The 144,179-nt window shown below is 40.6% G+C and overlaps 4 protein-coding genes across 4 annotated transcripts; 3 read left to right on the top strand and 1 right to left on the bottom strand.

The window, feature by feature from the left end:
- Positions 1–24,823: 24,823 nt before the first annotated feature.
- On the top strand, positions 24,824–40,200 carry GUCY1A1 (guanylate cyclase 1 soluble subunit alpha 1). Its single transcript, XM_033159772.1, has 8 exons — positions 24,824–25,203; positions 29,155–29,216; positions 30,173–30,231; positions 31,654–32,363; positions 33,220–33,705; positions 34,195–34,338; positions 38,497–38,651; positions 39,580–40,200. Exons 1-8 carry the CDS (start codon positions 24,958–24,960, stop codon positions 39,779–39,781), a joined length of 2,064 nt encoding a protein of 687 aa, XP_033015663.1. The 5' UTR covers positions 24,824–24,957; the 3' UTR covers positions 39,782–40,200.
- A 10,611-nt stretch (positions 40,201–50,811) lies between these two features.
- On the top strand, positions 50,812–100,999 carry GUCY1B1 (guanylate cyclase 1 soluble subunit beta 1). Its single transcript, XM_033159736.1, has 14 exons — positions 50,812–50,968; positions 51,582–51,655; positions 70,791–70,891; positions 71,673–71,791; positions 75,179–75,376; positions 88,764–88,994; positions 89,620–89,736; positions 89,975–90,108; positions 91,989–92,186; positions 94,175–94,412; positions 95,642–95,782; positions 96,814–96,968; positions 97,686–97,812; positions 98,990–100,999. Exons 1-14 carry the CDS (start codon positions 50,966–50,968, stop codon positions 99,011–99,013), a joined length of 1,860 nt encoding a protein of 619 aa, XP_033015627.1. The 5' UTR covers positions 50,812–50,965; the 3' UTR covers positions 99,014–100,999.
- A 10,389-nt stretch (positions 101,000–111,388) lies between these two features.
- On the bottom strand, positions 111,389–122,438 carry ASIC5 (acid sensing ion channel subunit family member 5). The gene is given in 11 exon segments (XM_033161223.1): positions 111,389–111,649; positions 112,591–112,668; positions 112,671–112,681; positions 115,144–115,312; positions 116,001–116,057; positions 117,594–117,741; positions 118,311–118,460; positions 119,252–119,374; positions 120,583–120,814; positions 121,496–121,799; positions 122,354–122,438. Coding segments are annotated over 11 exon segments (1,533 nt in total). The 5' UTR covers positions 122,394–122,438; the 3' UTR covers positions 111,389–111,428.
- A 7,653-nt stretch (positions 122,439–130,091) lies between these two features.
- On the top strand, positions 130,092–143,784 carry TDO2 (tryptophan 2,3-dioxygenase). Its single transcript, XM_033160557.1, has 13 exons — positions 130,092–130,264; positions 130,782–130,887; positions 134,380–134,456; positions 135,098–135,114; positions 135,158–135,228; positions 135,848–135,975; positions 137,392–137,578; positions 138,002–138,109; positions 139,040–139,151; positions 139,264–139,321; positions 140,483–140,562; positions 141,865–141,955; positions 143,165–143,784. Exons 1-13 carry the CDS (start codon positions 130,230–130,232, stop codon positions 143,316–143,318), a joined length of 1,224 nt encoding a protein of 407 aa, XP_033016448.1. The 5' UTR covers positions 130,092–130,229; the 3' UTR covers positions 143,319–143,784.
- The last annotated feature ends 395 nt before the right edge of the window (positions 143,785–144,179 follow it).

Raw genomic sequence — 144,179 nt, 5'->3', positions numbered from 1 at the left:
AGATATTAGCAAAAGCAGTCAAACCCCAATGTCTGCTGAACTTTCTCACTGTTTGCAGAATCTGTATTTTGCTATGATTAATCAGATTTACAAGAATTTAACCTATCCTGGACAGTTCTAGCAGCAATGACGGCTCCTGCAGCACAGCGACAGTGAAGCTGATAGCTTCTTACGCCAGTGTGGAATTGCATCAGATTCTAAGTCACTTCTCTGTCTGCTGCCCACTGCTTAGCATCTGCTGCTTAGGGAAGTAGAACTGGCTCTGAAAATGACTCAGCACCTCAGTCATTGGTTTGGACACATGTTTGTTGCAAACAGGAAATAGGGACATAGCTCAGGGGCAGAGCATCTGCCTTGCATGCCGAAGGTCCCTGTTTCAATATCTTCAAGTTAGGCTGGAAGAAACTCCATCTGAAATCCTGAAGAGCCACTGCCAGTCAGTGTAAACACTATTGAGCTAGATGGACCCAGTGGTCTGACTCAGTATAAGGCAGCTTCCTAAGCTTTTGAAGGCCTATTATATAACCATGAGTGATGAGTACTACCTGTAGGTAGGGTGAGCATTGGAGACCCAGCCAACAAGACATTTGATTGGCATAAGTAAATCTGTAGTGCGAAGACTCTCAATTATCTAGCTTTTAGGGATGTGACACTTTAACCTTTAATTAGGTTTAATCTATTTATTTTGCTTGTACTAAGAAGCCAAAGTGACTTTCAGAATGTCACATTTTTTTACAGATTCATCTATTTTTGTCTCTTTAGGCGAGAAAGGCTGTCATTTTCCTTTTACGGTTATTGCATGTAATTACAAAAGAATTCACTTTAGAAGTGAGCATTGTCCCAGTTTTAACATTCTTTTTGTTCTATTGCCCTTTACATTCTGAGTATGCCTGCAGATATCACCCTTATAAAAATGAGTACTAAGTTCTTCTTATAAGTGTTGTATTCCAAAGATTACATTCTAAACTAGAAGGTGTATCTTTAATGAGCTTTAAGGTGTATCTTTAATGAGCTTTAATATTGGCCATGTCGGCTATGCACAGCCTGCTGACCAGGCCCAACGCAGAGACCCACTGCCCCACCCCAGATTGGGCCCTGAATCAATTTCTGGGTAGGGCTAGTGTTAAAGTAGGGCTTAAACATGCATAACATGCAGCCCAAAATATTTCATGTTTATAAAAATGACCTAGGACATTCAGATCAGGAATATAAATTGAACAGCTTTGCTTGCTAATTCCTTTCTTAGCTAAGTGGCGAAGAAACACGTCCACCTACATAATCTTGCATTTTTTATATTTTCATGCTATTTTTGTCTACTTACTCTCTAGAATAACGCAATTTTATTTAACGAGGACCCTGCATTGCATCCATGATTACGTATGAAAGGACGTCATGCCCAGATTAGCAAATGAAACGCAGAACTTTGGCTGAGTCAAACAAAGTGGTCCAGTCTCAAAGCACTTTCCCCATCAGGCGTTTGTTTTAGGTCGTCCAGATTTGCCCTGGGACTCGTTGGTGGCAGCAGTTAGTTGTTAAGAAACAGTCTTTGCCAACAGTTTACATTGCTAAGTGGGCCTATTAATCAACTACAGCACTGTGGATTTAAAAGCTTTTTAAAAAACAAAAAAACACAACACCCAGAGAAAACAAGGGTAAAAAGAAGCAAATTGCAGGCAGAGACCAGCAACTGAATAATTCCCAAAGGACAGCTCTGGGCTATTGAGAAGTAACAGGTTTCCTCCTAGCCAACTCAGATGCAGGAGTGGTATTAGAAAGGAGGTCATGAAAATGGGGTGTTAGGAAGTAAAGAGGGAAGCCAGCTCACCATTCTCTATTCTTTTCCCTTAAAGGATCTCCTGTTAACACCATCTGCTGATTAAAGATTTACCGTAAAATAAATTGTATAAGGATACAGTATTAAGAAAAAGTTTTCTTAATACAAGAAAGAAATAACAGGAGGAAGGCAGAATAAAAAATGGTTCATTGTTAAGCATCTAGAAAACAAATGGACAACAACACCATGAAATAATTTTAGTATGAGGTGCCCACAAAATCTTCTTTAGATGGGTGGGCACCATTATTATTTTTTTGGTATTTTTTTCCCTCAGCAAAGTTGTGAGTTGTGGCTATTGTCATTATAAAATATCCATCTTTGAATTTTGCATGTTTATTGCAAAAGCTGTGTGTGTGTGTGTGTGTGTGTGTGTGTGTGTGTTTAAAAAAATCCCATTCCAATCAATGTTGGTGTTTAAGAAGAACTGTCAATGGTAGGCTCATTTGTTATGTTGAAATAATGAATAGAGAAAAATCTGCACACTGTCTCAAAACATGAGAACTGCATCAGGGTCATCCAATTAAATTGATAAGGCAGCAGGTTCAGGAAGGCTAAAGGAAGCAGCTCTTTGCAGAAAGTATAATTACCTATGGGATTCATTGGCAGGGATGGTGTGAAGGCTACTGAAATGGGTGGTTTAAATAATAATAAAAATGTTTCAAGTACCTATTAGATCTGATATCCAGCAATGCAAGCTCCTTGTTTGGATGCATATTTATTTATTTATTTATTTATTTAGGCTATCAGGTGTTTGGTAAAAGCAACACAGAATTCATACACTACCTTGCCATTTGCATTTGAGTAAAGGACTCCTGGGCGGTTAAGTCCAGTCATACTTCACTATGGAGTTGTGGCGCTCATCTCGCTTTTCAGGCCAAGGGAGCCGGCGCTTGACCACAGACAGCTTTCTGGGTCATGTGGCCAGCAGGACTAAACCAACTAAACCATGACGGAAACCAGATTGCACAGAAATGCTGTTTACTTTCCCACCACAGCGGTAACTATTTATACTTGCACTGGTGTGCTTTCGAACTGCTAGGTTGGCAGGAGCAGGGACAGGGCAACAGGAGCTCACGCCGTCATGGGGATTCAAACTGCCTACCTTCTGATGGACAAGCCCAAGATGCTCAGTGGTTTAGACCACAGTACCACCCGCATCCCTTGTCTGCTTCTGATTACCAGTTACTGGGAATCACAAGGGGTGAGAGTGCTACGGCACTCAGGTCCTGCTTGCAGTTTCTCCATAGGCATCTGGTTGGCCACTGTGAGACCTGAATGCTGGCCTAGATGGGCCTTGGTCTGGACCACAAACTCCTCCACCCAATAGTAACCCCTTATTATTTGTATTAGGTTTCAATTAAGATTCAGTTGGTTCCCCCCAATTCATTCCTTTGCAACTGCCAGGCAACAAAACTGTTTAGAAGTTTCCTTAGGTTGGTTCATTACTGCTTAGCCATGAAGAAGAGTGGAAGACTGGTGCAAAATAATAATTCCCAGCCTAACCTCCATCACAGATTGTTGTGAAGATAAGAATGATAAACCATTTTATAAACTACAGTGTATAATAACACAGAGTCAGATTGAAATAAATGAGTTCAACTTTGAAAGGGGGGGGGGAATCTAGTCCAAAACAAATCTTTTCTAACAACAACAACAAAACAACAATAATGACATACAATAATTATAATAATGATGTCAAAATGTTTTTGGCATTTATTACCACTTAAGAACATAAGGTTTTTCATCTGTATAAATCAGAGTAATTTCAAAACTGCAACCAGTCAAATGTCAGTCAAATGAATGATTCAGCTTCCTGAATGAGAAGGATTTCATCTGTGTTCAATTTGTGTGCATGTATTTACACTGAATGATTTTTTTAAAATACACACACAGAGGATTTTCCCATAAAGTGAAGAGTGGATCCAGATGTTTTTAAAAGAAAAAGAAAAAAGGAGGCATTTCATGATCAGCTCCTTGAATATTTGCATTTGTTTATTTATTCATATGCAGCTAGGGCCAAGCCACAATACATTATAAAGTTACAAAATACAACATACAAAAGAACATGCTAAAATCCAGAGCAAAATGAGGGCTCAGGGATCAATATAAAAAGGTAGGAACAATTCCCTATTTGTAAAATTCCTAAGCCAAACCATAATGAGGAGTTGTGTGGGTATGCCCAAACTGGGCTGCTTTTCCAAAGAAGAGGAAACTCAAACTTGTTGCATGCATACAACTTCACTGGAATAAAACAGGTACTGGTAAATATGTACAGAATGATTCGTTTCAAGACACTGTCAGCCCTTATGCATTTTTTCATTTTAATGACAGCATTTCCTTTCTTTCCTGTGTTTGCACCTCTAGTTATATGAATAACCAAATATATCAGTATCATAATGCTTGCACTCTGCATTTTTGTATTTTCAAAATTTACGTCTTATCACATTAATGTGTGTACACCCATGTGTATGCATGTGTGCACACCCATTTCCCCACTTAGGATAAGGAATCCTAAACTGTATCCTACACAAATCAGTTTGACATTTTCATGAGCAGCTGCCCTATTCTTTTTTCTTAAAAAGAGGTATTATCTATATAGAAAGAGAGATTTTTTTGGTAACATTCAAAGGCCTTAGTTACGTTTGGTTATCCTTACATGGGGAAAATGTTAGGTGGTAGCCACCTAAAGTTTATACAGCATATAACATTGAAAATCAGAGGTTTCCACATGCACACTGACTTCTCCATCCTCTATCCATCCAAAAGGGATTATCACATTACAGCCAGTCAAAAACAATTGAGGGTGCAGAGCATGAAGTGTGTGCCATGGGGAGAGTCTCGAGGGCCATATAGAGAGGTCTGGAGGGCTGCATTTGGATCTTGGGACTGAGGTTCTCCAATCCTGGTATAACTCCTGATAATGGCAGGGAATTCGTGACAGCTTGCACCTCATCTATAGCACCCAGCAGCTTGTTCATCTGTAGGCCCCCAGAAGCATCTCCACTTCTGCTTCTCCTGAGCATAGTCATTATTGCAGGTGATTGACAGTGCTGTTGCAGGCCACTCCTGGCTCAGAAGCAAGTTTCTGGCATCATGCCAATTTGAAAAGGTCCATATAACTTGAAGAGATGGATTAACGGAGCTTGCCTTCTCATTACATAGGCTAAGGTAGCTGCCTCAGACAGTGGATGCTGGGGGTGGGCTTGGGGGAGGAACTGCAGACTGGAGGAATGGAAGAGTTCCCAGTGGCATCCAGGTACAGTATGTTTATCTGTTTTGGGCAAGCTGCATATGATGCAGTGTGGTGTAGTGCAGTGTTTTTCAACCGCTGTTCCGCGGCACACTAGTGTGCCGCGAGATGTTGCCTGGTGTGCCGTGGGAAAAATTGTGTTTATTTGATTCCTATTCAAGAGAATTACTTTATATATAGTCAATATAGGCACAGAGTTAAATTTTTTAACATTTTCTAATGGTGGTGTGCCTCGTGATTTTTTTCATAAAACAAGTGTGCCCTTGCCCAAAAAAGGTTGAAAAACACTGGTGTAGTGGACCTGGGAGACCAGGGTTCAAATCCTTGCTTAATCATGAAACTCACTGGGTGACCTTGGTTCAGTCACTCATTCACTCTCAGCCAGACCTACACCACAGGGTTGTTCTGAGGATAAAATGAGGAAGACAACGGGTGCCACCTTGAGCTCCTTGGAGGAAACATGGGATAGAAATGCAATAATTGAAGTGAACGCCCAACAATTCTAGAATAAGGCGGAAGGGTTTATGTGGCAGCCAAGAACCTATCCGTGTTTGTATTTAATCGGCAATTGAACACAGTAGAACCCAAGATGGTGGGAAGTCATTAATCTTAAAATGTGCCACCTAATGAGTGCCCCGCTCTTTCTTCTCCCCCCTCCTCCCGCACCATGCTATCTTTCCTCCTTTTGTGTCGCTTCGGCTGCCCCCCCCCCCGCGCGCCCCGCTCCGTTCCTGCCGCGGCGGCTCTTCCGATTGGGCGCCCAAGAAAGCGCCTCCTCGCTTGGAGCGAGCGGCCGGGGAGGGGCCAGAAGAAGCGGCTGAAGCCAGCTGTCCAAACGCACGTTTCCAACATGAGTTCGCCGGGGAGAGGCTGTCGAGCTGGGAAGGCGAGCGGCGCTTTTCCTTCAGGCACCGCCGCCGCCGCCGCCGCCGCCGCCGCAGCAGCAGCAGCAGCAGCAGCAGCAGCAGCAGCCGACTGCCGCGCGAGTGCGGGGCTAAGCGAAAGGGGAGAAGCAGCGCGACGAGGTGAGTGGAGGAGGCAGGCGGCAAGGGGACGAGCGGGCGGCGGTAGGGCTGCTCGCGCGCGCGCGGCCACCTCTTGCCGAGGCTTGGAGGAGAAAAACGTCTCGGGGCAAATGGGGACCCTGGACAGCGCTAGGGCGCGGAGGGGAGGGGCTGGCGCTGCCTGGCGCGCCGGGGTGTGGCCCTCTCCCGCCCTTCTTCGCCTGCTCAAGCGGTGCCTGCGCCGCTCCCTGGGTTTAGCCCAACCTTAACCGGGCGCCACCACTTTCCTTCTTCTTCTGCCCTAAATTGGTTCGCGAATGCCTTTCTCTGGGCATGGTCCACTTAAGGCAGGTGATGGGGGGAGCGAGGGGTATTGTTGCCGTTTCCCTCACCTTCCTATGCGCACCATTCCTTCACTGCCCCCCCCACGCGGTTGGTGGTATGGAAGCTCCGCAAAGTCCTGCCAATAGCAAAGCGGGTTCCTCAGCCAGGACTCCTCTCCGGACCTCCCTACCCGCTCCAGAGAGGAAAGACGGGCCGCGACGGGCCGCTGTCTCCTTTCCCGCCCTGCTGGCTGCGAGGCAGGTTCTGCGGCCGGCCGGCGAGAGGCTCGCTCGGTCTGAAGGGAACCGGAGCCGCCGCGGGAGCCTGCGGGCCCCGCCTCCCCCTTGGCGCGCCCGTCCCGCTCTCGCTCTGCCTGGTTCCCACGCTCTTGCCTCCGGAACGCGGCAGAGGGCGAAGCGTCCCGGGTCAGGGCAGCAGGGTCAGGACGAGCTCGGGGCTTCCAGGCACCGGCAGCGGGGCAGGTTCGTGGGAAAAGGCGGAGCGAGCTGCTTCCACCCTCACCATGTCAGTAGCTCGAGGGAAGGTTGCTGCCGAGGCCGGGCCGGGCCGGCCTTTCCTCGGGCCGGGTCAAGAGTTGTCCTCAGCGGCCACTGTAGCTGCGCCCTTAAAAGCAGCTGGCATGCTGTGTGCAAATACTTGCTCAGGCTGGATGGCTGTTTCTTTAAATGTTATTTGTTCGTTATTGTTTCATAACAAGATTTGCTCGGCGCTTTATAACTGTAACGGTTCTCAAAGCAGTTTGCAAAGATCTGTTGCATTTAAAACAAAAACAAAAACAAACAAATCATAACTCCCCTTTCCTCCAAGGTCAGCATGGCGTCTGAGGTTCTTCTCCCCCTTTTAGCTTCACAGATGTCACTTTGAGATCAAGGCCAAAATCCCCACTCAGCCATGAAGCTCATTGAGTGACCTTGAGCCATCAAGTCTTTCGGCACAGCCTACCTCGCAGGGTTATTGTGAAGATGAGATAGGGAAGGGTAGAACCATATATACAAGTTTTAACACCTTGCAGGCAAGACACACTATTGATAGAATTGTAAATAAAATGTTCTTTTTTTAAAAAAAAAAAAGTGTGGAGGAGAGCAGAATGGATCAATCATTTAATGTGCTTCATGGCTGAATCTGAATGTCCCCAACTTAGCCACTTATGTCATATGCCGTGTTGGTCTGCCATAGTCGAAACAAAATTTAAAAAGTCTGTATGCACACAAAAGCTCATACCAGTAACAAACTTAGTTGGTCTCTAAGGTGCTACTGGAAGGAATTGTTTTTTATTTTGTCTCTATCTTGTTATCAATTAAAATAAGGAAACTAAAACTAGAATCAGTAGTTAACCGAAACAAAGAGGAAAACAGCAGATGAAACCATGGTATAGTGTCAAAATGATAAGGAAAAATTAATCAGAAATGACACAACCCAAAATAAGGCGTTTATTCCCATTAGAGAAGAAAGAAGGAAATGTTCTAGCTCGTTTTCATGGGAGGAGGAGAATGTCACTGCTTTGGCACCAATACTATCTCTGGCCTGTGGGAAACTTCATCTGTAGATTTTTGTGCATCAAGCACAAACCAGGCCCAGGATGTTTTTCCCCCTGGTTATTTGGCCATTGTGTCTGTGTATGCAAAATAAACAAATCAAAACTCCAATACCCAGTTGCTTCACCATTACCATTGGAGATAGCTCTAAATATAGTTGCACAGGGTGCACTTAGAGTACAAGTCAGACTGATTCCAGACATTAAATTATTGATACTTTCTTCATGTTCTATCAAGAAACATCCTCCTCCTCCCCCCCCCATCCCAACTCTTGAAATGTTGAGCATGATGTAGGCTATATGGCAAAAGGCTGCTTGTTTTAACTCTCCTTTCTTGTCCTTATGAATTCTTTGCCTTGGTCTCATCTACATTACTTGCAGCAAGTTTAGAAAATAAGTTCTTATTTTAAAACCAACTTGGACCAATTGGTGTCATGCTATCGTATGCTCTGCCCTTTGGAAATGTCTGTTGAAAGCAGAGTTAAAGTAGAATTAATCTCTACAGGTTAGAAATATATTACGGTACTTTTCTGGTTTATGATTGAGCACTTGGGGACAGTATTTTAATGTTTATCAAAGGCTCCATTGTTGAATCTGCTGTGGTTTCTGCCATTTGAGTTCATGGTTGTGAAGCGAAAGCTAAGAACTGTTTAAAATCTCGAAGGTTTCTTTGTTTCTTAGCCAATTTGCCCCTTTTTCTAATCCAGTATGAAAACATGCAGCTGGCATATGAGTAAAAAAAAATTTTTAGTATGGTTTTTATTAATTATCTAACTGTATTATTGAGTGGTTGGAATTTAGGTGGCACTTTAAAAACTTAACAGCACAGCTCTTTGCATCTCTACACAGAAGTGAGTCCTGCTGAGTTCAATGGGAGTTACTCCCAGATAAATGGGTATAGGACTGCAGCCTAACATATTTACTGTGGCATGAGTTTTAATGTCCCTGTTTTGTCAGGTGCATCTGACAGAAATGGATTCTGGTCCACAAAAGCCTATGCCAGAATGTATTTGATAAATTTTAAGAAACCACCAGAAACCTTGTGACTTTATTATACTTCCTTATGCGTAGTAATTTGCCACCTACTTGTTGTTGGCATCCATCTGTCTCAAGAGGCAATGGGTTCCACCTCCTGGGAGGAAGTCAGACCTTAGTGACAAGCCTGGGCAGTGTGTACGGAGATCCTTCCTGCAACTCCTGCAGCCAAGCTGGTGCCAGATGTATTGCTCTGCTTTCGTTTGACCACATCATTGAGGTCAAGAGTGGGGGTCTTGTTGTCTGGGCCACCTACTGCATGTGTTTTATTCTACTAACTTTAGACAGGCATGGTGAAAGAACGATATTTTTCGAAGTACGTTGTGTAATATAAGAACAATGTACAAAGTGAGGTTAATGAGGATTATTTCATGATACATCTTTATGCAGTCACAAAAGAAGGTTTTAATGTTTAGCTACCTATCTCACTGGTTAAGGGAAAAGGTGTCTACTACAACAATTAACACTGTTGTCAATATTTTTTTTTGGAAGGCAACAGTTTTGTTAATGGACGACTAATCAGTTTCAAGGGTGTGCATGCACACGAAAGCTCATACCAAGAACAAACTCAGTTGGTCTCTAAGGTGCTACTGGAAAGAATTTTCTATTTTGTTTCGACTATGGCAGACCAACACGGCTACCCACCTGTAAAAGGGTATATAATTTATTGATGGATTTGCATGTCAGGTCCAAAATAAAAATGTGGATGTGCAAAGTACAGTTTGTAATGTATTTTGTTTTGTTTTTTAAAATCCAGAGTCGGGATAAAGGGTTTATGGTTATGGTTCTTACTGTTTGAGTTCATAGAATATTGTGAATTCTGCATTTTTCATCTTATGAGATCAACACACTCAAAATGCAGCCTGACCTTTGAGTGAATAACTACCACCACTACACTTTGGGTTGATATTTGATTGGAATAATTAAACAGATCAAACCTGAAACGTTGCAAATTCAAGTATCTGTCTGTGGAATTCAGTGCTGTGGATTCTGATGTGAGTTTTGAATACCTAATGGATCGTTCAGCCGTTGTTGACATAAAATTGTCAGTAGTAATTACAGTTTTGTAATTGGATTGTTTTGTATATTTTTTAAAATAAATTATCTTGGGACACTTTGTTTAAAAGGTAGCATATACATTTCTTTGATAAATGAATGAATAGTAGTTTTGTGGAAAATACAGAGGAGTGGGATGAATAAATTTAAAAAGAACAAACCAGAAGGTGCTGCCTTCATATTGCAGTCCCTAGATTGGTGATGGCAACAATTCTGATAGGGGTGGCAGCTACTGGAAAATGTGGCTTCTTATATAATAGCCTAAAACTAATATTTGTTTGAAATGGTTACATTGGCCAGTATACTTTTGATGCCATTAAGGAGAAGTCATATATTGTTTTCACTGCTATCAAAAAGTAGTGAAACAGTCAATTTGTCTTCACTTTTTAAATCAAAAGGTAGGGAATGAAATCTTGTTCCTATGTGTATCGCTGTGATTCTGGAGCTGAGATTAGGCTTTATTATACTCTGTCAATCATGAGTAGACTAGATAGGCTGCTAGATAAAAGACAGGCAGAGATACCCCAATCAGCTGAACTGATCATTATCTCTAAATGGAAGAGCAGTCAGAAGATTCCTTTCACTCTGCGGTTGGGAAGGAGAAGAAACAAAGTGGAAAAGGTCACTAAATGATAATTATTTTGGTGCTCCCCGGCCCCTGATAACTGAATGTGAAGCTAACATTGCAGTAGACTAGAGTATAATGCAGTTGTTGAGCAGTTATTTGAAATATTTTTATATTGAATAATTATTTTTATTTAACAGTTTATAAGCTATATGAACTCCTTTGAGGTAATCCATGAAGTACACAGTTCTGCTCCTGTGGCACAAACATTTGTTACATTGCTATTTAATAGCAATAGGTACATTTCTTTATTTTCATTTGTCTTGCCTTCTTTTCCCTTGGCTCCATATGATGCAGTCTCCATCATGGAGAAACAAAGTTGGTAACTGGGTTTAATAAACCTTATAATGCTTTGGAGGGCATTGTTTGGAATCTCAAAGCTGCAAAAACCCATGAAGCAAAAAAAACCTGTTTGCTTGGAAGTCATATAGGGCTCAGGGCCAATTCACACCAGTAGGCAGGCTCCACACATACCTAGATTCCACAAATAAAGTAGAACGAGCCTCATTCTTTTGCATGTTCTCTGCAAAATATATATATATACAAGATGCAGAATATATGCCTCATCCACATGCTGCATCTACTCCCTTCTGTTGCATATGTGGACTTTGAACCTTGTATATTTGTGTCATTATGTATGCAGACAGGATGCATTCCGCATATCACATTGTACATACAGGGCAGGGGAGAAGCCATCCTAGCACACGTGGAGCCAAAATGCTGTGGCATATTAGGAATGTGCCTTTCCTTTCAGAGAAGTATGTTTAGGATTGCGTCCCTGAGGGAGCAAGCTAATCATAACCGACTATCGGCTGAACCAATCTTGCAAAATGTTCTGCCAAAAAAAAGAGCAACATATTTCATGGATATAACCTTTCTTGCCTTCTGTGTAGAGAGAGAATAAATCAAAGTGGAGGCCCGTGTACCTTTCTCAGATGTTGTAGAGGTCTCTTTCATTGCTCAGGGTTTGCAGCTGCTAAGTGCTTCTGTTGCAGCAATCACATTTGGCAGCAGCTGAAACCATATTTTTAACCTGAGTCCCCCCCCCTTTCTTTCTTGTGCAACTATGGATTTTCTCACCTCAAATGCATACTTAATGGGCATTGAAATAAATCTGTTGAAGATGTCACAGCTGGACTTTTACAGCTTCCTGCCAGTATGAAGACAGAACATGTAGGGAATTACAGTTGTTAAGCAAAGTATAGTTTTGAATTTTTTGGAACTGTTTTAAAACCAACAAGAGTTCAATATAATTCATCTGAGTTCCCCTTTTTGTTTATTTTAGTAGAGTAGTAGGGGAGTGTGGATAGGCATGGATAAGTATATGAAAGGTTAAGAGAATAATGGCTTTATGTTTCCGTATGTAAAAAGTCAGGGATAATAAACATAAACAGTTTTTGGAAAAGCAGACTTGTCACTTGTATTGTTATATCCCTTGAGCACAGTCCAGCCCATATTGTAATTAGGTCACTTGTAACATGGAGAATCTTGGAGAATAATTTGGGTTTTTTTTATGTGTGGGTGGAATATGAATGGGACTAAGTATCATTTCTTAGGTCCTTCTGTTCAAAGTGCCCAGGGTCCCAGACATGCCCACTCGAAAGTGATTGCTTAAATAACATTAATTATATTATTATGCAAGAAAAATATTGGAATAATGAATTTATTACATTGATAGAAATTAGATGGAAGTTTCCATTTGCCCAGTTTGTTAAAATGCTTTAGACAGCACTCCCTAAATGCTATGAAATACAGTTCACGAAAAAGGTTAGTTGTGTTTGTTTATCTTTATTGCCTTTCCCATGAATTCAAGGAGGTTAATAGCACTGCAATAAATATGCTACCTTTTACAAAGCTTGGACATACTCGGCCACTGCTGATCCTTAGTAAACTAGACTAGGTCTTCCAGATGTTTGGAATGCAAGTTATATCTATACCTCTCAGGGTGGGGTCTGAGATCAGCCCCCCCCCCGCCACTCCCAGCGAATGTATCGCCAAGTAGGGGTGGACAGATCAGTGCACATCTGGTCCATGTCAATTTTGCATTTGTTTATTCATGAGTCTGTTCTGCCCCATTTGTGCATTAATCTGCATTTTTTAAAGTCCATACAAAAATGTACTTATGTATGCACTTAATAATACTTTATAAAATATATATTTAAATGCTTATTCTATTTCAATGCACACATTTCTTGACATATTGTATCACAAAAATGTATACTTTTTGCATTTTGGTGCATTTTTAAAGCTGAGAACTATGTTAGCTATTTCAGAGAAGCGTGAAATCCAATAAATAATTACATTCTGATCTGTGCATTAGTCCAGAAGGTGTAAGCTAGGTCAGTTTGCTCAAAAATGTGACCTGAACAAAATTCTTCTCCATCTGTAGTGCCAAGAGAGGGAAAAGAGAAACTCTTTTGAATTTAGACAAAGGGAGATACAGTTGCTGAGTTTTGGGACTTGACTGGTATAACCCTTAGGGATGTCCTGTTGCTTTTGACAATTGATGCCTGTTTATATACTTGCTTCCCATTCAACACAACTTGTTTGTTTGAAGATAACCAGAGCATACAAAAGCAGTACAAATCTCCAGGACTCTTTCCTCACAAGGACACTGACCCTGTGAAAGGCTATTTATTCCCTGGCATGTTCTATGGCTTGGGAAAGTGGGCAACACAAAACACTTTTGTGTAATGTGAAAACACAAACTTTATCACCCAAAAGCTTCACAGTATCAGTGAATTGTGTCACCATTCTGTGGAAGAGAATTACAATATTTCAAGTAACCAATGGACCAGTGCTACTAAGTTAGTAAATAAATTGGAGAAGTTTGTTCCCATTTATTTATTAGCCTCCCTCCCCCATCCCCACCCCAACAGGGACTAAATTCAGCTTACAGATAAAATAGGAAAAGCTAAAAACATAACTAATGAGAAATATTTAGCATAATTCTAACCACAAATATAATATATGTAGTTCATTTTTTTAAAAAAATACTGTGGCTTATGGAAGGAATGTTTTTTGGTCTCAGTGTCAGAAGAAAAATGGGGAAATCATTGCACACGTTAAGGACTACTTGGGCTAGGAAGTTTCCTAGAGCTTGGTTAGGCAAATTCAGAAATTGGATGGTTTCTTTTCCATAAGTTTTGATCTTCTCCATTGATCCCTTGATATCATCCTTTGAAGCTGTTTGTGTGAGATTGGTGTCAAAAAGGTGAATTAAAGGTCTGTGAAACGTTGACAGAATTTGCCAAGGTGACATTAGGGTCATTTTAGATGACTTAGAAAAAGATGAGTCTGGGGGTTTCCCTCTAGTTTTTAAAGTTTATCTATCCAGTGAGTCTTATAATTGTTGACCTAGTTCCAAATCAAGCCGAAGGGAGTTAGCAGTCTCTACTGACTACAATAATGTTTTGCATGTTTATTCTAGAATGACAAACACAAATATAAAAATTAGAAAAATCACAGGATGGGTGAGATTCTGAAAAACACACCAGAAAATCCAGCAGAAAGGTTACACTGTGTATTTGTGTGTGTTGGCATGGACGGGGGGGGGGGGGTGAGTAGAGGCCAAACAGACTACAATTTGATTAAAATGTCAGTTAGTTAAAAGTGCTATTTATAATCAAAGCAATTTATGCTAGTTGGCATGCTGATGAGTTCCAACAGTTAATATGCTATACTTTCCCTTTTTTTTCTTAGTGTACTGAAACTGCTCAAAATGAATCTGATAGCACAGATACTATGTCAGGATTTCTAAATGGATTTCATCCACCATTTACATAAATATAACATTGAGGAGTACAGTATTCAAATGTGCAATCCCTCCGCATATAGTCTGAAATGGTACAGTTTTCAAGAGTGCTATGTCAAATGATTATTCTGAATTGCACAATATATATGCTTTCAGAGGAGTAAGTCTTTTGCAGTAGAAACAACAGTCTTGTGGTATCTCAAAAACTATCAAATGTATTACATTGCTATGTGCATGTGGAGTGGCTGATTCAATGAGACGTACACACACAAGCTTCTTAAGTGGTATTACAATGTTACAAAATAATAAGATGGGGGGTTTTGTTTGTTTGTTTTTAAATGAAGAAATCTACATGGCAATGTAGAATGCATGGCACCACTAATTCATCACCTCATGTAAAAACCCAAAATGTTAATGATTGCTTATGTGTACCCAGTAAATAGGGGCATTTCGAGCTCAAGGAAGGGTTATAAAAAAGTTAATGCTTGCACTGAGTCAAAAGCACATTGATTGTCTAGAGGCCTAGACAAAGCAAATAGTAATTAAATAATCTCTTTCCAAGCCAAAGGCTTCCAGTGACCTAGAGATGATTAATATAGTTAATATGCCCTTCAGGAGAGAAAGGGGTTGCTAAATATATGTTTCAAACAGACATATTTAGCATCAGTCGGTTCAGTGAAATGTAGTTCAGTCTGTCTGGTGAGATCCTTTCCCCCCCACAAGTCTTGGCTGGGGGTGATGAAGAAAGCACTTTATAATGCAAAAGACATAACAAAGATAGATGAGGGAGTTAGGCAAGAGATTGTGGCTTTATATTTCCATAAGTACTGCTTATAACCTCTAGTATATGAAAACTGTACAGAGGAAAATGGGGGTGTGAAGAAGGATGTTCAGTTTTGTGCATGCATTGTTGCTCGCAGTGAGTGCATAATATGTGTGTGTGTGTGTGTGTGTGTGAAAACTTCAATAAAACATTATGTAGGAAAAAAGACAGCAAAGTTGACTGAATTAAAAATGAAAGGAAGGAGCTACTACAAAGTACAAACTGTATACAATGCATTAATCATATGGAAGGAAATACCTGTTGCCCCCCCCCAAAAAAACCATTGGAACTATATGGGTGTAACAACATGCTTTTGTGTTAGAAAAGTAAGAAAACTGATTGAGTATATATTGGAAAATTGTTCTGCATGGTTATCTTTGTTAAAGGGATGTAACAGTTGTTTAGATGGGAGAGGATTTATTTGATCCTGCAAATCTGCTTTCCTGTTATGGAACAAACACTGACCTTCTCCATAAAAGCTAAAACTGTATTCTGTGTCTGGCACAGCCTGTATGACATCGGCAGCTCTAGTGAGACAAAATGGCTCGTAAAAAGGTGCTTTTTATACCATTGATCCATCTAGCCCATTTTCCTCTCCACTGAAATTAGCAATGGTGCTCCAGGGTGTCAGAGAAAGGTCTTTCTCATCTCTGCTATTCAAGATCCTTTTTAACTGGAGATGCTAGGAACCAAACATGGCTTTTGTGCATGCAAGGCATGTGCTTTACTGAACCACAGCCCAGGACGCATCCAACAAGGTTGTTCTACGTTGGAACGGGAGACTGCGACAATGATGGTGGCTGCTGGCAGCTGTACTGTGCTAAGCTGAAGTTGGTGTTCAATTCCCTTCGAAGTGCAGATTGTGAAATTGCACAAGTTTTAGTATCCCTGTTGTGCTTCATCCTATTAGCTCTAGTGCAGAAGCTTCCAATATTGGATTGTTAGGCTCTGCTTGTAAACAATAATTTGCAAGAAACTTGAGCAGATTCCTTGGGTCTAAGAAAATGTGGGGTTTTTTTTTGTTTTTTTTCTGTTGAAATTAGTAAGAGCAAATAATTGTAAGTCAAAACACTTCACCTTTTACCTACACTGAGATGTGAATTGTGTTCAGTTGTATGTTTAGTGCTTGAAAAGCAATGCAATATAACTATAAGCACACCAATGCAATTAATTTCATTCATTTCTAAAATCTGTATGCTGCCCTTTGATGGTTTATAAAAGGAAAACAGTATCAAGAAGAATCAAAGCCTCATTATAGTTTTACACACTGAACACTGCATTCATGTATATATCTCCTCAGAAGTAAATATTGCTGAATTCTGTGGTCCTTACTCTCAGGAAATTGTGCATAGGAATGCAACAGTGATTGTTTAAAATAGCCAGACAATACAAACAGGTTATTGTCAGCCTTTTAAACTCAACTGGGGGAGGTATTTGGGGTTGCAAAATTGATAGTGACAAGTAGCAAGATCTTTTAAATGGTTTCACATGTGCTGTCGAATTTTGAAATTCCCTTAGAGCCCTGGTTAAGGTGGCAGGTGGGATATAAAAATTTCATAACAAAGTGGGGGGAAACAAGAGAGAAGGGGTGTTTTTCTTGTACCTCTGCCTTAGACCATGTAAGTACAGTCAGCTGGAATGTAGCCCAGAAACTAATTGGCAACCTGCAACAACAGTTTGCTTATTAGGGTGGTCACTAACATCTCTACAAAAGAGGACACTGATTTGTGTAAAATTTGCTTCCACTAATTCGTATGTACAGATACAAATGTAGAATCGATTACTACATTTTAATAGATGTACAATATAGTGAGAAAGACTGGACTGGTGATCTGTGTGTTTGCTCAGTCTGCTGTCCAGGTGCTGCTTTTGATGGGTAACTTCAAGGTCCCTGCTCTCCCTTCTTATGGGTCTTTATCTTTAAAACCAGACAGCTCACCAACTAGAGCATTCCTTCAAACAAATGACTGTCCTCTGTAAAGGAGAGCATATGGACACCCTATTCTTTTTGCCCATTGTGGCTGATACAGGTCAACATCCTAGCTGTTGAACAATGAAGGGGGCTAAAATACATTGTATAACTTGTTATGGATTACAAATGAATATTAATATTAATGTCACAGAGCAAGCATGGCAGTTAATGAATATTAATTCACTTGTTCCCAGGGGCCACTCTAAACTTCAAACTCGGTTATTTTGAGACCAATGCATTCACAAGCATAATCTTAAGGTACTTTATTCCTAATGACACAGAAGCTAAACTACATGGGATGTGGGAGATTTGTGACTGGTTCTCACTTTTAGTTTTTACTAATTAAAAATAGCCATGGGGTGCTTTGAATTGAGTTGGATCAATGGCCCTGTGGGAGGGGCAGTCCAGCAGTTTTGGTGCTGACTCCTTCCTCTGTGTTACAGCTCTGAATTAATTTAGAGCTGTCTGTGGCTGCCTTGAACTGAAAACGAAAATATTGGGAGGTTTAATCAAAGATCTCCTGCAGTCACGTGCCATTTGGACTCAGTTTCTTTCAATAACCTGCACATTCTGCTGTAACCAATAAGCCATACTTTGGATAGTAAATTCAGTCTATGAATAACGTATTTGCTAATAGGCCAGAAGTATTATGTACAATAATGTACTGACTTCATTACATCGCAAGTTTCAGTTGCTAAAATGGGATAAACCTTTAAATGGTGTGTGCAGGTTTCTATTGTAGAATCGTTCTGTTGTTTGCTCCATTCTATGTTCTCTGGCTGACTGTTGTTCACATATTAAAAGAAAAATGTGTGAGCCAAACTTCTTGTGTTTGTGTGTATTTATAATGTATTTCCATAATTTCATTTCAGGAATAACTGGATAGGCGGTGGAAAACATTTGACATTCTAAGTCAAATATTAACAGCTCTCATATCTCAGCTCCAGCTTTGCTACTTTAGTGACAGTGTCTTGTCGCTTTGGAATCTGCTCCTGTTGTCAGCTTGAAGCATTGCTTGCTATGTAGGATTTAATTCTCTGCTGCAAACAAAGTTTAAAGAATTTGTGCCCAGTGTGGGGTGTGGGATGGGTGTGTGAATTATCAAAACATGTTATAGTGATACTGTTTTTCCATAACACATTGACTTCTCCAAAGCTCCTGAACGCTCCTAGAAAATTGGATGCTTTTATTTCAGTAAAAAAAATATCATAGAAAATAAGTTCTTTAAAAAGAATTCATCATGTTTTGGCTCTAGTTGAAAAGAAAACATCAAGGCTTAGACATGTGTGGTTTATCATTCAGCTCCTCTCCCCACCCCACCCCAGTGCATCTCCAATTGTGTTCCTGCCTAGGAAATAATCCAAATCCCCAGATGTAATGCATACCAAAAGCTAGATTTACTAGGCATTTCAAGAATGATAATATGCCACCCCAATCTCTTGAGTGGTGCAAGTTTCCAGGGGGTTCCAGGAGCTTACCCAGGGGTTCAGTTTCCTTGGAATGAGGGAGAGCAGATACACTGTGTTGTCTTTTCAATATATGGTTTATTTCTACATATATACAACCTGAGCCTAAAATGGAGGGGATTACAGCATTAAAACCACCGGAAGGTCTAGCTTCTCCCATAGCCACAGCTTTGGAAGCATGCACAAATCAAGCATTGCCCTCACTCTCTAGCTTCTGCCTGCTTCTAGGCCAGCTTCCTCACACACTACCTATTGTGCTTCTCACTATCAGCCAGGTGAGGGAGGAGGGGGCCCACCCATTTGATGTCTGCCACAAAGCCATTTCCTTTATTATACTAACTACCATGCTTAAAGGGACGCGGGTGGCGCTAGCGACACGGGTGGCGCTGTGGGTTAAACCACAGAGCCTAGGGCTTGCTGATCAGAAGGTCGGCAGTTTGAATCCCCGCGACAGGGTGAGCTCCCGTTGCTCGGTCCAAGCTCCTGCCCACCTAGCAGTTCGAAAGCACGTCAAAGTGCAAGTAGATAAATAGGTACCACTCCGGCGGGAAGGTAAATGGCATTTCCGTGCATTGTTCTGGTTCGCCAGAAGCGGCTTTGCCATGCTGGCCACATGACCCGGAAGCTGTACGCCGGCTCCCTCAGCCAGTAACGCGAGGTGAGCGCTGCAACCCCAGAGTCGGACATGATTGGACCTAACGGTCAGGGGTCCCTTTACCTTTACCATGCTTAAGCCCATTAACGCATCAAGAAGCTGGTCTGGCTACTTCCAACAATTGAATCCTCCATTAGATTTGGCATCGTACAGACTAACCCCCACCTTCCCAAACTCACAACAATAACAATTATCTGGTTTGTTCCACCCAGATTTTGATGCGAAAGACTGAAGTCTGCATAAGCAGGAGGGATGAGCAAAAGCAGGCATCTGATGCAGTTAAATCAGTGGGATGCATCGTACTCCTTTCTCACCATTGGTTGATATATGAAAGCTGTGCCAGCCTGTTAGGAGAAGGGTGGCTGGGTGGGTACTGCCGGGGCAGAGGATCTTTGCTTCAAACAGCCAATGTGACATAGGAAGTGAAAGCAATGGCATTTTACACTTTACACCAGAGATGGGGAGCTCCTGTTGCTCTTGGACTCCAGCTCCCATCAGCCACAGCCAGTAGGGCCAATGGCCAGGGATGATGGGAGTTGTGGTTCAGCAACATGGGGAGCAGGCACAGGTACCTGTATCTCCCATCTCCAACACCCATTTATAAATCCCACCTTCCCTCATTCTTCCTGCCTCACCAGAGGTATTCCTCTTGCTAACAGGTGCATTTGCAGTCTTAAATGAAAAACTAGATATACACAATGTTTATTTTCCTGTCATGATTCCTTAAGACTTGTCTCCACACAGCAGTCTTCAGACATTTATAATCATGTTAGCCCAGACTCCAGATTTCTAGAAATTAACTTTCTGCCTAATACATTAAATAAGTGCCCCCAGAACATGACTAATCTATATTATAAAAATAAGAAGTAAAGTACAGTACAAAAAATCAATAAGGTATGGGAGAGGCTTTGTGTTTGAATTTTAGTATTACAGATTAGTCTTGAATTAGATAAACCTTGAAAAATAGTCTTAAGGTGTTCTTTCATGCAAAAAAATTATTGCATGCATTGTGGTGTCAGAATCAAAATGAATTTTAAAGAGTTTCTAAATTTCATGTTTTACTTGTCATATATGTTCATATTCTGTTCCTGTTTGTTGTTTAGAAAGTTTCCACCACACCATGTGGTAGTAACTTTAGCATGGGAGAAAGGATGGACCTATTGGGCAGTCTCACCATCGCACTGAGCCTTCGATGAGGACATTGTTTCTATATTTAGTTGCTTTATACGGAGTAAACATAATGTTGTGATTTATGAACAGACAGTGATACAAACAGATGTTATGCATGCACAAGAGATAACTACGTATGTAGAGCTTTGATACTCTTTTTGTTTTTATACTTTGTTTCAGTGTAGCTCCCCTGCCCCTGCAGGCTTGCAAAATATTAACTTAGAAGCAGCCCTTAATTGTTTTTTAAGTTATCAACACCATACTTCACTATCCTCCAAATGGTTCAGTAATTTTGCTTCCTTTGTTACACTGTACTATGTTTTGTCTGTGAATACTTTCTTTCTTTGGGTGTTTTCCGATGCAACCTTATAGCATTTTAAGAACTCTACTGCCTTACTAATAAAAGAACAGCTATTTAAACAGCTATTAAGTTAACATTTCTTTGTTTTGTGCCTACTGAGAAGTAAGGAACCCTCCAATATCCCTGGCACTTAAGGTCTGATGCCTTTTTTATGGGTAGTGTTCATCCCTTGAAATCCATTGATTGTTATTTAAGTCAATTCTGAGTATAACTTAGTTGATTGTAATCCTATATGTATGACCACATTTTTGTCTGTGCAGAATACTTGTTTGTGTAGATATTTACATGTAGAAGAATGGCAATTATTTTTTCATACCTTCTGAAATCTCTTGCCATTTCTATATGCTGCCTTTCTTGACTAGGTTTTGCTGAAACTGACAGGAGCTTGATTTTAATAACTTAAATAAAAAGAACACTGCATAGAACATAGCAATAGATGTAAATATTGCAGTTTCCCCCATGAACTACTGTGTTTTACCTTATACTCAGTTTACCTAGTGTGCAATCCATACCCAGCTGAAATCATTTGCCATGGACTGTAATGACTTCAGCCATGGTTTTCAAAGAAAGCCAAAGAAATATTTCTTTTACACATCTTACTAATAAAGCTAATGGCTTCAGAACTATTTTTGTAATACAGTACTTGTTGCCCAGATAGATCAAAATAGTTTGATTCTTCCTCCTTGTTCCAGGAATATTTCCCAGTTACTTGGCAACGAAAAGTAACCCTCTGAGAACTCCTTTGAAATAATAATAACCCCAGTGTACCAACCAACCTCCTTTTGTCAGACAATGAGTAAGTTTGGTTCTGTGATGCATAGACAATGTAAGTTGGGTTTGGTGAGAAGATGCTTGTTTTCTCCAAGCAGCCAAGGTAGCTTGGTACTCAACAGAGATTCAGTTTGATTGAGGTGGAATTAAGGCTAAAGAAAGGAGCTATGTGACAAATATGGCTTCATTTGCCCTTACTTGTTCTTGCTCTTTCCTTGCGTCAGGCTGAAAACTGGATAAGTTGAGTGAATCTTTTCTGGAGTGTTGAGTTCAGAGGATCATCTTGATAGAGGGAATTAGACCAAATTCTACTACATTTCTATGGTTTTATCACTGTCCTGTTTATCTGAGTCCATTATTGTTTATTTCTCTCATAACACTGGGTGTAAAAATGAAGGGGGTGGCGTGGACACCTGTTCAGTAAAGAAAAAATAAATGTGTTTATCTTGGACACACAATGTGCTTCAGTTTGTTGAGTTTTGATCTTTATTTAAATCATGCATAGCCTCTTATTCTCTATCCCACCCTCTCAAATGGATCTTGCACATAATATCAAGTTCTATGGAGTACACACTCCATTATTCTCTTCTGACATGTAAAGTTAAGCCAGCTTGTTTATATAATCTAAGTACTTGTCAGTTTGTGTTTTTTGAGTGTCGTGTGCGATTTTGTTTGCTTATGTATATTCTCAGTATGAGTAGATCTTTCGCCAACCTGGCTGGCTGTACTTTTGCTTTGTTAATACTATAATCAGATTGGTTGGGAGACATAATGATGATATAACCAAACGACTACACTGGCTTCTTTTGCAAAAAAATAAATTATTTGTATATCCAGTGCTGTACTGTGTATATATGCCTCTATGACAAAGCACACTTTAAAGACAACAGAAGAAGACAATCTTCACATATAAATAATAATGTGTATTGCTGTGACTTGCACAAATCAACCTAAAATCTCTTGCATAGGTTGGGAATGAGTAAAATTGAGTGGATCACACTTGCAGTGATGTTGTGACTAATACATAGCAAATTAGTATGGGTCATATCTATCATTCTCCAGCTAGTGCAAGTGTGGCTAGTGCAAGAGTCCTTGTGCTAATGGATGGACAGAGTTGCCCAACAAAATATTCCACCTAGGAAATGCACTAGCAGAAGCTTCTTACTCAACAGCAGATTTTTGTTGAACAATCTTAGGTCATGATTTTAACTTAGTGTTGCACTGGATACTGCCTTATGTATGATGTCCTTTATAATGTTTCAAATATGTTTGTGCATTGCAGGGGATTGGACTAGATAACCCTTGTGCTCCCTTGCAATTCTACAATTATATGATTCTACCACATTAACATTTAGATCATGAGAAATGTTACCATGTTCTGGCCAAACTTTGATGCATCCAGATGATTGCAAAGTGATAGCAATGGAAGAATCCAAGCTCACAGTTGCTGGTACTTAGCATCTGTTTTACACATTATTTTCAGAATATAGCCTACTGCCAAAATATGTGAAAGAAAAGTAGGGAGTTAGGTTTTGTACATTACCTTACAGGGTATTGAAGACTGAACTTTAGTTACATTCACAAATAGAGGAGGTTATTTTTGTTGTTGATCTGGAGACGTTCCAAATTTTCTGTACATAAGGTACATAGGACTAGACAAATATTACTCTTCAGCCTCCAGCAACAAATAAGATACCAACCTCTACTCATATTATCTTATTTTAGTTACAGAGGTGGAATCTACACACATATAAAAAACTCTGTGAAAGTGCTTTTTTAAAAAAAGTTTTGAAAAATACATTGAATTTCCATAGCTCACTGTTGCCATCCAATATGCATTTGTATATTGCACTTCACAACACATTTAAAACATTTTATTTGCAGCTGTATAGCTGAGTCCTTAGTGCCATTACTCCCTGTAATTGCACCATAATGACCTTGCTAGTTGATGCTGCTAGTTAATTCACCCACCAGCAGCAATCATTGCAGAGGTTGGTACTGTCCCCATTGGACATGCTACACACACTGTCATTCACTCACAAAAGAACACAAAGTCTGGAAGTGTCTTTATGGTCAGTGAAAGTCTGCTAGGATGGTGTCAATTAATTTGGAGAAGCTATAATTTATCCAGCTGATCCCCAGGTGAATTTCTTTTGAAATAATATGCATCCACCAGAGGAGAATAAGAGGACCTAATTCTCAGTGGTGTACTGGAAGGCCATATTTCTTATATCTAACCTTCCCCTCTTTTTTGTACTGAAAAGACAAGTGATACTGGACTGAATCCTGGAAAGATACATGAGTGAATGTAGTTTTCCTTTGGGGCTTATCCACACTTGCCTTTCCTCTGCTCTTTCCAGGCGTGGTCTGCACTTTAAAGCTCCATGTCCAAGTGTCCCTCCTTTTTTCTCTCTCCAGAGTTTTCCCCATGAAAACCCATTCTTAAAAATTAGAATCATAGAATCATAGAGTTCGAAGAGACCACAAGGGCCATCTAGTCCAACCCCCTGCCAAACAGGAAACACCATCAAAGCATTCCTGACAGATGGCTGTCAAGCCTCTGCTTAAAGACCTCCAAAGAAGGAGACTCCACCACACTCCTTGGTAGCAAATTCCACTGTCTGGATTGAATCAGAGTAAATGGCAATCCCTCTACCTTTTCAAAACAAAATAGAAAATTCTTTCCAGTAGCACCTTAGAGACCAACTGAGTTTGTTCTTGGTATGAGCTTCCGTGTGCATGTATCTGAAGAAGTGTGCATGCACACGAAAGCTCATACCAAGAACAAACTCAGTTGGTCTCTAAGGTGCTACTGGAAAGAATTTTCTATTTTGTTTCGACTATGGCAGACCAACACCCACCTGTAACCCTCTACCTTTTGACATAAATGCCATTTTGAAGTATATGGTGTTGAAGGTGGGTTAGTGGATTTTTAATTCTTTGTGTAATTGTCCTAACCTTTCAAAGTACTGGGCTGGCTGTATTCTTGCGGCTAGTTCACACATTACACCTACCATTTGGCTCTGTGTTGTATGAAGTAATTGAACATTAGGTCAACTGTGAAGTCATGCTTGTGTGTTGCAAAGCCAGAGCCTGCTGAATTAAGGGAGCTTATGTTTCTGAAGTTGAACCAAGTTAAACAAATGTACAACTGCAGTGCTTCTCTTTTCTGTTTCATCTTCTGTTGCAGGGATATAAAGCTACAGTTGTTCCTGCCATCTTCTGCTTTCGGTTAATAGAACAGACATGTTCAGTCCAAACTAGAGAAATTCACAACTTTGGTGAACAGAGACTTGTGCAGTATGTTCTGTACCAAATTGAAAGACCTGAAGATCACTGGCGAGTGCCCTTTTTCGTTATTGACCCAAAGTGGGATTTCAGATGAAAATGAGGATGAATGTGCAGAAGTGCCAAATAGTTCCAAGGCTGCTTTGCCAATTTGCAGAGAAAAGACTGCGCACGGGAACCTTCCACAAAGGAAAACCAGCAGGAGCCGAGTGTATCTGCACACTTTAGCTGAGAGCATCTGCAAACTCATCTCTCCTGAGGTATAAATTATTATGATGCTTTGATGAAAGTAGTCTAAAAGACCATTCTAAGGGAGGTTTTAGAAGAATGCTTTTTAAGCAATAATTTTGAAAGCAAGACTATTTTCACTAGATGAATGCTCCTTTTCAAACTCTGTTCTTGACGTTAGGTTCTGTTTTCATTTCTAATTATGCCTAATCTTGTATTTGAAACCTTTTGCATTTATTTAATCTTATTTCACTACATCTTCTGTGTTTACGGAACGGAAAGGAAGGATGATTAAAAGCAACTCAAATATGAAATGTTTACTCACACATTGATTTAGCAGTTATGGTACTTAGCAAAATTTACAGAGGTTAGCAACCTATGCAAAGTAAGGGTGGATAATACTTTGTGCCAGATGAACCACGGCAACATCTAGATGGAGCAGGTTTACTCAGATTTATTCCATGTCAGGACACCTTAATGTATTATAGCAGTGAATTTGTTGCAGAATTGATGAGAGAGATGCTTTCTGGGGCTTCTTGCCATTCTAGCATAGTAACATGTGAAAGTTCGGAACCATGTGAGTGGCCCCAATCACATAGGTCTTTCCCAACCAAACATATCCTGCAAGGAAGAGGTAAGAGGAAGGATCTTTGCAACTGGCCTGCTGCACTTGGCTTCCTAATGTTTTGATGACAAAATAGGAAGGCATGGGGAAGCAGCTGTGGTAACAAATGAAAAACCCAGGATTGCAATTCCATTATCACAGCCAACCACCGAGTTATGTTTTAGACCACATCTCAAAAAACAAAATATATTGTAGAGATGGAAAAGGTGCATGGAAAAGAACTACTGGAAACCACCTAGTTATAATGGAAAACAGTTGGAGCAACCTACATATAAATTGGTATAATATTGAAAAATTGATGTGCAGATAAGTGTGGCTTGCACTGAGAACAAAAGAGGGGTGGTGTCTGTCATCTCATCTACTGAGCACTGTAGAAGGAATGATGCTTGCTAAAGCCATAGTGTGGATAGAGAATTGTTGGTCAATAATAATAATAATAATAATAATAATAATAATAATAATAATAATAGCTGTGGAAACTGGAAAGGGGAAATGAAAACTTATGGATTATAACCACAAACTTTCAGTCCAGAAATCCAACACACTATTAAGAGCAAGGTCAATTTTGCTAATTGGATGCCAAATCTTTACATGCTCTTTATTACACATCTTGGCCCCTGCTTTTTACGGAATGTCTGCTTTTTTTAGTCCTCTCCCCATTGTAGTTGTAGGAAAGGCACCCATAACTCAAAAACAGTTTATAAATCCATGGGAGAGTGTGACAAGAAGCAAATTTAGTGGGCAATGCAGCAATGTCTAAAAGCATTCCTTAGTGAGAGAAGTAGCCTCCCAACATTGAGTCAGGCTAATGGTTCATCTGTTTCAATGCAGTCTATCCCAAATATAATCAGTTTTTTGGATTCACTGAAGCATAGATCTTTTTCATTGCACCACTGTATGGGGTTCTTTAAAAAGAGATTGGGCAAGTTGTCTTCCACATGCAAAGTATACTGCCTACCAGGAGTAAGGCATAATATTCATGCTGCTCTCTTTTAATTAAGGGTGCTTAAGCTTAAGCTCATTTACCTGCGTGTAAACTCAATCAGACTTATTTCTAAGTGGACATATATAGGATTGTGCTGTAAAATATATACTAAAAGAGACATCTCATTTTGTTAATGTTACATAATGTTAATGTTTTTAGGGACGCGGGTGGCACTGTGCTCTAAACCACAGAGCCTAGGGCTTGCTGATCAGAAGGTGGTGGTTCGAATCCCCATGACAGGGTGAGCTCCCGTTGCTTGGTCCCTGCTCCTGTCAACCTAGCAGTTCGAAAGCACATCCGAGTGCAAGTAGATAAATAGGTACCTCTCCAGCGGGAAGGTAAACGGTGCTTCCGTGCGCTGCTCTGGTTCACCAGAAGCGATTTAGTCATGCTGGCCACATGGCCTGGAAGCTGTACGCCGGCTCCCTCGGCCAGTAAAGTGAGATGAGCGCTGCAACCCCAGAGTCATCCGCGACTGGACCTAACGGTCAGGGGTCCCTTTACCTTATGTTAATGTATATACTGAAATTATAGGATTCAGATATAACCATAGAACCTTCATTGTTGTCTCTAGACTTGGCTTGCAGTTCATTTAACTGGTACGTTGACTGAGAAAATGTCCCAACATTGCTTTCAAAGGTGCAGATTGTTGCACAGGCATTGACTGCATTATATTGGGGGGGGGGGGATATGCCTATGTATAAAAACTGGGTGGGGAGATTTCAAGCTTGCTGGATTTACCAGCAAGCTTTGTTTATTTCAGCATCCTAAATTAGAGAGAGGGATTCATTTAGTTGTTGCTATCATTAAATAACTGAGTCAGAAACCATTGTTGATCTACTGCAAAGCACCAAGAGATCTCCCAGTAGATTGTGACCAGCTTTCTTTCCACCCCTACCTTAGATGGTCTTAGATTTGTTTAAAAGTTACTATCTCTCTTCACTGGATGTACACAGTTTCCACATGGAAAACTCAAAAAACTGAGAAGGTGCCTATCGTGCCTTGGATCAACACATGCTGCTTCCATTGACGTCAGTGAAAGGTTGTGTGCAAATATCATGGGGAGTGTATAGTGTGGCCCAAAATAGCATTTGATGAGATTCAAGATACTAGCAAATTCACGTGGAGCTTTGTTTGTTTGTTAATTCGTTGGTTGGTTGGTTTTTTAAGAAGATTGTAAATCCAGACTCAAATAAGGAGTTGGAAAGCACTGCACATATTGTTTCTGTTTAGATATAAATATTAATTACATCTTGTTTTAATAAGGTATAACATTCATTCAGTTGTTCTTTTTATTTCAAATGTAGAACACAGCCTTCATTACCAGTGTAGGTTTTTTTTTCTTGAGGCAGCATGGTCATACTTCCATTCTTCCTCCCATAAAACTGCTGTCTACAAAGTTCTGTGTGTCACACAACAAGGTTAATGAAAGACAATAAAACATTATGTGCCCAAGCTTGGAGATCCTGTGATTTTCACAATATGCATTCTGCTCATATATACTGACTCTCACATTAGGAGGCTAGATAGATAAATAGTTAAATCCTGTATTGGGGATTTCCTGCACTGAGCAGGGCATTGGACTAGGTGACTTACACAGTCCCCTCCAACTCTATTATTGTATAATTTGGGCATTCTGATACATATATAAGTCCTGAGACACAGTTGACCAAACTTCATTGTGTGTTAGCTGAAGGGAATTGCAGCATTATCTTTCTGTCAAAGAAATACTTCAGTCCTGAAAGCTTCCATGTGTTCCATTTTCTTACGTGACATCTATCCTTCATTTCAATTAACTGAGTCAATGCAGACACAGATCACCTTCCTTCATTGAAATAAATGGACAGGCACATACAACTGGGAATTTCTGTGTACTCATCAGAGCACTCCATGATTAATCACTGAGTTGGAAGGGCTGAGGAGTAATGAAGTGTATCCAGTGGATATGAGTGCACTGCATCTTCATTTGTCCACAGTGGCATGCGAATATGGACAGAGTATTTGGGGAGTAACATCTGTAGCTGGGAATCTTATCAATGGAATGGGCTGTTTAGTAAATAAATGGACCCACAGTTTCTTGTTGTGTTAGTATGGGAACTTACAATGTGATCTCCCTGATCCATATCTAGTCTAGTGGCAGGTGCTTTGGCACAGAATGCTGGCCACCTGAAAACATCAGTCACATTACACTTCACCAAAATGTAGACAGGACAAGTTGGCGACTCCGATGATCTACAAATAGGTGTGTTCTAATTTTGGATAGAATTGCATTCTACCTTTAGTATAAGGTTTGCAGCTCATTCTAATATGAAATGCTAATATATGGAATGCTTAAACTTGACATTTGAATTAATATGACTTTTCTCCTTTCAGTATGAAAGGTTATATCTTGCATTTCAGAGGACACTAGCAAATAATAAAATAAAAGAAACCAGGTAAGTTAAATAAGTTAACTTTTTGCAACCAATAACAAGTGCAAAAACCAAATAGGAAGTTGGATCCCATTTATGGTAATGACTGCACAGATTATATAACAAACCCCTATATTAGTGAAATCAGGTACCATAAATGCCAAACACAGTCTCGAGTATTAAGGTATCAAACAATAATTTAACATTAAGATACTGGAAACTTTTATCAGTATGTCATTGCACCAAGACTGAATTTTGAGCAGTATTCCCTTTAGAGTTTTCCTGTCTCTATTGTGGAGACATTTTGTGTTTCCCTGTTCCTGCAAATGGGAGTTGCAAAGTTGTCCTTAGGCATGAGAACTAATAGCTTTAAAAAGTAGCTGGCTTTTACTTTTATTTAATAATATATTCAGCTATATATTTCCCTTAAGAAAGGTGGGGTGTTGCATAGGTGTCATGAATCTTTATAAAGAAAATTCAAGTCAAAGCAGGGATTGGACTAGGATGCAAAATTTGTTAGCAGTATTGCCTAGTCTCTGATCCTGCCACTCTTGGAAGCTAAAATTCCATTCTTAATAACTTGAGTTTGTAGAACTTGAACACAGTGGCACTATGATTTTAAGCTAACTTAGCTGTGAATCATAAGTGTAGGATTTGCTTCCAATTACTTGGTGGTGGTGGTGAAAATACAGAAAGATGCTAGTTCTTTTGCTAGTGGTTGTGTAGGAACAGAATAGGTTGTATGAAGAAGAAACACAAAAGCATTGGCTTGCTTAATTGTTTTTCTGCAAAATTGCTTAGTTAGCAGATAAGAAAGAGTAACTTAATTTTTGAGTAACTGGGAATCTAAAGTTTTCTCAAATTAACTGTGAATTGGGTTGCTTATCTGTTGTTTTATTTTTTTCAGGTTTTATTACCTGAAAGTTAATTTTTACTGTGGATTAGGTAGTTTTTAAAATTCTGTTTTGCATCATTTATAGGAATTCTGAGGAAAGAGAAGACTTTGAAAAGCTAATCACTGACCATGCAAATGCATCAGGTAATGAGAAATCTATGACAAGCAATTCCACTTAATGCAATTAGTTAATGCTTATTAAACATTTGAAGTGGAATAAGTTCTGCACACACCACTCACATTTGTGACCAGCAATAGTGATGCAGTTCATATTTTGAGGACAAAGTAGGAGAGAATAAATTACTTTCAGGGCTAACAGTGATGTCTTCATTATATGGTGTTGGTTCAACCTGGTTTTGGCTACTGTGGGAGGTTGACAATACGAGCAGATATTTTCTAGTGCAATTGTTTCTTAGTTTAAAAAAAATATCTGTGTTGCAGAGGATTTGTATTTTCTAGGCACTCACTCAAACTACTTGGTTGCTGAGAAAATGTTATCCATTCTGCTTTACTAAGTGCTTTGTGTCTATTACACACAAGCACATCTATTGCAGTAGTGAGTATATGTGCCTTTAAAAACAAGCTTCATTTTAATTATTTATATAAAAAATTTAAATTATATAGCTCAGGAATGGGAAACCTATGGCCTTCAATATATTCTTATACTTCAACTCCAACTCTCATCATCCCTGCCCTGGAACTGATGGGAACTGGAGTCCAACAACATCTGGAGAGTCATAAATTCTCCATCCCTTAGAAGGAGAGCACTCTCTCAAGCAGCCCCATAATACTTAAAGTGATTAAATATAAACAAATCTCCCTTCCTCCCCAAGTTGTTTGGTGAACCCTTTTGCTTTGTTATTTTGCTTTTTTTGGATGGGTAGCTGCACACTCCTTCTTCTTTAGTATTGGAGTACACAGGTCTTCTGCAATGTCATCTCTATGTCATGAGGTGATACATGAACATTTTGGCATTTCTCCTCTAGAACCTGCATGCAGACTCCTCAATCCATGTTTGCTACCAAATGCTTAGTTTGGCTCTTAGATATTAGTAAACTCTAATCCACTTCTTTTTTGTCCATCTGGAAGGGCTCTTATTCATTGTCCTCCATTAGAAATGGTTACCAATTTTTTGCTCAAAACAAATAGATGTGCAAAGTTGTTGTTATAACTTGTATATCATTTATATACCCAAATGACTTCTAAACAGCTTACAGCTATAAAATAAATCCATAATTAAAATACCTAACATAAAAATTCCTAAATTAAGATATACAATAAAACAATTAAATATGTAACAATTAAAAGTTTAAAATATTTAAAATAAAATAAAATTGCAAAGCAAAGTCAACAAGTACTTTGCTCCTACCATACAAGGTTTTGCGAGAATGAGAGGAGATGCCTCCAGAAGCTGATCTGAAATGTCTTTGTTAGTCTGAAGATGTTTAATAGTGGAAAACAGGTTTGGAGTGAAAGAAAATGAAGCGGAGAAGGATTTTTAAAAAATCAAAAATCAAAGGCATACTGTTTAGAAGAATGCTGGTATAAAATGTTTTAACTTTGCAGGAGTTCCAGTAAACATTATGAAGGAATCGCTTGGTGAAGAGCTTTTCAAAATATGCTATGAAGAAGATGGACATATCCTAGGAGTTGTTGGGGGATCCCTTAAAGACTTTTTGAACAGTTTTAGTACTCTCCTGAAACAGAGTGCTCACTGCCACGAAGCAGAAAAAAGGGGTAGACTTGAAGAAGTCTCAATACTGTGCTTGGAAAAGGACCCAGATTTCTTAAACGTGTACTATTTCTTTCCCAAGAAAACAACCAGCCTCATCCTGTCCGGCATTATCAAAGCAGCAGCTCACATTCTGTACGAAACAGAGGTTGAAGTGACGGTGATGGCCCCTTGCTTCTGCAAAGATAGCGCTGAGTTTATTAACCAACCATATTTGTTGTACTCTGTGCAAGTCAAAAGTGCAAAGCCATCTTTATCTCCGTGTAAACCTCAGTCTTCTCTTGTGATTCCTGCTTCTATGTTCTGCAAGACTTTCCCGTTTCATTGCATGTTTGACAAGGATATGGCTATTCTGCAAGTTGGCAATGGAATAAGGAGACTGTTGAGCAGGAGAGAATTTCAAGCAAAGCCAAACTTTGATGAGTGGTTTGAAATCCTGGCCCCTAAAATAAACTCCACATTTAGTGGGATCATGACAATGCTAAACATGCAGTTTACTATAAGAGTGAGACGAGGGGACAACACTCTTAAAAGGTCAACAGGGGTAAGAACAGGTTTATCATATTTATATTTCTTATTTCTTCATCCCATCTCTAATTCAAGTGTGCAAATGCAATAGTAGCTTTGGATGTAATGAGTGAATAACTATGAATGACTCCTCCTCCCATTCTGGGGGGCTTTGACATTGGGAATTTTGAATTTGAAGTTTCTCCTCATGTAAGTTTCCTTTCATAGCAAAAGCACAAAAGTGAAAGCATAAAAAAATTCTTGCATTTATTTGTTAATGCTTCCATTAACAATGGAATGCATGTTTGAAGTTAGCTATTCTCCACTTGCTACATTTTTTGGGGGGGGGTCATACCACTTTGGACTACAGGTGAAAGGAATGCACGTTTTAACATTACCTCATGAGAAAAAGACCCTGCTCATGGAAAACAAGCATGTCAGGGAGAAAGCTAGGTTAAAACTCCACCTTAAGATATATTTCAATAAGGAAGTTTTTTTTAAAAGCAAACAATCACAGGAGAGCTTTTAAACGTGTTGGCCCTTGCCAGAAAATCTGTAGATTAGCCTGTAAGCTGCATCCAGACCCTACTCTCAGTTTTGTAGCTCTTATTGACCCCTATTTGTGCATGTGAGGTGCCTCTCCTTACCAAATTACCCAGTGGGAACAATAGTTTTTAAGTTCCACCTAGTAGAGGGACAGCCCCTATTTATCTAAAGCTCTTCAGAGGTGTGAGATTTGTGATTTTATAATAATCATTAAGCTTCCAACCCAAAGCAGGTTGTCTGGAGAGAGTTTGGTACTCTGGCTGAATAACTTGGCTATCACTGCATTAATAAACTTCCATAATGCTCCATAAGTCTCGCATCACCTCATCTTTCTTTCATTGTTTCAGGTTATGGACCTTAAAGGACAGATGATCTACATCTTGGAGTCCAGTTCCATCTTGTTCTTGGGATCCCCCTGTGTGGATAGACTAGAAGACTTTACAGGACGTGGCCTCTATCTTTCAGATATTCCGATTCATAATGCACTTAGGGATGTTGTTTTAATAGGAGAACAAGCCAGAGCTCAAGATGGACTGAAGAAAAGGCTAGGAAAACTTAAGGCTACTCTTGAGCAAGCACACCAAGCCCTTGAAGAGGAGAAAAAGAAGACAGTAGATCTTCTGTGCTCTATTTTCCCTGGAGAGGTTGCACAGCAGCTGTGGCAAGGACAAGTTGTACAGGCCAAGAAATTTAATAATGTGACAATGCTTTTCTCTGACATCGTAGGATTCACTGCTATCTGTTCCCAGTGTTCACCTATGCAGGTTATCACAATGCTCAATGAGCTCTACACTCTCTTTGATTACCAGTGTGGAGAGCTGGATGTCTATAAGGTAGAGAATTTATTGCACCAATTTGTCCTCCTAGAGAAGGGAATCAAGCTTGTAAGGTTATTTCAGTGATATAATGCAACACATAGAGGATGGTGTTAGTCTGCAATAAGTCATTTAACAAATTATATACCTCAGAATGCAATCCTCGGTGCATTTAGTGTGGAGTAAATCTGCTGCCTTCATTGGCACTATTTATGAGTTAATGCCTCAAGGACTGATGATAGAACCTCATGGAAGGTGGATGAAAGATAAATATTTTGACATTTTTGTCATAATGAAACACCACAGTAAACAAGATTTTACAGCTCAAAATAATCTGCTGCAGCAGCTGGCAAGTTGAATCATGCAATTACCACATCAGAACTCAAGTTCATATGAATCTCAAGTGGGTGGGTGCATTTTGGAGGGGACAGAGTTATGGACAACCCTTCCAAGTGTTTTCTTCATGTGATTTTACTTGTGTTCTAAGTTATTTGTTTTAATGTTCAGGTAGAAACCATTGGAGATGCATACTGTGTGGCTGGAGGTTTGCACAAGGAAAGTGAGACCCATGCTATTCAGATTGCATTGATGGCTTTGAAAATGATGGAGCTGTCCAATGACGTGATGTCTCCACATGGAGAGCTCATCAAGGTTAGCATGTTATCTCAAATTCACTAAACTACTGATATTTTAAATACTAGCTGGTAGAAAAAAAAATGTTCCTTACTTTCATTTTTTTGTGAAGTATTACCTAAAATGCTTTTCTTTCACAGTGATTTCACAGTGATTTAATTTACCTCATGACCTTCATTTATGCTTTTCTGTGCAGAATTGGGACCAAACTAGGTGTGATGTGAGAGATCCATGATCAAACCACCTATATTTTAGAATTTGTTTCATAGTATTTGTATGGTAGGAGGTGCTCTTTTGATGGCTGGAGAAGGTGGTTTTAACCCTTCTCTCATGCTGCTTTCCCACAAAAGTTTCTATTTGCCCCACAAATACTTGATTTGTGGTGGTGATACCTTTGATACTGGCTTAGCTGATGTGTTGCCACTGAATGTTCAGTCGCTCAGAGTACAAAGCAGTTTGAAATCCAGATTCTGTGAAGAAAGAGAAAGTTGTCTTTGGCTAGAAGGAAACCCTCACACAGGGTCAGACTAAGGACAAGGAAGAGTCCTAGGATGTGGGGAAGTTATGACACAGATTGCCCCAAACCAAGGGGGCTGAAGAAAATGAAAAAGAGCAGAGTAAGAAATGAACCAAGACAGGAAGTTGAAGGAATGTTAGGTGGCTTGGGAAAAGGGCAGGGGAGATGGAACTGAGAGAAGAAGAGGATAATCAGCCTGAAGGAAATTATGGGCTGGGGGAATCACAGTCCTTAAAGTCACTGTGTAAAGTCAAGTGCTTAAAACTATTGGCTACCTCTGTCCAAAAGGACTGGTCAGGTCAGGGGGCAGGGTTGCTAAAGAAAGTCATTCCAATGTGTGGAGTTATTCCTGCTGCTGTTTCTATGGCAGCATTATCACCTGGCAACTTTTAGAGAGTAATGAGAGCCCCAAAGGGGCCAAGGATTTGAGTTTTAAGTATTGATCCGAACTGCACACCACTTTCTTTGGCTGCAAGATTCTGCAGAAAAGATAAATATGCCTTGGCAGGGAAAAAAATTATGTTTGGAAGATTTATTTTCAGCCCAGGCAGCATGTGAACATGAATCACCAAGTGGACATTAATAAAAATCAGGAGAGCACTGCTGGTGTGCTAAGCTCATCTTGCAGTCACTGTTCTTGTCTTCCAGTACAGTTACCAATGGCCTTTCTCACAAAGACACTTTGTCTAGCCAGAATCTCAGGGCGATCTTTCTTCCCAGACTGCTAGAATTAATCTTCTTTTCCACTTGAGTTTCCACTGGTGTCTCATCAGCCCTCACAGACCTGATCCTAGGCTGACACCCCCTCTACTTTTCTGTTTTATCTCCTTTTCCCAGCAGGGCAGTTTTCCACCCTGAGGCTGCATTCACATGGCAGTTTATTCCATTTCCTTGATGCTTTCCTAACTGTGAGATTTCAGACAACATAAGAGCCACTTCCAGAACTATAGTGGAATATAGTGAACTATAGTCAAATACAGCACATGTTTAGCGTTCATGTCCATTATATTTGCAAATGGGTTTCTTCTGGAAGCAAATTGGATGGAAGTGAGCACTAAACTTGTACTGTATTCCACTATAGTTCCACAATGCAACCTAGCGGTACATGTCATAGATAGTGCTGTTGGGGAATTTAGCCCTTAGACTCCACAGTCCTATTCCACATTGTTAGACTTTCCAAGAAAGGGGCTCGATGTGGTGACTAATGTGTTATCTATCTCTAACAGCTGGCATATGGGCTTAGCTCTTGGACTCTATCAGTAGAGGTTGTTTACACTTAATATTTTCAACACACTTAATAATAGTTAACTCTTACAATATTTGACACTTGCTGTGTAATTGTATTCTATCTCAGAAGCTATCTCAAAAGCAAACTACTAATATCCTAAATTGAGTTTTCATTACTGTTAATCAGCATTCCTCTGGAAAGTCCCCTTGGTGCCCATAAAACCACGTTAATGTCACTGTGGATAGCACAGTTGGGAGAGTATGAAACTCTTAATCTCAGGATCGTGGGTTCGAGTGCCACATTGGGCAAAATATTCCTGCATTGCAGGCAATTGGAGCAGATGGTTCTCGTGGTTCCTTCCAACTCTACAACTGTACAATTTTATTATTTATCTCTTGCTTTCTTGTGGCCTACTAAGTATGAAGCATCTGTCTAGTTTTAGGCATAGCATGAAGAAATGCAGAGTTTTCCCCTTTTAAAGCAGTCCGTGCCTCATGAGATATTGTACCTTGCAACTCATCAAATCCTAAATTGGGTTGTGGTTTCACTATAATATGGGAGGCACTTGGCTTTGCCAGTTCTCTAAAATTCCAAAGGCACCAACCCCTCCAATTCCTGGGTAACACCTGCCTTCTGTTTTCTGGGCTTGATCACTTCAGTAGCAGGTGGGTGGATCCTAGTTGAGAGAAACATTTACATATTTATCTATTGATTCCAGGCTGCTAGGAACTGGAAAACATGTATGCATCTCAGAGTATTTTGTTTGATTATATTACTAAAAGTTTGAACTGTGATTTGAATATGCGTCCATCAATCAATGCAGGCATTCTTTTGATCCTTTGGACTTGTGTAAAGAACTTTCAAGTGATTGCCAACACCAACCTGTAAATTAGGAGACTATTTCTTGAACAGTAATGGTATTCTGATTGTAGCTTTGTACATGATTTCTACTATGCAATATGCCCTTGTTTATGAACAAACTGCAAAGAAAAGACAGTGTGCATGTAACTCTTGAGAGGTGTTTGTTTTTGAGGACACAATAGAAATAACTAATTTTTCTAGCTGTAAACAAGCAGCATGCTGCAAAGTATTTTGTTGGACATGGAAGAATAAATTGGCTGCATAGTATTTATCATTTAAATGTAATTGTAGAATAGGTAAGTGCTGGATCTGAGGGGAAGCCAAGATGATAGAACTGTTGAAATAGTCTTAAAATTTGAGAAAGGAGAATTTTCACCAAAATACCAAAGCCTTTTTCAGGAAAAGTGGTATCTTTTATTACTTTTTGAGCTTCTGATAAGTTTTGTAATAAACGAACCTTGATTTTGTCCCTTTTTCCACTTGAAATTCATGCAAAGGATGCTTTGACGCTAGTGCTTACTTGGAGCTAGAGTGCTAAATTAATGCACATATTTCAGTTATCTGTTGATGCCACTGTGCAGGTGTTGGTTGCCTTTGATTTCATGCAAATCAGCTTTCCCGTTTCAAACAGTTCAGTGCATAAATCTGACACTTATTACAGCTAGATTTGCAAAAGGAAAAATGAAAAGGAAAGGATTGTCTTCTGTACACCTTTATTGTGAATTATTTTGAATTCACAAATTATGTGACCTTCTCTGCTTTCCTTATCCCCATCTGGAAACTAGTGCCTTTAGCAAGATCTAAATCTGCTTCCTATTGAAGAGGAGTATTTTTACCCCTCACTTTGCCACCTTGGGCTTCTTTCCATATTTTTACTCCTCACTGTATCTTAAGACATCTATACACGTACAGCCACATTGTAGCTGCTTTAAGTAATACCATTTGAAAGTGAAGGTCATTTAGGTGGTGTTTGATAGTGCAATGGGCTACCTCAGAAGGTGGTGGACCCTCCTTCATTGGACATTTTAAAACAGAAATTGGACAGCCACCTGCCAAGGATCCTTTAGCTGTAATTCCTGCATTGTAGAGAGTTGCACCATAGGACCCTTGGGGTCCCTTGAAACTCTACAATTCTGTGATTCTATTATTCAGTCTCTGGCTACCTTTAGCCCTCCTGTCAGGGAAACACAATCTCCCACAAGTTCCTAAGCTAGAGGTTAATGGACTCATTTCTCAGAAAATGGTCCACAGAAGACCAGCTCCATTTGTCCCAACAAGGTTTGCTGGAAAAGAACAAAACAAAAACTAACGTTCTGCATCAACCGTGCCTGTTGGACTGCACTCAGACATCTCTGCACAAACATGCTTTGTTTAGACTAATGGTTATGCAGAGTAAGCATCAAAAGAAGTACCATCTGACTACTGCTCTCCAAATTGCACTGCTCATATTTTGGTCATAATCCACAATGATTGCAAACGAGCTAATAAAACTTACTGTGTCTTTGATAGTTTGATTTTTGCCAAGTGTAACAATCAAACAATATTATATATCTTCTTTTGTTTTCAAAAGATGCGCATAGGTCTGCATTCCGGCTCAGTCTTTGCTGGCGTCGTTGGTGTTAAAATGCCGCGGTATTGCCTATTTGGAAACAACGTAACACTTGCCAACAAGTTTGAGTCGTGCAGCGTTCCTAGGAAAATAAATGTCAGCCCAACAACCTATAGGTACAGTAGTTTACTATGCAAAGTTCTTATACTATGCAAGTGGTGGGGGGACAGGTTGGAAGAGACTGTTTGTATTTGGATTTTGTGCTTGTTGGCTTTGTGCAATGCTTAGCAAGAGAACCACTGTCAGGAATGGATAAACCTGAACGTTATGGAAGGTTGAATAAAATTATCAAACAGTGATGTATTTTAATTTGGTATTGTATGCTTTTTGCATTTTCCTTTTAAATTGTAAGTCACTTTGAGACATTTTTTTCTGTAACCAACAAGCAAAACAATAACAAATAATAGAGTCTCATTACTATCATTTACTGCATTTATTAACAGTTGTATGATTTGCAGTACGATAAAAACTTACATAAACCAATTCCAGATATAAGAATAGTTAAACAATTGCAGATACGTATACCTGGCACATTTGAAAAGCTAAGCAGGGTCAGTTATGATTTCAAATTGGATGGGGGACCATGTGGTTGAGATTCCTGCATTGCAGGGGGTTGGACTAGATGACCCTCTGTTGGTCCCTTCCAATTCTATTATTCTATGAAAAACATTGTTTTAAAAAAGCGTGTACAACAATTAAAAACAAGCAGATACCATTTGATTCCAGTAAAAACTTGTTCAGATGGGAAGCCTATATAACTAGCAATTTGTTTGTATTGATGGCAGATACAGCACACCATCGTGCATAAAAAATTAGGGATCGCAGCACAATGTGATTCTCTTCAATATCAGAGACGGATATATGCATATATTAGAAACTTGAGAAGAAATTATCCAGATCTTTGCATTGCAGTGGTTAGTTCAGAATGAAACTGTCACCCTCCCACACAAAAAAGCAACAAATATGAATTTGTTTTGATAATATTGATCACCATTATTTAAAGGTTATATATTATATTTAACCACATTTCAATTTTTCTTGCAGGTTACTAAAAGATTATCCAGGATTTGTATTTACTCCTCGTTCAAGGCAGGAACTTCCTTCCAACTTTCCAAGTGATATTCCCGGGATCTGTTACTTTCTTGATGCTTACCTTCAAGGAACAAATTCAAAGCCCTGGTTTCAAAAGAAAGACGCTGAAGATGGAAAAGCAAATTTCTTAGGGACACCAACAGGAGTAGACTAAGCTGTGCTTTCTTGCATTTTCAGGATGAGTTCTGTATAAACTGAACATTCAAAAAAAGGAAACATGACAGCACTTTAGCTTGTTAACACCTGAAAGCCAGTATTAAAATTACCAAAAAAGGGGGATATCACATACTAATTTAATTTTTATTCTATGTAAAAATATATTAAGTCAGTGGCAGTTTGGAAGGGTGAGAAGTAGGAGCGGCCCGTATTAGTGACACCTCAAATAACGATGAAAGGGGAAAAGCCCAGGCACCTAATATTTCTTTTCCTCTTGCAAACAGCTGCTTTACCAAGGCGAGTCTGATAAGGGCCCCCTACTTCCCTAGACACTTCTCTCGACTTCCCAGTCTTTAGGAATCACTTCTGGAGGGACAGCATTCAAAACAAGCGGAACTGAGCTGCTTGCTATATGAACAGCATAACATGTAGCACTGCTCTTTCTTGAAATATATTCGGGTTACATAGAGTTGCTTAACCAAGTTGTACCAACTAGTGGTGGGTGGGTGGGGAAGTGTTGTTCACCAGGCTTCTCAACACCCAAGTGCCACTGCTGGCACCAAGGAGGATGGGGGAACAGCAAGGATTGTGGTGCATGCCTGAAAGAACCAATTCAATGCTTCCATTGCCATGCCCGCACCACACCAAGCTCTCTACCACCTCATCTCTTTCTTGGTAACTAGCAATGGTGCTTGGCATTGGGAAGCCAGGTGAGCTATGCCACATTCCCTACTGCTAGATTAAAACATGCACACGGAATACATTGCAAAGAGAATGCCTACCTAGGTGCAAGTGAAATTGGTGTCTAGCCTCTCATCCTCATTCTGCCTAGGGGGCCTCACAGATGCTACAGTACCACCTAAGGAGTATCCTGGAATGACACTATAGGCCACCATTCATTTGATGGGGAGAAGGCTGTTTGGTTCATGAGCGGGGGAAGCGAAAACATGTTCAATCTCAGTAACTGCGCACTGCAAGCCATGCAGTGTACCTTTTCTTAAATTCCATTTACAGCCCATTATTACTATAGTAGTATTTTTAAATGTATAGCAGAAACAAAGTTGACAAACTATTCCTAAACTTAATTCTTCCAGCACCATACCTCAATGTGCTTTTTGTTATGCGGTGGATTTTCACACGGTAGCTCAGAATGCATTTGTAGTGCACAGTGTTCACGTTGCATGCATACAGAATGTGCTACAGATCTGGACCCCATGTGCACACTGTGATACTTTATGCATTCGCACTGACACCAAAAATGGCTTGGCTGGATTTTTTTTCCTGCCTTTGCATCCTTCAGTCCTGGCAATTAACAAAGAGAGTAAAATTCTTGTCAGGATGGTAAAATTCTGACCAATTCTGAAACTAAGCTAGGAGGAATTTTTCCTTTTAGAAACCTTTTTTTCTGCCACACTCTGGGTCCAAGCAAGTCTACATAGTAAGATATCTGTCCTCTGTCCTTCTCTCCCTCCATCTCAGACATGTAAATGTTCCTCTTCATTTGTACAGCTCCCTGAAATTATTCTTGACATACCTGTCTGAAAATTGAATTTCTTTTTTCTCATGCTTACTGCTCTGACTTCTCAACTTCCTACAGTTTCCTACTTCTTATCTCATGTGATATAAGAAGCACGTGTTATTGTGAATATGTGTCATCAAAAGAATTAAGGAAAGAGAGGAAGCATAACATGATGGCACAACCTCAATTTTTGAAGGCATGGAAGCCATCCATGAATCAGAATGTCATACTGATTTTTTCATCCCAAATTAGAAAGCTTAAGCAGGATCATAGAATCATAGAGTTGGAAGGGAGCGCAAGGGTAATCTAATCCAACCCCCTGCAATACAGAAATCTTTTGCCCAACATGGGGCTCCAACCCACGAGCCTGAGATTAAGGCTGAGAGCCATGCTCTTTTACCAGCTGAAAAATGTATAAAGTGGCCAAAGTTTCCTAAAATGTGGGACATCCTTTTTCACTGCATTGCTGCATCATTTTAAGTAAAGCTCTGTTCAGAATTAACCATTTCCTGAAAGGCACAGGTTAATCAGATACTAAAAGGCCAAGCATTTCACTTAGACTGCAATCCTATGCACACTTACCTGCAAGTCCCTTTGAAGTTAACGGGACTTAATTTTGAGTAGGCCTACATTTGATTGCTCTTGCATATATGGTTATCAGCTGTTTTGAGTGCTAGTATACAGATATGTCACTTACTGCTTCCTGAACTTCTTTCACTGTCAATAAATTATACCAATGTGTGTATATGTGTGTGTGATTATAATCAAATGCTAAAACCTCTGTAATCAAACTTATAAATCTGATTTCAAGGGGAACAAATCTCCCTTGTTATGTATTATAGCAATAAATGTTTTCTTTTCATTGCTATTTAAGTTTATATTAAAGAAAGTGTAAACTATTCCACAGTATCAACCATTTCTAAACAGATTGCATTGCATTCAGTACAGAAGTGTGTATATATATATATATATATATATATATATATATATATATATATATATATATATATGGTGTACTCATGTTTGATATATGATGACTTCAATAAAAGGAAAAACACTTGAATAATGTACAGAACATTTTTTCCTATATGCATAAAAATATAAGGCTGTCATCACGCTGCATAAACAGCCATGCCAACTCCAGCATAATGACAGGGTAGAAAGCAGCCTAGTCAAGTTGTTTAATGGAAGGAGGGGTTTCACAATGCCATTTGACGAACTACTCTGTGAAGTCCCCACCCCACCCCCATTCAACATAGCTGGAGTGAGGTTTAACAAGCATCTCATTTCAAAAGGGTTGAGGGTTGGAGTAAGCTGTGAGTGGAGGGTGGGTTAAGCTGCAGAGGGAGATGTGAGGGAATGGGTGAGGTAGTGGAGCTGGCCAGGTTTGAGGGAAGGCGTGGGGTGGCAAAAGGGTTGGATGGCTTATGTTGAGTGAAGTGAACAGGGGCAGTAGCTCCTAATTGCATAATAAATGTACAAAGAAACCTGCCATTCTTGTCCTAGTAAAGGTCAGTAAGGTTGAATCATAAGACAGCAAGATCATGTAATTCAAGTTCAACCTTCTTCAACTCTTTATGGATCCTGCCCAACACAATGAGGAAAGGTTTTCCATGTCAGGCCATGGCATATCCCTTCTAGACTCCAGTGAGAGTGATCCGACATGGTTACTGATTGTAAGTTATACTTTGCTGACTTGTAAAATCAAGGTGAACCCACAGCATGATAAAAATGTCAAAGGGGCCCTACAAGAACAGACCAAAGATCCAGTATTCTCTTTCCCAAAATGGACAACTAGATCCTTCCAGATTTCAGCAATGAAGAACATAAAGACAGTTGCTCCCTAGGATACAGTAACTAGAAGCATCCTATCCCTCCATCCTGGTGACTAATTGATGGTTCCACACTCCATGAATTGGTCTAAACCTTCCTTAAATTTATCTAAGCTAGTGACCATCTCTTCATCTTGTGCCTGTGAATTCCATAAATTTGATTAATATATTCTTTGTGAAGAAGTGCTGCATTTCATCTGTCCTGAATCTACTACCAGTCCATTTTCATTGAATGACCCTGTAAATTCTGGTGTTATTAGATAATAACACTGTGTGTGTGTGTATAAGCAATTGTTTTCATTAGCTACTGGAGTTTAATATATGAGATAGACTCATGACATGCAAAGTGAGATATGTCAAGCCTTTATTTGTTATAATTGTGATGATTATGGTGTACAGCTGATGAGAACCCCAAATTAACAATTTCAACTTTGGGGTTTTCACCTGTATGTATGTATGTATGTATGTATACACACACACACACACACACACACACACATTGATGTATTAATCACTGTCTTGAGGCAATTTACATACAATGTATAAAATAATTAAACACAGTTAAATACTCAAAAGTACAAAAAAGAAAGAAAATAACATTGAAAATAAGACCAAAATTCCAACAAGTGGACACTCATGGTAAAGACCCAGTTATCCAGCTGGGAAAGCCTGTCAGAACTAAGATGTCTTCAATTGTTTCTGGAAAGTGCAGATAGTGGGTGCCTGTCATATTTCAACAGGAATGCTATTTCACAGAAAATGGGCATTCCTGCTCCAAGTTACTGTAGAGTGAGCTTCTAAGATCTTTGGAACTTGTAGAAGAAACTCCACAACCACAGTCACTTTCCACTCCTAGGAAAGATGCTCCAATCTTGGTTGCCTGTTTACAGCTCTATGCTATACTTTTTTTTTAGATGGAGAAACTAGAATTGTACACAGTATTCCAAATGTGGCTACCTCATAGATTTGCAATGCCACTGATGAAACAAGAATACAGAATTGTTTTCCTGTTGTGTACTCTTGCCATAAGATACACTGCTGGCTTCTGTTGTATGTAGAACCCAATATTGTGCCCAGATGTTGACTGCTTTTGCATGTGCATGGCCTGGCCTACTTCGGAAATCCTGTTTGTCTCTCCTTACAGTGGCCAGAAATAGCTGCTTTCCCACCTCATTTATTTGCATAAAAGGGCTGCAGACCTGAAACCGCTTAACTCTGGACCAGTTCCAGGTGACTGAACAGAGACCAGTCAAGTGTAAATTGTTTGAGGGTTCAGGCTTAGAGAGGCAGGAAACGTATCTCCTTAGAGTGTGAGACTCCAAAAATAGAAACTCGGCTGCCATTTATAGTAAGGCTTACATCAGGTCACTGAATCATCTTGCATTTTATTCTCTTTTTACTCCTAACATGTAGCATCAGTAGGTTTTTTTTGGGGGGGGGGATCTTAAGTCAAGCCTTTGAGCATGACCACACTTTCAAGACTGTATTTCATTTCTAACAGTAATAGGACTGCAAAAAAAAAAGATTTAAAAAAATGGTTCTAAGCCAAAGTCTTATTCTATGACTTGAGGTAAATCTGTTGAAGCTAGATTTATAGAACCACAGAACTGTAGAGTTGTTGTAAGGGACCATTAGGGTCACCTAGTCCAACCCCCTGCAATGCAGGTGTTTGTTTGTTTTTTTTGCCCAACATGGGGCTCAAACCTATGACCCTGAGATTAAGAATCTCATGAACTATTGACTGAACTGTCCAACTAGGATCTTTGCACTTTTGATACCAGTTTCGCACTTTTGACTTTTCTCAACAACATTATAAGATCTCAGTAGATCTCAGAATGATTATACTCACCTGAAGGGGAAGAGCAGATCCATGCCTGCTGGCCTGTCCCCATAAAATCTGTTGTTTCCACCTAAACATGGGGCAGGGGGGCACATCTGTAACAGGAACATGGTTGAAATGTTCAGTTCCTTTCCTAATGATCCCTAGCATGGAATTTGCTTCCCCCCTCCCCCCAAAAAACTGCCACACACTGGGTCATGTGTGCTTCCCGTCACACATTGCAGAATACTTTGGCGGTATGTCTAATCTCATGTTCCAGCATAACTGCATATTTAACCTTTAGATCCATCCTTTACATTTAAGAGAAAACATATCTCAGGTCGCTGTCTCTAGATATGGAAGGGCATTCAGAGCAGTGGATCATCTGTGTTTGCCAGAGTCATAGTTGCAGTAGTTCTGGTTGTTAGTAATGTGTTTTCCTACAGGGAAATGGTGTCCATCACATTAACAGAGTTTCCCTTGAACTTCATGGCTGGATGGTTGTTTAAAATGATGCTACTTCGTTTAGAAGGATGCCAAAGTGTGTACACACAGATGATCCATTGCTCTGAATGCCCCATCATATCCAGATACAGTGGTTTGAGATGTGTTTTCTCCCAAATACAAAGGGTGGATCTGAATGTTAAATATGCATTTGTGCTGGAACATGAGGTTAGACATACAGTCAAAGAAATAATAAACTGTGCAGGAATCTGGAATAAAATAAACAATCCTCTAAAGATATATGTCCCATGGGCTTCAGAGGTTTTGATGCTGACAGCCAAATAATCTCTTCTGCTTACACAAGCAAATGGTAATGAACCCTTACTTCTGCTAAAGTCTTCACTGCAACAAAACAGTTTTCAGAGACTTAAACTGAGAATGTTGGATTGTGTTCTGCATACTGTAAAGATACAGTTCTTCTGAAGCTCAGATGAAAACTACCTGGCTCTACTAACTTTGTAGAGGAACATACATTGAGACAGTTCTAAAGCATCAAACTCAGCACCACTGTCCTCTTTCACCAAGGCTGTCTCCGGATGACACTTGAACAACAAATTACGTTTTTGTGACTTGCATGAGGACTATGGAATATAGGAGCTCTTGGTTCATACACCTCAGTATTGTCTATACTGCCCACAGTGGCAATCCAGGATTTCAGAAAGGGGACGTTACCAATTCTGCCTGGAGACACCAGGGATTGAACCTGGCTCCTTCCGCTCGCAAAGCCAATACTCTACTACTGAGTTATGGCTCTTCCCCGATAAGGGAAATATATTTATGGCACTGACCTATGCACAGTTAACTTGGACACAGATACTGGACATCGTATCTTCAAGGCATTTATGTACCTTGAAGGTATGGTAAGGAAAGACTTCACAGTAGACCTTTCCTTTATTCTCTCTTTCCTCTCTTTCTATTCTTTTCTGTCTGCTGCATTTTGACCTTCTACATAGCCCGTTGCCAGCTGAAATTTCCCAGCTTACAATGTTCCGTTTCAGCCTTAGGCTCCTCTTAACTTGCAAACATCCTTAAAACCTGATCTTTGTTTGATTCGATGGCTTTTGAACATCTGCATGTTCTCTGGTTAGAAGTTCATTTGGAATGGATTCATCTTCCATCCGGTACAGATGACCAAGTTGAGATGTCTGAATGAGAAGAGTAATTGACTTGGCAATAGTGCTTTCTCAAGCATTTCAGCAGCGACTATTTTGGCTTCTCCTTGAATATGCCGGATATGCTGAAGGCAGTTTGTTTAGAAGGTGTTGCATGATCTGTGATCAGTTCCAGGTTCTCCTGAATTAAGGATTGCTCTGATAATACAATTCACTATTATTGTTGAATTATTAATCACCTTCTAAAGCAGCATCTCAATGTGATTTATACATCAGATAATTATAAAGAGTTAAAAGCACAAAAGCAAAGCTTTTGAAATAAGACTAAAACCCTGACAAGTGGACACTTGCGGTAGACCCATTTATCTAGCTGGGAAAGCCAGTTGGGACAAAAATTGCTTTCAGAAACTACAGATAATATCTTGACAGCAATGTTGTTCCACAGCGCAGGGGCAGCCACACTAAGAGCTCTGCTCTGAGTTACAGCGGAGCAGGCTGCTGAGATCTTCAGAACTTGCAGGATGAACTCTTCTGCAGACTGCAGAGATGTATAAGACAGGGGTCAGCAAACTTTTTCAGCAGGGGGCCAGTCCACTGTCCCTCAGACCTTGTGTGTGTGTGGGGGGGGGGGTGGACTATATTTTGAAAAAGAAAGAAAGGTGCAAGAGCACCATGAGCCCCAGTGGCTGCTTAACTGGGTCTTGCGAGCGGCAGGGGCTGGTGGCGGTGGCAGTGGAGGGACGATGAGCAGCGCGTGAAAGGGCTCCAGAGAGGGGCTGCTTTAAATGGTGGCTGCTTGAGAGGGGCACTCAGCCAACCGTGGCTCCTGTGTCCTGCGAGCGGCAGGGGCTGGAGGCGGGACGATGAGCGGCATGCAAAAGGGCTCCAGAGAGGGCTGCTTAAAATGGCAGCTGCTTGAGTGCTGCTGCTGCTGCTGCTGGCACCAACAAAGCCCAGCCCCCTTCCTCCTCTAGGCAGGGCGGAGAGAAGCCAGGAGGAGGGAGGGAAGAGGTGCTGCCACCGCCGCTGCCGGTGTGTGAGATAGAGGGAGGGAGAGGGAAAGAACACGCACACTGGTGATCCACATGGCAATTCCTGGACCGTCCGCGGGCCGGATCTAGAAGGCAGTTGGGCCTGATCCAGCCCGCGGGCCTTAGTTTGCTGACCTATGGTATAATAAGAGATAAGACAGTCTCTCAAGTAACCTGGTCCTAAGCTGCATAGGGACTTACATGTGAGTACCAAAACCCTGAACTCGGCCTGGGTGTTTTTTGCAGGTTGTTATTTGCTGGTGTTAGTTTGGCCCCACATGCAACCTACCCACTGTGCTCTGTGTCAGCTGCAGCCTCTGAAGCAAGACCTGCCTGCCCAGGAGGAAAACTGAGGCAGCTGCCATGTGGGGGGGGGTCTTCCCCAAATCTCACCAAAATCTTGTGAGATCTCAACAGAACCCATTGTCATCGCTGCCACTTCGCCACTGTGCAACCCAGGTAAGGAAGGCTGCAGAGGAAGCGAGGTGGCAGGGGGGCATCACCTTCCTGTTTTGCCTCAGGTGGTGAAAAGGGACATGCTGCCTCTGCTCCGGACCTTCCCCAAGGCTAACCCCATGTACAGTGCATTGCAGTAATCCAAATGTGAGGTTCACAATGCATGGAGAACTCTGGATAAGTTATCCTGATCCAGTTGTCTTACCAACTGAAGTTGGAAAAAAGGAACTCCTAACTGCCAAGGTGTGCAACAATGGGAAAGGGGGCAAGGGGAGGGGCTGAAAACATGTATTGCAATGAATCTGATGATAATTGTACTACCTGTTTATAGGAAGCTGTTTGCAATAAAATATACCTATTTTACAGCCCAGTTCTTTTCATGGTGACTCTGAAATAAGTACTGATGAATTACATACAGCTTACTTCTAACTACCGTGTGCATAGGATTAGGTTGAAATCCCATGCTCACACCCTTAGAAGTAAGTCCTAGTTGCATCAGTGGGTCTTATTTCTGAGTGGATCTGGATAGGCTTATTCTGTAATTGTCAAATACATTTCCTCCAGGTAAGTCACACTGATTCTACAGAGATTATTTAAGAATTATGATCACAATATAACTTAACCATTCCTAAAATTGCTTTATCCAGAAAATGTCCAGAAACATTGTATTTAAACCCCATCCCTACTGAATTATCTAATTCAATAATTCCTCCACATTGTTCTACTGTTAAATCATATATATATGTTAAAGCATGGTTAAGTGCACACCAGGATATAACAAACTCAATTAGAAATTTGAATAGTGCAGATTCAGATAATGAGGGTTACTAGATGGGTCTGCTGAGCTTCTCAAAACAGCACATAGTAATTGCTCTGACTGAATCTAATATATTTCACAATCCATCTTTTCTCATTCAGCCTGCACAGCTCTGGGTGGGTCAGCAGTGTTAATCACTACAATCTGCATGCAAGTCCAGTATTCAAAGCACACGCTCACGTATTTGAATTCCTGCTACTGCACTTGACCATTCTGACCTTTATCCATTACATTTGAACACCAGAAGGCACCAGTTTGGATCGCTTCCCTATTGGTACATTTCTGCCAAGAGAAGAGTTTATTTAACCTTCATTTCCCAGTAATCATGACGGCCTCTTGCGGGTATGTATTGCAAGAAAACAGTAATTAATTCCTTTCCTTAAGAGTCTGTCTTGGGTAATGAGCATCCTGTTTTTCATTGTCTCATTTTTTTAATTTTTTTATTATTTCTTATAAGGGGGAGTTCAAGAAAGTATTTTTAGTACCCATGACAGTTTTTGGCCCTCTCTCCATTTATAGAAGCCTAGTTTTAGAATTGCATAACTATTACCACCAGTTTTTGATGGCCAATTTAATGATTACACTGTAATCATTTCTTTTCGCATAGGAAGAATCTTGGCCAGTTTTGCTCTTTAAGCCCCAACTATCCAGCAGCAATACTGCCAATGGTTATTTATTTATTTATTATTTGTTCCAATACATCTTTTCTTCTGTAATAGTTTTTGGTGTTTGTTTGTTTTTTAAAGTCAGTATCTTCAGAGACTGAGGAAGGATTTGGGCAGAAAGGTTATAAACTCTACTTTCATAATGTTCATTTGGAGATGAGGGTACCACATCCAACAGGCAACGTCAGCACCCCTGATGAAGATGTGGAATTGGAAAGATACAGATACACAGTTTATTGAAAGGACAGGTGTGCTGGCAATAGCAGGGCCAGCCTGTCCATGTGGCAGAGCGAGGCGGCTGCCTCAGGCAGGAAATTCTGAGGGGTGGAAAGTGGCTAGAAATGTGTGCCATGTGGTCTGCCCTGCAGCCTCTAAGCCAGCTTGCTGCCCTCAGGGTGTGGTGGAGGCTTCAGTTCCATCACCATCAACTACGTCTAGTTTCTAGTTAGATTCTGTGCAGCAAATGGGGAATGTACCATCTTGCCCAGGCGGAAAAATGGCTTGGGCCGCCCCTGGGCAACTTTGCCAGAATCCACACCTCAGTTTGCTCTAATGAAATCTGGAAAACAACAGTTGACTAGCGGGTTTAGAGCAGTGACAGCTCTCAGCGCAGCCAAGGTGACCTTTGGGTAACTATTTTGGAATCATCATCTTCATCATCATCATCATCATAGCAACAGCGAAAAGCCTAAATGGGAGTTATAAGCTGTGAAAATGGAGACAGTTGCCACTCTTCCGAAATACAGAGGGGGCTCTAGAAAAGGCTTAATAATAACGCACGAATGATGAGCCAAAATGCTGAAGCCTGTGAAGAGCGATCATGCCTGTTAAATATTTACCATGCAAGTCTCAGAAAAGCCACTGACTAGAAAGGTGAGTCGATGTATTAATCAAAGTAAAGCAAACAGGTGAGCAAGTCCCTGGGAAGCAGCCAAGAACAGAGAGGGGGAGAGCGAGAGGAATCTGGCCCTCGGCGCACACGCACATCCCTCAGGATGACTTCAGGGCAGCCTGGTTTTTACATCAGCTGAAGCGTCTCCTTCATCCCCCCCATTGTCAAGGCAATCACGTCTCTGCCTCCGATGTCGCCTCTCCCAGCACTGTCGCCACCACCAGCCCGCATCGCCCTGCCTTCCCCATCATTCGCCACCCCTCCCCTCCCCTTTCCCCCCTTCCACCCCAGCAGCATCCGAATTCCCTCCTCTGCTTCCGATTGGAAGCCACCCTCCGGGCCGCCGTCGCGATTGGCTGCGTTCCGGTGACACTCAAGAGGGCGCATCGAGGGAGGCCGGCGCGAGAAGCCGCTGCTCGCCTGCTCGCCGCCGTCCTCGTCTCTCTCCTCGCCTGCCTATATCCCCTCGTGGAGCTGCTGCTGCTGCTGAGGCGGCGTCCCCGCGCGGTCGCTGAGGGGCGCTCCGGCAGGCGCGATGGTGAGTGCGAGGCGAGAGGCAGATGCGCCACAGGCTGAAGGAGGGCGGCTGCCGGGTCGCCTTTATTCGGGGGGGGGGGGGAAGAGACCGGTTATTCTTCTGGCAGGGATGGGAAGGGAAGGATGCGCGATAAGGAGCATGGCGCAGGGGACGGGAATAGCTTCGGAGTGCGGAGGGGGTCGCGAGCGGGGAGATTCGGCCGCAACTGGGGCTCCCACACAGCCGCACGCTTCTCTTTCCTGGGCACAGACCACCTGGAACAGGGACGGGGGTGTTAAGGGGGAATATTGGCACCCCGCTCCTTTCCCTTGCAGATGAGTACCCGGGTTGGTACCCATCTCCAAACACCCCTCCTTGGCTTTGTGGTTTTGCCTGAAGCTATGTGTTCCTGTAGGCATCATCCACCTGGAGCAGGTGAAATGGGGGGGGGGGGGAAGGCGGGGGAGAGAATAATCGCTGCCATCCCTACCTTTCTTCCCCGTTTCTCGAACCCAACCCGGATTCGTACCCGTGTTTCCACAATGTGCACAAGCACATCATAAGCTTCGCCCCCTTTGCACATTTGAGAGCCTTCCACCAACGCGGCTTTCCCGCTTTCCCCCCTCTTTGGCAGTACGGATTCGTCAATCACGCTCTGGAGCTTCTGGTGATCCGGAATTACGGCCCCGAGGTCTGGGAGGACATCAAGTAAGTAGGCGCCGCGCTCGGCCTCCGCCTTCACCTGCCCGAAGGGCGCGCGCCGGCGCCTCGTGCCCGCCCGGCTCCCCTCTCCTTCCCGCGCCCTGAGAGGGAACCGGCGCGACCTTTCCCGCCGCCTTCCTCCTGAGAGGACTCTTTTTCCTCGCCGGGTTCTCACGCTCCAAAGGGGCGCCGGCAGGAGGCCGAGGGAGGGAAGTCTCTCCCGGGGGAGAGAGAGAACGAGGAGAAGGGCGAGCAGGGCGGCTCTGGTCTCCCGGGTCTTCGCAGCCGGCAGCGAGCCCGTGGGAAGAGGCGAAGCCAGCCGCCTCCACGAGCCCCGGCTCCGCAGCTGGTGGGAAAACGAAGTGGGCCGCGAGGAGGAGGAGCAGGAGGCCTGTGGAATTCCCGCACTACCCACGGCGGCTGCCTTCCAGGGGAGGAGGCCGTTGACTGCCCAAACGCTTCGCCTTGGCCACCAGACCGCAGTGCAGGCCCCACGCTCCTTCCTATGAGGCGCGCAAGTTCCGCTGTGCTCCGTTGGAGAATCGTAGAGTTGGAAGGGACCCCCAGGGTCATCAAGTCCAACCCCGTGCAATGCAGGAATCTCAGCTAAAGCATCCATGACAGATGGTCATCCATCTCATTTACACATGAGAAAGAAAATATGCCTTGAAAAGTCACAGTAAACTCATATCTTACTTATCAAAAACACAGGAAAGGTCATAAACACAAGGATTGTAGGTTCTCTAGAACTCTTCTTGAAGATTTTAAAAGCAAAACAGGGAGGCATATTTGCATGTGTTTAAGAAGGGGGGGGGGTTCCATTGTTTAATATGCATACAAAAAAAGAGCCTGGGAAAATTTGAAACCTTAATGATGTTTGAGTTGGTTCTGATCATGATTATTATCTTATTGTGGGCTCTTCATAAAACTGGTCTGTAAATTATTCTTAAGCAACCTCTGGTTTTCACGCATGTTTTGTGAGTGTTGGAGATTGGCACCAAGATGATATAAGCATATGAGAGGATGCTTTTCAATCAAATCCACATTCCCGTCAATGTAGGTTGCACAGTTCACAGAAATTGAAAAAGGGCTTTTAAATGTGAGATGAGTAATTGAAAGCGTGAGTTTGCTATGCATATATAAGGGTGAAGGGGTATTCTTGTGCTATATGCATTATGCTATCTGCACAACCTTACAGATTTGTTTTCTGTATTAATTCCCAAGAATGATCTCCATTTCCCCATTACTGAATTTAAAATGAAAACACCTCTTTAAAACAAATTTAAAACAAAAACACATCATTCAGAAGCATATACTGAAACAGGGAACAAATTTGGAATTTTGGAGCACATTGTCATCAGTATGCCGATGGCATACAGCTCTACATCTCCATAACATCTGACTCAGAGGCTGCGAAAGCTCTGGAGTGGTGTCTAAATGCAATGGTGGAATGGATGAACGCCAATAACCTGCTTGAATTCTGGGAAGATAGAGGCTCTTTGATGGGTGGTTCCCATGTCCAGCAAGTTACCTGTTTCAGATGCTGACGACTTTTTTATTCCATCAGCCTCATGCAGACAATTAAGAATACATTTTCCCACCATGGTTAGTTGATTTCTGAATTTAATTTTTTACATGATATTTATTGTATGGTTTTATGTAAAGTTGTTATAAACTGCTCTGAATTTTTTTTATGAACAGTGATAAAGAAATAGTTTTATAAATAAACACGTAATCTTGAATTCCCACACACATGCATCTAGTCTTTCAGAATCACAATTTTGTATTTAATCAGTGCCTCTGGTTATGTGCAGAATGCATGTCTAACACCAGTCAGTGACTGGAGCGGAGCCCAGTCCAGGGGGCCAACCTTGCTTTACAAAAAAATCAGCTTACTTTAAATATCCTACAGGGAAAGTGTGTCAAAGAGAAGAACTTAACCGATACATCCTCTCTCAAAATCTACTCTGCTCACATTCACTTCTTTTTTTCATCCAAAGGGATGGAAAAGAGGGATGGAATAGCAATTACTCCACCCCAGTGCTTTTATTGCCTTCCCAGAATCTCAGCAGACTGCATTTATCATGATCCTGCAAGATAGTGGCAGGGGGTGAAGAGAGAAAGTTTTTTTTTAAAGCAAATAGGAAGTGCTAAGGACTTCGTTTGACTCCGTCTAGTTCCATACATACTAACATTTGTAGCACAAAAATGTACAATGGTACCTCCGATTGCAAATGGGATCCATTCTGGAGGTTTGGTCGCATCCCAAGGAATTCGCAACTGGAGGACCGCTTCTGTGCATGTGCGCGGCGCAGTTTAACGCTTCTGCGCATGTGTGCTGCAAAACCCAGAAAAATACTTCCGAGTTTGCTGCGTTCGCACCCCAAAGCGGAGGTACGACTGTAGTTCTTCTCAGTCTGAAATCATTCATGCTGATCCTCAAAATGTGCTGCTTTCAATCAAAATTGAGCTAGAGCCTGCCTGCCACAAGGGTGATGTAGTTACTTGATATACATTTTATAACACTCCCCTTGATTAGGTTATCCATGCCTTTTCCTCCTTACACATACCCTCAGTAAACGAAGAAGGAACTGGTGGTTGCAGTCTTGTTATAGGTCCACCCACAACATCTTAGTTCATGCTCACCAAAAATGCCTTTGGCCCATCTCCCAATGCTGAGACCTATTGCCTCAATTTGTTTTCAAATGGACACACTGTTGGGTAATCTGCAGTGTGCTTTTATTTTCAGAATGAAACCCATTTCTCAGTAAGTGCATTTCAGGGGCAATCTATGCAAGATTGTGTGTGGACTATGTAGAAAAAAAAACCAAGCACTCAGTCTCCATTGAGTCTAGAATAAACCATGTGTATGCAGCCTCGTGTCCTCCTGTTTCAGTTCCACCAAATGACTGCTTCTACTTACAGAGGTTCTTCAGAAGAGGGGAAATAATAGGTGGATGCTTCTCCATCACATGCTTCCCTGATTCTACCAAGCTTGCCCATGATTTGCATGGTGATCAAGTTGGGAACCTTGCTTCCTAAAGTCAGACTGCTCCCACCCGCCTTCATAAAGCACAGTTACAATCTATCAAAAATTGCCAGGCCCCTGACACTGAAGGTGAGGTGAAAGAGAAGGAATTATGGAGAGAAGATGGAAGGATTTTGCCAGAATGTGCAGGAGACTGGACAAGTGCAAAAGAAACACACTGTATTTATTATCTATTACATTTAATAGCATTCATATACTATTTACTGTGCCCCTTTCCTACATGTCACTTTGGCAGACAAGGCAAATTATTTCTCTTGTGATAGCATAACACCTATGTATTCTTGTTACAGGTAGGTAGCTGATCACCCATTCCCACCACCCTTCTGAGTAATACCCCTCCCCACTCCCTCACTATATTTAAGGGTCTGGTGACTTCTGTTTCAGTGTATCTGAAGAAGTGTGCATGCACACAAAAGCTCATACCAAGAACAAACTTAGTTGGTCTCTAAGGTGCTACTGGTAGGAACCTATGTGTTCTTGTAGCTGTGAGTAGTGTGCTGAATAAGCACCTTTGAGAGATTATTTCCCCCCTACTGTAAGTGAACAATACTGTATATTTCTAATTTGTAGTCTCTAACTCTTGTACTCTCATTTTCCTGATGTGAATTGTAATGGTGATGAAGTAGTGTGTATAGCCTTAACTCCTGCCAAGTACTGATATATACTGTACTTCAGTTTTCTTAACTAAATTTGAGCTAAGCTTGGTATAAATTAGATTTGAATTATGCTACCTTAATTCTTGGAGGGAATGCATAGAGAGGTCCATTTGGCTATAGCTGAATGTAGTCATTACAGTTCTTCTATAATATTTTCAACTGGTTAAGTCTGTCATTAGCATAAGAAATATCAATACAATCCTATGCATGTTTTCTCCAAAGTAACATTAATTCAGTGGGGCTTTCTTCCAGGTAGATGTGTAGCCCAAATTTCATTAAAATTCACAAAAAAGCAGTTTTCAGGCTTCAGATATGACCAACCAAAAGAACATACACTATATTGACACTAACAAAGAATTTTCCCCACTAAGGCAGAAATAAAACATTGTACTTTTTTAAAAAAATCCATAATAGCCACTCCTTATACACCATGTTCAAACAGACTAAGATGCTTGTTTCAGGGGGTTTCCCCCCAGAAGTCCAACATGACTGTCTGCTTTACCCTCAGTTAGGGCTTACATCATGGTACCAGAGTTACTTACCTAGAAATTACAATAAAGCAAGAATTTTAGCTCTGTGTGCACATAGATAGATGGACACACACACACACACACACACACACACACGACAGATGATAAGACCAAATTTTATTTCATATTGAATGTATGTAGCCAAGTTGCAGCTTAGTTAGTTTTTATTAATTAGTAAATTTAATTTGTACTCTCACTCCACTGCCTCTTAGCCTTAATGGTCTCTCTCAAATTTCCATTTAGTAATGGGAGAAACCCCACAAAGTAGAAATGATTCGTCTTGCAACTATTAAATATGCAGGACTCAAAAGTCAAATCACGGTCTAGATCAGGGGTAGTCAACCTTTTTATACCTACCGCCCACTAATGCATCTTTCTTGATGGTAAAATTTCCTTACCGCCCACCAGTGCTTGATGGAAGGAGGATTCAGCTTGTGCTGTAATACCCCCTACCGCCCACCTAGAATCCTGAAACGCCCACTAGTGGGTGGTAGGGACCAGGTTGACAACCCCTGGACTAGAGGTTCCCTGGTGCATTGTCCTCAATAGCTGGAAAGTCATTTGATAGTGCCATTACTTGTGCATATGGAGTCCAAAAGCACATCTGATTTACTAGCAATAGGATCCCATTACCAAGATGGCTGTCTCTGTATGGAATTCTGGGCCAGGAATAACTTCAGTATTCTCCAGATTCATTCTTTGTTCCTTCTCTTCTACCTGAACACATCTTGTAATTAAGAACTCTGATGGCGTCTTCTAGACTTGATCTTGCTGCAAATAAATTTTTATTTATCTTATAAAAAATTATACACCACTTGATTGCCAAACCCACCCAAAACATTTTCCATGATGTAAAATCATTTTTTTAAAAGAAGGAATATCAGTGTATCTCTGTCTTTGAAGTGTTGTATATGGAAGTTCATGACAAAACTCTATTTATATCTTCATATTTATAGTCCACCTGATCTCATTGCATCAGGATGTAGCTGGATCAAAGGCTAGAATTTCTCCTAGAATTTTCTAGCTGGACATAGTTAGCCATAGTCAAGAAGTGCCACATCAAGATCAAAGGCATGCAAGCAAAGGTCCAGAAAACAGATTAAATCCAGATGTGTGAAATCACAGAACAACCATTCTGCCAAGAAACATTCTCAGAAAGGAGGGCTGGAAATAGCGGAGACATAGCAATCAGGTTTGGCTAGAGCAGTAGCATCCAGGGTTGAGTTTCATAACAGAATCCCTGAAGATTTCGGTTCATTTGGTACTCTGCTCTTTTTGACCATGAAACATGGCCAGCAAAGAGATCCCATCTTGTCCTAACTAGCGTTTTTCAGTCAGCTATCTTCACGTGTTCCTTCCCCTGCCACATCTATGTGTCAGACAACTTAAAAGATAGTTAAACCAGGAAGTGACTAACTTTGATCCATTAATTTCAGTATGTCTACTCTAGGTAGAACTTAGTTGGATACAACTATCTGAAAGTCCTATTCAGATAATTGGTCTGTATGTATTCGAAGAACGCATGAAAGGAGAGGAGGGCTGCATACACCAGTCCTGTCAAATACATTTAATTGTTGGTAGCTCCACTTCTGAATGCACAAAGATGTGATTCAGAGGATTCTAAGCATGTTCAAAATCATCATGTGAATGTTGGGAGTGAAGCAGATGGGATTGTGGGGGTGAGGGCAAAGCATGCGTCCCTTGCATGTGTTATTTGAACATGAGTAGACCTAATACTTTGGTAGTGCTAAACTCATTATACTCAGGAATTGCCCTGATTACATGTAGATTCTAGGGCTGTTGCATATTTGGTACCAGTATCTGTCATTTTTAGCCTAAAGTTGCAGAATAGTGCACGCTGCTTACTTGGCACCAATTGAGACTAGCTTAATTTACCATTTAGTGTAATACAGTGGTACCTTGGTTTAAGAACAGCTTAGTTTATGAACAGCTTGGATTAAGAACGCTGCAAACACGGAAGTAGTTGTTTTGGTTTGTGAACTTTGCCTTGGAAGCAGAACATGTTCCGCTTCCTGTTGAGTGTGTTCCATTTGTAAATTGAGTCCCCCGGTGTTATGGGAAACCATGCCTTGGTTTAAGAACATTTTGGTTTAAGAACAGACTTCCGGAATGGATTAAGTTCGTAAACCAAGGTACGAATTAAACCAAAAGGTTGAATTTTGTTTTCATGCCTTTTTAAGTGATAAGGGCAAGCAATCAATTCTATTCATTAAAAAATAAATCTGACCACAGTGAAAACGTAATGGTAATAAAAAGTGATTTAGCATCCTCTCTTGCTCACTTCCCAAAATAACAGAGATATGTATTATGGGATCTTTGTAGCTTGTTAAAGTACAGTTGTCATATTTAACCTTTAGGAACTTGGGGAAATTTGCCCAGCTGTAATAGTCTGTAGGTTTAGGCTTCTATACAAAGAAAACATTTTGCTTCTGCTGAAAATGCAAAAGAGTTCTGTGTTTAGATTTTCCAAGACTTGCTAACACAAATAATTATGTTTTGTACAAACCTCAGCAATATGTAGATGACAAGGTGATGCTCTGTAGCAACATGTGCATTTGGGGGTTTGTGTGAAGGCTTGAGAACTTTCTTACATGACGTGTCTCAAACGTTTAAGAAGCACACAGAAATTGACAGAAGTGTGGCAGCATATCCAATTCCTATTTACTAGAGTATACTCATCTGTATGCTGCAGCAATCTCAGAACTATGGAGGAAATACAACAGTGTTTATTAACCAATGGAGCAGACTTTGTTGGTGGAATGGATTCCTGCCTGCGTATCCCCTGCAATCTTCTCCAGAGGGTTGGGGGAGGGATTGGCTGCAGAGGTAGGAGAAGTCCCATTACACAAGTGAAAGTTTGCTCTTCCACCCAGTTGTGTGAATGGCTTTCTTATAGTAAATTGAAGACACATGGGGAGGAATTTGTATCAGAACCCTCACACGGGAGTCGGAAACTTTAGCCTTCAGGCCCACACTGTTGTCCAAATCTGGATTGGGCTCTCTGCATTTGCAATTTGTTTGCATGGGGAGAAGCTCCCTTTTCTTGTAACTGGCATCTTGCATATTTGATACTTAAAATATATCAAATGATACTAAAAAGATACATAAACTATCCAATTTCTGATGTTTATAATATTGTTACAATTCTCATCTACAAAGGGGTATTTTTGGTGGGACTATAGAAGTTACTGTGTTTCAGCTGAATTTTAAAGAACTGTTCCATTTACTACTACCAAGCATAATTTATCTGCACGCACTGGGAGAGTGAGTAGGATTTTTGCCTGTAGTCTTTGTGCCCAATTTAAATGCAGTTTTAATGGCTATGAATAATCCATCCAGAATACATCAATAGAACAATTCATTTCTTTTCTATGGCAGAAAGAAAGTAGATTTAAATTGCATTTCATTGTAGCAGTTAGCTATAAAAGATGAAAATGTATATCTAGGCTCAATATAAAGCATGTTTTTGCTCTTTGGAAAAAAATATTACTTGTGGTCTTCCTTGACTTGTAATTATTTCCACTAAACAAATATATTAACAAATCAGTCATGTTCATAATGACTAGAAAAGTTGCTAGGGTGTTACAAAGGAGCCACATTTTCTGATTCCTCAGCAATAAAAGATTGATTAAATTAATGTGGTTAATTCCATTTTAAACTTTTAATAGTTTTCACCATTTAAATATGTGCACTGCAACCCTATATATGTCTATTCAGAGCTAAGCACCATTGATTTCAATGAGACCTACAGGTAAGTGTGTATAGGATTACAGTCTTAAAGAGCTCAGATGATACCATCAGTCATTGGGTTCTTTCTGAACCATGTTCAGAGGTTCAAAATTCTCTGTAGAATCACAATGTGTAAAAACTAACAGCAAGGACAGGGGGCATAGTCCCCTTTCCCTCCGTGTTGGTGCATGAAATTTAAATAGCTGAGTTGGACTTGGGGAGGACTGCATTTAAGGTCTCCACTTTTTTACAACAGGTGATGTATCCTATGACGCATCACTATTGTTGTTGTTGTTGTTGTTATTTAACACTGATATGAAGCAGGTAGGAGAGATCATTCAGAAATTTGGAATGTGGTATCAGTATGCTGATGACACCAATAATTTTTGTTGCTGTCTTGATCCAGAAGCATTATTGGTAGTTCTAAGCCAGTACCTGGAGGCTATTATCAGATGAAAACTGAACCAGAGAACATACAGTTGCTGATGGCTTCCATTAAGTAATATTAATGTATTCTGCACTATATTAACATGCAGTTTTGAAGAGGTTGGGTTGTCCGTTCTGGATGGGTCACACTGCCCTAGAATCATCAAATTCATTCACATTTTAGAAGTGCTTGTTGACCCCATTCTGCTTCTGGATGTCTGTAACAAAGAGTGCTTTCAAGCAGCTGAGGTTTATTTGCTTCTGCACTTGACTTGATCCTGTAGGACAAGAAACCTGCTATAAATATCCACAGTTTGGCAACCTCCTGTATTTGCAATGTAAGAGAACTCTCCATGGGGCTACAAGCCATGTACTAAATGGCTATCTAGCTTTTAACTTCTACAGACTGCAAAGAGCATGCTACAGCTGCTCTTCCTTGACTTAATTAGCTACCAGTGAGCATCTGTTAGGGTAAAGGTGTTAAACTTTACATTTATCTGTCTAATCAGTCTTACTCACGAGCATATTAATAGAGGATATTCTGTCAACTATCCAGTTCTTGCAGTTTATCATGGGCACAGAAGGAATTGATGGATACATGGAGTTGGCTCTCCCACAAATCAGGACCCCCCCTATTTTCCTGCCACTGGATATATATATTTTTAAAGAGCCCACATTCAATACTTAGGAATTTTTACAGGAGTAGAAACTGTACAAATAAATTCTTAGGTAGCATTACTAGATTTTAAAGCACCTAGCTAACAAGGTGAATATTTTTCCATCCCTATCACTTGATTTATTCATTTCATATAATTTATATACATCTTTTAACTAGAAATCCCAAAACAGTATACAGCAATAGCAGTTTGAGATAACCCATAGGTACATAGCAGGTCTCTTGTTCATAGTAGCATTTATGAAGCTCTAAATCAGAAGAGTTGGTTCAATGAAATTTGGGATGAAAACACTCTTGCCCAGAAAGGGGTGCATGGGAGCCTCAAAACTTCCTTTTAGCACATTAAAAGAAACCTTTTAAAAACATGTTTGTTTTGGTTCAAGCATGACAATTCATTCTTTAATCATGGTAAACTGTGAACATTTTATATCATTGTTCAACACCTTCCCCCGCTCCTTACTAAAAAAAATTCACAATTCCCTACATGTTATACACTATCGTAAGATATTTGTGTAGGGAAACAGCTTTGCTTCATTGGTTGAATGTTTTCAATCACCTAGAAGTAAAATAAATATTCAACACAAAGCCTTCCTGTGAGCCTGTGTGTTTTGTTGGTTGATTTTTTTCCAAGTGTCACTTTGCCTTTTTCTGATATTGAACAAGATAAAATACACCATGTGGCAACAAGACTTCCTTTAGAAAATGGAAATCTTGTCCAAAAGAGGCAAACAAAAAGGAACACGAAGTATGGCAAAAGAAATGCAAGTAGACAACAAGGCAATATAAACTAAAAATTGAGGAGCACGTTGCGAAAACAAAGACCACACAAACAAGAAATCTTTACATGCATTAGTAGCAGTAGGCTGACTAGGAAAACAGTTCCATCTTGGGATGACATGGAATCGAAAGTTAGCTGAAGAAATGTAAGTAGATTGCAAGAAGTTGAATGGATTCTTGCATGCCTCTGTCTTCACACTGGAAGATAACTTTCAGGGAAAGAGAGTCTAAGGGACTGAGGCAAATAATGGTTACAAGAGATGGAAATTATAGGCCTTAAAAGACAAAACAGACAAACTGCTGGGTCCAGATGGTATCTACCCAGGAGTTCTTAAAGAAGACAAATGTGAAAGTGCTGATCTTCTAACAAAAAATTGTAGCTTGTTCCTAAGATCAGCCTCCATACCTGAAAACTAGAAGGGGCCTCAGAAATTACAGGCCAATTAATGCCTCTTTCAGGAAAACTGCTGAAAAGTACTGTATTAACAAAGATAAAACTCTCTAACATATAGAAGAACAAGTCTTGCTGAAGTCCCTTCTTGGTAACCTATTAGAGTTCTTTGATATGTCAACCAGCATATAGATAGAGGTGATCCACTTCACACCATCTGCTTAAACTTTCAAAAAGCTTTTCATTTCATTTCATTTCATTTCATTTTATTTTATTTTATTTTATACAAAGTACCGATACCTTACCCAAGATTTTCTGAGTTAGCTTAGCTGTTGTGGAATAAGAGGAAAAGCTATCTTTTAGCTCAGTAACTGGTTAACAAATAGGAAGCAGAGAGGACAGTTTTCCCAGTTGGAAAGATGATTGTAGAAAGTGGAGTCACCCAAGGGTGGATACTGGGACATGTTCATAAATGATTTAGAGTTAGGGGCATAGCTGTCAACTTTTCCCTTTTCTTGTGAGGAATCCTATTCAGAATAAGGAAATTTCCCTTTAAAAAGGGAAAAGTTGACAGCTATGGTTAGGGGTGAGCAGTGAGGTAGCAAATTTGCTCAGGGTGGATTAAACCAAAAGGGGTTGTGAAGAGCTTCAAAAAGATTCTTCTGAGTGTAAGCAAGTTTAAAGTGCTGCACACTGCGGGGGGGGGGGGGGAGAGCTGAATTTTCAACGCTCATGAAAATTTGGTGGTGTTGGACTAGGAATGAGACTTTGGGTCATAGTGAAGAGCTCAATAAAAATGTCAACCTATAGTCACCATGTTTGCAGACTGATTATTATTATTATTACAGAAGAGTCATAAATATGATTTTTTTTTAAATGAAGCATTATTTTAAATTAATTGGTTTTATAAAGGAAGCTAATGTATGTTTGGAATATTAACACACAGTTTATTTTATATGTTACATCTGATTTTTTAATGATCAATAGATTATATGATTTTGAAAGCCGACATTAAGCACACTCATGCACAGTCCAGAGAACCAGCAAAAATAGCCATGCATTCTGACTGTTATAAATAGAACTATTTACTTTATGCAGAAAGTCAGTTCCTTGGAAAGATTCCCATTTTTATTTAATTTTGTTACTCATAATTTTTTCCACTAACTGAATGTTTACAATATTTACAGAACCTTTAGGAGTGAGGCCGGCAATACACCCAGCTTATGAAACATGTATGACCTTTTGTTTGACCTACCAGTGGGGAAACTGGATGTGAAAGAGAACAGGGCTTCTGTAGCTCTAACAGTTGTGTAAAGGGAGCTTTGGCCGGTGCAGTTTGTCATATAAAACCCCCCTCTCCTACGCAATATGGCAGGTACTGGAACCCTGCCATCCTTTGCTTTTGTCCCCAAGTGGTATTTATGGAGAGTCACCCATGGCTTCGATTCAGGGCCACACTGTGACCTCCAGTATATGTCTGCCATGTAGAATTCAGGCTTTACTCTAATATTTTAGTCGCAATGAAATGCCTTCCATTTTGACAGATGAGGAATGCAGGCTTGCAATCCATTGGGCCTCCCTGCCCATTGAGGTGTCCTTTTCATTGGAAGTTGGAGGGCCCAGTGTTGAGAAGAGGTCAAGTTTTGTTCTCATTGCAAAAGCATCCAGACATGCAGCACTTCACTTTCTCACAGAAATGAATGAATGCAATTTGTTCCTATAGCAAGCAGAAAAAGGATGTTGACATGTAGTGGGCAGCTTACTCTGTCCTGCACCTTGGTGATGCTAATCAGTGAGAATCAATCCTGCTTTGAGCTGCATAGCCCTATTTTTATCTTTGCAACAGCGCTTTGGGATCAGTTAGTCTGACAGACCTATTTGCCCAGTGTGAGCTTCTTCAAGTGGGGAATCGTGCCAAAACTGCCCATGCGGAAACTCAATGCCTTGGCTGCAGCAGCATGCTGAGGAAGAAGCTTTCTTTGTAACAGAATGATTAACCTTTAGGTGTGTGTTATTGTTATGGTGTTAGCACTGGTATCATACTCCAGCACACTATATACAGAGATCACCAAATATTTCACAATGTGAACCTAGAGAGAGACCTTAAGTGACCAACGTTAAAGTTTTTCAAATTCCGTATCTTCCCATGGTTGATGACCTCTAAGTGCTGTGTCTCCATCATTTTACCTTCTGGTTTACCATGCTGTTGGTCAGTCAGTGAGATCCAAATATAGTGTCGTGCACATACAGTGAGATGCAAAGCTTTGTGCTTCTATACAAAGGAGGAAGATATTCAGCCAATGTGGTGAGTTTGGATTCTTCTGGCAGCCAGGCTGTAACACATGAGGTTATGTTACATGCATGCATCTGGGTCTGTTTGGGGTTTATTCAGAGTTGAACATTAATCTGAATTGAGATGACTTTTAAAAACCTGATTTGAAATGGCTGCATGATAGTATCTGTTGAACAACAAGGGCTACTTACACACAATAGTGGCAAAAAGCCCAACAGAAACAATGCCTGACATATAAGAGCAACCTTGGATTTTATTTATTTATTTATATTTTTTAAAAAATGAATGTGTTTTAAGTGCCATACACATATGCAGGAAAAGTTTAATTACAAGGGAATACAGTTCTGTGCTATATTTAATTGTTTGTGGCAGCATAGTACGTAAGTTTTTCCAGGGAAGCTTGAATATATTCACATCTATGAAGTTTGTAGCACTTTCTTTTAACCTTCTTGCATTGTAGCCATTCTACAATGTTGCAATTGCCCTCTTGGGAGCATTGCTACAAATGAGCTCTTCCTCTTTATATTAAACATTTATTGTAGGGAGCGTCATAGTGAATAGGAAATGTATTATAGATAAAATGTCAAGGTTATATGTCACGAGACTGAAAACCTCCTAATGTGACCATAAATCACAGTAAGGAGAAATACTGCAAGCTCTGAAGTTCAACAATTGTATGGCAAAAAAATTATATTGCGATCTTGTTGATGTGTTTGGATACTTGCAGTAAAGTTTTACTTTACAGTAAAACAAGCAGAATGGCTTGACCTCAGCTGGAAATAGTATTTGCACCCCCACTCTTGTATGATTTCATCCGATCAAAGTTAAGAACTTTCCAGACCCATATCTACAGTGTGAGAGTTGATCACATATTTTAAAGCTCTCCCACTGACTTTAATACAACTTAAATGAGCTTAGCCTTGTCTGAATTGTGTCCATTGAAGTGAGTTCTGCACTCATTGCAAATTGATTTACATGTAATGCACAAGCGTGATGGTTTCTGGAGAGGAGATCATGACCACTATGTGAACATGTAACTCCAGTAGATAAAACACCCTCATGCTTTCTCTGCATTTTCCAGAGTAAGCTTCAAAACATCTTGAAGTAGGGGGGAAATCAGATAAACTGGAAGAAAACAAGGACAGCCCTATCATACAGTAAGAAGAAATGGTCTGCTACATGTGATAGAATTTGGGGAAATAGGTGAAGGAAGAAAATGAAGTCGGAACTTTTAAAAGTTTATCTTGGCTGTGGGGGTTGCCATTTGGAGCTCTGCTTCAAGCAGCAAAATCACCTGGGCACTGAGAGAAAAAGTGGTTGGATGCTGAACAAATGATGTGGAGAAGGAGTATGTCTCATTAGGTTATTTCCCAGGGTATGTACTTAGGAATGAAACCTGAAGTCATCCTTTTTGCACATAGTGAAACAATGCTGCATATCCAAACTTGCAACTGAACTCTGTTGTCTCCACATCCTCAAAGCTAAATGAACAATTCATTTTTTTTTTCCCTGCTGTGGAGAGCGGGGGCCAAGAGAAAATGCCTTGATGAGTTAGATGTGGTCTGCAAGATGCCTGATTACTCTTGGCCTTGCTAGTCCTGTGTCCTTTTAATGGATAATTCCTGCTAGCGTTTTAGCAGATAAGTACATTCTGCAAACTCGAAGGCAGTTATGAAAACAATCAGTTCCTGTTACTTTTTTCATTCTCATGTTCTTGTGACATATAAAAGCACTACAGGGTTTGAAAACAGTTGTGAAATTTTTATTCATGGTTGTAAATTAATACGTCCACTACCAGTGACTTGAGAGGAATATATATATAGAGAGAGAGAGAGAGAAAGAGAGAGAGAGAGAGAGTGTGTGTGTCTAATACTTGGCAGGTATTTAGTACATTGTGGAGAGCCAATACGTTGTATTTAGTTACAGCACAGTTATCATAATAATATAGTATATTCTCAAAAATAGATGCGTTTTCAAAAGACAAGTTGATTATGTACAGAGATCTGGAGTCAAACTCCTTTGTTCGCCTTTCTAGAGCTGTTGTTAAGCTCCCTTCCCCCTTCTATATATATTTACTGGGTTTTTTGTACTTTAATCTAGTTAAGCACTGAAGCACACCCTGTTTTGAAAAGAAAGATGACACCAATCATAAATCACATTGTTTTTCTATTTGTTTGACTTGGCAGCCATTTTAAAAGAAAACCTCCCACACATAGACATTAAAAGCTTGCTACTATACTGGATGAACTTTATGAAAAACCAACCTCAGCTGCAGATGGGAGTTTTCCAAAGATTGCTGCCCAAGGCTAGTTTTGAACCAGCATCTTAAGACAATCACAGTTACTGATCTTATTACCTCAGTGGTTAGGAATCTGCAATTTGTATAAGGACTCCAATATTTCACCACAGTTATCACTAACTTTTGAAGACATTTTCCATTGAGAAGTATGGATGAAATCTCAGAAGACTATGACCCCCATAAAAGTTTCTATTTTGAGATTTCAGCCTTACTTTCTATGGCAAGCTTTTTCACGTATCTTTCCATGTGGTAATATCGCTAATATTCTCTTTGTAATACAGTATTTAGGTTTGGATTCCTGCTTGGCAGGGGGTTGGACTGGATGGCCCTTGTGGTCTCTTCCAACTCTATGATTCTGTGATTCCCCTTCTGCAGGTTCACGGGCTCATTTCATTGCAAATGGCTTCAAGATCCAGCAGAGCTTCCCTATGGAAGTAGGAACCAGGGAGGAGATGCTTTTCATAGATTGTTCCCTACTGTTCCTTCCATCACCTGTCAGACTGTTCTAGGGGTATCCCACACAGAGGAGATTTTCAAAAGCTACAGGGGGCTTCAAGGAGAAGGAGAGATTGACAAAAATCACCTTCTCCTCTTCTGCCCTTGGAAGTGTCCACTCTCTGGTGTTCTGCCCCCAGCAAGTCTGATTTCAATCCTGAGTGAACCAAATCTGAGAGATATACAGTGGTACCTCGGGTTAAGAACTTAATTCATTCCGGAGTTCTGTTCTTAACCTGAAACTGTTCTTAACCTGAGGTACCACTTTAGCTAATTGGACCTCCTGCTGCTGCCACCCCGCCACCGCACGATTTCTGTTCTCATCCTGAAGCAAAGTTCTTAACCCAAGGTACTATTTCTGGGTTAGCGGAGTCTGTAACCTGAAGCGCCTGTAACCTGAAGCGCCTGTAACCCGAGGTACCACTGTAATGTGGCTGTGGCCAAGCAAGGTTTTGAAAACTCTCTTGAGGCCTGAATCAAACACTCTGTTGTGCATGATATCTTGACTCATCCCTCTCAATTTCTTATGAATATATGTCCATAACTGCTCCAATGTATTAATATCAACAGGACCACATGAGTCAACTGGCTAGATTGGCATTTTAGTCTGCAATTCCTATTATAATCAGTGGGAATTGCACCATGTTCCCAAGAGTAGCTTTTCAGAAACATTGCAATGTATTTCAAAACAAACAAAAATGCTTTTTCCCATGGAAAGTCCAAAGCAGACAGTACATGAAATAAAAATTAAAGGCTTTGCTGGGTTTAGCCATTGGATTTCTATTGTGGGCTATTTTACACGTAAACAGAACGTTAGTACTATTATAGCCATACTTAACTAGTGTAAATGTATTTTAATTTGTTAAAGACCAAGTTTTTTTTATTTATGTTACTCGTAACCCAGTCTCACAGCCACCTAGTCTTGCATTGGACTTATTTTGTATCCCAGGTCGTATAATGAGAAAATGGTGGTGGGGTGGGAAGAAAGTTGAACATGTGTGTGTTTGTGTGTGTCCTATATTGATGCCCTGATGTGTGTGTGTTAGAACATGGGGGAGCCACACCCACTTTGGCACATGGCCTCCAGAAGGAGATGCAACTATTTGCCAAAAAATGCTATCCACCTCCTGTTCCTGTGTGCATGCACACACAAATGCTTTCCCCTTGATCACTCTAATCCAAGGACTAGATAAGATGGTTGAATGGAAATCATATGCGTGCATGTTTGTGTGGAAAGTAGAGATGTTCACTTTACAAGTTTGCTTTCAGCAGTAAGCAATGCCTGCCCTATGTATTCTGCAGGATCTTGGTACACCCTATCCCCCCAATTGTTTTTTTATCTATGCAAACCCTTACTGAAAACAATTAATGCTTCTTGTCCCTGTACATGTACCCACAATTTAAAAATATTTAGAAAGTGTGTATCTACTTCAGAAACGGTGCCCTTGATTCATTGCATTGTGACGTTAGTTCCAAAGCAGACACAGTGATATGAAGGGTTGGCTAAATGATATGTTAGACCCATATTCTTTGTGATGACATAGGATGAGATTGTCTACAGTCTGCTAAGGTTCAGGAGTCACTGAGAGAGGATAGACATAACCACCCTGCTTGTGATAACTGTTCATTTCTTCTCTTTGTTTTCCCCAATGCATTTTATTATGTTTTTTTGGGCATAACAACAAACAGCTAATGTCCACAACACTTACAAAGATACTTTTTTAGTGTGGAAAGATGCACACAGTAAAACATATCTGAATACTGCTCTATATTTCTAAGAAGTTCTGTCTGAGTTAATCATTCTGACAGTGTCAGTTGCCATGTCCTGGCAAGCCAGCCTGTAGCAGCATAACCTGCTTATACTTCCCAGTTACATGCTACCTCCATGGCCGCAACATCTTAAAGTAATAACACCAAATTCTTATAGAGATATTTATCCAATGGCCCATGATAGACAGAAATGCTAGCACTTGTTTAAATAATATCTGAGAAGCTCCTATAAACTGCAAACCACGATCTCTCTGGACATTCCCATCGCAAATGAAAGGAAGTTCCTCTCATTCCACATTCCTTGGCAACACTTGGAGGGCAGTGAATTATTTATGTCATGCATTCTTTGTGAGATCATATGTCAGCACTGATTTGAGTATTCTAGCTATTCTATAGAATTGTATTATATTTTCTACATGTATTCCTATTCTGCTTGGGGCATCGCTCATTTGTGCAGTTCTGCATGCGATTCCTCAGGCTCCACTGAGATGGTTTCTGGGCCAGCATTTTATCCAAGAAACTGAAATAATTTTTCCATTGACAATTTGCTCAAGCAATCTTTCCTTTTTGATGAGCACTTTCCAGCGATAACAACTTTTTGCTTGTCGGATGAGGGTTCTTTGATGCTCAAGTACTGGTGGAGCATATTAGGTTTCCCAGCCCAAGGGCAACATGTTTGGAGGAGGGGGCATGCATCTACATGCTCCAGTCTTAAACAAAAAAGTTAGTTACTATGATTACAACTGATTCCTTTTCTTTGGGAGTGGCATGTTTTTCAGGGTTCGTTGCTGCCTTGCCTCACTCTCAGCCCCAAATGTTTGCATAAATAAAGCTGTGGCTTTTCATGCCATGCTACTTGTGTGTTCTGATTTATTGGTTGAAAAAAAACAATGGAGGCAGGTGCAGGAGCCTGCGAGTTAATAATTAACTCCATTTATGGTGGCCATTGTTTTTAACAATGACCAAAATGAACATAATATGGCTGAAAATATTTCTTAAATGGGATATGCATGTCTTTTTCCATCATAACACTCCTCTAGGAAAATAGCATTTCCCCAGCATTTTGTTGCTAGGAAAAATGCAAGTTCCTTCCCCTGCACAGCTGATAAATATGGAATGTCTGGGATATGGATGAGTGAAGCTCCTAAGCACATCTTGACATTTGTAATACTGCCAGTGATTAAGGAAACAACTCCTCATACCGTAGTTTGGGGAAAGTTTTAGATTCTGTTACTTTGGTAATTATCCTTAATGGTGAGACTGAATGCTGTTGTGTTATAGCACCTGAAAAGTGGGATGGCTCATATAACTATTCACACACACACAAGCTAAAATGGGATACAGCCATTTTGAGACTTGTTTCTCTTGCTCCATTTTTTCTTCAGTTGGTTGAAACCTGGATGTTTCTGAACACACATCTTCCATGTGAGAGAATCAAGAAACTACTCTCCTATAGTACAGTACTGCCTTCCTTCTGCAAAAAAACCCCTGCTTTCTGTCCACTGGATAGGGATGGATAATGATGTTAATAGTACTGAAGAACCGGGACTTGGCCTACTTTATTCTTTCCTTTTATCTGTTCATCAACAGACAGAACAACAGTACATTGTAGACTTCATTATACTTACAAAATTAGAAAATCAATCCAACTATTATCCATTTCTCATTTCTATATTGAAAAAAAGTTATCTAAAATGTTATAGTATCAGCACATTATCTCTTTCACTATCCAAATTTTTTAAAATTTGTAAAATTAAAATAATTTCTCAAGGTATTACTGAGGGAGCATCTTCCAGTTTTGAGCAAATAGTATGTTAGATGCTGATATAAAATGAAAACCAACTCTGTAGTTTGTTTATTCCAGACTACCTTCAAATAATTAAGATTGCTGTCTCTGGATTGTATGGTATCTTTATACCTAGCATACTCTGAAGCTTCTCAGCTAATAAGTAATTGCAGTATTTATTTTTTTGGCTATGTTTCCCACATACGTATATTGATTTTATATTTTTGCTGTGCTTTGCTTTAGGCGGGAGGCACAATTGGACGAAGAAGGGCAGTTTCTAGTCAGAATTATTTATGATGATTCAAAAACGTACGATCTGGTTGCTGCGGCAAGCAAAGTCCTTAGTAAGTATATCTGATTATACTGATTAACATTTAAGGAAAAACTGAAGTTTAGGTGTAGTTAGTTTACAATGTTTGTTGATTTGCATTAATGCATTTATTACGTTGTAGTTTTTCATGCCACACATGCATGTTAGGAATGTTAATTTTCATTGCTAAAAGAAAGAGAAGGTTCTCGCGTTTACCTTATCATGTTAATGGGGGTCTGGTTTGTATGTTTTGGGGAAGTTTTGCACTCACTACCAATGGCGCAGGCCTATTTGCAGGCTATCCTGCTGTGAATAACGTGACTGCAGAATGTCACGTGGTCATACCAGGAATAGCTCCCAGGCTGAAAAGCGGTCTGCGGAGAGCCCCCACATGACTGAGTGATCTCAGTTTCATAAAACTTAGAGAGGAAAAAGGACCAACCAGATCACACACACACACCTTCCCTGTCTTTGGCCACGCAACGGGACAAGAAATGCTCATGCTCAAGTGCTGCATATAACTAATCCTAGCCGAAATCATTGTTAGTGTTTAGTTGTCATTGTTCCTGTTTATTTATACACTGCTTTTTGGGCCAGAAAGGTCAAATGCATCAAAACAAAATTGAAGTACACAAAAATACAACTCACAGAATTGTATGACAGTGGAATCTTGCAATAAAATATTAGCAGCCCAATGCATTCATGTTCCTCAGTGTTGATTAGGAAGTATTAAATGTGATTTTTTTTTTTTTTTTTTGGTTCTGTAGGGGCTTCAGTGCCTTCAGGTAGTATATAATGTTTCATGTTTTCTTTAGACCTTAACGCTGGAGAAATCCTTCAGATGTTTGGGAAGATGTTTTTTGTGTTTTGTCAAGAATCTGGTTATGACACCATCTTACGCGTGTTGGGCTCCAACGTTAGAGAATTTTTACAGGTAAGAAATCTGTGGCAAACCATTAATGGTCAAATTCCAGTCTAATTTCTCGATGGCAGCAGCAGTTGTGGCCCAGTGTGGCCTTGGGCAAACTTGAGGAGGGGAGGCAAAAAGCTTCCAAGCATCTGGTTGGTCAGCATCATCAGCCCCAGCCAGTAAAGGGGTCCAAGGGGAATGATCATGTCCATATGCCCAGGTGGGGGTTAATGGGCCATGGAAGTTGTGTTTGGCTGATCCAGGATACATACCCAATGCCTAAGCCAAAGCCTTCTTGCAACTGTAATCAGTAAGGTTGTGGTCATTTCAATCCTACAAAGGTTACCATGTCATTTATTGTTTCCTATACCCCTCAGGGTTGTTGCGTCTGGGCCTGCATGTTTAGTAAAACCAAGCCTGTTGAATTCCATGGGACTTAACTCTTACAGTACATGTTCGTAGAATTTCAAATGAGAAATCTGTTGATTTATGGCTATTCTCTTAGGCAATAATAAGTGTTCTGCTGCACTAACTATTCTATAAATAAACTGATTTTACAATTCACATTTAAGAACTGAATTAACACACTCGTTCAGGAAAACCTACCTACCAGTTTGCATCTGTACCATCTCAAGTTAAGGCTCCAGTTGCACACTAAATTACACATGCACATATTCTTTAAATTAAATGGAATACAAATATGTGAAACTTAATTTGAAAGGCAAGCAAAAAGAAAGAAATATAATTAGTATTTTTTAAATACATACAATTCTTCCTTTTTATATTATGTATGGCTGAAAGCATTACTAATGGAAATACAAAGCAGAATGTAAAAGAGAGGCAGCTTTTAGATAAGTGCAATTTGAGAAATCCCAAGGGCATTATTATGTTAAAACCACACACACACACAAAAAAATCAATCAGACACCAAGTGGTGCTTAACCTAAGATACTTTAGGGAGTAGTTTATTTGCCTTCTCATATTTTAAAATTAGCAACACAGTATATGTTCTATGACATTTTATAGCACTCAAAAGAATTGCTTGCAGAATATGTCCAACAATGTGCCCCAGGGCTTATTTTTTTCCATTTTAAGCTGCATATACCCAAAACCTATCTACTTAAGGAACACACTGGCTAGTTTACGTGTAACATGAAGCCATGGCTAAGTGTGAACATGCAAGTACTCTTGCTTACTGGCATCGAACTCCGTGTTGGGAAGCCAGGTAAGGAACACGACTTCACCCCACTGGCTGCTACTGCTTGGGGTGAGTTTTAGCACCCAGGTGATGTTCCAGCTACATCTTTGCCCTACTGGCTCCATTCAACACCAGCCAATAAGAGCATGGGGCACTGACTTCCTTCTCCTCCCCACATTTTCACCTTTCACTGCTCATAATTTGCATTGAACTGTAGCCAAAACATTTCATTGGTTTGTTACTAATGTCTCTTACATTATCCCCCTTCCAGACTCCTACCTCCCACTTACTTTTTACCCACCCACCCCATTTGACGGACAAGCTGCTATTGGAAACTAAAGAGCCAAAGGAGCAGGTGCTGCTTAACCCAACCCCTTTCCTGCCATTTTCCCATTCAAAATTTGCACCTTCCCAAGCTGCTTTTCCACCGATGGAGGAAAATATATCAGATCCCCGTATACTTTACCATTGTATGGGGAAGAGAAGCTAGCCTAAAGAGCTGCTATTATTTGAATGTCCAGAGGGCAGAAAGGGAAATGGTTAATTAGCCCCATCATTTCTCAGTTGAAGCTGGCAGTTGCTTTCCTGAAGTATTTACATGGCATGGTCATACATCTTCCACTTAAGCCCTAAGAAACTGTTAACATATATTTTTGAGTGTCTATGCACATGTGTACATGAACTTGTTATCTTAAACCCATGTTTGTGGAGTTATTTCTTCATAGCATCTTGGAAAAGTGGACCAATGAGCAGCTTAGTACCGTATTTTTCCGTGTATAAGACTAGGTTTCCCCCCCTAAAAAATAATGTCAAAAATTAGGGGGTGTCATACATGGGACCATCTCCCCCCATTTTCTTAAATCTGAGTCCCCCCAAATATGGGGCGTCTTATACATGGGGGTGTCTTATAGACGGAAAAATAGGGTAAGTGTCCGACCCACAAGACTGAACTGGAAGGAAGCAGAGAATGAAACAGCCTGAGTTGGGAAAACTGAGAAAATTGGGGGGCTGAGAGGTACCCAGGTACAGGAAATGGACTTCCTGGTTAGTGGGGAATCTTGATACACAGGGTAATTTTATTAAGGGCAGAAGTGGCTAAAAGGGACATTGGGGAAAAAAGGGACATTGAATGGCAAAAAAGCATGTGGTGAGCTATGATTAGTTACCAAAAATGATTCTTCCTGCTAGAAAGTGGTGTGTGGGGGGGGGGTCACAAGGGGGTTTCTGGGCCAGTCAGACTATGCTGTTGTCTGCATTGGGACATTTTCACAGGGAATGTAAATTTAGGCAATCCAATTTCCAGGAAAAGGTTTTTCTGAGTGGTGCTCCTTGATTAATTTAATGCTAAGTAAGGTTTCTTACTTAACATTAGATTTGACAAAAGTTTCAGAAACCAGTTAGAACCACATACACAAATTCTCCTGTACAGGCACCACTGTGAGGAGGATTCTTGAGAGGAACCACTGGACCATCCCATAATACTTAGCTTGAGCTTTCGTTATTGTGAAGGGTTTAGCTTGAACTACGATCACTTTCTCTGACTGCTTTGGAAGAGTGCCACACTCCTTAGTCAGACAAAACCAAAATACAAGCGTAGTCTTGAGAGCTGAATTTCTCAGTAACAAAAGAGTCCTGAAACAGGCCTTTGGAATGGGCTGATATTTCCCTACAGCCATCATAGTAATCCATTCAGACAAATGCATGGGTTAGTACGCTGGCTATTGATAAAAACCATCTCAATAAAATGTAAATTTCAAATAAGCAAATAAAGTAAACCAGGAAGCTCTAAGCTGAGTTTAGCCGAAGGAATTAATTTACAAGATGCTCATTTCCTTTGGAGACCTCCCAAGAGAAGAAGCAGCTGTTGAGGCTTTTCATTTCTCACAGAAAATAAAGTTCAAGCTATTTCCAAAGTTATGAGGATCTGCAGATGCTCTGTAATACAGCTTGCTCTTATAAAACACTGTCATTATCTATTATGTTTTTAAAACATCAGCACCCATATGAACATTGAACACTAATGGCATTAGAAAATGCAGAAGGATGAGACAGATTAGGCAGCAGGGATTGTGCTACTGTATGGAGCAGAATTTGGTACAAATGCTCTTCAGGCAGTTACCGGTATGTTGCCTTCACATACCATTCATTTTCCAGTGAAAATGCTGGAAAAATAGGTTCTAATGGTTTTCTGTTATTAAATAATCTCCTTGCAGAACCTTGATGCTCTTCATGACCACCTTGCTACAATATACCCAGGTATGCGTGCCCCTTCCTTTAGATGTACTGATGCAGAAAAGGGGAAGGGACTCATTCTGCATTACTATTCTGAGAGAGAAGGGCTCCAAGACATTGTAATTGGAATCATCAAAACAGTTGCTCAACAAATTCATGGCACAGAAATAGATATGAAGGTAAGTTGTAGCATAAAGTTTCACCAACTTTTCGCATGCCACAAATATGCATCCCACAGGTGCTTTAATGTTGTTTGACTTAAAATATTTAATATTGTTTAACTTAAAATATTTGTTCCCAAAGGGAAAAAGAATTAACACCACATGCTCAATGTGCCGACGCCGTTCTCCCATTGTTAGACACAAAAATGCACCGTGCTATGTGTTATGTGCCTCTTTCCATTGCTCTAATTATTATAGTAAAAAGTTAAAGAGCTGTTTTATAGAAGCAGCAGTAATCCTAGGTCATGATGCAGAATATTTATTCATTTCACATTCTTTGCACAATGTTAGATTTTCTCCAGTATCCACTTTATGGCAGCTTGGCAACTCACCACAACCCACCATTGTAGAACTGTATACTTGTTTTTTTTTTTTAAATGAAAGAATGGATCAGAATGGCTTCAGCATAGCCTAAACTAGTGTCCAAGTCAAAGGAATAGCAACAGAAATGTTAAACAGCGAGTTCTGCAACAAAGTGTTGCAGTGTATGTTGCACCTTATTCCTTTTTTAAACTAACAAAAGAACATAGGAAGAGCCCAGCTGAAAGACTGATCTAGCACATCTAGCCTCACAGTGGCCAACCAGGTGCCTATGGGAAGCCCATAAGCAGGACATGAGTGCCACAGCTCCTAGTATCCTAGAAATTAGTATTCAGAGTCATACCAACGCTGAGCATGGAGGTAGAACACAGCCACCATGACTAGTAGCCATTGTAAATTTTATGCTCCATGAATTTGTCTAACTATATCTTGTGGTGATGAATTTCATAGCTTAGCTATGTGCTGTGGGAAGAAGCGGTTTCTTTTGCCTGTCCTGAATCTTCCAGCATTCACTGACATTGGACTGGAGCTCAACTGGTTTGTCCTAGGTTCTGGTATCATAAAATGTGGCACCAATGCTGCAGATAAGGAGGGAGGAGACACATGTTCAGATTTCTTGTGGATTTTTCAGCAGGGTAATGCATATAAATGAATTTTATATATAGTCAAAATCACAGTGTGTCACAAAGAAGAGAGCTCAAATAGAGAATATAAGGCAGAGGAGCTTGTATGATCACGAGGCTCAAATTTTCCACACCAGATGAACTGTGTATCAGACAGCTATGACAAAATCGAATCACAGCCTGCCACAAACACAGAGGCCATGTGAAAGTCAAAGTATGTCTAATATCTCAATCTAGAGAATTGTGACACATAACTGTGGAAATACGAAAATATGATCTGGAAGTAAACACACGCAGCCCTTTGAGTGGATAAGAAATTAAAGGAGCAAAAAAAGTCTACATTGGAGTAGTACAAAGATTGGAACATACTCCTATCTTTGTTGGTTTCCTATTTTTCTTCACGCAGTTGGCAAAGAGTTTGTTTTGTCTACAGCCTTCATGGATTTCTATTTTTAAAAGGTTGGGATTTATTCATTTCTTTTGCTAAATGTCAAGAAAATTATCGCGATAGCATTAACTCGGGGAAATTGCACAAAAAATATTTAGCCTGACAAGACACCTAGAAATCAGAATGCTTGATACTCATTTCACCTTGATTGTCACATCACATTTAGCTTCAGACATAATGAACAGAGGCAGCTGTAGGATGGGAGGCATGCAAAGGCAAAAGGATAGGCTATCACAGTTTAAGGAAAATTGCCAAAATAGTTGAATTTTTATTCACTTGACTTTCTCTGCATATTTTTGTAGCTTGCTATGATTTAAGTAGGGAATGTGGGTGCTCGCCACCACCATACGGACATGTGACATCACACACACTGTGTGCAGGCGTGTGTGTGACATCGCACATTCACATTGCAGCAGCTGGCAGCAGCAGCAGTGCCTCCTCTTCCTCCTCCTCTTCCTCCTCCTCTTCCTCCTCCTCCTCCTCCTCTTTGCAGCCAGCAAGGCACCCTTTTCCACAGGGAGGTGTTCAGACTTGGAGGCAGACTCTGCCCCCATGTCTGAGTTTCCCCCCTCCGGAAAAGGGTGCCTCGCTGGCTGACTCAGGAGGACAGAGCTGAACTACTTCTCTCTTGAAGGCAGCACCACTGCCACCTGCCGGCTTTTGTCAATGACTTTGTGGGTGCCTGTCTCCCACAATTATATTATTGTGGGTGCCCAGGCACCCATGGCCACCTGGAGTTGGCTGCTATGGTAGGGACCCTGACCACCTTTGACCTGAAGTAAGCAGACAAGCAAACAACAATGTTGTTGACATATGAGCCATAAACTATGGTTAATCATAACTAACTTTTTTTTTAAACAAATCAGCTTATATACTGTGTCATGTGTCATTTATTTCACATGGGGAGGACGGGACATAGCCACACAAACTGTAAGTTTATTGTTACAGTATGTTTGAATGCCCTCTCACATGACATTTCAGAGGAATACCACTGTCAGTCTCTTGCAGCTGAAAGAACAGTCTTGTAGGACCATAATGTCCAAAGGATTTATTCTAATACAAGTATTTGTGGACTAGAATCCACTTTATCTTATGTAGTGTTAAATCAGTGATAAATCAATAAGTCTTTACGTCCCATAAGACAAAAACATCTGATGAGATGTTTTTGTCTCATCAAAGGACACCCATTTTGGTGAAGTGTTTCATTAGTGCTGGGTCTCTTTTAAAACTGCCATTGATCTAAACTACTACAATTGAGCACTGAGTTAAATTTAGCTCAGGAGCTTTGTTCTGGTTGTATAAGCCAGGAGCGTAACATATCTTTCAAAATCTAGTTGGCATATCTGTTCTTTTAAACCATAAAAGCACACACACCACCACCACCATTTGTTTAGTGAGTTGCCTTGGAGTTTGTTCAGGAAAGGTGGGCTATAATTTTTATACATAAAAAAGTCTGACCTAAACAGGGCTCTTTCTATGCAAGCGAATTCCCTCCACTGCAACACACACACACTCAAAGCAAATGCATTCATGCAGAAATGCTGCTTCACATATATCCTTTCCTCTCCCACAAATCTCCAGTTCTATGACGGTAAACAAACACATACTTATCTTAACGTGTTTTTCTCGGAAAAAGTGAAAACATAGGACATACTGTACTATTGCATAGCATTTCCAAAAGCTAACTTTAATGCAACACAATGGACATAAGCACAAAACAATATAAAACTATCCATGTTTCCCCAAAAATCTAAAAATTGTTCTCAAGGCCTTTTGTATAGCAGTTTGAAGGCATTTTCAAAACTCTCTCCCTTATAAATGCCACTTTTCACACAGCCAAGTGGGAACATCAGTTTTGCAGAAGATTTTATTGCAAAGCACAGGAGAAAGAATCTGCTAGATATCTCTTTGAAACTTAAAGAGTGATTTGTCTTCATTTTTATTGCTGTTACCATGGTGAAAGAGTACGTACGCATATTGGTTGACGTAATTTGGTAGCTGGGTCCACAGAGGGAAACAAGAATCAAACTTTATTCCTGGCTGTGTCGCTGCTGGTGATGCTCTTTCATTTATTTAATATTCCACAGTCTTGTGTTTAGCAAATTCCCGGACCTATTTGAAGTCATATAAACTTGAGAAGCAAGGAGTTATATAATTCTGCTTCTATGAACTTCAGTTGTTTAGGTTGTGTGTGTGTATAAGTTAGGTGTTTTGATTTTATGTTTTTTAAACAAGAAAATGTTATAAGTTACTTGAACATCTTTGAATAACAAGCAAGTAACAAGTCTAATAAAAATAATAATAGTGTTAGCTGTTCTACATGAGGAGGTTTGGGGCAAAAATTCTGTATTTGCAGGAGCAAGCCTAATTGTACTCAATGGAACTTGCTTCTGAGTAGACATGTAAGCAGCACAGGCACATACGTCTTTAAAATGAAGTTAACAATAATTATTCTTGATGGAAAGTGTAAGGGAATGAAGTAGATGTGAAACTGGTCGTACTTCTGAGGGAAAATACAATTTTTTCAGTGAGTTTTCAAACACATTTTTGAATTCAACTCTAGAGTATTCTTTTAAGAGGCATTATATACTTAAGGTGCAGTTTTTTTTAAGAGCCACCCCCCCCAACAGCATGGTTGCTGCCAATCACATCATCTTTTTTAACAGACACTCAACTGCTTTCATTTTTTTCCAGAATACAACAGAAATGTTTCTATTGATTTCACCTGTGCTTTAGCTCAAGCACTTACTTATTTTTTTAGTGTTCTGACTCCTTCATGTCCTTCCCTCTCCTCCTTTATCTCAGTTGCTCTTATTCATTTCAATTCAGCACTGTGAATTACAGTTGCAACTGTGCTATTATTGACACATACTCATTTGGTAGAGGTCATTGGAGACTGCAGAGCACTTGAACGAAACAGCAAATTGGTTTTCTGAAACTGTGGTGACTTGCTGCTGTTTAATAGTGGCACTTTTTGAAACAGACTAGACAGTTTCATAAGTTTAGTGGCGGGGGGGGGGATGCTGCTATTATTCTGCAGGGACTTTTATAATGTACAAATCATTTGGCTTGCATGTTTTCTTTCGTTATATTTTCAGCATTATCCCAGGAGGGAGGGACTTTGAATAGAAATAGACCTACCCCCAATAAGCAATATTTGTTAACATTGTAGACTAAGCACTTTCAGCCATATTGTTTTTGTAAAACCTTTGTATTGTGTTTATTTTAATTAGGGCTGCAATATTTAGTAAATTAATTAGTTGCATTAATAGATTCAATAAGCCTGTTGTTGTTGTTCAGTCGTTCAGTCGTGTCCGACTATTCGTGACCCCATGGACCGGGGCACTAGGGCGTGTCATTTAAGGACGGAAAATTTTATTTTGCGAATTTGCTCAATGAGGGGGTCTAAAAATATGTTATTGCACATGAGGAATCCAAATCTGCAATTATTTTTATGATTGGTTGATGATTAGCTTGGTAAATCGAGATTTGTTTGAAATACACTTAAAAAAAGCCAAAAACTCGCATTTTGAAACGAAGTTAAAGTTTTTAATCATTTTATACAAGCGAAAATATAAAGAAATTTTATTTCCAGCTGTAACAACATATCATCACTTTATCTTATAACGTCCTATTTTAGTAAAAAAAAAAAGAATAACATTAATTGGAATTAATAACAAGTTTCATCAAGTCCTGTTTTGATTCATTTCTTGACAAAAGCCGACGAACTGCTTCTTGGCCTCTCTGCAGCCTCTGTGACTTGTTTCACACATCTTTCAATCCCTTGACCATGACAAGGCCACTGAGGAACTTGCATAGGCTTGTCAATAAATTCCTTTATTTCTGTCAAGGTCATTTTGCATGTTAATGGAGGTTCATAAACTCCATCAAACCAGTCTATCAACTGCAATAAGTTTGAAGCAGAGGTGTTTATAGAAGGTATCTTCCTTGGACGTACTGAAAGGTCTCCAAATATATCATCATTTGCCACCTCTCAAATTGATGATCTTTTGAATTCCAGCTCTCCTTTCTTCCTTATTATTTGAGCACAGCAGTGTCTGAATTAACATTTCACTAAATGCATACCATGCTGAATGCTTAACAGTCTGCAAAACAGCATTTACTACAGCCTTGTTTTGCAGTCTAAGCTGTTGCAATTGAAACAACAAATGATGTGGGCCTTCTATCCACAAATGTTTTACTTTGATATTGAACCAACACGGATAGTACACACCAACGATGTATTCTACAATCAGCCTTAAATTATTGAGGTTTTTGCCTTTTAGGCCATGTTTGGAAACCCACAAGCGACAAAGTCTGTTTGCTGTTGTAAGCCACCTTGAATGGCTCACTGGTCCAATTTCAAGAAGTGCCAGATTATTGGGAAGTTTACCTGCTCTTATGGCCTGTGTAATTCTATATCCATACGCTTGATCGGTTGACAGATCCTTCACAATACTGTCACTGAGTTCAATAACAGATACTCCAATTGAATTTTTTGGAAATTTAGGATTAATATCAAGCTCTGTAGCTGCATCTAACATTTTACCAATGTCACCTGTCCACTTGTTGTTTGACAAAGTCTTCCCATCAAGGGCTGTGATTAAATGGCGAAGAGGTAACTCGTTGGTGTGAAGAGCACAAACTAGCCTGTTAAGTTTGCAGACTAGTTTGACTTCTACCCAGTACATGATGCCACCTTCCCAGCCAGTATTAATAATTGTTGAATCACCTCCAATTGCTTGTATTTTTTTATCAATACCTTTCTCTTTCATGAAATTCAGTAAATTGTCAGCAATTATTTCAGCTGGTTTTTCATTCTTTGAGCTTTTCTTTGGTGTAAAGTGATAAAGGTTTCTCCCACCTGGCTCACTACAAAATGAATAATGTTGTTCTTTCATAGTACTGGGAAACTGCTGCTCTAAATTTTCAGCCTTCAGCATAACTTTAGTTGAATCTTCAAGACCATCGAAAAATACGCCATCAATTTGACCCTTCTTACAAATTTCTTCAAATTCATTGTCTAATGATGACATCAATTTCTCCTGCGCTCTCTTTACTTTATTGTGGTCAACAACAAGTTTCGCATTTTCTTCAGTGATCAAGCCAGTATCAATAAATGCAGCGGTGGTGATTGCAGCTGTGGCACGAAGACCAACACCGTTTCTGATGCTCTGCATAGTAACATTAGGTATATCTAATGTATTGTACTGTTTCTCTCCATTAGAAGTTGAAGGAGCTGCTAAATCATAATTTGATTCACTTCCATCTTCTGTATCAGATTCTTTTTCCTCATTTCCAACCCTGGAGGAACTTTCTTCATGTGATGGAAGTGAAGAAGTCTGCAAGCATTCCTTTTTATATTCAGCATCAGCAAGTCTTGTTCTCTCAACTTCTCCTCACTTTTGCTTCTTTATCAGTCTGTTATGTTCTGGAAAATCTGGCAAACCAATTTGGTGTGGTCCAATAGAACCAATCTTGTTTCTCTGGCATTTAATGAAAGCAAGTTCTTTCACTGGGATCTTCTTGTCTTTAGAGCATGTACAATTAATATGAGCTTCTTTTGTGCAATGTGTAGCACAGCCAAATTCAGAGCACATAATGATTTCACATTTGCAGTTGAGAATGTCAAAGAGCTTGTCAAGTTTTGAAGCAAAGGCTTCTTTAATATCTAACTTGCCCCTTCCAAGAGATATGTTTTTTGCTTGCTCTCGACTTTCTTGAATCTTTGCTAATACTGTAACTCTTGAATTCACAACAGGGAAAACAAAAGAACAGTTTGCTCGTTCCCATTTTTCAAGTACTTTAGGATATATGTCTTTTGCAACACTGGCAGCTGGATAGTTTCTCATATCCTCACTACTTTGTTCTCTCAGCAACAGTCCATATCTTAACATGTCTCGCAAAGTTGGTAATTCTGAAGGCAACATGTCTCTTCCAAAGGAGACTCCACCACACTCCTTGGCAGCAAATTCCACTGCCGAACAGCTCTTACTGTCAGGAAGTTCTTCCTAATGTTTAGGTGGAATCTTCTTTCTTGTAGTTTGAATCCATTGCCCCGTGTCCGCTTCTCTGGAGCAGCAGAAAACAACCTTTCTCCCTCCTCTATATGACATCCTTTGATATATTTGAACATGGCTATCATATCACCCCTTAACTTTCTCTTCTCCAAGCTAAACATACCCAATATTAATAATACAGATAACTACATATTAATAATTAATAATATTAATATTAATATTAATAATACAGATAACTACAATACATATATAACAGAACTACAATATCTTGTAATCAATTTTAGGCACTTATCAACATCTGTTTTCATGAAAATTTGGGAATAACATATATGTTTAAATGACAGAAAAATTTTAAAAAAATTAAAAAAGTAGGAACTTTTCACATAGATATTTACCAAGCAAGACCTAAATATTTACAAGTAACCAAAATATATTTCAAATTACCTAATCATACCACAACTTTTTAACACCCCTCAAATCAGGATTTTTAAAGATGAAAAATTCAACACGCCCTACCGGGGCACGCCAGGCACCCCTATCCTCCACTGCCTCCTGCAGTTTGGCCAAACTCATGCCAGTCCCTTCAAGAACACTGTCCAACCATCTCATCCTCTGTTGTCCCCTTCTCCTTGTGCCCTCCATTTAATAAGGTGTAGCCAGTGAATTAGGCAGCAGATTATTTATATATTTAAAACCCCTTATTCATTTCTTGTTTTGATATTATTAAAAGCTGTGGGTGGCAGGCACCATCTTAGAAAAAGCATCCCCTTTTTATATCCTAGAATAATAAGATGGTGGAAGCTGTAACGTGCATGATTGCCTAAAAACTATCAAAGTATGTTTCAATAGCTTTGTTTTAATATACAAGCCATCAGCGGCTGTGGTGAGGACTGCAGGGCCTGCTCCCTTCCAAGGCCTTTTCCAGCTGGCCTAGGGGGCGGGGCCCAAGCCTCACACTCCAGCTATAAAAAGGACTCCTGCTGCAGTGAGACCTGGGACCATCAGCGGCTGTGGTGAGGACTGCAGGGCCTGCTCCCTTCCAAGGCCTTTTCCAGCTGGCCTAGGGGGCGGGGCCCAAGCCTCACACTCCAGCTATAAAAAGGACTCCTGCTGCAGTGAGACCTGGGACCATCAGCAGCTGTGGTGAGGACTGCAGGGCCTGCTCCCTTCCAAGGCCTTTTCCAGCTGGCCTAGGGGGCGGGGCCCAAGCCTCACACTCCAGCTATAAAAAGGACTCCTGCTGCAGTGAGACCTGGGACCATCAGCGGCTGTGGTGAGGACTGCAGGGCCTGCTCCCTTCCAAGGCCTTTTCCAGCTGGCCTAGGGGGCGGGGCCCAAACCTCACACTCCCAGCCATAAAAATGACACTCTAGTGCTTAGAGAGTGGGGCTAGAAAATGTCCTTAAGCTGTCGATGGCATTTCAATTTTTCTCCTCCTTTTTTTTTTCTCCTTTGGGGTTGTTGGGGGGGGTGGCTGGGTGGGGTGGATATTTTGTTGGGGATTAATTTTAGTATAATTGTTCTGTTTTTGTTTTATTGGTTGTTGTATAGTTTTGTTTTGTTTTAAGGGGTGGGATCAGAGCTGCCTGGGAGTGGGCCTCAGCCAACAGAATGGCTGGGGCATGTTCCACAGGGGGGGATGCACTAGTACACCCGATCTCAGTGATCATGGGCAGGAGGAGGAGTCACGCTAAAACCAGACCATGTCATTACCGAGGAGGCAGGCTTAGTCGTTGTTTGAGGACTATCCCTGCCTCCGGGTCTGGTCCTGACCGGACGGATACTGGAATCAACAAGGGATACCCACATGACCTGAAAGTGTTGCTGTGTAATGCCAGGTCAATGATGAACAAAACTACTGCCATCCACGACTTGATTGTGGATGGAGGATTTGACCTGGCATGTGTAACAGAGACTTGGTTGGATGAAGCAGATGGGCCTGTCCTTGCCGCTGCTTGCCCACCAGGTTTCTCTTACGCACAGCAACCCAGGCCATCTGGGCGGGGAGGGGGGGTTGCAGTGATTTTTAGGAAGTCATTAGTTTGCACCAGGCGTCCTATTGGGAAGACCGAGTTTTCTGAGTGCATGTTCTGGAAGTTGGGCAATAGGGGCAGTACAGGATTCCTTTTGGTGTACCGACCTCCCCGCTGCACCAAGGATTCCCTGCCCGAGCTGCTTCAGGTCGTGGCGGATGTGCTCCTGGAGACACCTAGCTTGGTTGTCTTGGGGGACTTTAATATCCATGCCGACACGACCTTACAAGGGGCCGCTCGGGACTTCGTGGAAAGCATGGCCTCCATGGGGCTGTCCCTGAATAAGTTTGGCCCAACTCATAGCCGCGGACATGCCTTAGACCTGGTATTCACCTCTATGGATGTTAGTGATCTGACATTAAGTAAAAGTGAAACAAAAGAAGTGCCATGGTCAGATCACTTCCTGGTCCAACTGGACTTCTCCGCGACCTTTCCCCTCTGCCGGGAGGTAGGACCAATTAGGATGGTCCGCCCCCACTACTTAATGGATCCAATGGGCTTCCAGAGAGTGGTGGGGGATGTTTTATCCCATGTTGATGGCCTTTCAGTTGATTCCCTGGTGACCCGCTGGAACGTGGAGTTAACCAGGGCTATTGACTGTCTGGCTCCGAAGCGCCCTCTCCGATTGCATGGAGCCCGGACAGCCCCGTGGTTTTCCCCGGAGCTGAGGGCGATGAAACAGTCGCTGAGACGGCTAGAGCGCCGGTGGCGGAAAACTCATTCTGAATCTGACCGGACACTGGCTAGAGCTCAACTTCGAGCCTACCAAGTGGCAATGGCAACGGCGAAGAGGGCCTTCTTCACCGTTTCTATTGCATCTGCAGAAAACAGCAGCAGGAGACTCTTCCAGGTGGTTCGCAGTTTAGCAGAACCACCATCGTCATCGGGGCCTGGTAGGGACCCCAAGATCTCCTGCAATGCTTTTGCAAAGTTTTTTGCAGATAAAGTCGCTCAGATTCGGAAGGAGGTAGATTCCACCGTGGGAGCAGGGCTGGGGCGGGAGAGTGCTAGAGCTCTGTCTAGTCATGTTTCATGGGATCAATTTCATTCTGTTACCTCCGAGGATGTGGACAGGCTGCTTGGACGAGTGAAACCAACCACCTGTGTCCTTGATCCTTGCCCATCCTGGCTAATAAAAGCGAGCCGGGAAGGACTGGGCGATGGGCTCCGCGGGGTGGTGAACGCTTCCCTCTGTGAGGGAGTCTTCCCATACCCGCTGAAGGAGGCGGTCATTAAACCGCTTCTTAAAAAAACATCTTTAGACCCGGCCAATATGGCCAACTATCGCCCAGTCTCAAATTTACCATTCTTGGGCAAGGTGATTGAGCGGGTGGTTGCGGAACAACTCCAGGCACGCCTGGAGGATGTGGACCATTTGGATCCCTTCCAATCGGGATTCAGGCCTCATCATGGGACTGAAACTGCCTTGGTCGCGCTGGTCGATGATCTCCGGCGGGCTAGGGACAAAGGTGAGAGCTGTTTCCTAGTTCTGCTGGATCTCTCAGCGGCCTTTGACACCATCGACCATAACATCCTTCTGGACCGGCTAGAGGGGTTGGGAGCTGGGGGCACTGTTATACATTGGTTCCGCTCCTTCCTTCTGGGCCGTGTTCAGAAAGTGGTGATGGGGGATGAGTGTTCAGACCCCTGGGCTCTCACCTGTGGGGTGCCTCAGGGTTCCGTCCTCTCCCCCATGCTTTTTAATATCTATATGAAGCCGCTGGGAGAGATCATCAGGGGGTTTGGGCTGGGTGTTCATCAGTATGCGGATGATACCCAGCTCTACCTCTCTTTTAAATCAGAACCAGTGAAGGCGGTGAAGGTCCTGTGTGAGTGCCTGGAGGCGGTTGGAGGATGGATGGCGGCTAACAGATTGAGGTTGAATCCTGACAAGACAGAAGTACTGTTTTTGGGGGATAGGGGGCGAGTGGGTGTGGGGGACTCCCTGGTCCTGAATGGGGTAACTGTGCCCCTGAAGGACCAGGTGCGCAGCCTGGGAGTCATTTTGGACTCACAGCTGTCCATGGAGGCACAGGTTCATTCTGTGTCCAGGGCGGCTGTCTACCAGCTCCATCTGGTACGCAGGCTGAGACCCTACCTGCCCGCGGACTGTCTCGCCAGAGTGGTACATGCTCTAGTTATCTCCCGCTTGGACTACTGCAATGCGCTCTATGTGGGGCTTCCTTTGAAGGTGACCCGGAAACTGCAATTAATCCAGAATGCGGCAGCTAGACTGGTGACTGGGAGGGGCCGCCGGGACCACATAACACCGGTCCTGAGAGATCTACATTGGCTCCCAGTACGTTTCCGAGCACAATTCAAAGTGTTGGTGCTGACCTTTAAAGCCCTAAACGGCCTCGGTCCTGTATACCTGAAGGAGCGTCTCCACCCCCATCATTCAGCCCGGACACTGAGATCCAGCGCCGAGGGCCTTCTGTCGGTTCCCTCACTGCGAGAAGCAAAACTACAGGGAACCAGGCAGAGGGCCTTCTCGGTAGTGGCGCCCGCCCTGTGGAACGCCCTCCCATCAGAAGTCAAGGGAATAAACAACTACCTGACATTCAGAAAATTCCTAAAGGCAGCCCTGTTTAGGGAAGTTTTTAAACTGTGATATTTTAAATGTATTTTAATGTTTGATGGAAGCCGCCCAGAGTGGCTGGGGAGACCCAGCCAGATGGGCGGGGTACAAATAATAAATTATTATTATTATTATTATATGCAGATTTAATAAATTGATCAGTTAATAATCCCACTAATATATATAGTTAGTCAACTAAGATTCTGTTAGTGAAGTGGCAATCTATGTTTTAATGGATTATTAAAAGAGGGATGAAAATATAACCAGGAGGTGTTTTGTTTTTTTTAAGGCAGTTACGGTATATCTTGCCTGATAAGATGAATTGTTTGATTTTCAAAATTTTGGCATTTAAAAGGGCACTGCATGCTTTCCCACCATCCTAATTATGAGACTTAACTGCAATGGAGTGAACCACACATGGAACTGGTTAAGTTAATTTTGGAACTGGTTTTGCCAGTTAATTTCTAAAGCCCTGTGCTTCTGTAGCCTTCTGTGCTGTAAACTGGATCCCTACCCTTGGCTCCTCTTCATCCTGAGAAAGGAATTGAGAGTCTGACAAGACCTCAGAAGACTAGGGTAACTTTTAATCCACCTGGCCCTCATGCCATACCCTCCAACACATTGACGCTGGAAAGCAGGACACGCATCTTCCCAGCCCCGCTTCCACTTGAGTTACACGACCCATGCGAGATCACAAATCTCTTGTGAGGTCGCAGTCTTGTGTGTTTCAGAATGCCATGCTGAGAGCACGATGTCCAAAACTGGCTTGTCCCGATTTAATCGGGGTAGTTGACAAGGTACGCCATGCATGGTAGTCAAGACTTCTTAAATTTGTGGCACTGCCTAGGGTTCCATTTCATTTCAAACCAGCCATGGACTTCAGACGGCCTGAAATGTATTTATTATTTCTCCTGCTGCTCAGTGGTCTGATGCTCTCACTGCCTTTCTACATTTGAAAATAAGCGTCAATCTTATAAGTGTCAATCTTCTTTGGATACCTATTTGTACACATTGATTGTCTATATTAAGTCAGGATTGATGGATCATTTTTATTAATGTTAGCTGGTCATATTTTTCTCTCTGCTATGATTGCATTAAAAATAAATAAAAATGAACATATTTCTATATAGACATCCTGCTCAAAAAACAATAAAACGGATTTGTGGTCAATGGACCCTCAAATCCAGGGTCAAAATCTGGAATTATGAAAATCAAGAATAGCTCTTGTTCCTTGCTATAGAAGAACAACCCTAAAAAATGTTTTAAAATGTAAAATTGCCCATAATTGTTGTTGTAATTCAGGGTGGTTTTTTGTTATTCAGGTTATTCAACAGAGAAATGAAGAGTGTGACCATATTCAGTTTTTAATTGAAGAGAAGGAGTCAAAGGAAGAAGATTTTTATGAAGACCTGGACAGATTTGAAGAGAATGGCACCCAAGAGTCTCGCATCAGTCCTTATACTTTTTGCAAAGCTTTCCCTTTTCATATTATATTTGATAGATATCTAGTTGTCACCCAGTGTGGCAATGCAATATACAGAGTCCTTCCACAGGTGAGAATTCTTATTTTTCCTGAAAATCGTAAAATTTTTATTCCTCTGTGTTCCCACCACCACACCCGGTGAACTAGTGAATGCTATTCACTACCTTATATTGGTTGTGGTATTTATTACGTATGGACAAATTGTGTATGCACTGCTAGAACTCCAAAAGACATTTCACATTAAAGTCTTCAACTAATTCCATCTTTGTCTTCATAAAGTATCACAGTCCTTCATTTCAACAGCCTTTTAACAAATATTTTAAATTTTTTATTTTTTATTTATTTTACATCTGTTGGAATTGATCAAAAGTCCACATAGGTCCAAAATCCTTCCATATTTTGAGTCATATGACTAGTCATGTGGATTATGCATCTCAAGATGGTGCAACAAACCATTCCTTGATTGGAACTGACCATCGTTAGTCAGACAGTTTACTAATATGGTAAAATCTAGTATTGTGTATATGTGTTTGTTTGTGTGTGTGGGGGGGTACTCCGCAACATTGTAAATTAGCAATGATAAATTAGCATAGATAAGAGCATTGGGAAACAGAATTCAAATGCTACACATGACACAGAGTATAAATAATTGAAGGTCTTTGAAGTGAAATTTGTCTGTCTCATTTATATTTCAGCTCCAGCCAGGGTACTGCAATCTTTTGTCAGTGTTTTCGTTGGTTCGGCCTCATATTGATATTAGTTTCCATGGAATCCTCTCACATATCAACACAGTCTTTGTGCTGAGGAGCAAGGTAACCATACTATTCACCTGCCATTTTTTGATGGATAATCATGCTTTACTTAGATGAACAATAGAACCTCAAATTTCTTTACCACATTTTGACATGTTTCTGCTTGCGTGAAACAGAAGTAAAAACAACATTAGACTGTGGATGGCATTAAAGTAGTTTGTGGAAAGATATGAAAACATACAGACATAACTATGACACCTTTAGCTGCAGTTATGGGTTTTGTTTTTTTCTTTACAAGGAAGGGCTGTTGGATGTGGAAAAGTTAGAGTGTGAAGATGAATTAACTGGTACAGAAATTAGCTGCTTACGCCTTAAGGGTCAAATGATCTACCTACCAGAAGCAGATAGTATTCTCTTTCTTTGTTCTCCAAGGTAAGCAAACACAATTTGTGTATATTGCAGTGCATTGTTACAAAAACTTGTACAGTAACTCACATCTTACATGAGGGTTCGGTTCTAGGGGTCCACATGTATATCTAAAAATGCATAGGGACGTGGGTGGTGCTGTGGTCTAAACCACTAGCCTCTTGGGCTTGCCGATTGGAAGTTTGGCTGTTCAAATCCCCGCAATAGAGTGAGCTCCCATTGCAGTGTCCCACCTCCTGCCATCCTAGCAGTTTGAAAGCATGCCAGTGCAAGTAGATAAATAGGCACTGCTGTGGCAGGAAGGTAAACAGTGTTTCCATGTGCTCTGGTTTCTGTCACTGTGTTCCATTGCGCCAGAAGCGGTTTAGTCATGCTGGCCACATGACCTGGAAAGCTCTCTGTGGTCAAACACCGGCTACCTCAACCTGAAAGCGAGATGAGCGCCACAACCCCATAATCACCTTTCACTGGACTTAAAACCTCCAGGGGTCCTAAAAATTCATAAAGCCAGGAACTCCCAGAACCATGTCCCCTGCAAGGTGGAGGGCTGCTTACTTGACTTTGGGAAGGAAGCAGGAGAGCTCTGGTAGGGACCTATAGTCCCTCCCCCACCTCCTTTCCAATGCCCAGTAAGTTCTTGCCCAGATTTGGGGAGGAGGCATTGCCTTACACTGCCTTCCCTAAGCCAAGTAAGCCCACAATTGCAGCTTTGTGCAGGTGGGTCAGGGGGAAATAAATAAATGTAGGGTGGGCTTCCTCTGCTCTCCATTTATTTATTTAACACCCCCCAACCTGCCCAAATCTGTGATCACTTAAGTTAAATAAGCATCAGATGTGAATTACCTGTATTGCAGACTCTTTGGATCAAAATATCCATGATGCAAATGGTTGTGTGTGTATTAGTAGCAGCAACAACAACAACAATTTATTTTAAAGAAGCCATTGGGGGCACCCATTCAGGCAGAGCAATTGTACTTGGTATTTAACACTTTTCACCCCGCACCATCTGCCTAATCTAAGGTTGTTTCTCAAGGTGTTGTTGACCCCACTGCCCCCCCAGAGGAGCTTCATGAAATGATTTAGATTGGGAAAATGTTCAAAGCCTCTTTCCCACCACCATTGCTGTGATGGGAGGTCTAGACATGGATCTCCTTAATCACCTCTGTTTTGGCCATTTGGCTTAATCATTTCCAGGACAACATTCTTCTGGCACAGTAACATAAGCCCATTGATGTCAGAATTTACTAATTTCAGATACTGTATACTGATCTGCATCTGCTCTATGTCTTCTTATTCCCTATAATCCTCTGTTATGATATGTGAAAGAAGGTCTTTGACTAGGAGGCAAACTCACAGCACTATCACATCATGGATGTTTCTTTAGTGACTTTAATTGTTTAAACAAAATAAAATAAAAAAATTCATTCCAGTAGCACCTTAGAGACCAACTAAGTTTGTTTTTGGTATGAGCTTTTGTGTGCATGCACACTTCTTCAGATGCACACGAAAGCTCATGCACACGAAAGCTCATACCAAGAACAAACTTAGTTGGTCTCTAAGGTGCTACTGGAAGGAATGTTTTATTTTATTTTGTTTTGATTATGGCAGACCAACACGGCTACCTACCTGTCACTTTAATTGTTTAATCACACTTCTTCATACTCAGCTTTATCTCTCCTCCCTGTGTTGACAGGGTAGAAAAAGCAGCATATTCAGTGCATATTTAATAATGGGATAGAGGTTCTCTCTTACTTTGGGGAAATGTCAAAATATATTTGCAAAATAACTTGGTCAGTGTTTTTAATGGCTGTGCAAGACAAATCTGAGTGCCAGGTTTAACCCACCATTTTCCCATCTGGTCTTTTGATTGTTTATTTGTACTACAGTGTGATGAATTTGGATGACTTAACTAGAAGAGGGCTATACCTGAGTGACATTCCACTGCATGATGCTACCCGTGATTTGGTCCTTTTGGGAGAGCAGTTCAGAGAGGAATACAAGCTGACTCAAGAGCTGGAGATACTAACAGACAGGCTTCAGCACACATTAAGAGCACTGGAAGATGAGAAGAAAAAGACAGACACGTAAGAGTTGATCTCTCGTTTACATGAGAAACAGTATAAGTAGTGGAATTATTTTTCGTCTTAACTTGTATTTTGAGGCTTCACAAACACATCTGATTTTGAATTGTCCTGTTAGTCAGTGAATCTTTGCCGCATGCACTATTGCCATAATTCTTACATAATTCTTGTCATTGCAAGATGAACTTCTTAAATGGATGTCCATGTCAACCTCTATCCAAGATCTGATTCTGACCTGTTCAAGGTTTTAGGTCATGTATCTTTCTGTACAGTATCATTCCCCCCCCCCTTTTGCATTATGAGGCAGCCATTGAGCTAATGACGATCAGTTTAACTTAGTGGAATAGTTAATATTTTATGAATCACTATTATGAAACTATGGTGTTTTGTTTTGGAAATGTGGACATTTTGGTCTAAGGAGTTCCTACCTTGGGCAGGATAGCCTTCTCAGTCTTGGTATCAGTGACGTGGGGCTGATGCACACTTCACACTGATTGTAGAGATAGCAGCCACCAGAAGATTCCAGCAGGTGCATGCAGGTCCTTATTGTAATGGCTGCCATCCACATTCTAAGATGTTCTGAATGTCATAGGTGGGCCAGGAATCACTGTTTACAGTAGTGAGCATTTGACATAGTCACTGACCCTCTTTAATAATTTTATGCCTTCTGACAATCTGAATATGATTACAATTGGAACTAGTATGTGAAAATAAGGACACAAACAAGTTAAATGAAAATTAATACCTATTAACTCATTCAGAATACTATATTAAGTCACTGAATAGCTGTATAAACTGTATTTCAATGGGCTCAAAATGAAAGCATTCTGGAAGACTTCATGTACTAGTCTTTGAAGGAAATGCATCCACTTTTATTGTTATCTCCCTTCATTATCTTTCTTCCCTCTGTTTTCTTTCCTCTGTCTGTTTTCCCTCAACGTCTCATTAGCTTTTATGTCTTGGATCCTAATGTTTGTTTACTGGCACATAATCTATCTATCACAACCTGCATCAGTTGAGCTTTCAGAATAATAAAATATTTCTGGACACTATAAAAACTTAGAAAGCAGCTGGCTCAAGAGATCTGTGTTTAATTTGCATGCACGTAACTTAAGGGCTAAACAAGATTCACACAATTAGCAATTATTAGGGGTAAAAGGTTAATGCTGCATGTCAGGATTCTGATCTGTATCAGGGCCCACACACTTCCAATTTGCTTTTAAAAAGCCATTCACATAATTCCTAATTGTGTGAATGGCATCTCATCTTGTCTGGACCATACATTCTAAGTACCTTTTATGTGTAGTCTTTAGAATGAAACATTTCGCTTTTTGTGAATATTGTGCTTTGCAATTTTTTTTGGGGGGGGGGAGACAGTAAATAATAAAATGTGAGCATATGACCCTCCAGCTGATAATGGATACCTCTGCTGAAGTATCAATTTATCCTGACTGGAAGTGCTTGTGGGTGTGTATATTCATCTCACTGTTGCTTGTTTGACCATAGGCATTGGTGACAGGGGAAATGAATACCAGTACATATAACACAGTTAACTCTGCCTCTGTTGAGCCATTTTGATTTTTCTTAAAGCTATTGCCTCTCCCCAACCATTCTCCAGATAAATCTAGAGTATGTGCCTTCTTTGCAAAAGATTAAGGGCACATTCCATGGAACATTACGTATTTTTATGTACCATCAATTTCAACTACAGAGATTTAAGCACATGTCCTTAAGAGTTTAGCAGCGTTTTCTCATACCTATATAGTTTTGCCCATTTTATCTTTCAGTATTCTAGGTACATTTTTAATGCACACCAATATCTGGTGCTTAAAGAGTATTACTTTTGCCATTAATATTTTTTTAAATAAGTGACTGCTGGAAACCTAAAATGTATAAAATTAGCTCTCACATGAGAACTTTATTGCACACAAAAATGACTCGTGTTTCTCTCTCTCTCTCTTTCTTTACTATTATTGTCCAACATTATGTAGCTTGCTGTATTCTGTCCTTCCTCCATCTGTGGCCAATGAGCTGAGGCACAAGCGTCCTGTGCCAGCAAAGCGCTATGATAATGTGACCATACTTTTTAGCGGCATTGTTGGGTTTAATGCCTTCTGTAGTAAACATGCCTCTGGAGAGGGAGCCATGAAAATTGTCAATCTCTTAAATGACCTTTACACAAGATTTGATATCCTGACTGATTCACGGAGGAATCCCTTTGTTTATAAGGTAAGCACCACTGCTCCATTTCTGATTTTTTGTTTGTTTGAGATAATGCTGCATTAATTGAAAATTAATGTAGAAACAGCCCTGTAATGATGAAATTATGAAAGTCATTGTAAGAGGTGTATTATCTGAGCTCAGTTCTATGGAATTTCCTATTGACACAATAATGATTTAATTCTAGGCAAGAGAAAACATTGCACTGAAATAAATTTATTCTGAGGACAAAATAGTTGCATCAATATTGATTGCAGAAATTGGGAGAAATGAGCTCCTGACTCCAAAATACTTTACTGCCGCTTCTTTCGGAGTCCAAATACCTGAGGCTAAGCTGTAATTTTTTCTGAGTGTCATGTCCAAGCCTCATGATTTGTCTCTCTTGACACAAGAAATCAGCTGTAGCCAAGGTTTGTTCTTTGAGAAACAAACCATAAGCCCATGTTCAGATGCTAAGCCAAACCATGGCTTACTTCTGGATAGTGTGGTAGTAGGAGGACTGAGAGAGGAATGCAGCCACTACAGTCTTTGCTCCATGATGTTTACTTGTTCACACTGAGTTTGGGCATCTCTCCCTTCCTCCCCCCCCAATTTATTTTGTTTGTTTGATGCAGCAATAGCTAGAACATTCTCCAAGTGTTTAGCTGATAGCGAGTTAGATAGATCAAGACTCTTGCCCCTGAATAAGATTGTCTTCTAAATGTATTTGGTTGGGTATATCATATGCTGTAATAAATTATATTTTCCAGTCTGAAATTTTGCTTGGGTTTCTCTTTTTTTGTTTGTTTTTTGGTGCCACCCTCCTTTTCCTTCTTCATTAACCTTTCTAGGCCTCTACACTTGCTACCTATCTAAAAATAATGTACTTTTCTCTGATTCTTCTATATTTATACCATACATTGCTTTTATAAAGTATCCTGCGATGGGGCACAGATCAATGGGTTGCATCCAATGGAGCGCTAAGTTAAAGTCACTTGGCGGTATACTGGTGCTGCCCAAACATTGTTACACAAGGGAAAACACAAGCACATTACCAAAGATGGCTGCACAACAGATTACACAACAAACTTTTATTAATGCAACTGTTGTGTTGGATTCCTTTGTTGTGCAACCTTTAAATTGTACCATCTGCTAGTACAAGGGCCCTTTCTGTTTCAAAGGTATGAATAGTGTTTGTAATAACACTGTTTCCACATAACCAAGAAAATGGAATAACTTCCAGCTTCACATTTTATTAGGTTGAGACAGTTGGAGACAAGTATATGACAGTAAGTGGCTTGCCAGAGCCATGCATTCACCATGCACGTTCTATCTGCCACTTAGCATTGGATATGATGGAAATTGCCGGACAGGTTCAAGTTGATGGAGAGTCTGTACAGGTTAGTAATTGACAACATGCTACTGGTCCTCAGGGAGTTTTTATATGAGGAGAATTTATACCTAGATTTTTCAAACATATCTGAGTGCCAACTTTCAGGTGTGTGTAGCCTAGAAACCATGGGTAAGATTGTACAAGACCAGTATTGGGCACTGATGCAGAATGCAATAGGGAATGGTTGAGGAATACCACCAAACCAAATATACTTCCACGTGAGAATTACTCCATATTTCTTCCCACCATTCTCATCAATGTTTCCCCTTCCCCTTGATAGCGTGCATTGAGATTGGTGGTCTGGATCATGCTGAGATTGTTAGGTTGTTCCTTCCCTCAAGACTGGTGCTTGGGACAGATGAAGGGGACAGTAGGAGAATGTGGGTTGAGATGACACATCAACATTGATCCATCCTCTTGTAGGCAGGGGCGTATGAAGGGGGCGGAGGGGGCGGTCCACCCTGGGTGCCACTCGGGGGGGGGGTTTACAAGATGGCCCCTGCCTCCCAGCTGTAGAGTGCCCTAGGGCGTGTGGCGTCTGTACGGGCTGCTGCTCTCACATCGCGACACATATGGTCACCGTGCATCCCGTACAGTAGCCGCACATGCTCAGTCTGTACAGGCTGCCGCACATGCGCACTCCGTACGGGCTGCCCCACCCTGGGTGCCAGAGAGGGTTCCTCCGCCACTGCTTATAGGATAACTCGTGTCTTTTGGAAGCTCTTTTGCTTAACAAGCACTCAGGTAGTGGCTTCGTTTATTTTATTTTTTTAACAAAATTTTATATATCCCTTTGTTGTAGTGAAACTTCTAAGTCGTTTACAGAAATATTAAAATTCTCAGTAAAACAATTTAAAAGTAGTTGTGCAATGGCTAAATTTATCTCCCCACAAATGCTAAACAACCTACCCACTAATTATGTAATTGTTTATTGTGCAAATGCAAAATTGCAATGCTGTATGCATTACACTTCAAACAACTTGGTAACATCTTTTTATTATTGTTACTGTTCATCTATATTTTTGTTCATTTTAAAAGATAACAATAGGCATTCACACAGGAGAAGTAGTCACAGGTGTCATTGGCCAAAGGATGCCCCGTTATTGTCTTTTTGGAAACACTGTTAATCTAACAAGCAGAACAGAAACTACTGGAGAGAAAGGAAGAATCAATGTCTCTGAATATACTTACAGGTAAGAAACTGAGTGTACAGATGGCTTATAGCAATATCCATAAAACAGATTTCTTAGAACAATGGGCTCACTTTTTCACTGATTTTGGAGACAGCTCCTTATATCATCTGGTTTTTTGGGGGGGTGGGATGGGGTGCACACTGCCAATACTTACTTGCACCACAGAGCAATTCTAACCCTTGTCTGGAGAGCAGTCAGACAGAGTAGAGAGAGTATATCTGACAGGATGGGAGATGGGGCGTTTTTGTTTTTGCTGTACCAACTTCAGGCTGCCACAGTTGAGAGGTACATAAATTGTGACCTTTGGGAGATCCATAAGACTTTGGATCTGGCAGATACAAAATCGCTGGCGCTTTGGACCTTCCCAAAGGCTACCACAAGCAGGAAAAATGCTGCTGGAGGCTTCCTATCTGACTGGGTACAATGAGGACCTACGTAGCGATGGAGCTCTCCCCTGTAATCAGAGATCATAAGAAGGTCAACTCTTCCAAATCCTAAAACCATCCAGCTGCAAAGATCAGGGGGTGACATTTGCATTTTTAGTGCGAGCAATCATTCCATACGGGGAAAGAAAATCACCTTCAGATACTCTGGGTGTTATGGGCTCTTTAAGACATATTCTGACATCTTTACACTATTGCAAGTCTTGGCCTGAAAGCACTTCATGAAAGTGTATTTTGCTGTTAATGGTTTAGTTGTATCTCTTTTTATTTGCAGGTGTCTAATGGCTCCTGAAAATTCAGACCCACAATTCCATCTGGAACACAGAGGTCCCGTTTCCATGAAGGGTAAAAAAGAACCAATGCAAGTTTGGTTTTTGTCCAGAAAGTGCACAGAGACAGAGGTATGACTAATCAAATTTAAAAAGAAGAAGCACAGAATATGTATGAACAGTCAGAATCATGACAATTGTTTTTCTTGCAAAATTGTATGTTCCCTTGAAGAAATTAACCTTTTTTTTATAAAAAAAAAAACACACACACAATTAATATATTTCTTGACAATATATTAATTTGTCCCTGATGTTTATGCATTTTTTAGAAATCAGGCTTTCTGCTTCAAAAAGTCAACAAGGGAGCGCTAAGTCTTTAAATATTAATCTTACACACTTTCTATGTCCTACTTTGCTGGAATTGGTATTACACAATGTCTGTGGCTAGGAGTAGCAGAAATTTCTAACCTTGCTTCTCTTCACTTAAAATGATTCTGCTGTCAGTCACCTGTAATATGCACACAACATCCCCTTAGTATTTGTTTTCAGAAATGGATTGATTTTACCAAAACATATTTGCAATTTAGCCTGACATAAAATTGAAAGCCACTATTTGTTGAAGCTCTAAAGTTGAAAACTCTTCACTCCAAATAAATTTCTTTATAGTGGTAAAGTGCATAGTAAATATGGCATCCTAATGAGCAGGCTTTACTACAGAGCAATAGATTTATATTCTAACAGATTGTGAACTGCTAGCAGAAGTAGCTAACTAATTGCTTTAGGGTGCAATCCTAACCCTTGGCTTGCTAGGATGGGGCTTGATGAAGCAGCACAGCCAATGCTCCATCCCTAGCGCTCATGCCATCCAAGGCAAAAGAAGGGGGTGGCAGGAATAAAATGACCCTTCACTGCACCAGCTCCCAGAGAACGTGCCTGAATCGGGCCTATTGTTGTCCTGTTGCTGGCATATGACAGCAGCAGAGTCCTGTTTTAAAATGGGAATTTTCTCAAACATCAATGCTGAATTGCATTACATGGGATATTGTGGAATGTTCCAGATTCCACAAGGCAATTGGAGACCTCCGTGAGGAGATATTTTATTATTTTATAGGAATTTAAACTATCAAGTGCACTTGAGAGTAACTCCCTTGGTTAAATATGGGTTAGTGTCACTACCAAGATACATAAAGTATGTGCTTCCTTAAACACCGTTTTAATTTGTTGCAATTCACCCATATCTTGACTTATCACACATTATTGCCATGAGCTCAACTGTTTCCTTTTCAAACTTTTCTCGCATGCCTTCAAGGATGTAACGCACGATGCTAACTGAGCCAGGCGGAATGCAAGAGGACAGAGAACAGAGTGGAACACTGTGTCCTGCCACTAATACAGCCTGTTTGTAATTAGATGTGACTGCTGTTGCTACATTTGTGTCTCTTCTGTTTGTTCATCTGATCTGTGCCAAACAATAACATTTTCACTAAGCTCCTCTGCCCACCCCCCTCCCACTGTGCTGCTCTTGGTCACTCCCCTTTTGATATTGTAGTAGGTCTTCTGTGGGTCTGTGTATCTCAGTGTCTTTTGTCTCCCATTCTTATCTAACATAAACTTTTTCACATGCCATGAGGGATGTAGTGCTTCACACATATGCTTCTCATCTACATCTTTAGTGACTAATCACCACGATCTTTATGATGCTGTAACTCAAACTGTTTCTGCGAGGGGGAAAATTCCAATTGATAGCAAGCATCATGAGCTCAGAGAACTGATATTTTTATAGCCGTGATTTGGCATTTGTTGTAAAGTTTATACTAATCCATCTGCTTTCCTCCATCTGCTATTGTGAAATATTGCAGTTTGTTTAGAAGGTAGCTTCAGTACGCTGGTGGTTGCTCTTTTACTATGTATTGACTGTCTGCTGATGCAACATACACATTTTGTACATGGAAGAGAAGAGTAGGTTGTTTAATATTATGTTATAGTAGGAAATGTGAGTCAATTTCTGTTCTAAATCTAATTGTGTTCTCTCCTATTTCTCCTACTGAATTCTGGGGGTAAAGATGATTCATGCATACTTGTGTAATAGGTTGTTGGACAACTTTTAATATAATGCATAATGATATTATTACTTCTTAGACCAGGGGACATTTCAAAGAAAAAATTGGATACCCAACCTTGAGGTCCAAAATAATGAAGAATTTCTGGGGCTTTGACCAAATTTATTCTGAAATTAGGGGACCTATAATAAGCCACCGGTCTCTGTCATTCTGCTTCTTGCAAGGCCCATACAGAGGCATTGGCAAAGACTGTCCCACATGACATATACAGTATAGGCATGTGCAAAATGACCCTGAATGCACAGCATGGATAGGCTACGAAGCATGGATTAGTTACTTCTAAATTGCAAGACAAATACTTGCTCCTCCCCACAAAAGTATCCAAGAATACAAGTAAGATTGTTATGGAAGAAAATGCCATGCTTTGTACTTTTTAAAGAAAGAAGTCGCTCTCCAAAGGCACTAGGAATTTTAAAACATTAGGCTTCTACCATACAGTCTTTTCCATTGCCCTGTCCCTCTGGGCAGAGCACCAGGAATGATCAGATGTGCAGTATGCAAGAAGCCTATTTCCAACAATTAGCATGGTGGCAAAACCTGCTGTGCATTCTTGAAGATTCCCCTTGAAATTTGCTTTCCCCAGGATCTGGTCAGAATGCTCTCTTGGGTGAAATTGAAGCAACAGTATTATTTTCTACTATTTCCCTATAAGTGAAAGACATGTTTTGGATATGGTTATCAAGAAAAACCTTTTTTTAGCCTCTTTTTTTTAAAGCCTTGTTTTATTCCTTGGAAAAAAAGTATGTCCATTATTATATAAAGAACCTTGATTATCCAGGTTCATCATATATGTGTCTACATAGACCTGTGTAAATGTGAGCTGCACTTGTATTTTTATGAACTTCTGATTATCTTGTATTCTAAACCTGTCAGAACTAATGAGCTCAGTTTAGATATATTGTAGGAACAATACATGGACTCCTAATTCATTTCATATTTTTTGACGATGCCTTTATAAGATATAAACATGTACATATATGTATATATACATAAATATGAATGTAATGTATAAAATCTGTCAGTCTCTAGTTTATATAAATATATATATCTAACCAACATAAAATATATGTATAAATGTTTTATGTTAAGGTGTATAAGGAAGGTCTTTAAATTATGGGCTTTTTCTCACTGAAAGGGTTTCTCCCTGTGGAAAACCATATGTTAATATTGGAAATGGTATAATAAATACAATTTATCCCGTGTCTTCTGCATTAAGTCTCCCTTATTTAAGTAGATCATAATCCAAGGGTGGGTAGTCTTAGACCCTGCCTCACACATCAAGAGTTTTTGCCTGGCTGGAATGTGTCCTTGAGTGATGCCTCTTGCTTGTTCGGATGGCATTTGTGAGTTTGCATAGAAGCTAGCCTGCTGTAGAAAGGTGAACATTTACATGTGTTGCTCCTCCCACTTTTGCCTCTGCCCCCATTGACCATCAGCACATGACGCATAGAAGATTGGACAGAAGTGAATGTGGCCCTCAGGCTGAAGAAGGTTATATTCACCCCAGTTGTAACCCATGGCTTGATCTCACACTCACTGAATCCGTAGGCTGCATTCCGTTGCAAACCGTAGAGCTGAGATTTTGATGGTTGATTTCCAGAAATCTATGAATCATGGACCCAAACAATCTCAAGAATGTTATAGGCCAGATTGGGCCTGCTAGTGTATGTCATGCTGCATTTGCTTTAGGGTCTATTTGGATGCTCTGCTAAGCAAGAAGAAAGTGTCTGTGATCCCTGCTTTCTCTGTCACCACTTCTGCATCTCCTAGGAAGGGGAGGCTTCCCTCCTCACTACTTTAGAATTTTCAAGCTAGCCTGTTTACAATAGAGCTTAAATTGTACTGTAACAACACACATCTTTTCACTTTGCATTATTCATTTAGGTTGCAGCCCCAAACACACTTACTTAGGGGACTGACGTCTGAGTGTTTGCATTTGTGTGGTATGTTGGCTGAGGCCCATATTTTCATTGTACTTTATGTTCCAAGGGAAAACCTTCTTAGAACCAAATACTAGAATTTTCCACACCTGCAAAACAAGCAAACGAAAAAGAAACTCACATAAAGAAAACAACCACTGATATGTTTAAGGAATGTGCCTTATGCAGGGGCAGCCCAAGAACTCTTCCTGCAGGAAGAGAAGATTGTGCTCCTCACCCACATTCCAGGAATAGAAGCCACCTAGGTTGACAGTTAAATCTTCAACAGTGGTGATAGGGACAGCATCCTCCTCCACATCCAAGGGCAGCAAAGTAGCTTAGGTTGTGCAGTGCTGCCCATGTTGCACACTCAGTTCTGTCCTCTTAAGACCACCACTAACTCATCACTGCTTGATGACTTGTTCTTCAGTATGCAATTGAGTGAGACAGCCAGCCAGTTCCGGCCAGCAACAAGTAAGAATTGCTGCCACCAGGACACTAGTCCACGAGCACAAGAGTTGCTGGAGGATGACCTCAGGAGGACCAGCCAGGGGGAAGCTGCCACTGCCTTCAACCCCCAAACATCAACCTCACTCTGCCTAATGGTACAGTTGGCTGAGTTGTTTGCACTATAAAAACTGAAGTGGATCACAGGTAGCCACTTGTCTATAAATTAATAGCCAACGTGAAAATGCTGAATGTGAGTGGGTTGTAAAGTTGGAAATAAAACAATAACTGACATACAGGGTTTAAATAGATGTCATATCAAGATACTGGGATTCCACAGACTTTGTGCTGAGCTAAAACAGTACATTTCACAGGAACAGAAGAAAAGGATATGCATAAGAGCAAATGGGGAGAGCTTGTGTACACTTGTGAACACTTTTTAAAAGTTGGAGCATATCTAGCTTTCCAGTCCTAATTAGGTTATTGGTATGAAAATGCAAGTTAAGTTTGAGGTATGGGAAAGCCTGATACTGAGAATAGCTGATATCAATTCACAACATAGTTGATCTTTTGAAAGCTCATTTCCTCCCTGCTTTCGAGAAGTTCTGTGAAAAACCACATGCAGCCATATGTTCCGGAGTTCACGCTCTGAGGAGAGATCAGGTTGTTTGGTTGTTAAGCCAAAACAAAACAAACAACTCGGTTTCATTTCCAAATAAGGAAGGATATATTATTGTCCTGAAGCTGTAATATTGTATAATTAATGGGATTTTTAAAAGTCAGTAAAAGACCCAGCAGACAATCTATTCAAAGCATATTGGCATTTTTGAATGGACAGCCGGCTGGAATCAATACCTATTGTAAAAGGCATGTTCGCTCTTATTCAGCTGGCCTGTTTGAGTTGTCATTATGGGCTTGAACTATTAGTTGATGTGTCCTTCTGCTGGGTGCACTTGCTGGCATAATTCTCCCAAACAATGTTGTACCTCAAAATTGGCATGACATAAATTACCCTATTTTGAAGTGGTGAGGTGTTTACTGGTGATTCAGATTTTGGTGCTGATATTACAAACTGTTTCATAAAGACAATTCTCCATATAAACTGAATTGTGCACTGGCTTGTTTGAAACCTGAAAGTATTTAAATAAATACTCTACTAGACTGAAGCCTTCCTGCATATTTCCCAACAGCCCTTGTGTGCACCTATAGCATCTGCATCCACACAGGGACTTTCTTGATGTTTGTTTCTGACTTGCACTTGATGACACTCTTGGAGTTACCCTGACATTCAGGAGCAACATTTCAGGTATGTAAATAGCTTCTGTGGGAATCTGGCCTTTGGATCCCAATCTGTTTATTTTAATTGATCAGTAAACCATTGATCACTGGTTATGTTGTGTGAGTTTTTTGAGTTAAACTATGGCAGGAAGTCACAGACAATGCTGTTACATTTCAAGAGGTGGCAGTGTACTCCACAGGTTTACTGTTGTATAAGTGCTGTAGGCTGTCATGATGTTTCCCTTCAGTCCTTAAGGGTTTCAAAGAATCCAGCTGAAAAACAGCAAAGCCAGACCACTTACTAGTTTGAAATAAGTCACACATCCTACATGCCCTCATCATGTGCTCCTTCAGGAGAAAGTATGGAAAATATATGGACGGAATAATAATAATCCTCAAATAAAGGTAAAGTGGGTGATGCTGTGGTCTAAACCACTGAGCCTCTTGGGCTTGCCGATTGGAAGGCCAGTGGTTCAAATCTGCATGACGGGGTGAGCTCCCGTTGCTCTGTCCAGCTTCTACCAACATAGCAGTTCAAAAGCATACCTGTGTGAGTAGATAGGTACCGCTGCGGCAGGAAGGTAAACGGTGTTTCCGTGTGCTCTGGCACTTGTCACTGTCCTCCATGCACGGGGGTCAGCAACCTGCGGCTCCGGAGCCGCATGCGGCTCTTTTACACGGCTGCCGCGGCTCCGGGGCGGATACGCCCGCCCACTTCTCCAGCTGGCAGCGACCGCCCTCCAGCTGGCCGGCGGCCCGCCCTCCGGAGGCTGAGGACGCTGCTCAGGGGCGTACCCAGGATCACCTGGCCTTGAACAGCGGGGCAGCGGGGCTTGGAGGCGGTGGGGACGCAGTAGAGGTGGTGCAGCTCAGCCGAGGGTTCTGGCAGGGAGCGCGCCTGAGGCGCGCACGCTCCTTCGGGAAGAGATGGAGCTGGGTGAGCGGGAGGGGGAACTTTGAAGACCCCGCCTCCGCCTCCGAAGCAGGCGCCCATGGGAGAGGCTGCCCCCCAAGCCTGCCTGGCAGGACCAACCCTGCCCAGCTCCGGGAGTCTTCCTAGCGTGGGAGGCGGCCTTGGGGCGGACAGGGGAGCTCCGGGGTCGGCGGGTATGTGGGACCCCGCGGCATCCAGAGGCAGCTGGGAGGCGGGATGGGATGGGGGCAGGAAGGGGGCCTTCAGACGCGTCCCCGCACGGGCACTGGAGGCCAGGACTCCTTGGCTGGGTCGTGGGACCGCGGGGGAGGGCTGGCCGCGGTTCCTCTCAGAAGGCTGCTGGCTGCTGCGTCGAGGCGACGACGAGGTAGGCAGCTGCGGGCTGGGCCAGGGGCGGCGGGGTGGCAGGCGAGGGCGAGGGGGGAAGCCCTCTTTTTAAAAATGGTTGAGGAAGCGGCGCCTGTTTCCCTGCCGCTGCCTCCTTCGCTCCTGGTTCCGCTCGCAGCCTCAGACTGCGCTCCAGTCGCAGGCGCGCGTCTCTCTCCGCCCCGGAGCAAGGCCGGGACGTTTTGCAGTTTTTCCTCTGTCCTGAGTGTGTGTTAGGGGAGCCTTGACAAAGCACCTGTTGGTGTGGAAGAGAGGAGTCCTAACTTGGATCTGTGTTCATGTGCAAAATCTATCGCCATTGTCATTAAGGGGGGCAGGGAACTCCCCTAAAAAGGTTTGAACACTACGAACTACTACAGCCACCTGTATGCAAGTCAGCACAAACATCACAGGCTTCTCCTCCCTTATGACTTCCACTTGTCCTCCTCCCATAAGGGAGAAGGATAGAATAATAATTGAATGGACGAATGGACAGAAGGAATTAAGGGAGATAGGCGTAAAAGGCGTAAAAGGCGTAAAGGGTTAGATAATAAGGGATTGATATGATTAATGTATTCTGAACAGGATGTCATTAGTTAGAGAGGTATCCTAGTATTTTCTCTTTTTTCCGTTTTTTTTTGTAATGATGTACGGATTAGGTCATGACATGTATAATGAGGTTTTATCTAAGCAAAGAGCCATTTGCAGGCTTTTTAACTCAAATTTTCTTTTCTTTGTATATGTCTTGTTTATTTCGAGACGATGTCAACATTTGGATTCATTCTTTCTGTATTAAACAATAAAGTTAATAAAAAAAAAAATCACAGGCTTCTCTGGTGCAATTCTGTGCTTTATTTAGCAAGAGAGGAGGTTGGAAGAGGTGAACATAGCCTCTGGTCTGGAATATTAAGGGTAAAAGACACTAAGATTATTGTAAAAGCCAGCAGTCTTCATAAGACATGGGACAAACATTTAACACAAGTGTGCAGTTGAGGACTCATTTTTTTAAAAAAACAACAACAAATCAAATATTTGTATGCTGTTGCAACCCACCTTGGATCAGGCTGTGACCTGGTAGTGGTCCCCAGGGTGGATAAAAATGAATGATTTTTTTAAAAAAAAATGGATTTTTTTTATTTAAATCGGATTTTTTTTATTTAAATCGGATTTTTTTTTATTTAAATCGGATTTTTTTAAAATTTAAATCGGATTTTTAAAAATAAAATGCAGTGTTATATTTGTTTTAAATGTCGCAATGGTTTTTGCGGCTCCCAGTTTTTTTTTCCCCTTCGGAAACGGGTCCAAGTGGCTCTTTTGGTCTTAAAGGTTGCAGACCCCTGTCCATGCACCAGTAATGGTTTAGACCTGGAAAGCTATCTGTGGACAAATGCCGGCTCCCTTGGCCTGAAAAGCGAGATGAGTGCCACACCCCATAGCTGCTTTGACTGGACCTAACCATCCAGGGGTCCTTTACCTTTACCTAAGGGGATGTAGCTGCTTTGGATACAGGTTTCGTTCAGTGTCTGGTAATTTATGGCAGGAGTAGGAAAGGCTCATTTATGAAACCCTGGAGGGCTACTTCCAGTCAGTATAGTTATAGCCTTATGGGTGCTAGAATTTAATTAAGGTTTAGGGGTGTGAAAGCTAATTTGCTTGGAGGTGATACCTAGACTCATGGTGCATTTAAGCCAGAGCCAGTGTCCATCTAAGCCTGGGCTAGACCTTGTTAATCCTTTAACTGAGCCAAGTGTATAGCTAATTAACTAAGATAATTTCATTTTGAGGTGATAGCCTGGGGATGAGCCATTTAGGCAACTCAAAGGACCAAAAGCAAATCTCATTTGCAAATGTGTGGGTTTTGTCCCCTCCCTCATCTTGAGGATTTAGTTTAAAGACAATGCCAGTGTTTTGGGAAACATTAGAGTTCAGAATGGCAGCAGAGTTACTAAGCAGGGGGCTGGAGAGAGAGTCAAAAAGCAGGATGCTTGTGTCTGTTTTGAATCCAATGCTATGGCTGTGGGAGAAGCCAAAGTCTCTTGGAATGTAATGCTGGAGATCCCTCCATGGTAGACTTAGGTGTGTATATGTGTAAATAAATCATAAAGACACCACAGTCTCCACTGTGCCTCATTGTCCAAAAGGAAACACAGACTCTGGGTTGAAGTGCGTCTGCAACTCCTGGAATCTTGCACCACTCAGAGATTGGGGTGGCTTATAACAGTGTAGAGTTAGCTGGACCAAAATAAGATAGCCTTGTATGTTATTAATTAAATTCTGCCTTTGAAGCTATGTGGGTCTGACAGGCTTGCATGCACCTGGAAACGATGTAGAGATCCATGGAGAAACAGAGCAGGGTACAAGGAAATATCTATTTGGGAAGATCAAAGTAAAATAGTACTTAGGTACAGCAGATGGTCCATGTTCACTTTGAGGAATGGTGCCACTCCAGAGTCCCTTGTACAGGAGGTTGTATTGAACAAGTCCTTATGCTTCTTGAAATTGATCACAAGATAGTCTCGTGGCTTGGGCCTCTTTTGGTACCAGTGATTTTGGAATTCAGCATAAAAATGGTTTTCGTAAGGAAAGAGGTAGTCTGGCCTGGACAAATTGCGGCAACAAAGGTTATCAGTAGTTGCTTCCACTGTTGAAGGCAATATGTCTACAAGCTGCAACAATATTTACACAGCATTATCAAACCCAGGCTTTTTAAAGAAAGCCTTCTTAAATTTAATGTGTCATGGTATTGAGACTGAAGAAATGTTGCTTTAAAACAGCTCCCTTTAGCAGCTGCGTGCTTTTTGGTAGATACACATCAACACAGATCAAAGTAAAGAGGACTGATGGTTGTGATATCAATAAAAGACACCATGTTTTACATATCTGTAAGTTTGGGGAAACAGCTGTTTCTTTCTTCTCCTTCCACCCAGCCTTTGTGTGTATGTGGTTTCCGGCAAGGAATGTGGTATAACACTTGGTATTCTAAACGGATAATAAACATTAGGATCCAAATATAAGCAACCGCTCTCAAGAAAATGAGTTCCTATAAGTGTTACCTAACACTCTTAAAAAGAGTTCCAGTCAAACCTGAATCATGGAAGTATTTTGAAACTTCAGTATTTCAAACAAATATCACGACAGGAAAGATGTTCAGAATTAGCAAGATGTCCATCAAATGGCAAGGATACATAAAGAAAGGTGTAGATATGTAAACTGAGTTTAGGTGAGATGGAAATGGAAGTGCCTTATCATTTGGTTAGCATACTGTACCCATTTCTGCTCACCTGAGCATTTCAATTGATGGTAAAATATGATAGCTGAATCCAGGTGTGTGCGCATGCATGCACACACCTTTCTCCTGCCCCAGGTCCCTGTGCATCTGGCTATTCAGAAGAAATGTGTCTCTTAGAGCCCAGAGCAAGATGCCACTTTGATTGTTTGGATCAAATGTTAATAAGTATTAAAGGCATTACAACTCAAGCTGGGCCAGATACACACCCACACCCACTCTGTAAAATAATATTTTTTTTGTGGGAGAAGAGGAATTGAAGAACTTCCAAGTGAAGGTGTGCCTGTCCTCGAGGATGAGGTAGTTGGTTGATTTGTTTTTCCTTTTTAACAAAAAAAAAGCTGTATCAGCTGCTCCCTGAGGCATAACTTTTGTAATTAAGGACAGAATTCCCCATGGGAACACTGCTATATAGCTTGTCTATGGTCTTTCTATCTCAACACTGTCTACACAGGATTTCAGGTAAGAGTCTTTCCTAGCTCTTTCAGGAGACAGTGGGTATTAAACCTAGGGCCCTTTTGCATGCAGAACAGATGCTCTACTACTGAATTATAGCCCTTCTGGCGGATGGGCGTGGGGACCCTCAGCCACATTGTTTTTAAATGGCATTCCTGGAAGTTATTTGATTTTGCATACCCCAAAGATTACTGTAATCCAGTCTGGGGGGAGTGGATGAGGTGTGTGTGTGTTCATGTCCTTACAAATACTGAGCACTAAATACAATGCTAAATAAAATGTCAGAGCCACAGGATGGGAAAAAGGAGAAGGCAACAAGAACTCCAGAGACAACACATGAATTGAACTCAGTTCAGTTTATGCACCTTGGGCTGTTTTATTTGGGCTTTGTGTATACAGTTATGCCCCCTGTGAATCTCCATACACTGTGTCTGTCAGTTTGATATTGTGTCTGTGGAACAAAATACTAGTAATGCAGTTTGTATAAGCAAGTAAGTTTCAGAGTTACCTCAGGGTTGAGTTGACAATATCTGTCAACACAAACAAGGACATTTAGGCCATATAAACACACTGAGTCCACTGGATCATGCACTGATATTTCTTTGAAGAAAAATGACCGCTACTCTACTCCCTGCAAAATAACAATTCTGCTACCATTTACATTGTTAGTTTTCTCTCAGTGAAAGCAGAGAATGACAAAATACATATTTCTGAGTAACATGGGCCATATTGCACGTAGGGTGGGTTGGGTCCTACTTTACAGAATTGAGCCTTGATTTGAAGGAATGTCAGAGGACAGTCCTCTGTTTGAATAAGTCATTTATTTGGCCCAAGTCCAGATTAAAATTAAGAACTATACGGAGGGAGCCCAGGACCCTTGGCATTGCCCATTAGCAGTGAGCAACAGGACATCAGACATAGAAGGCTCACAGCTCAGCTGATTTCCCCTTACTGAACACCGTAAATGTGGCTTCACTGGACTGCAGTGTCAGTAGTGAGCACAAAAAAATGGATATTGTGTGTTTTAAGGATCATTCTTTACCTGAAAATATCTCATTTTATTCTGGAAAAAGAGAAAGCTAAGTAGGACACTGCTGGTCATAAATTGCAATTAGGGATTCTCCAGTCTAAATCAAACATTTCCCCTCAGCTATATATTTCCCTGTTGGGGTGTGGGTGAGTTGGCTGTCTATAACAATATATTTTAAATTCTATCTAACAAAAGGGTTTTTACATTATGTGAAATGTTGCAGTCATGTCCTTTTTAAAACCTTTGATGGAAGTATTACTATTTTTATAATGTCTATAGTTTATATTATTCACTTGCTTCAGAGATTAATTTCCTAAAATTGTTGAGGTCTGGTTCCAGAGCACAAACCTGCTTTGAGCAATACCCTTTGACTTGGAAGGCCTGTGCCCATACCACTATCTTCCAAATATCTAGCAAATCTCTTTAGGAAGCTTTTCAAGATGCAGTGCAAGATGGAATGGGAAAACTGAAGCATTCTGAAGCTGGGTATAATGCTGCAATGCAACTCTTAACATATGGAAGGACTTCCTTTCAGGGGGTAGAACACCTGCTTTGCATGCAGAAGGACCCAGCTCCAATCCCTGGTGTCTCCAGGTAGAGCTAGGAACAGCTCCTGCCTGAATCCATGGAGAGAGCTGCAGCCGCCAGTGTGGACAATACTGAGTTATATGGACAAAAGGTCTGACTCAATATAAGGCTTCTTATATTCTCAGATATAAGGAAAGGCAGGAGGAGAAAAAGGCAGCAAGTGGAGATGCCTGAGGTCCTATATCTCTATGTAAGTATGAGCAGCACATAGCATTTAGCAGTGACAGAGTGACTTAGCGGGAAACCCTCGCTCCAAATCATTCTTCCTTCTGTGCAGACTCATGACCCACACCCAACAGCAAGCATTAATGGTGTGCAGTTTACTATGCTAGTCCAACTTGACTTTTGCATTGGAGAAGTAACAGACTATCCCAAATGAAGCAGAATGAAGCAGAATTCACAGTGAATTATAATTTCAGTTTGCACCTTTATCAGGTTCATTAGTACAGTCTTGCACCATCAAATACACACTCATGTGCCATTCATGCCCACATGTGCCTATGTCTATTATGTGTTCAGATGTACATCTAATAATCATGAATTTACTACATGACTACATCTCATGCCCATCTTGACTACTGAATGAAGAGGAACTTCCTTATCGAAGGGTGGAGGCAGAGGCATCCTTTTTGAACACCCGCTGGCCTTTAAGTGGCAGGATACATGGAAGTTGTGTCATGCACTTTAGCTGTACAATTGCTCTCCTGATAAATACATCTACAGAAATAAAAGTTGCCATTTCAAGAGCTCCTATTAACATGGGCATGTTCAGATGCCTTCATTTGAGACGAGAACCAAGGTAATTCATATTGAATCCATGACCTCCATCAGTCTTTTCTTTGCCCATTTTGGCTCTCCCCCTCACACTTGATACAGTTGAGAAATTGCTGGAAAGGAGCAGGGCAGGTGGGGAGTGAAGCTACCACCCAGAGGGATAGCAATGGTGGAGGACTTTTCCAAGCTTAGGAGAATTCTAGGACACCCCCACCCCACTCAGTTTCCTATGAAAGTTATCCAATAAAACTTAGAGAGAGAACCAATTATAAGTTAGGATGGGGGAATGTCATTTGGTGCACGCCAATGAAAATCTGGCACACCTACATCCCACTGACATAAATGTGAACTAATGTGAATTCTATTGTACATGAGGGAACTCTGTGTTCTCCATGATGGTGCAGACTACCACGATAAGCAAGCCCTGTATTCATCATAAATTCTCTAATATCTGTTTTCTGGACTTGCATCAGAGAAATAAGTTTGAACTGCATACTGTTATCTCTTGCATTATCTTCAGAACAAAATGCCATTTACTGAAAAGAAAACTTCACCTTCTTCCATTCCCTTTCTGCAAGCCCTTAACATTCTTGTATTCTTCTTTTGTGTGCTTGTGCATCTGATCTGTAGTATTCCAGTTGGGCACTTCTGGTGCTTTCAGTAGAAGAAAGACACACATCCAACAGAAGTTGGTGAAAATATATTCCACAACCTCTATGATCGTAATCATACTGGCTCCACAAAATAAACCAAGTTGGCCACCAACATCAGCTGTAATGAAAGAAATAAAGAGATTGGTCCAGCAATTCTGTGTCTCTATATTCTATCAACATTAGTATGATTTAATTCTATCTAAATGTGTTCAGGATTGGGATTGTAGTCTTCAGTCTTGAAATCACTGACACACTGAGTGAAACCCAGCTGTGGCTGCCCTCTACTGAAATGGATTTATGCCATCACAATGGGACTTCCCCTTCCTATCCTCCCTCCTGTAATCCCAACACCCCCCCCCAAATATGCTCCAGAACATTCCAGAAAACATTTGGATGGTGGGGCAGATAGCACGGGGAAGTGCCTTGCTGAAACAGAAATGTACCAGTACTTGCACAATGTTGAATAAGATCCATTTCAAAACTGAATAGATTTTGTGCTTCAGATTGAAAATACTCACCAGAACAACCACTTCCGTTATGCAGCTCTCTTGAAATCTATTACTAACTTAAGTTGTACTGGTTTCTGTGGGCCCAAAGTAAAACTAAAATACCATACACACTTACCTATTGAACATAGTGGAAATTACTTCTAAATTAATATTATTGTGCTGTAACTTACTCTAGATCTAAACCTAGTGTAACACAAGACTTGATTCCTCTGTTAGTAAACAAACAGAAACATATTATACAGAAATACTGGATGGTATTCAACTGTTTTTACTCAGAGTAGACCCATTGAAATGAATGACCCTAATTTAGTCATGTTTATTGATTCTTTTCTGAGTAAAATAAATAAATACTACTCACTATATACAGTCCACTGTTGAATACCATCCACTAGTAAAGATAGTTATATCTCATGATCCAAATAATGCTCATTAAGAAAACAGTGATAGTCAGTGTGATGCAGCATAGAAGTAATTATGCCAACAACTGCTTCATTACTGTGATCACACAGAAATGTAGGTTTTTTTTTTAAGGTGCATTTGGGTCACTTACCAAGTAGCTCAGATACACTCAATGCCTTCTGCTGCCGGGTCATTTTGTAATTCAAATCATGATATCTAATGTCAATATAACAAGGTTACGCCTATGGATAATAAAGGCACACTTTTATTATGCAATTGTATTACTTTTATTATTATATCATCATGATGATCAATCTAGCCATCACCATCTGCAGAAAATACTATTCATGCTTTTAACAAAGTAACAATAATCTGAAATTGTGGGGAGGTGGGGAGAACATAGAATTTGATTCTGCAGTGCACTCAGGTGTGTTTTCACATATTATAAAGTCAGCCAAACAGTTCCTATGAGCCCCTGTGTCTTCTCATAAGAAATATCCCAATGGGAAGAAGGGTAACTTCCAATGGGAAGCAGGCAACTCTTGTGCATAGAACAGATTATCCAGGTAGGCAGGAAGACTGGATAATGTCCGTGGATTTTCTTTAGTACACATCTATAGGTTTTTTTAAAAAATGAATCTAAAAATAATATGTTTGGATATGACAAACAGATAGATGCCTGGGAACATGAATGTTTCATTTAGGTACATGTGCCAAAGAGATAAAGTCAGCAGAAACTCTGGGCTGAGTGTACACTTAGTGGCAACCCTCATTGGTTGCTGCAAAATGTACTGAAATTCCTAGGATCACAAACAATGAAAAATGACACCATTTACTTACTCAGTTCAAATGATTGCTGATGACCAGCTTTGGGTGCTTCACCCTGACCTAGCAATTACTTAAATTCTGAGCTAAGTTTTTTTTTAATGAACCATTAAATTTTGTTTAATAAATCAATGTTAGGCAATCCTAGCTCTAAAAATGAAGGCTCAACTCACGTGAACACTCCTTTCTTCAAGGACCTTCTCCATTTTAAACCTGTTGCATTATAATTACCATAATGACCCTGCTAATGGATCCCACAGTTTGGGCTTCCTGGCGTAGCTGAGGCAATACCACAATACATGTTTGGAATAGGGCTGTAAATAGTTGAGACTACCTTTTTAAGTTTCTGAAAAATCAATGGATGACTATTAGATAATTTATGATGTTACACTCATTAATATGTTTGTTTGATCCTGACTGGTTAATCACTTGGGAACAGAAGCATTTCCCTGTAATTTGTCATGCTTCGGTGACTAATTGCTAGATAGTACCCCATTTGTGAACAGTAATCAAATGTCAGAAGGAGTAAAATAAAAATGTTGTTATGAAGGCACCATTACACAAGGTGGGGAAGATCCATTACATTTCTAACTTTCATGAAAAGCAGCTGCAATTTTGATCAGAGCAGTGGCAATGGGGGACCATTCCTTTAGTCCTACCCGCTGCCAAGTAGAGCTAATAGTAGATTAGAAAATGTCACAGGAGGAACAGAGTTAAGAACTTTACTCTAAGCCATAGCCTCCCCAGCTCCATTAAACTAAAAGTAGGGGGAAATGTGAGATCTAAGCACAGATCTTATGTAGTTTGATCTTCACAAGATTAATATAACATAATCATTAATAAAACTGCTTTTAGTGTTGATAAAATCAGAGACCTTTCCAGTGATAATGCAGATAAACTAAGGAGTCCTCACTTTGAAATTTATATTGGATTATAAACATTTTTAAAAGAGCCTGTGATTATAAGCTTATGTTACCATAAATCTATTAGGTTTTCTTTTTTAAGGTGCCTCTGTGTTTTTGCTGTTGCAGGGCAACATAACTACCCTTGCAGAAGTTATATGTTTTTGCTTTGGTGTGTGTGTGGGGGGGGGGGGGTGGAAGAGATATCGGGTGAAGAGATTCCTGACTCAAAATGTTTTCAAAATGTGCTGCCATATGTTTTACTTTTGGGAGATTTTATTGTTTTATATTGTATATTGTAGTTTTGTATTATATTGTACACACAGGTCCTGCTTACCAAACACAATGTTTTGCCTGGAAATCATTCATTAGGCAAGCATTCAGATAACAAGTCCACAATTTCTAATGATTCCTATGGGAGCATTTCTAATCTGGATTTTTTTTTCTGATCTCTCCCCTGCTTTTTCAATGGGTTCTTTCTGCAATGGCTGTAGGCAACCAGCAAAAGAAAGGCAAAGAAAAATTAATTGTCCTGCTGTCTGATTTGTCTGATCTTGCTTGCTCCCTCCTTGTCACCAACCAGCAAAGCATAAACAAGCAAGGAAGAAAGGAAGTAGGCAAACTCTGGCTGAATCTGAATCTGTGGTGTGTATAGCAAGGTTCGGGCATAATTATTTATGTTTGGATAAGTGAATTTTCATATAGCGAAAAGGCAGACAGTGGGACTTGCATACCTTGTAGTTCTCCCAGTTTATTGTTTGTTATATAGTATTTTCTCTTTTTGTAAAGCACTTAGTGACTGCTTTAGTATTAAGCAGTATATAAACATATGAAATAAATAATAAAAACAGAAGCCATTGAATTATAGTAGTTCTTTGGGTCCAACATCTCCTGAATATGTCTTCAGTTTGGTTAATAAAAGTTGCTCTTGTGCAAAACACATTTCTTGACAGCATGACAATGAAGAAGAAAAGTACCTGATATATTCTGGATGTTTCTTCAGCTTTGTGGAAAGAAATTTCAAAGCCTTTTCACTTTCAAAAGTTGAATAGGAAATGGTGGTTGGATAATCTGTTTCCTCACAAGGCACAGGGCAAGTGGAATTATGTGTTCCTGCTGTACACAATCCTGCGAGCTCAATTTTATCTAAAATGGAAACCAATTTCAAACATAAATGCCAACTCAAAAGAAAAGGCGACGTTCATGTTCACCACCATCTGCAAGCAGCCATAGTGAAATCAACAAAAATAGATTGAGTTATCATCCCAAGCAAATGAGTTAATAAAACATAATAAATATTATATATTATTGCAGGATTTGGTGGTAATTTGAATCTATGTCAGCAGCCTTACATTCTGGGATAAGTTGTAGAAAGATGGTAGTGTGTGGTTTCCCACTAAAAATAGGTGCCTGTATTTCACACTGAATTTCTCAAGCATTTGGAACTTATGAAATCAAACCAAAATGTACAGATGCTTGGAAGATACATTTAGAATGTTATCTATGGTTTGTCTAAACACAACTTTCAGCTGGGAGCTTTTAAAGTATTCTGAGAAAAATCAAGTCCTCTCCTTTCCTTAATAAACCGTTGCAGAGGCTAGCCTTGCTTCCCATCAGCAGAATATCCCAGGCTATGGGATTTCCTCCTAAGCCTGACTGTCCTGGTGCAAATGATGCTTTTGTGTGACTGGGATTCCACAGGTTGGTAAAAATGTGAGACATGCCCCCACCCCCACTGGTCTAGCTGGTTGCCAGTTGCAGAAGTAATCACTGTGACATGGCCCTGTCTGGTACCTATGAAACAGGTTCTAGTATTTGCTTTGGCTTTACTTACACAGTTCAGGAGAAACACAATTGTAAAATTTGTCCAAGTCACATTCTGTGCCATTTCCTTTTCAACATGTGTGAAGAAGAGGGAGTGGGGAAGGAGAGAAAAACACAAGGACAAAGGTATCAAAACACACATTTGAATCCATCTGTAATAACCAATAAGCAAGTGACCCCAGCAAGTAATGCAAAGAATTTGATGCCTGTATGTATCAACCTGAAGCTCATGTAGAAAACTCATAGCACCTGAGCCGAGGATGGGCAATCTTTTTGCTGTTTGGGGCTGCATTAATATTACCCTGGCTTTTGACACCTGACAAATATATCTTCAGTACCCATCCTATTAGTCTGATTGTAAATTGTTTTAAGCAATTTTAATGTTGTGTTTTTATATGCTGTATCTCACCCTGGACACCTTTGCAGGTAAGAAATGCAATTCATCATCATATCATCATCAGGACATCATCTGATGGTAATATGTTAGGGACTGCATACGCAGAGCTGAACCTCTGGTGGGCAGGCTAGCCCCTTGATTCACCTACTGCCAACTTTTCTCTCTGTTCCGCAGGAGGACTGCTTGGGCAGAGACAGGTCATTCTCGCTGGAGGTCTGAAGCATTTTGCTGAGAGCTTTTGAAAATAAGGTGAAGGGTACATGAGAGCTATATTAGACCCTTAGGCTTCAGGTGGCCTGTTTATGTCCTAATGGTTTCATTATTTAGCTGTCATTTATGCATGAGACAATTTCTTAAGCAATTAAGGACTTATCTTTGAAACTAAGCTGTCTGAGACTACATTTCAATCCCTCCTCCTTATGCCGAGCTGCACTGATTGCGTCTGCTGGTTCAGCCGTCCTTCCTCTGGCCACCACTGATGGAGTGATACTTTTGTCACTCTGCCAGTGCAGAACATGCACCCATGTGGGTGGGTGAAAAGCAAGTTGGTGGTATTCCTGCCAGCAGAGCCTGGCAAAAAGCCTCCAAATGGGCCATTCCAACAGCAGGGATGAAACTGAGCTGGCTCTGGATCCACTGGATCCCAAGCTTCTCTCCCAGCTGATGCTAGCTGGCATTGGTCCTGATCTTGGCCTGGAGCTAAACTAGCCTGAAGCTGATACAGGGATTAGGTTACCATCTCCATGAGCAGCCAGGCTGTGGATGTGGCAGTACCTCCACCGCTCTGCAGAGGCTCAGAGGCAGCAGAGGAAAGTTTGGGATGATCTGCCTGTACAGAAAGTAATCTTTAAAGACACTACAGTAATGTCACATGCTTGCATGCTGTGCAGGGGGACTGGGGATGGGAGCACTAAGCCCCGCCTCCCATTGCTCTACAAGTCAGGAGGGTGAAAGGGTGAAAGGAGTGAAAGGAGTTCTTTCTCCTTGTGCTGTTTGGAACCCTGCACAATAAGGGTTCCAAATTGTGTTAGGAGCTGCCAGAAGTCACTTTTGACCTTTGACCACATGCTTGTTTTTGCCCTCCCTGCTTGTGCATAGGTTTTACAAGTGAGCAGATAGCTCAAACTTGGCTAAAGGCGTCCCCAAGCTGTGATTCACACCTCGCGTTGGATTTCTTTGAACACTGCAAAAAAAAAGCAGTTATACCTGGGAGCATGAACGGTAAGCATCCACAATGGTTTTGAATATGGCGTGCTTTGCATTCTTGTAGGCATCCATAGGTGCTATAGATCTTGTGGTGCTGAAGTTTGATGTTTGGCTTGCATTCTCCCCAAGGGTATTCTTGAATAATTGTCTTGAATGAAATAAATGGCGTGACATACGTTATATCCATTGCTACTGTCAAGTTTGAATTGAACAGAAACCACCTCCATTCCCACCTCCACACATACACAGATTGCTGCAAAAGATTTTTGTTGTTGTTGTTGGACCAGACCAAACTGAAATAAATTAAAAGTAAACTTGATTGTTGTTCTGCAGGGCTGCCCCCAGAGGACAGCCTGACTGCCCCCAGCTAGCTTCAATTTGTCTGATTCAAGATGGATGCTCAGGTGTGAAACTGGATGGGAAAGAATTTCTGGGTAGGAAGCTCCAGGTATACATTGGAGTTTGAACATAGAACTGAGCTGGAGTACTATATCGAATTAAATTTTTACTCTGCTTTTTATCCTTCCTTGTCATTTAAAGTCTTGGTTATATTTTAAACTGTCAATCATTAGGGGTTAATTGTTGTAATAGATTCAATATTGTATTTTAATATTGTTAAATATTGTTATTATCAATAATGATGATTGCATATGCAGTTTATTGGTTTAAAGTGGCTAGCCATACTTCCATTTCTTTGTATCTTACTCTAATGCTTACCTTCACCTGTTGGATTGCAGCATGAGCATGCATTCCTACTGGGGTTGATACACCTAAACCATCAAATCGGGGAGGTGCTTTAGGTGAGTGGATAGCAAATGTGATGCCGACATCAATAAAACCAAGAGTGGGGTCATCGGTGAACTCTGCCTAGGACACAAGGCATTAAAGGGTTACAGTAAAATTACAGAGGATAATCTTCAGATCACTGTCACACTGAACTGTGAATTGCTTGGCAAAAAAATTATCTACTACTACCATAATTAACATTAAAGAAAAATGTATGCAGCATCTTCGTTTTGTAATCCACTATGGTGCTGGAGGAGACTCTTGAGAGTCCCATGGACTGCAAGAAGATCAAACCTATCCATTCTCAAGGAAATCGGCCTGAGTGCTCACTAGAAGGACAGATCCTGAAGTTGAGGCTCCAGTACTTTGGCCACCTCATGAGAAGAGAAGACTCCCTGGAAAAGACCCTGATGTTGGGAAAGATGGAGGGCACAGGAGAAGGGGACGACAGAGGATGAGATGGTTGGACAGTGTTCTTGAAGCTACTAACATGAGTTTGGCCAAACTGCAGGAGGCAGTGAAGGATAGGCGTTCCTGGCGTGCTCTGGTCCATGGGGTCACGAAGAGTCGGACACGACTGAACGACTGAACAACAAATGTATCACCATATCACTTATCATCTGATCTGACTCTACGACAGATTTCACACCAATTCAAAATCTGCCAATGCAAATTGAGTTCCAGGATGCAGATTATATTTTATGGCTTTCATAAGCTTTACTCATTAAATTTGATTTTGTGGGAAACGTCAATCATGTATGTATTTTTTCTTTGCTTTAAAATAACTTGTACCATTATAGTGACCCACATGCCCTGTCCTTTATCATCAAGGTTTTGCAGTCGCATTGTAGAAACATTTTGAATATCTCTACCTGTTTGACATCGAAAAGCAAACTCAAGCCCCTTCCAGAGACACTCACTCTTCTTTTTGCTGGAATGTTAATATGATTAAAGGTGAAGCAGTTTCCATATTCAGTGAAGACATGTTCAAAGTTCTTCCATGAAAAAAGTAAAAGAAAATAAGAAATTGAATTAGCTCATCTAATATTAAGTAAGTATGTTCACAGAGAGCTATTTTGGATGAAAATGTGAAATGCAACCTATTTAACCTCTTGGCTGCACTTCCTCATAGTCCCTAGGGTTGTACCTGAGTAAAAACTGGCCTTACCAATAGATATTTTAAGGCAGAATGAGGAGGATGTCCAGGCAGCTGATTTGGGGTGTCATGAAGGGACATCAAACTGTTATTTATTTATTATCATTGTATTTTTTTACTGAAAGGTGGGGGAAGGAAGTCTATACCATATTTTCAGCCTCAGGTAATAAGCATTTTGATTGGTGTCCTGGGAACTATTATTATTTTGCCCAGAGCAACAAAACACCCCAGAGCAGTGTCTCTCAACAGTTTATTTATTCCATTTACTATTTAAAATATCTGAAAGAGATTTACATGAGCAATAAGTACAATGCCCAGCAAATGATTCACATTAACAAAAACACAATCAATATCCATTTTGTTTTGTTTTTTGTTTTACATAAAATCAGAGGGCATTACAGTGCAGAATAATATAGAATTTCAAAGTACACAACATATTTATGACCATCCATACACTCTCACTGACCAGCTGCTTCACACAACCGCTACAACAATTCACTGTCAAACACCTTTTGTCAACCATGCATACTCGAGAATATTACAACCTACATGTGAAGGGTTGTATGACATATACTTGTCTCAGCACTGACAGAACATTTGATGAATTCCTCCCAAAGAAACAAAATAATGACAAATTCTGAGTGCCTTATTCCCACTTTAAAACCAGATCAAGTCATTCAGAATTTTAAAACATGGGATGAAATTCATAGGTGTAGACTTCTGAAGCATCCTTTTGATTTTTGCCACATTAAGCTTTATCAAGCCTTAGACAAGCAATTACAGACTTATTTTCCAGTCTTTGATGCTCATGATTGGTGGATGTCCACTGAGGAAATAAAATTTGTATCATAATAATAGCCCCCAACAAAACGTATGCGATCTAGTCCTTTGTACGTACATGCAGTCTCCTCTCCATATGAAAGGATGGGTGTATTTTGTGATACATTCAAGATCACTAGATTTTGGCCAAAGTTATCTGCATGTTTCCACACTCACATGCCCTCACAATGTCTACATTATCTCTGATAATAGAAATGAAAATATTACCTCTGGATAACACGGCTCCCCAAAATATTCACAATCCAACAATGTACTGTTGTTGAGATAGAAACCATTATTCCTTGTGAATTCTTTGATGCTGAAATTTTGATTCCCATGAAGGAAGTCTATTATCTCTTGGCCAAACTTTTCCCTAGTATCGAACAAATGTAGTACTCCCGACACTATGCTCCACAGGAAGAAAATGGCGCTCAGGTTAGCTACTGCTTGGGTTTGGAACCTGTGAGCATAAATAAAAGCAGGGTTAAGCCTGAATTCCAAGGGATAATTCCAAAGCAGCTCTTAAAACTTTTAAAAGAAACAGAGTAAGGAGCCCAGGCAGGTATTTGGTCATAGCATTGCTTTTTATGGAAGACCTATGTATATATATATACGGTTACCAGACGTCCCCGTTTCCCAGGGACAGTCCCCGGATTTACAAATCAGTCCTCATACAAAATCCATTAAAGTTGAAAAGTGTCCCCGGATTCATTGAAAAAAAATCTGGTAAGCTCAATATACCTTAATAGAAAATCTAGCAGAAGGATAGGAATTATGGGGAAATTCAATTTAATTTGCATTTTAAGGTGGGTTTATTTAATTTGCACCTTCCAACACAACATGTGAACCAACACGCATAGAGTCTTCCAAATTCACACTTTCTGAATTTTGCAATGCAGTTCTCTAGCCAACAAAAATGAATATTAAAGTGTATCAGTGAAAATAACATACAGAAATGCATAAAATTGTATATTAAAAGGTGTATAGAGGAATAAATTTCCATGAATTTTCAACTTAAAAAGAAAGAAAATCTTCTCAAACTGATGTGGACAATTGAACTGAAGATGGGAAGAATGAGAATCTGAGAGAAACCAAAATTAACACATTTGCCCATTCCTACAGGAGGTAAACGGTGCCTTACCTGTTCAGATTACAAAAAGTTACAGCAGGAAACTCTATGTTTTCCACATACTGAACTACCACTGTTGTTGTGGGCCAGCTGAAATAATTGGCAAAACGACTGCCGATTTGCCAGGCAACCAAACAAATGGAGCCCACGACTACTGTCATCCACAGTGCCTTACGGCTCTTGCTCCTTGTACGAACAATATTGTGCACTCCATGGAATGAGGTGGAAGTTGCAAATTCATAATCATACTTCTTCCTTTCTTCCAGAGACGGCAGTGGTTTTCTTGTTAAATAGAGCCTGGCTTTTTCCAATAATCCTTAACATTTGACAAGAAGAAAAATTATTGGCACACAGGTTCCCTACAAAACCAAATGAAAATGATGCTCAAGGTGGATCCCAATGACAGGGAAAAGCCATAATGTAGCATTGCCAGATTAATTGTTACAGAGGTTTACGTATCTAGAATATGCCTCTAAGCATTGAGTTGAAATATCGGTTAAAGCAGTAATGACAAACATTAGCATTTATTACTCAAAATTTTACAGGAAGTAGCACTAACAGACATTTCCCCTGTTTTAATGTATAGTGCCTTGCTTCAGTGCTCACTTCTAGATCTACACTCAATCTTATGTGTGTGTTGTCAGACCAAGTACAGCACAGCATCTTACTAGATGTCTCTGCAAAATGGTAAGTGTTCCTAGGATTGCAGCCATTATCTACTGATAAAGTATGATCAAAAGATTCATAAAATCATACGTACCACTTTTCATAAGAAAAGTATTTGTATCTGCAGAAAATCTAAATCATCACCCCCAAAAGAATACCACATAGACAAGGATGCATAGCATTATAATAGCTACTGTTACATACCTCTGTCATGAAATCCACTTAATTTCCTAAGCTTCTCCATTGGGCATATATTATTTGAAAAGAAAATTCAGCTACAGAAGACTGGCAGTTAATTGCTTATATAAAACGAGGAAAGGGGGGGTGGGATTACATGTATACACATCAAGAGACAATTCACATACCTCTGTTGCTATACACATAACATTTTTCAAAGTGAGCAACAGGATTCAACACAGATAATTTATGGAAGGCTAGATAAAAGTGGAGAATTCTTGGAATTTAAAAGTAATTGAGTCATTTAATTTCCCAAAGTAGCAGGTTGCAGAGGGTTTATATAAAAGCAGGGACTTTTGAGCAACCAATGGGACTTTTGACTCCCCTCTCCCTCTTTAAATAACATACAATGGTATTGTATGAACTGTGCTGCACATGCTGGCAGAGTCATCTGTGAACACAGAATTTGTAGCTGCTGAAAATTAGCCAGCATGATCATAGAGATGTCTGTCATTCAGAGGATGTTATAAATAGATGATATCAGACCTTTAGCCGAAGAAACAGTATCTACTTATAATATCCTCTAAATGCCAGTTTTGGATGCCATGTTTCCTTGTCAGAAAATTATTGGCACAGTACTTGAACCTCTTCCATAACTTTATCTATCAATCAGGATAAAAAATAAAGGAAGCACAATAAAATGTTATCTATCGGTGGCACATTACCCCTGCATGCCTCAATTCAAACTCAATTCAGAGTAGACAGTATTGCTCAAGCAGGGGTTGACAGATTGCTTCACATTTTCATCTTTGGCTGGACTCTCATAAAACTTGTTAATAATATAATTAAATGTTGTAATTGGGGGGAAATTTGACGAAGGTACTTGGTAGGATCATAGTCCTCAAAGTTACCTCGGAGAATGAGAGCTAATGAAATTAACATTTGCTACTTTTCTTGAAAAAAATTGTATTTAATGGGTCCAAAGTGCTTCTCTTTGATTCACTCTCTGAAAAATCCACCTATTTCCAGAAAGCAAATCAAGAATTAAAGTTTATTTCACGGATAACACTAGAGGGAGCACAGCACCGATGAACTGACAAACCAGATCTCTCTTCTGTTAATAGAGGCAAGGAACTGAGCAAATTGATAGAGCTGATTTATTCAGCAAATGCTTCATTCTACTGAACAGCTTCATTAGTATTTGTGAAATTGTTTACACTGATGCCCAGACATCAGTAGCCTCATTACTACCTCTCTGCACCTAATGTGTTGCAAAGCTCCTTGCTATTTAGCAAGATGATATAGATGATGCTGGTTCGCATCAGAATAGCATGCAGTTTTGTTTTTTTAGCAATCATAACCAAGTATAAAATGCAAAGTGATAATTGGTCCTCTGTAACTACTGTATTCAGAGATCCTTCTGTTTCAAGGGAGAATATGAAGCCAAGTTCAAGAAAAATATCTCTTTTAAGGTTGTGTCTGTTGAAGTTGCAAAGAATCCCACCCCCTTGCTGGGTTGCAGGCTTGAAGCCATGCCACGTACACATATTTTTTAAGCTAAGAGTACTATTTTTTATTTTTTTTTTGAAAAAACACCCTCCCTTGCAGCCTTTCTTTGCTACAAACTAGTTTGCAGTTTGTTAAACCTTGAACTCTCTTCCTCCCACTGAGAATGAGTATCTGATTGGATTATTAATATTGCATAACTGTTATCCGTATTTGCTTAACCTTGAGTAAATGGATCTCCCATTTACTTAAAGCAGACTATTAATTACAAATGGAGGTTAAACATAAAGGGCACTGTGTCCACGGAAATTACAAAATGCTCAGGGAACATAGGAAGCATTTAAACTTAACCACTGAATGAATGAATATTATATATATTATATATAATATATATATATATATTATATGACATAACATAACTCAAAATAGTCCATGCTCACTATCCACATTTGATAAAGGATTTGTCCAACCATCTCATCCTCTTTCGTCCCCTTCTCCCTGTGCCCTCCATCTTTCCCAACATCAGGGCCTTTTCCAGGGAGTCTTCTCTTCTCATGAGGTAGTCAAATTATAGGAGCCTCAGCTTCAGGATCTGTCCTTCCAGTGAGCACTCAGGGCTGATTTCCTTAAGAATGGATAGGTTTGATCTTCTTGCAGTCCACGGGACTCTCAAGAATCTCCTCCAGCACCTTAATTCAAAAGCATCAATTCTTCAGTGATCAGCCTTCTTTATGGTACAGTTCTCATTTCCATACATCGCTACCGGGAAAACCATAGCTTTAACTACATGGGCCTTTGTCGGCAAGGTGATGTCTCTGCTTTTTACCATTTCTTCCTGGAATAGTATGGCTAATTTCACACATACCAAGCAGAAGGACGAAGAATGGAAAATGTATATCAGATGTTTCTACTTAATGGGAAGCTGAAAGAAAAAGGTACGTTGCAGAAGAAAAAACAACAGGTGGCTGTGAAAAGGAATTTCTGATAATGGAGGCTCTGTTCATGGGACACATCCAGTATGACAGTATTGCACCCTGTGGTCCTACTTTAATCAAAAGTGGGCCTCCTGGGCCTGTGTCCATGTCCACACATTCAAGTGTCAAGTCTGATCAAAACTGTATGTGCATTTCTACCTGTATACCTGTATACCTGTATACCTGTAGGCTTGTCAGCATCTTTAGCCCCCCCAGGTGTTGTGCCATCCTAAAATATACTCAGAACCTGAGGATGAAGAGACATGCAAAGCACTATAATTGGATAAAGCTAAGGAGAAAGAAAGGTGAACAGAACAATCAGTTGAGAACATGAACTGAGAATGGAGAACTGCAGAAAGCAGATTCCACAATCACATGTGCATGTTATGCATGTACAGCTCAAGCACATGGAATTGAAGGACAGGGGGAGTTCAGGAGCAGGGGCAGTGAAGGCAAACCTCATTACCCCATCCACATTTTCATATTGTTGGATACGCATTGCGAGCAAAACCCAATTGACTGTTTTCCAGTCGAGCATTATTTCCAGAGAGCCAGTTTGGTGTAGTGGTTAAGAGCGGCAGACTCGTAATCTGGGGAACCGGGTTCGTGTCTGCACTCCTCCACATGCAGCTGCTGGGTGACCTTGGGCTAGTCACACTTCTCTGAAGTCTCTCAGCCCCACTCACCTCACAGAGTGTTTGTTGTGGGGGAGGAAGGGAAAGGAGAATGTTAGCCGACTTGAGACTCCTTCGGGTAGTGAAAAGCGGGATATCAAATCAAATCCAAACTCTTCTATGTACCTTTATATGTAAATTATTGTTACCAAGAGGCTCAGCCATCTAAGAACGTGACAAAAGGGCCAGATTATCCTTTCGGTTTCCCCTCCTCACACCATTCTATTTAGTCTGTTTGTGCTGAGTCATACTGAAGTGCCTCAGCTGATCGTCACATTTTCCTTTCCTTTCCTTATCAAATCGGAATGGCTTGCTGAAGCATATCCTTTCACACTTGCACAATTCCAATATTCTTAGGATGGCCATCTCATCTTCCACATTTGCCGACATAGTGCAGCTGCTATAGGTTCCAAACTGCTAAAGATGGACTGAAGCATGAATTTCTAAGGTAGAAATTAGATGGAAATTACATCCTATTCTGCCCACCCCACCCGAGAATGATTGCTTCAGATATAAAATTGCTGAATACTGTTCAAAACACTTCGGGGCTGGCAGTCAAACCTCTGCCCCCCACACATAGGTTGCCCCAGCTCTCCAAACAGCTCCATAGCATCCATGACCAATCTGAAGCCCTGCACATGGACAGCAGTGGGGCAAGCCGATCTGGTGCCTGGGGTGGCGCATGTGCTCTGAGCCCAGGGGTGGGGTGAGCTGGGACAGGACACTCCATGGGGCCTCCAAGGAATCTCCCTGCCTCCTCCCACTCAGCCGCCCTACAGCTGAGGGGGCAGCAGGGGGGACTGTTTGGGGCAGCGCAGAGCTTGTGGGCGCCGAAGCCACTGCGTCTTTCCCAGGAGAGGCATGTGGCGCAGGCGCGCTGCAGGCCCTGCAGTGAGTGCCACCCAGCATTTTGTCACCCCCTCAGCAGTGACACCCAGGACAGACCACACCTACCACACCCCCTTTCTCCGCCAGTGCACATGGATTCTTCTGGAAAGGGGACTATCGAGACGCCCAATAATAACTACTCCCAGCCCTGAGTACTATGTGATGTGGATTTGTTTTGCAGGGGATCTAGCACAGTGGACCCCCGGGATACACGGAGAAAGGTAAGGGGCTGCCAGTTGTGGGGATGCTCCTGTAACCACTAGGCCCCATTGTCATCCTCCTGTGTTTGCCTTGCAGACATACAGCTATGGAGATAGAGGAGGAGGAGGTGGAGGAGGAGGTGGAGGTGGAGGAAGGTTTTTGTTTTTTTAAAAAAACCATTCCTGACATTTATAGTACTATTCTAAGTATATGCAGAATTAGCCCTACTGAGTCCAGGAGGACTCATAGGTAAGCATATATAGAATTGCTGCCTAAATTGCTTTCTGATAAGAAAACGCTTCAACTGCCTTGCTTAAAATGTACTAGGAGTTTTACGTTTCCCTAACACAGAGCCAGCGTGTCTGCTATTGGTTTGACTAGAAGGAGGCTCCTTTCTCCATTTTTTTACTCAATGAACTGGTCAGACAAGAATGTTTGTTTTGGTTTGATGTCATCAGAAACTGTGTGACATACTCAGACCATCCAACCAAGCATTGCCACATTCAGAGGCTGAGCAAACTGGACCTCAGCTCAGGGCCTACATTGCAAGGAGTGACCCAGAACCAGCTGGTTGCTTTCTGCTATGATGCAATCGCAGCCACTACCAGTAACAGGAGGAGAAGTAAGCTGCTTTCTAGCTCATAGAAACTCTTTTCATTTTTTATCATTCCCTATCATGTGTTGTGGTGTGAGTTGCTGGTGAACAAGCAATGAAAGACGGAGCATGTTCTGGATACCTCAGATGACGGTAAAACTACACATCCTATTAAGAATCTTAGGGAAATGTTCTGTCCAATGCTGAGGCCAACAATGGGGGGGGCGGGCAGGAGGCCGAGGATGTTTCAAAGCCCTTTTCCCCCTTGTTCAGCTTAACCCCTGGAAATCGCCCTTCAAGCTGCTGTAACCTCCTTGGGAGAAAAATATATCTGTAGTCCAATGCTATTTTTCTAGAAAAAGAGGTGTGGGAACTCACTACGAACTTTTCCCTTGTTCGCTTATAATGGCAATGGTGCTGGAACTGAGTTCTGGCGAGTTCTGGCTGGAAAAAAAAAGCCTTGCTGCAGTCATGTCTTTTCTCCAGCAGGGGTAAAATCAGTTGGGTGTGGCAATATTCAGAGGAAAAATGGGAGAGGGTTACAAATCCCCCCCCCCAAAAAATCAGCCATATAAACACAGCCTCAGGCTGCACAGTGCAAAAGTTTCCCCAAGGAATCGTGATTCATCCCAAGTCACTGTAGCAAACATACGCAGAGCAAAGCCAAATGAACACAGTGAGAGCAAACAGGATGTACCCAGATAGGAAGCAAGGCTACAGCAAGGCTGGGATGCTAAGCCAGGAACTGACCTTGGCAGAGGGACTTGAAGCTACTGAAAGGGAAGAGGCATGTGCCCATGACATAACCCTTTTGTCTTCACAGCAGACATGGAGATGTTCCATCTCCCTCTGCCCTGATATTCAAGGTTGCAAAGTCCACAGTATGACATCTCAGCAGCTACAAGGCTGGACCCAGCTCCACTCTGGCAGGTCAAACTGGCGTTTGGCTCCAGTGCCATGTTTCTGTAGTGTAGCTTGATGCCTCTTCCCCTAACAGTCTCCGTGTAGTGTGAAGCAGAGACACCCACCCACCCCCCACAAACCTCAAAATAGTGTGAAAGAGCAAGTACAAAATTATAAAATCAAATTCTCGCCCATTAAACCATAACATGCAGCTGGATTAACTGGACGGCCTTTTCCTTTCTGGCTGACAGAAAGCAAAGCACTATAGAAACACTCGGCTTCTGGTGCCTGCCATTCCCTCCTCCCCTCTTGACTTGCATTTGGTCTAAAAGTTCAGTCCCCCAAGGCAAAGGATTCTCCTGAAATAATAAAGGAATCTCCTGGAAAAATAAAGGAGACTCCTACAGAAAAGCCATTTATTTGGATGAAATTAGAGTCCTTAAATGGAAATGCTGAAATGGGAGAGTCCTCTAGCTATGACAACATACATTTTACAAACCTCATGATAATTGAAATTATGTTGCACACATGTTATCGAAAGGATGGGGGAAGCAGTTACAGATCATATTGTGAGGAGAGGTGCTTTATTATCAGTTATTGGAATATTTATTTTCATAGCAATATATATGCCATCTTGGCCCAAATGTAAGCCGCACCCAAATATAAGCTGCACCTTTAAAATTCAAGGGGGGGAGAGAAGAGAGAGAAAAAGACAATATCTGAATATAAGCCGCTCCCTTAAAATTCCAATGGCACTCCTTTCGCCTCCTTGCCGGATCTTAGGTGGACCTCCTGCTTTAGTGATTGTTTCAGCTTTAATTTTTTTTGGGGGGGGGGCTAGCTCTACTTTATTTCTCAGTGTTTTTCTACCTTCGCCTGCTGTGCTGGTGTGGCGAAGAAAAAACAGCTGTGAAGCGATTTTTTCCCGATCAGCTGTGATTTGCCTGTTCTATGATCCTGCGACTGCATTTACTGGTTATTGAAGGAAGAGAGGTTTGTATTCCTGCTTGCGTTTGGTGTGTGCTAGCACCTTTCAGCTTGTTAATTTTCTGGGGGGGTTGCTGTTGCAAGGGATGGTGTGAGCACAGTGTGGCTTTTGCAGCAGTGTTTAAAAGCAGCAGACAATACTGGAGTAAAACCCAATTTTTGAAAGTTCGCGAATATAAGCCGCACTTTAACTTTTCACGGTCAGAATTTGGGAGGGGGTATGTGGTTTTATTCAGGCCAGTACAGTATTTTATATTTTGTTTTCTCCCATTAAATGGTATTCTGTATTCTATTTTCTTGAGTAATTGTTTCATATATAACTGTTTGATTACTTTAAATAAGGTTACTAAGAAAAGGAACATTCTATCATTGGGATTATACTCATCTTTCCCCTTTATATGACTGTGTTGTATACCAAAGATATAATACAACAGAGGCACAGTGAGAAGACACTATCACTTACTTCAACAGTACTCTGTTAATGATTAGATGGAATTGAGTAACAATGTTTAACAAATAAAACCGGGACTTGGGAAACTTACTGTGAAAGTTCAAAGCTCTTTTAAAGTTAAGCTCCCCCCTTCCCCGAAAGACTTAACAAGCCCTCAAAACATGTTTCATTTTAATTTAAAACGTGAGCGTTTGATTGCCTGAATTATAGGTTTATTGCTAGAAAGTATTTCTTGTTACCTTCATAATATGCATTTCATTAGTTTCCTTTTTCAGAATTGCTTTCAGAATTTGAACTCTTAAACATGGCATTCTTCTTTCAACAATTAAGGATGTTCTTGACTCCATGAAAAAGACACCAATCCGCTTGTCTGTCATTTCACTCAACTTTGATTTCAAACTTTGTGCGTAGCTGAAAATGATCAGTTGGATGCAACTGCAGCACAAGTTGCTCACACTGTGACCCCTTGACCTTTATGGCCATTTCTGCAGTTCTTCTTTGGGTTGAACCAAGGCCAGTCGACAAAACAAATATTTCATGGAGTTTGTTTCAGGATATACTCTATGATTGTAGCTGAATGACAAGAGGAATGGCTATTGAATAGGGGGATTGGCTTAAATCATGGGATCAGGTTACACAAAAAGGTTCTGCTAGCATTTAGGAAATGTCAATATATTTTACCTCCAGGTGATTCTGACTCAGTGTGTCATTGGATTCTGGAGTCATGAGTGGGTGTCCATTTTGGGAGAACAAATACCAGTAAGTACATTTCTCTCTTTAAAGAATAAGGAAGTAATTAAGATAGGCACAGAACAGAATGTCCCTGTTTTCTGAGGAATGTTGGAGGGTATGTTATGAATGACCAAACTTTAAGAGGACAAAAAGAAAGAATAAAACACTGCCTAATGGGTAGTTAATTAACTACTAAAAGGGTATATTTTTAAAACAAATCACACGAAGCTACATTTTGGGATCTTAGCAACTGATGTGGCATATTTTATATTGCTTTTAACACTAAAAGATGGAACTGCTGAATCAGTATTTTTCAGTTATATTAAAAACATGAACCGTCATAATGTCAGAACAAGTATGCGTCCCTTGGTCACTTCCATTAGTATATATAATATGAATATATAATCACTCTAAGGCAAATTTGAATGATCTGAACTATTTTTACTCTTGCTAACATTGAATACTTTCTGTAAGAGATCTTTAGGCTGTATACACTCAATATCACTTTTACTGTTATTAGGAATGTCTATTTTTTTATTCCTAGATTTAATTTTAAGAAGCTGTCACTGGAGGATGAGGAAGGCGACAAATCACAAGAAGGGCTAAACAAAGCTAGCAAAGGTGGCCTCATCTATGGAGACTATCTGCAGGTCAGTTTGACTTAGTGGTGCAGCTTCAGCAATGACAGCTGGACCTTTTGCAAGTAGTCAATTGCAAACATACTGAACATTTGTGGCTACACAAAATAATTACCCACATCTTCTGTAGTAGCTAATATATCCTTCATAATAGTGATATATTTAACAGCTCGTTCATATACGTATCTACTCAGAAGCAAGTTCCACCAAGTTCATTGGCACTTAGGGCTTTTCCACACTTCTGCTTGACCCATGCCTAAAAAACGCTTGAGTCTGAACTGTTTCCCGCTTGACCCACACTTTCTAGGCATGAGTCTGAGAGGTTTTGCCTTTACCTCACCACTTTCCCCTGGAAAACTCACTCTTGGGCGCTAAATCAGAACAAACAGCAATCCATGGAAAAGACAACGGCCAATTCAGCACTAAAAAAATTGGTTTCCCAGGGGGAAAGTTGCAAAGCAAACAGAGGTGTTGATAAGTCCTACTCCCACATAAGTGGGTATAGGATTGCAGCCTTTATGTATTCTAGCTTTGTTTTCCCCCAGGCATTTCTAATTTTCCGTGAATTTTGCTTTTTTGTTTTCCCCCAGGCATTTCTAATTTTTCCGTGAATTTTGCCAGGGTGGGGGTGATCAGAATGCCCTTTGCAAACAAACAAACCAAATTACAGTACCAATTTTTATTTAAAAAAAATAGTAAGAATGATAACAATTGCCACTAAACTATGCAAATGCAACTATAATAATAGATAATTAAAAGTTTAAAAATTATCAAGGTTTTCACTAAGCTATGCTTTCTAAAGTTTATCTCTATTTCACTTTTTGTTTTTGAGAGGGGGATCTGAATCAGAAAATGGTTTTAAGAGTGAAGGTGTTGTTAGTACTAGCAGTTCTGTTACTCTGTGTCAGCTGAGAGGTTTTTTTTGGCAGAAGTCTGATGATGATTTTCATTACATTACAAAAGCCTGCATAGACCACAAATCCTGCCTGACAATAAGCCATCATGGAGCAAATTTGTGTGTTTGTATGCCTGGGTCTTATTGAAACATATAGTGGGCAGTAGAGGAAAAAGTGAATATAGTCCTCGTATCTTTCCTTTGTTGCATGGGCAGAGTCGAAGATCCAGAGGAGTATTGGAAATACACCCTGTAAGAATGCTGTGGGGATTGCATGAAATCAAGATAGTGTAAAGGCCCTTCTTAGCGTAGGATTTATCAGATCACTCAAATAGTGGGCCAGAGATCTAACTACCTTCACGCGGGGGGAACCATGTGGAGAGTCTGGCCGCATTAGATAGTTCTTGATCAAAGGCAGCATCCCTAGCAAGAATCCAGTCGCGAATTTTGTCTTTGTCCCATGAGGATAGGGCGGCGAAATCTGGAAAGGAATAGCGATCGCAGATGATCTCCATGCCCCTTGACCAGGTGCTGCTGCCGGTAAGGCTAAGAAGGCTTGTTTAGCTAATAGAGAATTTGGAGTTTCAGCAAGCGATTTGTAAAAGGTATTATCTTGATAGGGCTCTTGCTACGATGGATCTAATCTAATCCCACCGACTATCTAATCCCGCCGACTATCACCAGGGATGATGGCCGCATGAAATACTACTGGCGGATGCCAACCCCTTGATTTCACGTGGACATGGCCATCTATACATGACAGGCCCTGAAACTCAGGACCACCTTTTCAGCTAACTTGCCTTAGCTTCAGTCCTATCTATCTTCCTGATATGGACACTGTCGACATGCCCTGCTATTGTTCTCTTTTTTATCTGTATTATACAGCACGATTTTACATCTATATTTTAACTGTATCTGTAGTATTCTTTGTATAATCGCGCCAGGCCACTGCCTGGTCTTTTACTATGTGCTATGGCCATATGGCTAATGCAATAAATAAATTGATTGATTGATTGTATGCCTGGCTACCACAGACAATGATTAGGGACAGGGTTTCTGAATACCTCAATGTTAATCTCATCTGTTTAGTAGTCACCCCCCAAAAAAATAAAATTAAAAAATCCTGTCTCATTCAGTGATGAGAAGTGGATTTTTCCCCAAGCTTAAAGTTCTCACTTATGGACTTGTTGATATTTATAATATTTCTCTTTCAAGGGGCATTGCTTAGTGTTAGTGTTATATGTGAAAGGTCCCGTGTTCAATTTCCAGCATCTCCAGTTAAAAGGATGAGGTGATGGAAAAGTCCTTTCCCTGAGACTCTGGCGAGCACTTGCCCATCAGAGTGGATAATACCAGGTTAAATGGACCAGTGGCTCAGTTTTCTTCAACACCATATGACCTAGGGCATACTTCTGACCATTTATCCTTTCTATTAAAGAGCAACCGGCCAGGCCTAGGTAGACAGCTGCCAGACAACGGTATCAACAGATAATTCAAACAATTGTCCTTCTTCTCATTTATTTGCAGGGTTTAAGAGCAACCTTTTGACAAGTGCTTAAAGATGGCTTACAAGACAAAGCCCTATGAAAACATTAACTCAGTAGCATTTCCAGGCAGGGCTGAGGAAATAAGACCTTGGAGAGCTGCTGTTATTCAGTATAGACTGTACCGGACAGTACTGAATCAAAACAACTTTTTGGAATGACATCTCAGACAGAAAAACAAAAGCTACAATAGCAAAACAAGTTATGTGGCCACATTCACCCTATATATTTAAAGTGCTCTGATACCACTTTAATAGTTATGGCTTTGCCCAAATAATTCTGGGTGTTTCCTAATGGTGCTGTTAGGAGACCTTACAGAAAACTCTGAGAATTGTAGCTCTGTGAAACAAACAGAGGGGTCCCCTACCAATTCTCAGCACCCTTAACAAAGTACAGATCCTATAATTATTAACACATATATTTTTGAATGCAGTTTTGACTAATGCACACATTTTGGGAAGTGGTTTCTCCTTAAATTGCATTTTTGTGTGTTGTTTTCACTAATAGATTCATTTTATGCACATTTTACCGTAATATGTGCAAAACAAAATAAAAATAAAAAAATTCCTTCCAGTAGCACCTTAGATACCAATTAAGTTTGTTCTTGGTATGAGCTTTTGTGTGCATACACACTTCTTCAGAAAGCTTTTTTTGTTTTGTTTTGACTATGGCAGACCAACACGGCTACCTACCTGTAACTCGTAATATGTGCATTTTTGCAAACATTCTTTGGTTGGAGAACTGCATCACAAGTTCGGATATGTGTAAATTTCAAAGGATGGCTGCACTCTGGTTGTCATATTGTTTGGAAAGTGCAAATTTGCTAGATTCAGCTTTAAATGCAAACCAAATCAAATTATCCCCCAAACCAATGAGCACAACTCATTTGGATATTACTCTTAATTTTTTGGGCAGCGGTGGGGAGGGGAGGGGAATCTGTGAAGCTCCAACACAGTTCTGAACATAAAAAGTTGTTCGTGTTGATTGTTTAATATATTTTTTAAGCCGAACCGAGAAAAGTTTTGTGAGAATTAAATATACTATTTCTATGTCTTACTTTTAAAGCTGGACAAAATACTGAATGCTCAGGAGCTTCAGAGTGAAAAGAAGGGGAACAGAATCCACGATGAACATCTGTTATTGTGACCACCAAGGTAACCTTTCAGAAGAAGCAGGAGCAGAGCAAATGCTGTACAGTCCAGCCCCACTTGATTATCTGATGATGAAATTATTGTCGTATTTATCATATTGGTCAGAGTTATGAATGAATAATAATGCATGCATACAATGAGAGCACATGGACATCTATTATCCATTCCTCAGAAACCTTGCCCCATTTTTTAATTTTTATGGGGAAGTTTGTGGGGGAAATCTCTAAATGCCTTGGTACCAACCATTTTAGATGAGTATCAAGGAAAGCTGGTTGGTTGGTTTTTTTTTTTAAACAAAACCTGCTAGCCTATACATTCAGTGAACTATATATGCTGTAGAAATTGGATAACATATTTACACTAGACGCATATAAGGGCCAGTTCAGGGGTCTTTTGCTGACTACAACGGAGGCCATCCTGTTAAAATTCCTTATGGCTGCAGAAGTCATTGAAGTGGAAGGGCAGAGAGGGGCCAGATAAGGCAATTTAAGAAGGTTACTTGAGGCCAGAAAAACTGGAGTCAGTATGTATAAGCATTTTATTTACAGATTCTACCTTTAAGTAATGATAACAACTTTTCCATATGACAATTTCGTAATAGATATGGCGATGATCAACTTCTGATATTTCAGCTTAACTCATTGTCACTGTCCCTAAGAAGTGAAACTAAGAACAGTGCCTTTTGATTTCAGCTTATGAACTGTGGTTCAAGCAGATTCTGTGGGAACTGGATTCAGTTCGAGTGATTTTCCAAAATGGTCACGTAAGTAAGAGAGATATAAGATAGCTAATGAAAAAACCCTATTATTTCTATTTTTCACCAAATAATCACTGAATATTTGAAATTCAACCCCTGTTCAGGCATCTTATTCTAAAGACCTATTCATGGGAGGAAGGAGAGAAGGCTCTCACCATTGTGCTCCACTCTTATCCTTCCCCAGTGATATCTTTGTATTTATTTGGGAGAATATCTGCAGCAGGACAGCCTCAAAACATGTAGAGGCTCCATCAGTTGAAGCCTTAAGGTTCCTGTTCACAAGGACAGTTTACCGGTACATGCATTTGTTTGGCTGCCCATATCTTCCCAAAAGCATGGACAGCAGTAAGGATATGCCAGTGGGAAGTGCATGGCAAACAGAGAAATGGGCACATCCCAGCAGCTAATAGACTCCCAAACAGAGTTTACGATGATCCTTAGTGTGACACTTAAGAACAATTTGTTTGTTTCCTCATATGCAGATTCAATTGATTGGGCTATTATTCAAATTGAAACGCAGGTGATTAAAACATATCCAGGTGACACAGCCCTAATTAGAATAACCTATAGAGGCCCTGCTCTCCCTTGCCAGTTGAGTCATGATATGATGTCTTTTTCTACTAAGGTGAGAGATGAGAGAAACATGCTTAAGGTTGTCACTCGAATGAACAGGATAACAATGATTCTTAAACTACTTGTGGAACAATTTTCTGTTCTGGAAACAATGACTGCCCTGGACTTCTTTGATTTCAGGTAAACACTGTATTTGATTATTTGATTTCTCATGCTTAGCTGTGTCCATAAGTAATTGAGCACCTCATAGGGTTGCCACATGTCCTCTTTTTCCTGAACTTGCCCTACTTTTCATGGGTAGAGTCATGATAGCGATCCATAGTTAAAAGAAGAAGTTGGCAAATGTGTCCTCTTTTTTTTTGTTCTTCAAAATATGGCAACCCTAGGTCTCCCATCTCACAGCTCCAAGGGAAGCATTCGATTATTTTAATGTTTGCACTGCCAACAGAGATGTGGCTATACTTTGGGATTTAGCGAAGAAGCTGTACCACACTCCATTATTATTGTGGTCATTATGAATGCTGGAGACCTGTGGGATAAAGCCAAAGGCTTATCAACTCCAGCAGTCTGTTTTCACATGGCCATAGAGATGCCCGTGTGGTTCCCAGCAACTGGTATGAAGAGGCATACTGCTTCAACAAGCAGCCATGGATAGCCTTATCTTCCATGAATCTATCTAATCCTCTTTTAAAACCATCCAAGTTGGTGGCCATCACTACCTCTTGCGGGAGCAAATTCCATTGTTGTACCATCACTGTTTGAGACACTTTATGAAGCACAAGAAGGCAGGCCTCTGCACCAGAAACTTATAATTTAAAATCCAACACAGAGTAAATAGCAGGCAAAAGGGAGAGACGTGCAGGGTAATCAAGACACAAAGTGCAATAATTTCACGTACTTATGCTCAGTGCCAAACTTGAAATTCACTTGGTATGTAGCAGGCAACTCTGTTTTGAGTTGCAATTTCCTCCCTTAATTACAGGTTTTGAGAAGAGGGCAATCCTTATCAGTAAGTAGCAATGAGGTAGAAATTTGATTCTGTTTGCATTTAGAGGAAAACTTCCTTAGTTTGCACTTTCCAAAACAATATGTGAACTGAAACACAGCCATCCTTTGAAATTTGCACTTCTCAGAATTTTGCAGTTCCATTTTGCAGACAAAATTCATATACTTTGGTAATTCGTTTGTATAAAAGCACACGTTAGCAAAAAAGGCATACAAAAATGTGTTATATTAGGCAAAATTGCTTTGTAAAAATATGAATGTTAGGCAAAATTACATGAAAATATGTATAATTAGGAGAAATTTGCACTAAAATGCTGAGGGCAGCTTCCTGCATTGAATATCTCATTGTTTTTAATAAATTTTCAATCAAACATAGAAATACATTTGGACTGTGGGAATGGGTTGCTCAAAAGTGTCTATTAACACTATTTGTATACTATTATTATTATTATTATTATTACTACTACTACTACTAGATTTATTTATATCCTGCCTTTCCCCCTGATGGACTCAAGGTGGCTTACAGATAAAATGAAAACGTGTTTTTTACATTCTATCCTCAATTGTATTTTTTTTAATCTATCCTCAAAGAGATTATTTGAGTCCAGCTTCAGGATTTCAGAGCTTACAGTTTCGACTGCTGGAGAACAAGATTGGTGTCCCTCAAAGTCTGAGAGTCCCATATAACAGAAGACATTACCGGGATAACTTCAAGGGAAAGGAGAACGAATTATTGCTTAAATCTGAACAGGAGCCAACTCTATTGCAGCTAGTGGAAGTATGAGTTTGCCTTCTACTGATTTCTTTCTATGCACAGTTTGAAAAACTAATAATTTACTTTTACTTGCAAGTATCACCTTGATTTGGGAGTAGGCATTGTAAGTTGTTTTTTTAATGTGATGGTTTTTAATGCTGTAAACTGCCCTGTGGTCTTAGGGTGAAGGGTCGGTAATTAATAACAATAACAATAACAATAACAACAATTAGTCATTATGCATGTCGGGGGGGGATGTCAATAAAGTAGTCCCTATCCCAATAGAAACTGCTATGTTCAAATGTAAACACCGTGCTATTTTTAAGCCTACACATTTTCATATGTCTTTCTTAAGACTGTTGTTGCCACTTCACATACTAAAACATCAAATATTATCAGTACAAGCTATGTAACCTACATAATAGTTTATCTATTTTGTTTTCCAAGGCATGGTTGGAGAGAACGCCAGGACTTGAACCAGAAGGATTTAATTTCTGGGGGAAGTTTGAGGTGAATGTACTGAAGGGACTGGAAGAAGAGTTTGCAATGGTGCAGGTAAACATAATTTGCCACAGATCCTTAATGCTTGTTTTTTGCAACGAAACTTCCAGGGTGCAGTTCCACCTGTATGAACAATTATCCCTGCATTTTGGAGGAAGAGAAATCTAAGCATGCCTGTGTGATCCATTTCCCCCCCATGTAAGAATATGTGGTTCTAACATAGCTGAAAATCACTCAAGCTATAAGGAATCATTTATGCTTGTATTATCATGTGGATCATGTGGTGATGTACACACAAAGGTAGTACCTTGTGGACACACACACACACACACATATACACATACACATACGTGTGTGTGTTTGATTTTTCCAAGTGCCACTCATCCATTTGGCTGCCTCTATGAAACAAAATTTTCATCTTTACTGCTCATGAGCTCATTGCCAATTCAGTAATTTGGAATAAGGGATATATTTCCTACAAACATTCTGTGGGCAATTCTGTGACAGTACCAGGAGTACTTTCTCAGGATTCCATAACCCCTTCAAAGAACTTCAGTTCCCAAAGTCCATTGAGTGGTAATTGGGAGTTTTGTTCTCTCATGACAGTTAAGGCTGTCTCAAGTCCATCTCTGAAGTCCAGTCACTGAACTTGTTATCAGAAGTCTAATTCCCATGTTGCCCCATGGGATGTTAAACAGAGATTTAATATTCATGTATGGAAAAAAATTGTGAATAAGTTAATGGAAGAATTAGCAGGTGTGTGTGTGTTTTGCTCCCTATTCATGAGGATGAGGAGAACTGAGATGGAGAGTTCATGAAGAAAGCTGAGAATGATTGGATGACGTTGAGTGCATTTTGGGTCAGCATAACTGAGTTCTTAATGAAAATTTTGGAACTTAGGACACATTCCATTTTATGCAAATCAATGAAAAAGTGAAGCTTTTAGTATGTTTTTAAAATAAATAATTGATGTGACTTCAAAAGGCCAAACAAGACTTGGAGGAAAAAGAAGATCAACTGGCAGAACTTCAGAAACAAAAAGAAGTGCTCATTTCATTGTTTGATGAAAAACGCCATGAACATCTCCTTAGTAAAGGTAGGTAGGCTCATTAGAGTGTGCAGATGTGAATTGCTAGTTTCTAGCATACCAGATGGAACTAAGCTGTAATAAAACTGATATATTATTTAACATGCATTACAATTTGCAGGTGAAAGACGGCTGTCTTACAAAGCAATGAAAGGAGCTTTAATGATCTACTTCTACAGGTACATTAAAGGGTGACTCAGCCCTGTAAAATCTCTCTCTTAAAGGGTGACTCATCCCCGTAAAATCTCTCCCACTAGCAATCTTGTTTTCTTCCTCAGAGAGTGTTTTTTTTTTTTTATAAAAACTTTTAAAAAACAAACAAACCACATTCCCGCTGTCTTTTCCAAGTGTGGTTGCTGGTTTTGAGAGTGAAATATTCTTAGTACAGTCGTACCTTGGTTCTTGAACAAAATCTGTTCTGGAAGTCCATTCAACTTCCGAAAACATTTGAAAACCAAAGCACAGCTTCCGATTGGCTGCAGGAGCTTCTTGCACTCAATTGGAAGCCGCGTGGGATGTTTGGATTCCAAATAACATTCCCAAACCAGAACACTCACTTCTGGGTTTGCGGCGTTCGGGAGCCAAAACGTTCGAGTTGCAAGGTGTTTGACAACCAAGGTGCGGCTGTATTTGGATTTTTGCAAGTAGATGCCCCCTGCAGACTTTGCCTGGGTAAATTGTAGAAGGTTGGGAAGGGGCTTGGATTTCAGAATGAAACATTCTAGGATTTCACATTATGTTTCAATTACTATTGGTAAATAAAGTGTAAGGCTAAGCATTCTTAAAGCTGGGGTGTGGAAGAGGCAAGTCTGCCTTTTGAAACATCCTCCAAGGGATCATAGAACTGTACCCTAAATATACTTGCTAGGAAGTAAACCCTACAAAACACAATGGGATTTACTTCTCAGAAAACTTGCACAGGAATGCACTGCCCATCTTTCTATCTTCTGTGGAAGCTGGTTATAATTTAGCTGCTGAATTCCACGTGATCTAGAGTCAATAAACAATTGTGCCTTTAAGCTTATGAAACCAGCAGCATGAAACTCCCCTCTCCAGCTCCTATTAACTCATATATATGTCAGTACAAAGAATAGAAGCAGAAACCATATAATCTTGTGAGACGCCAATTACGAATGTTATCTTTGTTATCAATTTACTGCTGTTTTTGAAATAGCAACATTTCAACCATAGCAGGCCATTAAACTACTTTTGCAAAGTTTAGGATAAAATATAGCATAGCATGTATTTATCAATGCGTCTTTTCGTTTGATACATAAAGTAGAAAATGATAATTTTAGCACATTAATGACTTTTCCCTCTGTCCTCCCCACCTCCTTAAGAGAGGAGCCTCGTTTTCAGGTTCCTTTTCAGCTCCTCACTTCTCTGATGGATATTGATGTGCTGATGACTAAATGGAGATGTAAGTTTTCTCTCCTGTGCTATGACCTCCACAACACACTAATGCACAGTGCTACCCCCCCAAAATGTTTAGGGGTACTCTCATTTTGACTAAAACCCCCCCCCCACCATCTTATAGTTCAAATTGGGGAAAAATAAATACATTAAATGGACAAAAGTACAAAAATTCACATGGGATGTGGGTGGTGCTGTGGATTAAACCACAGAGCCCAGCCCAGGGCTTGCCAATCAGGTGGTCAGTGGTTTGAATCCCTGCGACGGGGTGAGCTCCCATTTCTCAGTCCCTGCTCCTGCCAACCTAGCAGTTCAAAAGCACGAAGTGCAAGTAGATTAATAGGTACCGCTACGGCGGGAAGGTAAACAGCGTTTCCATGCACTGCTCTGGTTCGCCAGAAGCGGCTGAGTCATGCTGGCCACATGACCCGGGAGCTGTATGCCGAGTCCCTCGGCCGATAAAGCGGGATGAGTGCTGCAACCCCAGAGTCACTGCTAACGCACATTGCTACTACTGAAAACCCAAGAGGTTGTACAGAGAACTGACTGATTAAATGTGTGGCTAATTAATTCATGCTTGTCCTACAAAACATGGGAAATCGCACAACTACTTACTCCCTGCTGTTACATGTGGATGACACCTGGCAGCTTTGCACACAGACCACAAACTAACACTGTTGTGGTGTGATAAGAGAGCAAAGATGCATTACAGATTCCTGAAATATGTACACCAATGACTCATGGTGAACAAATACTGCAGACAGACCCTTTGTCTCTCAGTAAGTACATATCTGCAGTTTTCTACTTGGTATTTGGGGATCTATCCTTTCTATTAGATCTACCTTGTCTATTGGGGGATCTACCTTGTCTATTAGAAAAATATTCACCCCTATCTTCTTCTTCTTTACCTGAACTAGTTAACTGAATAACATTGTCTTATAACTAGATGCACAGTGGCAAAACATTGAGTTACAATTCAGAAAGTCTCCCAATTCAAATCTTGCCTTTCCCATGAATTCACATTCAGTAGGCCATTCAGTTTCAGCCTCCTCTGCAATAGGATACTGAACTGCCTTATACAAGACACTTTAAAAACTCTAAAGATAGGCAGGTATTGCAAAGCATGATATGTGCCGATATTATTTAATTATATAGTTGGGGGAAATATGTTAACGTAAAGACACTCTAGTTTGCAATACAGAGAAGCCAAGCTATCCATTATATAACTTTTTAAAGGACCATTCCAGTTGTAATAGGATAGCCTTTTTAATGAGATACGCACTTAAAAAAAAAAACTTCATCTATTTAGATAACCATGTGTGTATGGTGCACAGAATGATTGGCAGCAAGGCTGGGACTGGAGGATCCTCAGGATATCAGTATTTACGCTCAACTGTGAGGTGAGTCTATAGGAAATAGAGTTCCACTTTATAGTCATGTTTCATAAATGGCAAGGCACATGGACAAGTCAAAAAAGGATGGTGATATGAAAAAAGAAAGAAGAGAGCCATTTTTTTGAACATTGAACATATTTGCTTTAACACTGTTTCAAAATTTGTGTCTGAGGGTTTTCTTTTAAATAAAAAAAAAAGATGACACTGCTACTAACAAATATGATTTTAACAGTTTACAGGGAGAGTAAAGATGGAGAAATAAGTTTATTTCCCTATTTCAAAACACTAGATTTTTTTTTCCCACCCAGTGAAAGTGACTGGTAGCAGGTTCAGGACAAACAAAGGTATCTTTAATTAGTGCAGTAAATTCATTGCTATAAACCAGCCTTGTCAAATCTGGTACCTCACAGATCGCTTGGACCGCAACTGATGTTTCCTCCCTTTATGGTCTTGATTTATGGGCTACACTAAAATGAGGCTGCATTTTAAGTTGTATTTTAAGCCGTATTTTAATTAACTGGTTTTTCCCCCTATTACTTTTTATTGTAATTTATATTTGGTGTTAGCCGCCCTGAGCCCGGCCCTGGCCGGGGAGGGCAGGGTATAAATAAAAATGTATTATTATTATTATTATTATTAACTCTCACCTGCCCCAGCCAACACATGCGAGGATGTGATCCAAAATATCTGGAAGGTGCTAGATTGGGGAAGGCTGCTATAAGCTAGGACAAGGATGTTGCCTGCCAGCCATGAATGCGGGAATGTGAAAAATGTGGCTACATAAAGATGGTGTTCATAAGTGGCTACACTGGTGTGGTTGCTCTTGTGGTCAAAATTACCCCAATTTTCATCTGAGTTATAATAAGTTCATCTGGTTACATTTCATACTGCAATCCATGCGGCTGCTTGAATCAGGCCACAGTGGACTTTATAAAAGGGACCCACCACTACAGGAGCCATGTTGTTGGCACTGCAGATCATAGCACTGTCCTGGCCCTAGTTCACCACTTTCTATCCAGCTTACCCCCTCGAGCCTTAGCTGATGACATCCAGCCCTCAAGCATGAGTGTTGGAAGCCAGTACAAAATGAAAACTCCTGGTAGCAGGACTATCTATGTCAAATTCACATTCCATCATGTCACACAGAACTAGAAAATAATATGGAATACCATTCCTCCCTTTAAAAATATGACTGCGTTTCTTTTTCCTTTGCAGCGACCGATACAAAGTGTTTGTTGATTTGTTCAACCTTTCAACGTATTTGGTGCCTCGTCACTGGATCCCCAGAATGAACCCAACTGTTCACAAGTTCCTTTACACAGCAGAATATTGTGACAGTTCCTACTTCAGCAGTGATGATTCAGATTGAAAATCTTCCATGTCTATTCCTTGTAAATAACTGAATGAAGCTTGGTCCTTTAACATTATACTTTATGCATACAGTATGTAACAGTATAGAAATCTATATCTATTTATGTGCAATGTACTATAGCATCTAAAGCACAATAATCAGCTCTACAATTTATAAATAAAATTTAGAGATGATGAGGCAAACAGCTCAGATTCATTTATTTTAACGGTTTGAACTGTTGTTGTTGTTGTTGTTGTCCCTGTTTAACAATGATTTGCTAAGCTTGCTCAGATAACTATTTTAGGCTGCCGTCCTTTACCCATTTACTTGGGAGGAATCCCTACTGCACGCATTGGGACTTTTGCTTAGACATGTATTTCGGTTGTACTATTGAGTTTTGTGATTGTGAAGATAATGTTTTAATGTGACATGCCTTGGGAGGTGGCATAGAAATAATTGTAAATAAAATAAAAATAAAAATCTACCCTGTAGTATTGAGTAACTGAAGAAATAAGGTAGCAAAATCTGTATAATCCTCTTTTCAGCGATAATAACATGTAGTACCACTTACCACATCGATCTTCTATACTGCATAGAGACAATCAATTCCACATTATGTTATTAAGGCAATAGAGTAATGTTATGAGAGACTCCAGGACTCCTTACTGAGGGACTGAGCTAATATTTGACTTGGCTTAGGAAGACACAACACCATTTTTTTTTACATAATGCTTGGCATATATTATGAAGCAATCACAGCTGAATTTCATCCTTCTCCAATTATGTTGTTGTTGTTGTTCAGTCGTTCAGTCGTGTCCGACTCTTCGTGACCCCATGGACCAGAGCACGCCAGGCACGCCTATCCTTCACTGCCTCTCG

The sequence above is a fragment of the Lacerta agilis genome, chromosome 9 (genome assembly GCF_009819535.1).
Source record: "Lacerta agilis isolate rLacAgi1 chromosome 9, rLacAgi1.pri, whole genome shotgun sequence".
Lineage (NCBI taxonomy): Eukaryota > Metazoa > Chordata > Lepidosauria > Squamata > Lacertidae > Lacerta > Lacerta agilis.
Note: the sequence above shows the minus strand (reverse complement) of the source record. Positions and strands in the feature narration are given on the sequence as shown.

Coding starts and splice junctions, on each gene's coding strand:
- GUCY1A1 (XM_033159772.1), top strand. CDS start 24,958: ATGTTCTGTACCAAATTGAAAGACCTGAAGATCACTGGCGAGTGCCCT. Junction 25,204..29,154: donor GCAAACTCATCTCTCCTGAG/GTATAAATTATT, acceptor TTCTCCTTTCAG/TATGAAAGGTTATATCTTGC. Junction 38,652..39,579: donor GTCAGCCCAACAACCTATAG/GTACAGTAGTTT, acceptor TTTTTCTTGCAG/GTTACTAAAAGATTATCCAG.
- GUCY1B1 (XM_033159736.1), top strand. Junction 92,187..94,174: donor GAGAAGAAAAAGACAGACAC/GTAAGAGTTGAT, acceptor AACATTATGTAG/CTTGCTGTATTCTGTCCTTC. Junction 97,813..98,989: donor GAAAGTGCACAGAGACAGAG/GTATGACTAATC, acceptor CATGCCTTCAAG/GATGTAACGCACGATGCTAA.
- TDO2 (XM_033160557.1), top strand. CDS start 130,230: ATGAGTGGGTGTCCATTTTGGGAGAACAAATACCA. Junction 139,152..139,263: donor TGAACATCTCCTTAGTAAAG/GTAGGTAGGCTC, acceptor TACAATTTGCAG/GTGAAAGACGGCTGTCTTAC. Junction 140,563..141,864: donor GCTGATGACTAAATGGAGAT/GTAAGTTTTCTC, acceptor TCATCTATTTAG/ATAACCATGTGTGTATGGTG.